Source organism: Brachypodium distachyon, chromosome 1 (genome assembly GCF_000005505.3).
Source record: "Brachypodium distachyon strain Bd21 chromosome 1, Brachypodium_distachyon_v3.0, whole genome shotgun sequence".
Classification (NCBI taxonomy): Eukaryota; Viridiplantae; Streptophyta; class Magnoliopsida; order Poales; family Poaceae; genus Brachypodium; species Brachypodium distachyon.
In genome coordinates, this window is record NC_016131.3 from 68723614 (window position 1) to 68847639 (window position 124026).

The 124026-nt window shown below is 44.6% G+C and overlaps 16 protein-coding genes and 1 long non-coding RNA gene across 23 annotated transcripts in view; 9 read left to right on the forward strand and 8 right to left on the reverse strand.

Moving 5' to 3' along the window:
* The first annotated feature begins 4611 nt into the window (after window positions 1-4611).
* LOC100821076 (DExH-box ATP-dependent RNA helicase DExH14) lies at window positions 4612-25490 on the forward strand. Its single transcript, XM_014896938.2, has 49 exons — window positions 4612-4969; window positions 5090-5142; window positions 5264-5432; window positions 5637-6084; window positions 6170-6235; window positions 7659-7763; window positions 7856-8155; window positions 8546-8662; window positions 8767-8826; window positions 8930-9001; window positions 9080-9196; window positions 9284-9445; window positions 9677-9742; window positions 9815-9967; window positions 10046-10129; window positions 10515-10589; window positions 10665-10796; window positions 10861-10926; window positions 11639-11704; window positions 11800-11922; window positions 12758-12907; window positions 13150-13362; window positions 13456-13611; window positions 13698-13922; window positions 13997-14098; window positions 14745-14825; window positions 14923-15003; window positions 15319-15522; window positions 15606-15722; window positions 16492-16614; window positions 16688-16777; window positions 16855-16980; window positions 17088-17150; window positions 17397-17485; window positions 18157-18247; window positions 18713-18862; window positions 18955-19146; window positions 19274-19339; window positions 19410-19565; window positions 19646-19789; window positions 20414-20481; window positions 20569-20734; window positions 20843-20905; window positions 21183-21278; window positions 21401-21568; window positions 21716-21886; window positions 22450-22596; window positions 24395-24526; window positions 25032-25490. Exons 1-49 carry the CDS (start codon window positions 4863-4865, stop codon window positions 25113-25115), a joined length of 6255 nt encoding a protein of 2084 aa, XP_014752424.1. The 5' UTR covers window positions 4612-4862; the 3' UTR covers window positions 25116-25490.
* Window positions 6243-6606, forward strand: LOC112269692. The gene is made up of 2 exons (XR_002961555.1): window positions 6243-6458; window positions 6537-6606. It is a non-coding gene; the product is annotated as an uncharacterized LOC112269692 (long non-coding RNA).
* A 555-nt stretch (window positions 25491-26045) lies between the features above and the next one.
* On the forward strand, window positions 26046-27541 carry LOC100821375 (B3 domain-containing protein Os03g0212300). Its single transcript, XM_003561847.4, has 3 exons — window positions 26046-26276; window positions 26369-26863; window positions 26953-27541. Exons 1-3 carry the CDS (start codon window positions 26202-26204, stop codon window positions 27262-27264), a joined length of 882 nt encoding a protein of 293 aa, XP_003561895.1. The 5' UTR covers window positions 26046-26201; the 3' UTR covers window positions 27265-27541.
* A 2122-nt stretch (window positions 27542-29663) lies between these two features.
* LOC100835666 lies at window positions 29664-39610 on the reverse strand. Of its 2 annotated transcripts, none has more exons than XR_730042.3 (9): window positions 39359-39610; window positions 35413-37811; window positions 35188-35306; window positions 33194-34834; window positions 32948-32996; window positions 32620-32858; window positions 32381-32485; window positions 30161-30620; window positions 29664-29997 (listed from the first exon to the last, which is right to left on the reverse strand). XR_730042.3 is itself a non-coding variant. In XM_010230677.3 (9 exons), exons 3-9 carry the CDS (start codon window positions 37627-37629, stop codon window positions 30392-30394), a joined length of 4599 nt encoding a protein of 1532 aa, XP_010228979.1. In that variant the 5' UTR covers window positions 37630-37674; window positions 37763-37811; window positions 39359-39610; the 3' UTR covers window positions 29705-30391. The 2 variants fall into 2 exon arrangements, 1 of the variants encoding a protein (XP_010228979.1); XM_010230677.3 differs by having other exon boundaries at window positions 29705-30620; window positions 35413-37674; window positions 37763-37811.
* Window positions 39611-45686: 6076 nt separating this feature from the next.
* LOC100835974 lies at window positions 45687-48648 on the reverse strand. The gene is made up of 8 exons (XM_003558455.4): window positions 48011-48648; window positions 47824-47908; window positions 47682-47723; window positions 47394-47562; window positions 46822-46874; window positions 46413-46625; window positions 46130-46176; window positions 45687-45989 (listed from the first exon to the last, which is right to left on the reverse strand). Exons 1-8 carry the CDS (start codon window positions 48229-48231, stop codon window positions 45935-45937), a joined length of 885 nt encoding a protein of 294 aa, XP_003558503.1. The 5' UTR covers window positions 48232-48648; the 3' UTR covers window positions 45687-45934.
* A 4511-nt stretch (window positions 48649-53159) lies between these two features.
* LOC104582389 lies at window positions 53160-53612 on the forward strand. The gene has a single exon (XM_010231909.1). The coding sequence runs from the start codon at window positions 53160-53162 to the stop codon at window positions 53610-53612; it is 453 nt and encodes a 150-aa protein (XP_010230211.1).
* A 3504-nt stretch (window positions 53613-57116) lies between these two features.
* LOC104582390 (cysteine proteinase inhibitor 8) lies at window positions 57117-57467 on the forward strand. Its single transcript, XM_010231910.1, has one exon. The coding sequence runs from the start codon at window positions 57117-57119 to the stop codon at window positions 57465-57467; it is 351 nt and encodes a 116-aa protein (XP_010230212.1).
* Window positions 57468-59422: 1955 nt separating this feature from the next.
* Window positions 59423-60592, forward strand: LOC100821679 (putative cyclin-dependent kinase F-2). The gene has a single exon (XM_003561848.1). The coding sequence runs from the start codon at window positions 59423-59425 to the stop codon at window positions 60590-60592; it is 1170 nt and encodes a 389-aa protein (XP_003561896.1).
* Window positions 60593-62459: 1867 nt separating this feature from the next.
* LOC100821997 lies at window positions 62460-67123 on the forward strand. The gene is made up of 4 exons (XM_003561849.4): window positions 62460-63813; window positions 64994-65184; window positions 66004-66278; window positions 66410-67123. The coding sequence occupies exons 1-4, from the start codon at window positions 62909-62911 to the stop codon at window positions 66725-66727; spliced, it is 1689 nt and encodes a 562-aa protein (XP_003561897.1). The 5' UTR covers window positions 62460-62908; the 3' UTR covers window positions 66728-67123.
* Window positions 67124-67835: 712 nt separating this feature from the next.
* Window positions 67836-70013, forward strand: LOC100822614 (putative cyclin-dependent kinase F-2). The gene is given in 2 exon segments (XM_003561851.2): window positions 67836-68845; window positions 69862-70013. Coding segments are annotated over 2 exon segments (1059 nt in total). The 3' UTR covers window positions 69911-70013.
* On the reverse strand, window positions 69758-73552 carry LOC100836804 (protein transport protein Sec61 subunit alpha). Its single transcript, XM_010230678.3, has 7 exons — window positions 73396-73552; window positions 72337-72684; window positions 71914-72141; window positions 71482-71836; window positions 71277-71401; window positions 71013-71148; window positions 69758-70348 (listed from the first exon to the last, which is right to left on the reverse strand). Exons 2-7 carry the CDS (start codon window positions 72678-72680, stop codon window positions 70109-70111), a joined length of 1428 nt encoding a protein of 475 aa, XP_010228980.1. The 5' UTR covers window positions 72681-72684; window positions 73396-73552; the 3' UTR covers window positions 69758-70108.
* Window positions 73553-78171: 4619 nt separating this feature from the next.
* Window positions 78172-82712, forward strand: LOC100822927 (beta-glucosidase 6). Its single transcript, XM_003561852.4, has 10 exons — window positions 78172-78473; window positions 79735-79801; window positions 80396-80454; window positions 80556-80631; window positions 80815-80886; window positions 80968-81055; window positions 81145-81740; window positions 81840-81974; window positions 82073-82181; window positions 82315-82712. Exons 1-10 carry the CDS (start codon window positions 78291-78293, stop codon window positions 82487-82489), a joined length of 1560 nt encoding a protein of 519 aa, XP_003561900.1. The 5' UTR covers window positions 78172-78290; the 3' UTR covers window positions 82490-82712.
* A 1539-nt stretch (window positions 82713-84251) lies between these two features.
* On the reverse strand, window positions 84252-89906 carry LOC100836495 (probable mitochondrial-processing peptidase subunit beta, mitochondrial). The gene is made up of 9 exons (XM_003558457.4): window positions 89107-89906; window positions 87301-87465; window positions 87032-87169; window positions 86802-86953; window positions 86560-86668; window positions 85930-86028; window positions 85626-85691; window positions 85432-85539; window positions 84252-84694 (listed from the first exon to the last, which is right to left on the reverse strand). The coding sequence occupies exons 1-9, from the start codon at window positions 89773-89775 to the stop codon at window positions 84608-84610; spliced, it is 1593 nt and encodes a 530-aa protein (XP_003558505.1). The 5' UTR covers window positions 89776-89906; the 3' UTR covers window positions 84252-84607.
* Window positions 89907-100089: 10183 nt separating this feature from the next.
* On the reverse strand, window positions 100090-102803 carry LOC104582391. Of its 3 annotated transcripts, none has more exons than XM_024455870.1 (4): window positions 102456-102803; window positions 101863-102066; window positions 100563-101023; window positions 100090-100480 (listed from the first exon to the last, which is right to left on the reverse strand). In XM_024455870.1, exons 2-4 carry the CDS (start codon window positions 101948-101950, stop codon window positions 100235-100237), a joined length of 795 nt encoding a protein of 264 aa, XP_024311638.1. In that variant the 5' UTR covers window positions 101951-102066; window positions 102456-102803; the 3' UTR covers window positions 100090-100234. The 3 variants fall into 3 exon arrangements, with proteins under 3 accessions (XP_024311638.1, XP_024311670.1, XP_024311652.1); XM_024455902.1 differs by having other exon boundaries at window positions 100572-101023; window positions 102456-102801; XM_024455884.1 differs by lacking the exon at window positions 102456-102803 and having other exon boundaries at window positions 101863-102436.
* Window positions 102804-107413: 4610 nt separating this feature from the next.
* On the reverse strand, window positions 107414-110388 carry LOC100823543 (tRNA dimethylallyltransferase 2). Of its 3 annotated transcripts, none has more exons than XM_024457718.1 (10): window positions 110057-110388; window positions 109858-109937; window positions 109636-109704; window positions 109472-109553; window positions 109270-109367; window positions 109072-109146; window positions 108439-108807; window positions 108255-108342; window positions 107975-108166; window positions 107414-107842 (listed from the first exon to the last, which is right to left on the reverse strand). In XM_024457718.1, exons 1-10 carry the CDS (start codon window positions 110331-110333, stop codon window positions 107835-107837), a joined length of 1338 nt encoding a protein of 445 aa, XP_024313486.1. In that variant the 5' UTR covers window positions 110334-110388; the 3' UTR covers window positions 107414-107834. The 3 variants fall into 3 exon arrangements, with proteins under 3 accessions (XP_024313486.1, XP_024313485.1, XP_010228981.1); XM_024457717.1 differs by having other exon boundaries at window positions 107452-107842; window positions 108003-108166; window positions 110057-110387; XM_010230679.3 differs by having other exon boundaries at window positions 107452-107842; window positions 108003-108166; window positions 108267-108342; window positions 110057-110386.
* A 1704-nt stretch (window positions 110389-112092) lies between these two features.
* LOC100823849 (neurofilament heavy polypeptide) lies at window positions 112093-115752 on the reverse strand. 2 transcript variants are annotated; one of them, XM_010231913.3, is made up of 8 exons: window positions 114734-115752; window positions 114591-114642; window positions 114421-114498; window positions 114217-114336; window positions 113211-113309; window positions 112938-113092; window positions 112651-112716; window positions 112093-112503 (listed from the first exon to the last, which is right to left on the reverse strand). In XM_010231913.3, the coding sequence occupies exons 1-8, from the start codon at window positions 115612-115614 to the stop codon at window positions 112449-112451; spliced, it is 1506 nt and encodes a 501-aa protein (XP_010230215.1). In that variant the 5' UTR covers window positions 115615-115752; the 3' UTR covers window positions 112093-112448. The 2 variants fall into 2 exon arrangements, with proteins under 2 accessions (XP_010230215.1, XP_014756704.1); XM_014901218.2 differs by having other exon boundaries at window positions 112093-112490; window positions 114734-115750.
* Window positions 115753-117575: 1823 nt separating this feature from the next.
* The window catches only part of LOC100837114 (SNAP25 homologous protein SNAP33), a 7246-nt gene continuing 795 nt past the window's right edge, over window positions 117576-124026 (reverse strand). Inside the window, exons 2-6 of the mRNA XM_003558459.4 lie at window positions 119234-119610; window positions 118586-118676; window positions 118385-118509; window positions 118204-118301; window positions 117576-118093 (exon numbers count right to left, since the gene is read on the reverse strand). Coding sequence (XP_003558507.1) covers window positions 117994-118093; window positions 118204-118301; window positions 118385-118509; window positions 118586-118676; window positions 119234-119569 — 750 coding nt within the window. The 5' untranslated portion in view covers window positions 119570-119610 and the 3' untranslated portion in view covers window positions 117576-117993. The remainder of the gene's footprint in view (window positions 118094-118203; window positions 118302-118384; window positions 118510-118585; window positions 118677-119233; window positions 119611-124026) is intronic.

Genomic DNA, 124026 nt, shown 5'->3' on the forward strand with positions numbered 1-124026 from the left:
TTAATTTGTTACCGTAGCAACGCACGGACACTCAACTAGTCATAGATGGGTCTCCTGCCTACGAGCCAGGAGGAATAATTGGGCCAATTGAATTGGATGGTGGGAACTCCAGGATCGTACGCTGGGATTCGACCGCTTCAGGCTACAAAGTTGGGTATTCTCAAAAAAAAGAAGTTGGGTATACCGAGTGTTTTGAGGTGGAGTACTACATTTATACATTTATACTCCGTATACTAGCCAAAGAGATCGAGCCGTTACTCCGGTCTTTATTTTACCCCGTGAAGTAGAATGGGAAAAAGAAAATGTGAGGACAGCTGCGTTAATAATACTAGAATGGGAGTACTAGCATTACTACTAGTGTATTTATAATTATCAGTACTTGCTCTTTACAACAACTTCTGAATGAATGGCTATGTACTCTCTGTTCTCCCATGTTCATCTTACATTCAATATCTTTCAGAATATAAATACTCGTCCTTCCAGTTTTTCTACATGTCATTTTTGTCATTGTGTTTCTGCCTTTTGTTGTCCGTTGTATCGTCAAGACAAGAAATTCATTGGTCTTTTTCTCTCTTTATATGCATGCACTTCCCAATTAAACTCCTTTTGTGCTCACATGTTTTTCTTTGGGTGCGAACGGAGAATTAGTTTAATGCATTGGCGAGAAAAAAATATACGACATAAAAAGAGGGAAATATATACATTTGGTTAGTATGTTGTTCTCAGAAAAAACAAAAGGTATATTTAACTCTCTTATTACCTCTAAAGTATATCGCACTTCGAGCAACCGTTGATGTCACTAGTTGTATCGTGTACCGAAAAAACCCTAACTTTACCATGACTTATGGAAATCCATTCACATTTTTTTTGGGAGCAGTTCATTCCCATAATAAGGGCATCTTCAACGGGACAAGCGTACATAGGGTTCATGTCATCACTTACCTCTTTATTTTAATCTCATCTCTCTTTTATTATAGAGAGGGTATTTATTTTATACTTTTCTTTTTTCTAGCAGGCCCGTTGTCATCCTCTTTTCTAGTCTTGGTACCCGTGTAGTAGTGGTATCTTGCAGCAAAACCATCTCTTCAACTTTTGGTTCCACCTCAGCCCAAAAAATAAGAAATAGAATATAAGTACCTGCTAAGTACCCTTGTTGGAGATGCCCTAACAACCATTCTAGGGGCTGGTTATATCTAGCTTTGTGTCGTTTTTTAACACTGCGATCAGCAAGCGGAGGAGAGTCAAGTCAAGTACAACACAGGACTGACGGGGGTGCACGTGCCAAAGCAACCCGGGACCCCGAGGGGTCACTACAAAAGCGATGGCGCCTTCTTTTGAAGGTGAATAAGCTAGCTAAGAAAAAGAAAGATGTGATAAGCCAAATATAAGGCTTGGCCATCTCCTAACAACAACTCAAAGTGTTGGGTCTCATAAGTAAATGTTGAATACTTGAATTGGGTCAAAAAGTATCGAGATTTGAATTGTAAACATAAATTTTGAACTCTCTAAGTCATTACAGCCTTAAACGATAGTCAAAACGACCTTCAATTTTAGGCAACCTTTATGGAACGGAGGAAGTATATACTACCAACATTGTTTATGAATTTTTATTTTTTAAAATTTCAACACCGTAACGTGTTGTGGGCCCAAACAATCATAAGTGCGGTTAAGCCTGTGATTCGGGATATGAGATACGTCTGCCTCATAGTTTTGGTTATGTAAGCAAATTATAAGAACCACAATATCTTTTTTTTACACTAGCCGAAAGGCCTGTGTGCTGCCACGGCCCGCTTCATGGCAAAGGGAAACGGGTTCGTATTTTTTAAGACATGGCCGAAATGCCAGTGCGTCGCAACGGAATAACAAAATAAAATGATACACTTTAAGCTGTCTCAACTCTCGATTGATCTTCAAATTTCGAGTTTTTTGCCAGCAACAACACTTTGGCTAGATATTATTCTGACTTTCAAATTGGTGGAAGAAGAAAACTACAATTGGAGTCTCCATGCATTTGTACAAAAAAAAACATGTGAAAAAGGGAGTAGCTCTGCTGCCACCAATTGAAACATTGTACAAAATCAAAAATAAAGATAAAGGATTAACAAATATTTCTTGAGCTAGCTTGCCTGGATCTTCTAGATCGTCCGCAGTCTCTGCCATCTTCTCCCTGACAATAGTCATAGTACCTTTCATCGGCAATGTCTATTTCTTCCTCCCGTTGATCAAATCATGATTTTAGGAAGAAAAAAAGTAGAGTCTAATATTTGAGTATAGATGGAATAATAGATATATGGCAGACGCAATAACATCTTACCATGCTTGCATAGTACTTTCAATGAATACAATATTTGAGTAGATGAAAATAATAGATAGATATATGGCAGACGCAATAACATCTCACCATGCTTGCATAGTACTTTTAATGAATACAATATTTGAGTATAGATGGAAATAATAGATAGATATATGGCAGACGCAATAACGTCTCACCATGCTTGCATAGTACTTTTAATGAATACAATTGTCAGTTTCAAATATACATGATGCAAATACCATAAAATTGATACTACCTCCATCTAACAAATGATGTCTCAACTTTAACACTAAGTCATATCTAGATACATCCAAATTTTGACAAACTTGAGACATCTTTTGTTGGACGGAGGGAGTACAAGAACTAGAGCCACCCACTACTTGGACTACCAAGCTGCCATGACAGAGTTATTCAGTGGGTTTGAAATGCAAATGTGAGTTATTCAGTATGATAGGTCTTTGCTTGGCTTTTGTTAATCAAAGATCAGCTAAACGCAAGATACATGATGACAAAAAGAAACTGCAACAAGTCAAATGTATCTTCTTACGAAATCTGAGGTCATTGCTCTCTAGAAGTGATAAACCTTACTTTCTTTCTTTGATTTCCCCTTCGGTCAAGACTACCTGCCTCATATTGGAATAAACTGGGTGGGGTAATCTGAAACCAACGACAAAATTACCAGGACAAGAATTCGATTCAAAGGGCCTCTTTTTTCATGAAGGTGTTTATAGCTGAAGCTTGGCATGTTTGGAATAAAAAATGTAACCTAGCTAGTATTTAACACTGTTGCTCCAACAATCAGTAGTTGGTTTTGATCCCAAAAAACAGAAAAACAAAAACTATCAGTAGCTGGCTTAGATGCTTTAGCCCGGGGATGCTCACTCATAGCATTAGGCTCAAAGATAACCACCGTCGCGTTCACGTGCTGGTAGCCCAGCGTCGGCCATGCCAGTATCGACATGCCGTACGCGGCGGAGTTCCACCCGCAGCCCCACTGTGCCTCAGGTACAACCCCATGGCCGGATGCTGCAGGACTGCCTCCTGCTCCACCCACTCCTTGGTCACGAGCCCGCGGCACGGAAACCCATCGCTGCCCAGCACGTCCTTGAGTTCCCAAGGAACCGGCAGCCGCTGACATCTAGCCCGGTGGAGATCTCCCGGATCTGCTCCAGCGCTACCGCGTGGAGGTTCCCGAAACGTGTCGGCTACTCGTCAAGCCAGGCCATCGGTGAGCCGCCTACAACGACTCCCTCCTTGTCGCTTCCAGTACTCATCGTGATGGTTGCTCATGCTCATGGACAGCTTGAGCATGGGGGGTGGAGGTGGCGAGCGTAGGGGTAGAGGATCTGCGATCTGCGCAGGGGCAAAGGATCGCGTTAGGGCAGGCGGGCAAAGCGGGGGTTTGACAAGTGACGAAAGAAGAGGTTAAGCGGGGGTGGGCGGAACGGAAGGCAGCACGGCGGCGGGCGTAGGGGCTGGTGAAGGGCCGCGCCCGGCGCGGAGGCGGGGAAAGGGCGGCGGCGGAGGTTGGGGGAGAGACGAGAGTGACGGGACACAATTTTTTTTTCTTTCGTGCGTGCGACCGGTGCGGGACGGACGATAGGAGCTTGACAAACGACCAAAACGTGTGGTGAAGGAACGGTCCGTATTTTTTAGACAGGTATAGATTATGTCGAAGTATTTTTTGTCGTCATGGTGTGTTTATTTTCATGTTCGGAAGAGTATCATTGGATACTACATTAAACCTCTCACGTATCACACGTGTGTGCTCTGGTCATTCCCACCTCCTAGTAGTTAAGAGGCCCTTTTGATCCCAAGTAGATTATGGGCTCGACCTATATGTGCCAACCAATTTCATGGCCTATACCATGCCGGACGAAACAAATATGCCATGCCACCTTCGAGCGCTTCTTCTCTACGCTTGATTTGCTTCAAACTTTTAGAAATTTTTTTTATAGGTTTCTCATTTCCCCGTAAGAATCTCGAGGTGACGGAGGTGTGCCGTCTCGAGAACTTGCCACTTGTTGATCCCACGCAAATTATTGAGAGGAAATATACATATATTATTCTATTAATCATACGACATACCAGTGAAAACCTCTATTTACCGAGAACTTGAAATTTTTTAATCTTCTAATCATATCCATTATGTCTTAAATAGATGGACGAGATAAAGATGAAACCTAGATACTAGTGGTACAACTTCTTTTAAATCGGGAGTAGTAGATTTTTTTACAGGTTATCAAATCAAATCAAAGAAAAAAAAGAAAAGCCATCGGGGAGCGGGGAGCCGGGGAGACGCAGGCCGCAGGGACGCCTCGAGAGCAGAAAGCCAGAAACCAAACGCCACCAGTCCACCGGCGCTTCCGTGCGGCTCAAGTTCGTCCGTGGCGCGTCTCCCTCCATCAGGGCGGGATCCAAAGTCCGAAGGAAGTCCAATCACTCACCAAACTCGCATCGATCGTCTCTCCACTCCCCCGCCGCCTCCTTCGCTCCTTCCGCCCAAAACCCCCCCGCCGCCGACTCGCCGATTCGATCCTGCTCCAAGATGCTCGCGCCGCTCCCGCGCTTGACGTGCTCTCTCCGCGCCCACTTCGACGCCGACCAGGCCTATCTCCTCCGCAAGGCCGTGCTCCAAGCCCGCATTCCCCCAAGGTCTGCCCTCCTCGCCCCCCCCCCCCCCCCCCCTTCTGCAAACCCTGGTTCCAATCACCCCGGCCCAAATCCTAATCAATCATCCCTGGTTGTCCCTAACGCTTCCTGTTGTCTCCGCAGGCCGCATGACGAGTGGGAGCTCGCCCGGAGGATCGTGCCCAACTGGGACGACGGTAACGCTTCCAAAACCCTCGCCACCCGCGTTTGGCTGCTAGTGCTGATGCGTTGATTTTCGTGGATGTGCGTGTGTCTCTCTACGATACACTTGCTGAAAATTGCCCCCCACTGTTGCAGCTCCCAGCGATGTGCGTCAGGCGTATAAGCAATTTATCGGCGCAGTGGTGGAGTTGTTGAATGGGGAGGTGGTGTCTGAGGAATTCCAGCAGGTTGCTCAGTCTGTGTATAGGTTGTTTGGTGGTAATGTTGCGCAGTTTGGCGCTGCTGCGAAGTCCCTTGAGAAAAGGTATATGCTATGATTGTCTTTTAAATGCAGTGTCCTTGCATGGGCTGCTTCTCTTTATGCTTCCAGACTTTTCGATACATTGGAATTTAAAAGGAGAAGATGATTTAGCATGGTGCAAATGCTGTTTTTTTACTGAATGTTGCAAATTCTGTTGAGCCTTTTTTTTTACCAGAATCCCCTGTTTATGCTTATCTATCTCCTTAGGAATGAATTGGAGAGCCTTGTGGGCTACAGTGTGCAAGAGTCAGTTTTAAAAAAGCTAGCTCAGTTTGCTCAGAAGCTACATTCCCTTCAAGGGGTGAGCATTCAGGAATTTGTTCAAGAAGACAAAAAGGATGCAGCTGGAGATGATACAAGTGAATTCGGGGCAAGCTTTGATTTCAAAGCACCTTCTCGTTTCATTATTGATGTCACTCTTGATGATGACCTACCCTTTGGAAGTGGTGTGTTAATACCATTTGAAAACGAGCTGGATGATGCCTGCAGCACATCCATAAACTGTAATTCAACTGCTTCTGGGGGTTCTGTGAATTTGAGGTGGCTAAAAGATCAGTGTGATCTAATTACTAGAAGTGGTGGCTCAATGCTCTCGGGAGATGAACTTGCAATGGCTTTGTGCAGAGTGCTCCGTTCACATAAAGCGGGCGATGAGGTTTGCAACATGCTGCTATAATATAGTTTTCCCTTTGTTGAAAGTTGAAACAATCATTCAATATTCCAACTTCCCAACCTTGCAGATAGCTGGTGAACTGTTGGACCTGGTCGGGGATGCTGCCTTTGAAATAGTTCAGGATCTTCTTTCAGTAAGAGAATCAGACCTTGTTATTTTTTGCACCGTTCTTCATATACTCCCTCCATCCGGAAATAAGTGACTTGGATTCGTCGTTTAGGGAGTATAATACGATGATAATATGTCTACTTCCATACAGTGATGGTTTAGGGGAGTCATGTTTGTGCTGTGCCTTCGAGGCATGGAAGGCGTTCCTGTCTTGTGTGACTGCGTGTGTGAGGCAAGGGATATTTTGGGTTGGTCTTTATAAGATTCTCGATTAGCTAGCAGGCTTGCATTGGGCTGCACCAACTGGAGTTTTTTTTTGTGCACAGGGTATTAGAGTCTTGGTAGGCAGGGTGTACCCAAGAGGTATCAATGTATCATGACTATTTTAATTTTAAATGATTTTTTTTGTTATTTGCAAACACATATTGGTACATATTGGTGAGCAATTGGTATTGAATATGGTGGCAACTCGATGAAGTTTCAGGGTAACATAGACAAAAGGAACTCAAAAGTATTTTATTTTTCTGCCACTGCACTTATCTCCTAGAAGTTTCGTGTAATTCTGTACTTATCTGCTTCACTAGATTTATTCATTCTGTTCATGTGGCGATACCATGAAAAAGTGCTCTGTAGTAAATGGACACTGTTACAAGAATGTGGGATGTCGGTCGGCACAGAAGAAACTTGAAAATGAAAGGGGCTTGGATGCTATTTTCTAGCCTTTTCTTTTCTTTCTGGTTCCTTCTTTATTTCTGTAGTTATATATAAGGCATTGATGGGTCTATTATTGTAATGCTTTCCCCCCTGTTGCAGATTATAGTCTCCTTTCTCTCATGGTTCTTACCGCCTTACTGGTACTGCAAGACTTACAGTAGAATCAAAGAGATCCACAATGTGTGTAGAAAAGGGGGTCTTAAGGAATCCTTTGGATCTACCACCTGGTAGTTCACACTGCAACCAAGTGGGTCTTATTTCAAACCACAAGACTCGGTTTATATTTAAGACCAGTCTCATGGCAAAAAAGAGGGTTTAGAGAGGAGAGATGTGACTGCATGTCAGTGAGATGAAAAGAAGGGACGGATGCTGACATGCATAGTAACTCCAGGTGAACTCTTAGTTGGAAAAATAATAATGGAGCCCAAATGAGTAGCTATGCACATTTAGGCCTGTCCTGACGGCTGGGATTCAGCAAATTTTTAGACCTTTTATTGACCATTTAAAAATGTGACTGATAGTGATGGTTGACGGATGTTGCTGCAAACATTTCCTGTTTGGTACTCCCTGACTGAGTTGCGTTTTTTGAGTTAGGAGTTCAAGATTTCTTTTCATGGATGCACTGATAAATATCTGGAGGCTTTCATTTTTGTGTGTTAATGATCAACCTCACTTGTTTTGCCTATCATATCATAATGTAATCAAAGCTGATTGAGTGCCATCATTGTCTGCAGCATAGGAAAGAGCTAGGGGATGCTATTCAGCATGGATTGACAATATTGAAATCGGAAAAGCTGTCTTCGAGTAATCAACCAAAGATGCCATCATATGGCACACAGGTAGGACTAATTTCTTACGAGTGCTTGCTAACTTCTGATAATGTAGGTATCTTGTCAAACATTAAATGACTTCGCATCCACTATGCCTGCAGGTAACAGTACAAACAGAGTATGAGCGTCAGCTTGAGAAGAGTAAGAGGAAAGAGGGAAGACGTGCTAAACGTGGTGCAGAACATGGAACAAATGATATTGGTGCTGATGATTTCTCATCCCTTCTTCTCGCAAGTGAAAGAAAGCAGCCATTTGATGATATGATCGGTACTGGAGAAGGGGAAAGTAGTTTTACAGTAACTTCTCTCCCTCAAGGAACCACAAGGAAACATATGAAGGGGTATGAAGAAGTGAAAATTCCACCAACTCCAACAGCGCCATTGAGACCCAATGAGAAACTGGTATTCTTATAGCCCCTTTATTTCTACTGTGCATGTTTTTGTTATTGCTTTGGTAATCCTTCCATATTTCCTTGAAAGGATCCAGTAAAAGAGGGCAAGTCCCGCACTACATTTATTCCAGTACCGGTGAATTCCAAGTACCACTGAGAATTAATTTGCTCGTATTTTCCTGTTTAGTTTACTGCCTAATCCGTGGACTGAAAAACTCATATTTGTTTCCTAAAAAAGACTTATATTTTGCATGCAATCTTTGGCCTTTTTACCTTCAATCCGTTATCCGTGTGGCAAAATGAATTTACCTGCACCGAGTTAATTAGTTTGAACATTAGCAGGTCTGAACAAATTACTGACTGCACATCATTACAATACAACTTGCTTTGTTTTTACCAGATTGAAATAAGAGAATTGGATGATATCGCCCAAGCTGCCTTCCAGGGATACAAGTCACTCAACCGTGTTCAGAGTCGTATTTTTCAAGCGACATACAACACCAACGAGAATATTCTAGTGCGTAACTAAATCCAATATATGTGCAGTTGCACCTTCTATTTTCAAGAAGTGTGCCGTGATATGTACTACTGTTGTCAAAGCTAACTTCCGTAAATGTTCAGGTTTGTGCTCCGACAGGTGCTGGCAAAACGAATATTGCAATGATCGCAGTTCTTCATGAGGTATACCTTGGTAAAACCTGGAAGTGTTCTGCAGTCTTGAGTTACTGAACCTTACCAGCCAGTTTTCTTTTTGCGAACTTTCTCTTATTGATAAAATCTACAGGTTAAACAGCACTTCAGGGAAGGCATTTTGCATAAAAATGAGTTCAAGATAGTCTATGTTGCACCAATGAAGGTATTCATCTTCCCAACCTTCTCTCTTCTTGTTGGATGTTCTTGTGATCATTGTATTTAGCAAACTTGTGTTATGTAGGCATTGGCTGCAGAGGTAACCGCAACATTCGGTCGTCGATTATCTCCATTGAACCTGGTTGTTAGAGAACTTACAGGCGACATGCAGTTGACCAAAAATGAGATTGAGGAAACACAGGTATCGTCGAAAACACGGATATTATCTTTCTTGGTATCATTCTTCAAATTTGCACTTCTGAGCTGTACTTATTTGTGCATCAACCAGATGATAGTGACTACTCCTGAGAAGTGGGACGTCATTACGCGCAAAAGCAGTGACATGTCACTGTCAATGTTGGTCAAGCTGATAATCATTGACGAAGTGCACCTGCTAAATGATGATAGAGGGTCAGTAATTGAGACACTAGTTGCTCGAACTCTTCGTCAGGTCAGTTTTTGGAGAAAAAATAGGAGCCCTTTGTCTTCACTTCTTATGATTACAGGGATGCTTATGCTTAATGATTCAGAAAGTAAACTATAAATGTGTATATAAACTATAAAAAGTAAAAACTGACGTACTTAAATTGATTACACTCTCATAAGACCATGAGATATGCCTGTTCTTTAGGTATTGTTTCTTGTTACCTCTGATCCATTTATGAATTATCTGATTTAACAGGTTGAATCCATGCAATCAATGATTCGCATTGTTGGCCTATCTGCTACACTGCCTACTTACTTAGAGGTCTGTTATCTAAATTATCATGTACGCTACCTGAAAAGCAGTTAATTTTACGATGGAATTTTACATTTTCAGGTTGCGCAATTTCTGAGGGTCAATGCGGACACTGGCCTTTTCTACTTTGACTCAAGTTACCGTCCAGTTCCTCTTGCTCAACAGTACATTGGAATCACTGAAAGGGATTACGCCAAGAAAAATGAACTTTTCAATAGTCTCTGCTATGAGAAGGTCCCTTTTCTTTGTATATAGTTCCACCTGGATCTCCTCATTTGCACCTGTCTTTAACACTCTATTTCAAATTAATAGGTTGTGGAGGCCATTAAGCAAGGTCATCAAGCACTGGTTTTTGTTCATACCCGCAAGGATACCGGGAAAACCGCTAGAACCCTAGTAAGCCATATAGGTTTTAGCGAGACATTTTTTGTGTGTGGTAAAATGTTACTGTTTATCAAGCATCCTTCTATGCCATACTTTTCTTTTTCTACATCTTCAAGAGCAGTCTGCATATCCTTAAGCTCTTGTTTGTCTGACATTATCTGTAGTTTTGCACTCATGGTTTGAAGTACAACATGCAAGCTAAATATTGTTCCATGCTATGTTAACACCCAGGAAGCCTTTGCTCTATAATATCTAAAATCTTGCGTTGAACTTAATGCTTCCATAGTGTCGTGTTGTCTATTTACAAGACACTGTTTGGGTCATCTTGTTTTTTCTTGATATATGTATTTATTTGTCAGTGAATTCCTGTTGCTCATTCATTTGTCATGCCCTGCAGATTGATCTAGCTGCAAAATCAGGGGAATTGGAGTTATTTTCAAATGCAGACCATCCCCAATATTCATTAATCAAGGTATATTTTACCATTCTGGTTTGGCTGTTAAACTCGAGTCTTGTAGTTATTGTTAACTTAGTCTTATGGTTGCAGAAAGATGTTGGTAAAGCTAAAAGTCGTGAAGTTGTAGAATTTTTCGAATCTGGATTTGGCATACATAATGCTGGAATGATACGTTCTGACAGAAGTTTGATGGAGCGCTTGTTTTCCGATGGTCTCTTGAAAGTAAGTTTCTGTGCAACCTTCAGTAGTCTTGAGTCGTGTGCTAACTTATCTTATCTCAATTTAGGTCCTTGTTTGTACAGCAACATTGGCTTGGGGAGTGAACTTACCAGCTCATACAGTTGTTATAAAGGTTAGTATCTACTACCTCTGTTCCTAAATATAAGAAGTTCTAGATTTGTCTTAAGTCAACCTTATTCAAGTTTGACCAAGTTTATAGAAAAATCTACCAACATCCACAACTCCAAATTAATTTTCTTATTAAATGTCATTACATTCGTCATATACTTGTTTTGATATTGTAGATCTTAGTAGATTTTTCTATACACGTGGTCAGACTTTAAGAAGATTGACTTAGCAGAAAGTTAGACTTCTTATATTTAGGAACAGAGGGAGTATTTGTGTTCTCTCTGTCTAAGTTTTTTTTTTTTGCCTTGGACTCTTTCTGATTTTTTTAATTAACTATTGGTGAAATAAAATTATTGTCTCCTCATGTATCACTTGTTATGTTTTCATTGGATTCAGTTTTGACTTTTTAGAGTTAGTTCAGTAACTAAATAAAAAAAACTTTTAACCTAATAGATTTTTTTGAGAGCTTTTAACCTAATAGATAACCATGTTCTTAGTAAGGTCATACTCAAATAATCGTTGGAAAGGACATACCAAAAGACCACGTTAGCTGGTTTAGATGGATGCATATTTATGTTTTGTGGTATCTTGCATCCAATTTTCGGCAGATCCAAGGATTCCAAGATATGTTTCCAGTTGTCTAGAATCTTATTTCTTCTTCTAATGCATTGCATGTTGCTAGCTTGCTGCATAAAGTAATATATTTCCAACAACAGGGCACACAACTTTATGATGCTAAAGCTGGCGGATGGAAAGATCTGGGGATGCTCGATGTGATGCAGGTACCTCTCTAGACTTTTTGTGATTCCGATGGATTCCGTTCATTTCTATTACTCAAACATTATATCTCTCTGATGTTATTTTGTTTCCTTATTAGATCTTTGGACGAGCTGGGAGGCCACAGTTTGATAAAAGTGGTGAAGGAATTATTATCACGACACATGACAAGTTGGCTTATTACTTGAGATTATTGACTAGTCAGCTTCCGATAGAAAGCCAGGTTAGCAACCTATTGAACCTTTACCGTGGAGAATATTAGAACAAGCTGTTAAGGACATCAATCAATAATTTTTCATGTTCAGTTAAAGCAGAGCTATGGTGGTGGAGTATCCAGTTAAAATGCGCTTTAGAGCAAGTTCCAGCAAAATAAATCTTTGTTTTAATTTTTTAAAATAATTATGGGTTGTAAGGGATGATATGGTCTACAACTCTGCAAACTCAATCACATTTATGGGACTTGAAAGAGAGTAATACTTACTGAAATAGTGTCTCACTGTTTTGGGAAGTATTTTTCTTTTTGTGTCATGCATATGCAATTGATTTTGGCCTTAAAAATTTACAAAGAACCATCCCATACATCTGGTATTCTTTTTAATAGAAATCTTAGGAACTTCCAAGTTTGTGATAAAGCCAGTTCTCGCCAAATTCAGATTTTTTTTCTTGATATGTTGCAAATATTAGAGGTCTATGACCCTACCTCCTTCCTTCATCCTCTCTCTCAGTCTGTGTGCTAACATTCCCAATGCACATTTTGTTGTATATAAGGACTTGTTTTGTGTGCTATCTTGCCTCTCATGCAAGACACAAGTTGACCCCTCACCCCCCGCGCATCACCAAAAGTCTTGGTTTTCATGGAATTAGATACAAGTGAATGGACTATTGTGGATGCTCTAATACTGTTTTTCTTTTACCATGGTAGTTTCGTAGGTGTTAAGTAAACATTGCAAATTTGCAAATTTTATTTCTTAATTTACTCGTTCCCTTGGCCATTTACTTGATTGCTGTAGGTTTATTCAGTTCAAACTATATTCTTCATGACCATATTTATCTTGCAGTTCCTTGGATCTTTGAAAGATAATTTGAATGCCGAGGTTGCCTTGGGTACTGTAACCAATGTCAGGGAGGCCTGTGCCTGGCTTGGCTATACATACTTGTTTATAAGAATGAAGACTAATCCTCTTGTGTATGGGATAACTTGGGAAGAGGTAACCTTCTCTTCCATTGTTCACACCTTAGATGTAGATCAATATACCCCACTGTCATAAGAGAAGGATTACATCAACTCTCTTGAAATACATGCACTGTCTAGTTCTTTTTTTATGTACTAGTGCTTCCAGAAGCATGTAATGATCATTTATATCCGATGCGCTTCACTGCACATGTGATACTCAATAGTCCTTTGGTTTGTGACAACAATTTTAAGTTTTTAACTTGTCTAACCGTTAAGGTGATTGGAGATCCTTCCATGGGTGCCAAGCAACGAGCATTTATTATTGATGCTGCACGTGCGCTAGACAAGGCTAAAATGATGCGCTACGACGAAAAGAGCGGCAACTTCTACTGCACAGAGCTAGGTCGAATTGCTAGCCACTTTTATCTTCAGTACTCCAGTGTTGAGACATACAACGAGATGCTTCGTCGTCACATGAGTGAAAGTGAGGTAAGCATTTTCTTTATCTCTTTTTTGGTAGTTTCTCTTCTGCAGCTCATGGTGTCCTTGAAGTTTTACTAACTTTTCTGGATGCCACCTCAGGTGATCAATATGGTGGCCCATTCATCTGAATTTGAAAATATTGTAGTCAGAGAAGAAGAACAAGACGAATTAGAAACACTTGCAAGGAAAGCATGCCCAATGGAAATTAAGGGTGGGCCGACTGACAAGCATGGAAAAATTTCAATTCTGATTCAGGTTACTGTTGAAGAACTGCTACTCTTTTTCATTAAGTTTTTGGTCCGACATCGTTCGTAAGTTGAGGAATTTGATAACTTGTTCAGGTTTACATCTCCCGTGCTTCAATTGATAGCTCATCCTTACACTCAGACGCCCAATATATTAGTCAAAGCTTGGCTCGCATTATGAGGGCGTTATTTGAGATTTGTCTGCGTCGAGGGTGGTCTGAGATGACTTCATTATTATTGGAATATTGCAAGGCTGTGGATCGCAAAATATGGCCACATCTCCATCCACTTAGGCAGTTCGAGAGGGATCTTTCCCCTGAGGTTGCTATTAGTTATCACTCATTTACTTAATTGTGTTTCCCTTGTTTTCTAAACATTATTAATGTCTGAACTAGATAATGTGGAAACTCGAGGAAAGAAATGTGGACCTGGATCGTCTTTATGAGATGGAGGATAAGGACATTGGAGCTCTGATTCGTTATTCTCATCAGGGAAGGGTATGTTTAGATCATTCTTCAAGAAATTGGTAATCGGTAACTGCTCGGTTGGGTAGGGATTAGCGATTAATCAGATTTTAATTGGTTTAATCGGTCGACAATTAATTGTTCCGAGAAGCGGCCAGCAGCAGCAGAGAATGAGAGGGAGAGGGTGGAGGACACACCTGTAGCAAAAGGTCTTCTAGCAGGGGCTGGCAGCGGAGGCTGCAGGGCATGGTCGAGGAAAGCAGTGTCATTGGGGGGGGGGGGGGGGTCCTAGATCTGAGCGCTGGCGGCCACCTTCTCCGCTGGCTGCGGGGTGAATCGGGAGTGGCAGTGTGGAACGAGGCAGGGGTGCGAGGGAAATGGGTATCGGACGGGGAGAATTACGAAGGGGGAGGTAATTTTGTGTATTTTGGGACAGAAATTTAATCAGCCCACCACGATTAATCGGGTGTCAGACCGATTAATCGGCCTGGGTGATTAATTCCTATGATTACAATTATTCTACACGGTGCCCTGCCGATCAGCGATTAATCGCTGAATCGGCCGATTTCTTGAATAATGGTTTAGACTTAACAAGCTGTGTATATATATTGATGGTAAATTTCAATGATCTAGTGACTTTGCCTGATGGAGTTAACATCTTTTTCTTTCTCTTCTGAAGATAGTTAAGCAGTATGTTGGATACTTCCCATATGTCAACTTATCTGCTTCTGTGAGTCCAATCACCAGGACTGTTCTTAAAGTAAGAGCTAGTGCCAATTAGATTATTCTGAAGATCTCAAATTAGTTCATTATTTATAATTTTTTGTCTCTCATGTGATTACTATGATAATATGTAGGTGGACCTGCTTATAACTCCTGAATTCGAGTGGAAGGATCGTTATCATGGCATGTCAGAACGATGGCTGATTATCGTGGAGGTGTGTTCTTTGAGATCTATCATATTTATGGGCCTGCCACTACATCGTTTAGAAATGTAGAAAAATTGAAAAAACTAGCCTATCATCGTTATCTTTGTGAATTTCGTACATCAAGTGCATTGTGCATGCAGTTGTATTAAGAACTATACAATGAATCAAATTCTATACCTCCTGCAATTCATTGGTTCTCTATTTAAGTTTGTGTTATTCGCTGTGAAGTTAGTTACTGTTAGAGGCATGTATTAATGTTTGACACTGTGCCAGCAAGTGATAAGTGCCAATGCATTGGTATGACAATAACATCTTATTTTACAGGATTCTGAAAATGATACTATATATCATTCAGAGCTCTTCACACTAACAAAGAGGATGGCAAGAGGGGCACCTACAAAGATATCTTTTAATATACCGATCTTTGAGCCTCATCCGCCGCAGTACTATATCCGAGCCATATCAGACTCCTGGTTACATGCAGAGTCACTCTTTACTGTCTCTTTTCATAATCTTACATTGCCACAGGTGAATATAGCATTATCTAACGGCAGTTCCACGATGTTTACATACGACTGTCAGATGTTGAACTGTGTGTGTTTTCTGCGCAGACACAAATAACACACACTGAACTTTTGGACTTGAAGCCTCTTCCACTAAGCGCTCTTGGCAACAAAACTTATGAAGATCTGTACAGATTTACCCATTTCAATCCGATACAAACACAGGTGCATTTTGGATTCCATTTATCTTTTGTTTTGGCTGTCCATGCTGCATGCTAATGATTAATGGGACAAGGCGAAATGACCCTCGGGAGTACATGCTCGTGCTCCTGATGTTACTTAAAGTGTTAAAAGGTTCCGAAGTATCTGAGTCTTGTATATGATGGTAAATTTTGATGGAAAAAGGAACATTCTGTGCCCTGAAAAAAAAAAGCAAAATTCAATCAAACTTACACATGCTCTAACAAAAAATTGAACATTCTGAACATGGGGCACAAAACTAATCTTTTTCCATGAAAATTTATAGGTACTCCCTCCGTCCAACAAAAGATGTCTCAAGTTTGTCAAAAATTGGATGTATCTAGACATGACATAGTGTATAGGTGCATTCAAATTTAGTCAAAATTGAGACGTCCTTTGTTGGACAGAGGGAGTACATTGACTGAACTTGAGCATGTGTGATTTATTTATGACTTTTTGTTAACATTTGAGAGATCCTTTTCTTCTCACCGGTAGCACATACTCATGGGTGCACCTCTGAGTTACCCTGATTAGTGTAATTACACTACATGACATTGTAGTTAAATGATAGGCCAAATGAAAATTGGTGCCACAATTATCAATCTGTTTCTATTGGCTGAAAATGGACAACTGTATATTCTTTTTGCTGGCCCTTGCATATGCTGTTTACACCATTACGCCTGTGGATTCCAGTTTACTGATTTTTTTTCCTTTTTATGCATAGACTTGCGGTCCTCATGTTTTTGTTTTACAGGCTTTCCATGTTCTTTATCACACTGATACCAATGTACTCTTGGGAGCTCCAACGGGAAGTGGAAAGACGATTTCTGCCGAACTAGCAATGCTTCATCTTTTCAACACCCAACCAGATATGAAGGTTTGTTTATCAAACTCCTGTATAAACCAGAATTGTATGTGATACTGATCTTTTTTTTTTTACATCTTTTCAGGTAGTTTACATTGCTCCTCTAAAAGCTATAGTGCGAGAACGGATGAATGATTGGAGACAACGGCTTGTAACTCAGCTTGGGAAGAAGATGGTACATATTATTTGACCTTCTTTTCCACCATCAGTCCATCAGCATGCCTAATTTAATTGAGGTAATGCTTTTGGCAGGTCGAGATGACTGGTGACTTTACACCTGATATGATGGCACTATTATCAGCTGATATCATAATTTCTACCCCTGAAAAGTGGGATGGGATTAGTCGCAGTTGGCACAGTAGAAGTTATGTTATGAAGGTCTAAACAGTTCCTTTCTACGTTAGCTAGTTTCTATTATGCTTCATTTTTCTGTAGATTTGTATGTAAAATGTATGTTAGTTATAACTTTTTATGCTTGCCGATAGGTTGGACTCATGATATTAGATGAGATACATCTTCTTGGAGCTGACCGTGGGCCTATTCTTGAGGTAACACTTCTGAACTTACTAAAGTTACACTGTAGGCAGTGGAGGAGTTTGGACAAAAAACTGTGTCTGTGTGTCTCTGTGTGTGTGGGGGGGGGGGGGGGGGGGGGGATGGGTTAGAAGGGTCAAATTACATAGCTTTAACTTTAGGGACCAAATCATCTAAATACCGTATTTTCTTTTCTGTTTATTCTTCTTTGAAGCAGTATGTTTCACAATTGTTTTTGACGATGGGAGTTTGGATTTCAGGTCATTGTGTCAAGAATGCGATACATATCATCACAAACGGAACGTTCAATTCGATTTGTTGGTTTATCAACAGCATTAGCCAATGCTCGGTATGTTTCGAAGGGAAGCTTTGCCATGCAATTTTCTCTATCCACTATTATATATGAATATCCTTATCCCAATAGTTTTATAGCGATGTCTGTGTGCTTTATGAGGGTTTCCCCAGCAAAAGTGCCATGTCGTCGGACATGAACTGGTGGTAGATCGTATGTGACCACTTACCCTTGTTGGTCAATGGATTAGTGTGAAGTGTAAACCTACTAAAAAATATCAGATGGCATGAATGCTAGAGTACTCTTTGTGTACTTGAGAATCTTAGGTGTTACCATGGAGGACATGGGTTTCATGCTCCCAACAATTTAGAAGTGGTCTTCCTGTTAAAAAGAATATTCATTTTTCTGTTAGATGTACATTCTGCAAAAACATGTGTAATAGCAAAAAATTGTACAGAAGTAGTCCAGATGTGAGCTGTGCAAAAAAGGCGAGCAACGGATGACTAATATAGGCAGATTTTTGCTAGTACGCATCTGATTATGCTATGTTCAACTATGTTTTTTTCACCTTGGTGCATGCAAAGCAACATCTATGTTTTTCTTCACCTTGGAGCATGTGAGCCCAGGATCCTACGTAGCCCTATTTTATTTTAAGCAATGTATGTACATGACCACTGGAGCACTTTTCCTCTATTGGCTAACCACTTACATCTATCAAAATACTTCAGTGACTTGGCTGATTGGTTGGGTGTCAGAGATGATGGTCTATTTAATTTCAAGCCCAGTGTGCGGCCGGTACCTCTTGAAGTGCATATTCAGGTAAGTAGTACTTCAGTTGTTGCCTGAAGATTCTTGTCTGGTTCATTAATAACTAATGCCTATATTCTCTAGTAGAGTCACTTTCCCCATTTGTTGCTAGATTTAGCCAAAAAGATGCACACAACCATTTGTACATCTGCATTTCCCTATTTTTTTTAGATTTACAATGTATATTTCTCATCGACAGATTTATTTATCAATTCTTATGTTGTCCATTATCAATTCTTGTGTTGTGCATCCATAGATGATTTTCCTTTTTTTTAATGTGCAAGCAGGCATTTGGACAGTGTAATTGTTAGTTTATTGTTACTTTAAAGAGATAAAATTTAGCAATATTTCAGGTTCCCGGCTTTCTGGTTAATCAGTTATTTAATTGATTGTCCCATGTTTTGATATATCATAGCTTAAAACAGGCTTTGCGGTTTTTATCATAAACTCATATAGCCTTTTTCCCCCTACCAACAGGGATATCCTGGGAAGTTCTACTGCCCGAGAATGAATAGCATGAATAAACCAGCATATGCAGCCATATGTACTCATTCACCTGATAAACCAGTTCTCATTTTTGTGTCATCACGTCGACAAACAAGACTTACAGCTCTTGATCTTATTCAGGTAGAGTACTGCTTTGGTTTTCTGTTACTAAGCATGTATATAAATGGTGAGCTGGCCACCACCTTATATGTTTGGTGCACACTATATTGCAGCTTGCGGCATCAGATGAAAAACCAAGGCAGTTCCTTAGCATGGCAGATAACTCTCTAGACATGATTCTTTCACAAGTCACTGACAGCAATTTGAGACATACGCTTCAGTTTGGAATAGGTCTGCATCATGCAGGTCTAAATGATAGAGATAGATCCTTGGTCGAGGAACTCTTTTCAAACAACAAGATTCAGGTGTGCTGTTGTTGATAACTGAATTTATGTCTAAACATGTTCTTGCCTTTCCGTATGGTTATTGTTATCTCTTGTAGCTCGACTTTATCATGCAGCAAAATATAAACATCATTTATTGTTTTCGCAGGTGCTGGTATGCACTAGCACACTGGCTTGGGGTGTCAATCTTCCAGCTCACCTGGTCATAATCAAGGTGACACAATGATTTACATTTTCTGCGTCTTTAATGATCATTTACTTGAGCACTAATTTGTTTTTTGCAGGGTACTGAATTCTATGATGGGAAAACAAAAAGATATGTCGATTATGTTATCACAGATATTCTGCAAATGATGGGTCGTGCAGGCCGACCACAATATGACCAACATGGCAAGGCTGTTATTCTCGTACATGAACCAAAAAAGAGCTTTTATAAGAAGGTTGCATGCAATTTTGTCTAGCTGACAAACATTCTGATGCATATTTGTCTTAAGTTTAACACTCATTGTAATATTTTCAGTTCCTCTATGAACCATTCCCAGTTGAAAGTAATCTGAGGGAGCACTTGCATGACCACATAAATGCAGAGATTGTTTCTAGCACAATCGGTAATAAAGAGGAGGCAATTATTTATCTTACTTGGACTTACCTATATCGCAGACTGGTATTTATCTTGTTCTCTTTCCTAATTATTCTCTTTTAACTTATACTCAACCATAAAGAGTTACTGTTAGACATCAGATGCGCTTCAAATTATCTCTTCATGTTGTCATGCCCACAATTCAGGGTGTAACCTTTATCTATGGTCAAAACCATAAATAATATGGGTAATACTTGACAATTAATGTACACATGTAGCATCTTATAAAGCTGTCTTATTATTGCACTGTTTAAAACCTGTTGCTCTTTAGCATGTCAAGCTAAAATGAAATGGATGTGTTTATTCAGCTCCTATCATGTACTCCCTCCCAATTTATAAGGTGTTAACGCATGTCGAGATTCAACTTTGACCATCAATTTAACCAATAGAATATGAGATATGTGACACAAATTGTATGATCCGAAAGAAGTTTCCAATATTATAATTTTTATGGCGAATAGCTCGTATAGTATAATTGTTAAATTGATGGTCAAAGTTAAATCTCGATATACGAGGGTGCCTTATAAAATGGGAAGGTGGGAGTAAATGCTTCGTTACATTGTTCTGTAATTCTGATGTGGCTATATGCATCTACTGCGATATCTGTTGTTTTGTTCACTGATATTTGATTTGGTTGCTCTATGGAAGGTTGTTAATCCATCTTACTATGGATTGGAAGATACTGAAACATATACCTTGAATTCTTACCTCTCGAGGTGAGAAATGAGGACTTTATGTAACTTAGGTCTGCCTTTGGTTTTAACATCGTATGACAACTGTCTATCCAATTGTGTATAAAACAGGTTAGTGGAAACTACATTTGAAGATTTGGAAGACAGTGGATGCATAAAAGTGGATGACCATTCTGTGGAGTCCTTGATTTTGGGGAAAATAGCGTCACAATATTACCTTAGTTACCTTACCGTCTCAATGTTTGGGTCAAATATTGGTCCCAGTACATCACTGGAAGTAAGTAAATTGATGCCTTATTTAAGTGGAAGTTCTTTACTTCACTCTGCTTGTAGTGCCAGTTGATTTGAAATGGCTAGATGATTAATAGCTTGCATTAATTTCTAGGCCTTTGTGCACATACTATCCGCTGCAGCGGAATTTGATGAGCTTCCTGTACGTCATAACGAGGTGATTTTCCCTATCACCCCTTCTTTTCCAAAAACTAAGCATTCATCCATTTTTTTTATAGAATAATTGGATACAGATTTACTTCAACAGCCCTTGACTAGCTGATGTTGAAAATTAAAAGAAAATTTACTACAAGACACTCTATAACGTCTTTTATTGCATTAATGATCTTAGATAAGTCCGGTACGTAAAAACATTATGATCTTAGATAATACATTATACTTGTTTCTTTTCACAATAACGTCTTTTATTGCATTAATGTTCTTCTCTGGTTCAGGATAACTTGAATCGAACACTCTGTGAAAAGGTCCCTTTTTCAGTTGATCAGCACCGCCTCGATGACCCACATGTTAAGGCTAATTTACTCTTTCAGGTAAGGGGAGTTAAACTCATGATTTGAGTAGTATGTAACTATGTCCACCAGCATTTCTGTTTTGACATGACAATGTACATTGAAGAGCTAAACACCTTTTCCCTCCTATTTTTTCCTTGCAGGCACACTTCTCCAGAGCAGAATTACCTATTAGTGACTATATCACTGACTTGAAATCAGTTCTTGATCAGAGCATACGTATTATACAAGCAATGATTGACGTATGTGCCAACAGTGGATGGCTTTCAAGTGCATTGACTTGTATGCATCTATTACAAATGATCATACAGGTAATTTTTGTAGATTCAGATTTTCTTTTCATTTTGATGATTTATGGTAGTAAAGTCCTGTACCGAAGGATCAGATTGACTAGTATCAGAATTCTAAAGAGGTGCATTTTTTTTTATCTCAACTGAACTTCAGTTTATCTTTATCAGGGTCTCTGGTTTGAGAGAGATTCATCACTTCGCATGTTACCATCCATGAGTGATAGTCTTCTAGTTCATCTTAAAGGTAGAGGAGTTTCAACAGTTCCGACCTTGCTCAGTTGTTCTCGTGAAGAATTACATAAGTTGGTTCAACCGTTTGCTGCTTCAGAGTTGTATCAGGTACTCGTTTGGATGTTGATAATATGCATATTTCATTTAGAAGACAATTTATTTTCCTAGTGATTTTAGATACTTGTATGTGCATCTGTGCCCTGTCTCTTTTCGTTGCAGTCAATTGAAAATGTGAACAGAACAGATCCATTTTTCTCTAAACTGAATGAGCTGATTGTTCGGAAATCACAACTATTTTTATATTCTGGTATCCTTGTTGTTTATGGAAAATGAAAAAAAATGCCATCGGATCTCTATTCAAATTTCGCTGAAAAATCTCACGCTCAGCTGCTTATGCATTGTACCGCCCAAGATTTTCTAGCTTCACGATCATATTGTTATTTGTAACAAACATAAACGTCAGGTTTTTGTGTAGTATGTTCCATGTCCACACTACTCTTTTTTTCCAGATTTTCTTTACAATTTAAAATTTTCAAGACACCTTTACAACTTGTATGAATGGATAATTTGTGTCATCTGTGCGATAATCCCATTTGTAATATACTCATACTTCTAGATGGAAATGGCAATTAAATTCATACACTCCTGGATATTATGTTTGCATCCTGCAGGATCTGCAACATTTCCCTCGCCTCGATGTAAAAGTTAATCTACAGGGTGAAGATAAGGAGCAGTCCAAACCTCCAATGTTGAACATCAGAATGCAAATAAAAAATTCACGGCGCTCATCGAGAGCATTTTCGCCTAAATTCCCCAAGGTTAGTGACTATGAATTGCCTTGACAATAGTACCGCTTTCGTATTATTGCTTTATATCATGATGACAGGCACATAACTCATTGTCAAGCACACAATATCGAAGGATGGGATCAAACTCCTGTTACTGCCCTGGAATCACATTAACTTAAATTACTAGCTCTAATATCTTGCTCCACCCATCCACTGATATATTTATGACCGGCCTCCAATGCAAGACTTTCGCCAAGTGCTTTATCATGATATACTAGCAAAACTTGTACAATTTGCAAGGCAAATCAAGCATAAATAATTGACTGCACGGATCCCATGGTGGCCTACTTAGAGGTGGCTGGAGTAATTATAGATACATTGCCTGGCATCTGAGTTGGTTTATGCTTGTAGAAAATAGTGGTACTTTTGACTTTTGAGAACTGTAATATATGGTTTAGCGGTATTACCAGTAATGCACATTGTCAATAAATCCTGGAAAGTTGATATTTGATATGAAAGACTGGACAAATGAATTCACATGAAGCTTCTTTTTTTGGTAAATTTTTAAGATTTTCAATATTCACATGAAGCCTGGAAAGTTGATATTTTATAAAGTAGAGATAACCGTGTGCAACCTGCGGCTCACATGCAGGTTGGCTGGGCGCTCACCCACGCACCAAGCCAACTGAGCCTGTGCAATGGAAAAAAGAACAGATTGGGAAAGGAAATTGCTTAAAACTATCTGGGTGGTTCAGGAGTTTGAAGTTCTTACATATGGGTGAGCATTTGGGTAATACGGTCCAATCGATTTGGTCTAGTATTTGAGTTTTAAAAAGTGGGTTTGCTAAATTGGGACCTAAATTTACCACTGACCAAACCCAAATAGACCGAAATATTTTGGTTTGGTCTATTCGGGTACCTGTGAACTCAACAAGCTCAAAAATATTCAGCAACATCGGCATGGAGACCATTTCTTTTATGTTGTGCTAGTTGACTAGATCGATGAATTTGGTGGCCGTCGTTGCTGAGCGATATCTGTGGCTGCTAGCTCCGGCGATAGGTTTCTGCTTCTTGCCCTCTCCGATGTTGTGGTTCAGGGCTGAAATGGACGCGAGTCGCGAGGTGGCTCGGTCGAAAAGGGATGACTGGTGAAGGTGGAACGGCTGCCGGAGATAAGCACTGGTGCTGCTCGTTGCCAATTTGCTGCTAGGATTCAGGGAGGTCGTCACCTCATCAGGATAGGAATGTGGTGGTGCTGCAGGAGCCTGGTAGATTGGGACATTGGGACTTTACTAGTTGGGCTGGGTCTGGAGCGGTTAATTTGTGGATTGGATTTGGTACTCTATTAGTTGGTAGGGCCTTATCTGATGTGCAGAACATGGGTTCGTGTGCTATGGGTAGCTCCATTTTTTAGATGTTCTCGGTTTTTTCAGGTACTAACCATTGGAAACCAAATTTAATTTAAATGCATAAACCATGTAGACAGAGAACTTGGACCAAATTACCTGACAGTTCGGTCAAATTGGTTCTATTCTTGGTTTTCGGTCTCGACATGCCCACCCCTACTTACTGAGCTTTCCAGGGCTCTAAGAAACTGTTTTGCATACTTGTTATGGAATCTTTTTTTTTTGTGACAATAATTGGCTGTTACTATGGCTCCAGTGTGGGAAATCCTCTACAGCTTAGAACTCCTTCCGATCCATAATAAGTGTCTCAGATTTAGTACAACTACACTTATTATGGATCGGAGGGAGTAGTATTTACCTTTTTTTACTTCTTTATTAATATAAATGCCAACATATGTTTAACTCTACCATGTTTTCTGTAGGCAAAACAAGAAGCTTGGTGGCTAGTCCTAGGGAATGTTGCAAGCTCAGAGCTATATGGTCTGAAAAGAATTAGTTTTACAGATCGTGTCCTTAGCACTCGCATGAAATTGCCACAGATGTTTGATGTCCAGGTAATAAATGCCTCCCACATATGAATGAATTTTGCTAGGCTAAGTGAATCTCAACGTGAGAGTATTGTTCTCATGCTTGTGCCCGAGATCTGCCTAAACTTTTACTTATGAATCAACAACAATAAATGGAGTAACAAATTAAATGATGAGCCTTCAGTATAGCCAACACCAAATCGCCATTGTATTATGCTCTGCTCCCCATTTGTGATCCTTTTGTTGTGTATCTGCTTGAAAACCGGGTGGGGTTTTGCAGTGCTTCAGGTTGATGTACGCATGCCGAATCTTAAGAATACAGACCTAAACATGTCCAAGCAATAGGTTGCGTTATGACATGTATTTTTCTTCTTTGATGAAGACTTCCATCATCCAATGTGCCGTGTAACTACTTTGTATCCGTGTCAGCTCTCGCACCTTTATGGTTTCTGATTTGTTCTCAAATTGGAGATTAGATTACCTGATCATTTTTGAAACTTTTATGTGTTCTGACGGGGGAACCCTCTTTCAGGAAACGAAGCTGATTGTGGTGTCAGATTGCTACCTTGGGTTTGATCAGGAGATCTCTCTTGGGCATCTAGCAAAGGTTGTCTGACTCTTCGGCTGGCTAGCAGAGTTGCTAATGGAATCCAGATATATTCACTCAAAATTGAATTCTGTTCTTGCCATCACATCCTTTTGTGATATTAACATACAGTATTAGCATAATAACGAATACCAGTGTATATATTACCGTTCTACATATCAAATGTGGTCATTAATTGGCATTGGTAATAAAAGGAAGTACATATGTACTACCTCCGTTTCATAATTCTTGTCCCAAATTTGCCCAAAAATGAATGTATCTATTTTTTTCAAACGTCTAGATACATGTAATATTGAATTATGGAACGGAGGGAGTATTAGTTTAACCTTGGCCCCGCGACTACCAAGATAAAAAATGTTAACAGTTCATTGGAACTGAACTTGACATCGTTTTCAGCAGAAACTGTCGTGCAATGTTGAACAAAGTTGTTTCCCATTATAATTCTACAGTTTTATAGCACAAGTTCGGAGATTTGGATTGGGTTTGGTCACTAGGGGACTGTACTGGGTGCAGATTGAAATAGAAAAATTGAAGGGTCTCTGCTGACTGCCGTTGTGGATGAAATGTCGAACTGCCCTGGCGCAGGAAAATTAATGTATGTTCTCGAAAGAAAGAAAAACGTGTGCCAAATTAATTAAGCGGCTGTTGACCTAGCACTGGCGCCATTACACATTTGCAGCCAACACGCTTCATATGCACTGCTGAGAACTTGTCATGCATCCCTGAAGTAATCTGACATGCAAAAAATGGGTGCTATCTATTTACGTGAAAAGAAAACAAGACAAGAAAAGAACAGAGCGCAGTGGCTTTCCTACCTCTCTGCTACAGTAATGCACCACGGAAGGTCGACACGTCTGAGCTATGATGTTCCTGAAGTAGTCCATTAAGTAGGTGCACCCTCTTGCTTTCTCTCTTTTCCGTTCGTTGTAGGAGATCCTGGCGTTCCTCCCCGCTCTTTCTAGTTGTCCACACTCCCATCTTTTTCACCATCTCTCCCATCCATCCACCGATCCCCAGCCCCTTGGGCCTCCCTCTCCGGACCTTCCCTACTCAAGGAATGAGCAATAGGAAGAAATAACAGAGGGTTGTGCTAAGATGGAAGATGAGAATCCGGACCTGTCGGGTTTCGAGTTCTTCAGGGTCATCCTCGAAAACACCTGGGAGAAACAGGTACACAATCCTGCTCCCCATTCTGCTGTCCCATCCATTTTCCTTTCTGACGCCTAGTCTCATCGGCTTGTTCCTTGTTGCCTTTGCTGCAGAGGATGCCGGACGAGTTCGCGGCCGCGCTGGACGGCCGCGAGCCGCAGGAACTGAAGCTGCGGGAGGCCGGCGGAGGCCGGCTGTGGGCCGTCGATGTGGTCTTCGACGGCGACGGCCACATGTACCTCACCCGCGGCTGGGCGCAGTTCGCGCGCGCCCACGGGTTGGGCCTCGGCAGCTTCCTCGTCTTCACCTACGACGGCGGCTCCACGCTCTCCGTCAGCGTCTTCGGCGTCACCACGTGCCGCAAGCGCTTCCAGCGGAAGAAGGAAGACACGGATCAGGAAGACGACGCCGGCTTCGGCTTCGATTCGCCCCCTCTTTCTTCGTCGCCGTCGGGTAGCGGAAGCAGAAGCAAGAGCAGCGGCGGCGCAGGGTACGAGGAGGGCGGCAGCGAGATGGACGGCGCCGAGGACGACGACGACGTGTCCAAGTCGCGGTTCAGCGTGATGCTGCGGCAGTGCCACTTCGGGTTGCGGCAGAAGCAGTACCTGGTGAGCCTCGTTTTACTTTACTTTACTTTTACTCCTTGATGATGCATGTTAACAAGTGAAGAAATTAAGGACAAGTGATTTGGACGCAGAACGTGCCGGTGGAGTTCCAGGTGGCGCAGGGGTACGCGGGGAGGAGCAAGGTGGAGCTGCGGATGCGGGGGAAGGCGTGGAGCGTGAAGCTGAAGCAGGGCGTCTGCCCCAAGAGGCAGCCCCGCACGTCGCTCAGGTACGGGTGGCACCAGTTCTGCGTCGACAACCGCCTCGCCGTCGGGGACACCTGCTTCTTCCGGGTCCTGCACCCCGACCAAGAAGAAGACGAAGACGACGGCGACGGCGACGGCGAAGAGCGACACGTGCTCAAGGTGGAGGTGCGCCGGCGAGACGGCTCCTTCGTCAAGTGATATGCGCTGCTGCTACTGCCTTTGCTTTCAGAGTGGAGTTGTTGGTTCTTCAGTGAGCTTTCCGGTGATTAGCTTAATAGCATCTGGTCAGTGAGCCTTCGGTTGATCCGTGTTGAGCTTAATAACATCTGTTAAGTCTAAATTATGCAGCCTATGATGGTATTGCAGAGCAGAGTATCTAGGGTGTCTTTCATTGAACCTGACTGTGTGTTCCCTTCCCGGTGTGCGAATAATGGAACACTGTTCAAGTGACCTATGACGGTCTAAATTATTGGCAGCCCATGATGGTGTGTTTCCAGCTTGCCTGAAAGGCTGAAATTGCTGGTTTTCTTGAGGATAGTGAGATGGCCATCACGTGATCGGCAAACGATGATAGCTGTACAGTTTCCCCGTGTGATGATAGCCGTGTAGGAGTAGTATATTTATTATGTGGTGCCAGTTTTCACCGAGAATTCAACGCGGCCTACAGTTTCTATTCTAGTATGGACACTAATAGCGCGCGACGTTCGCGCACTAGTTCTCTGCCGCGTACGCACGTGTGAAGACGGCAAAAGCAACATGATGCCTACACGGTGGACTGTGGGAGCTGACAAAAGCATCGGCAACAGCATGCATACGTACAGGTGACAAAAGCAGCATGCATGATGCACGGTAAATAGCAAAAAACACCGTAAGATTAAAAAGGTTTAACTCTTAAACCGTGAGCTCGATTTATCACTATTAATTTTTCTCGACGAAATCTTCAAAATGAGATCTTTGTTGGTACGTTTTGATTAAAGTTTTCAGTCCTAAAAGGTGCCACCAAATAATATACTCCCTTTGATACATAATAAGTGTCTCGGATTTTGTACTAACTTAGTACAAAGTTGTACTAAATCTAAGACACTTATTATGGATCGGAGGGAGTATCAATTTGCCATGTCCTTGGTAACAAATTATCACATGATAATTTAGTACAAAATAGTGTGGTTGTTTGTACACCAAAATTGCCATCCAATAATATATAAAGATCAATAGAGTTTACAACAAAAAAATCTTAAAAGTTCCCGGCTAATAATCTAATTTCCACTGGCAACTTTATACAAAATACGGTGGTGATTTGTATATCAAAGGTACCATCCGATAATATGTAAAGTCACCACCTAATAATATATGAAGTTGCCACCCTATTAGTAATATATTACCACGTGGCAACTTTATATAAAATACATGGTTATTTGTGTATCAAAGGTACCATCCGATAACATGTAAAGTCACCACCTAATAATATATGAAGTTGCCACCTTATTAGTAACACATTACCACGTGGCAACTTTATATAAAATACGGTGGCGATTTGTGTATCAAAGGTACCATCGATAATATGTAAACTCACCACCAAATAATATATAAAGTTGACACCCCATTTGTAACATATTACCACGTGGCAACTCTATATAAAATACGGTGACGATTTCTGTATCAAAAGTACCATCCGATAATATGTAAAATCACCACAAAATAATATATGATGCCACCCTATGTACTAAATTTATTTCGTAGGGTGGCGATTTGTGCATCAAAGTTACCATCCAAAAATATGTAAATTTGCCACCCGGCCAATAATAATATACAAAACAGTATTGTGATAGTAATACATTAGCACATGATAACTTTTCTAAAACAAGTGTGGTAACTTATGCATTATCGTATGGTAACAGAAGGGTCAAAATAATTTTTTAACAAAACATATACGAGGAAGATCTACTTTTGAAGTTCTCGTCGATACGAAATCAACAATGAAAACGGATCGGAATCGGATAAACGATTTAATGTACAAAACATTTTGAGTCTTTAAAATGACATATGCACTCGGATGCTACTTGCAAATTTAAATAAAAAAGTGCATACAGAGAGCATGCATGATGCTATAACAAACACAAGTGCATGCATTCCTGATTAGCCCTCGTTACAATTCCTGATTAGCAAAAGCAAAAAAAGTTTGCGTGCATGCATGACAGTAGCGCAGCAGTAGCTCTCCAGCGTTGCGCGGCCGAACAAACGCGCGGACGTACGCGCAATATATTTTCCGTTCTAGTATTCCCTTCGTACCGAATTAACTGACCACGTCAGTTAGTTGGGACGTGGGAGTAGTATATCTGTCTTTTGATTTTACGCAAGGTTGCTCTAAATTTCATCAATCTTTTGTTTAATCTGCTGAACTCGCTCAATGATGATTCAAACTCCAGTGAATCAGGTGAATTTTTTTCGGTCGGGTACACGAGTCAATTCGGGACTTTTCTCCACACACGCAAAAATGCCCGACATAACACAAGTAAATGATCCGCCCAAACAGAAAAAAAAAAGATAACTACTCCAAAGAAAAATCACAAGGTATCAGTATCAGAGCTGCGGACATCTTTCCACGCCAACTTGGCTTTTCCTCAGCTGCTCTTCAGAATATGAAAAATGCAAGTCACTAGCCTCGGTAATAATTGCACTTTAAATTTACAAGAACCCATTAGGGCTTCCAACATAGCGGGGATTAAAATTACAACAGCAGTTTTACAAGCACCTCACCCGCCGTTCGTTCCATGAATGCTTTCAGCACTACTACATAACACAAGTAATTAATTGCTGACTAACAAGGGGAGGTCAGTTCGACCGGACACATGCACTAGCCAATTTTGCATCCCATCCTAAAGGAACAAAGGAACCCAGAGGGAGGCTCTCGTTATTATTCACCCCTCTAACCTGCCAACAAACACTTCATCATCATGGATAAAAAGATGACAAGTAGCGAAAATTTTCGCTAGATGTACTAAGCTAGTAAGCATGGACTTGTCTAACAAATTATGAAGCTAATACTCTTCCTTGATCAGAAAAATGATGCAGAGGTCCACGGTTTTTCCCTTACTTTTTCCACAATATACAGGGACCTATACTTGATACAAGGGAAAAACAACATCAGCCCCCACTGAGTTGATCGGCTGGACACCCTTGGCATCATCCTCTTGGCATCCGATGGTTGAGATTTCCAAATAACCCCTGGACCCGACTGTTCTCTATGACGCCAAAAGAGCATTGGAATCACAGGGTGCAACTCATCTGAGAAGTCGAAGAACAATGCAAGAAATCAATGCACTAGTCAGAGTGACAAACAGAACGCCCCTTCAGGAAGATTTCCAGGCACAGCAAAAGACATGACATGTCTATCTGGGAAGATTCTGCGAGGAACCATCTGTGAAACTGATGACGGGTCGACTCCCGCCGCATGGTTCCGGCCATGGAATCTTCCCAATCGATTTACAATAGAAATCCTTTCCAAATCCTGGCACTCCAGATGCATATCCAGCATCGAAGCCCTCATATTCAAGCTGCAAGGAGAGGAAAATGGTGTGGGTAAATCAACCATTTTATGAATCCACAGCAAAGTAGTAGTTTTGAAGAAGCACAAAAAGAAGAGCTGTCATCATTGCTAAAAAAAAGAGCTTTATTTTTTAGGTGCGTTTCGGTACACCCCTCCTAAAAGTTGATAATGGATCTCAAAATAACTTACAGGACTAATTTTGTACTTCTGATAATTATAAATTATTAACAGAAATTAGATCAGTAATTAAGAACCATGTGGAGGCTCGTAGTCCAATCCTTATGGTCTATGTCATCTAGCCTGGTCCTAATCCAGGAGAGAAATTCCCCTTTCTCTTCTCAAGAACCCTAGTACTGGCAAACGGCGGTGGCAACACAGACAACAACAACAATGATGGATCACGTGGCATCAAGCGGGTAGTGACAGCGGGAGACAATGATCGAGCGGCTGTGACATTGTAAGACAACATGGTGTTTCTTGCAGAGTTGCAGGGATACGCCATTCTTGACGTACAGTGTAACAAGAATGAAGTTTTCTAAGTAACAGATCCGATTAGTTTCTTGGCTGTGCGGGTTTTTCCCATGTGAAAAGACTAATGTAACAGGTAAGTTTAATCACTGTTCATTTGCATCAGAAATCGTAATCTTTCCTAGAGGGGGTGTACTCTCTTAATTTATTTTTATGAAGGAAAAAAAATCAAAGTTTACGTCACAAGTGAGATTGTATTAAAGATTAAATAAAGACTAATCAAGATTTAACGAACTGCGATGCAATCAAAATCAATGGATCGTTACTCGATTATGCCAACATGGATGAAGCATGCCAACTAAAGAAAAATAGGGAAACAAGGCGAATTCCTTTGAATAACAAAACTCAAGTGATAGCCACTGTTCAATTTTGTTATGATTCAATATATCGCCATTCATTCCTACCAAAGATCAAAGCCAAGAGAAACTGGGCCCTGAGGAATTTTAAACATCTATATCCATACTATTATTAAAAGCACGAGTTGTGGCGGATCCATAAGATCTCATTCATACAACCGGCTAAATCAAACATCCCATGTCGCTTCAACGATATATGTTGTAAAACACGTTTTAAGTACCCACCAATGCCACCGACCCATTAATTATGGAAAACCAATTAATTATAAACCAGTCTACAAGTTTCACATTTGTTTCACATTTTAAGTACCCACCAATGCCACCGACCCATTAATTATGGAAAACCAATTAATTATAAACCAGTCTATAAGTTTCACATTGCAACTAATGGAAAGCTTTCAATCAATTACGGAAACCCTCAACTAATTACAAATCAATCCCATCAATTTCTAATTACTAGTCACTGGACAATATCTCTCACCAATGATTCTTCATGTAGTAGTTGGCACATGCAAACAGCTACTAGTATAACAAATGACCAAACCCGGGGTAAAAATGCTAAAACTGAAGTAGCTCTTTTTTTCTACATGAAAACACAACATAAATGAAAAATAACATCTTAGCCACACAAATAAAAACAATCCAGGTACATGGAAGTCTTTTAAAATTGACTGGTGCCATCAAGAAGGACCACACAACATGATCTGATGATCTAGTAAATTAATTTTGAATTTTATGAAATGCACCTGTACTCAAACCACAGAGGGTCCACATGAGTACGGATACATGTTAGCGTTAGAATATAAATAAATGAAAAGCAGTAATATTGTGCGTTGGGGTGGGGATTTCACTGCCAACAGGAATGAGGACGGCCTGCTCGTACCTCAGATAGTCATTTTCCATTTTCCTGATTCTTCCAGCAAAGACTTCCACAACCTTTGAGAACTTGTCTTCCATTTGCTTGGCACTTGTTCTTTGTTCAGATGGGCTGATCAAGCATATTGTAATACTTAGGACATGAATATTTCAGCGATGAGTTTACAAATATTGTAACTCACATGCTCAAAAGAGAATAAGCAAAAAAATGTACAGCAAAAATCTATCCACTTTAGAAAGACTTACTTATTTTCATTATCTGCAAGAGCACGAGAGTTATCTGATGAGATGATGCATGAGTCCCTTAGTGTGACCATAGCTATATTGAATGTTGCACTTTCATAAGCTGATATAGCTTGTGCTCTGAGAACTGTTGCTGGTATAGCAGGGAAAACTTCCTGAATCAACCGTGTGGTCATAATTAACCTTTTGCGCGGTAAATAGTGCACAGGGACATCTTCCAAACTTTCTAAGTCATCCTCAGCCTGTTAGAGAACTCAATTCATTATTAAATAAGAACTCTTTGAACCAACAAGCAAGACCCTAATTAGCTGAAACAGTAAGGTGTACAAACCTTCTTAATTAATCTATTTGCTGCCCAAGCCCAATCCATCTCATTCGTGCTGACAAGGAAATGAAGATTGTCACCATTGTTAGCAAAATCAAGACCACATGAGATAAACAACTCAACAAACAAGTTACTGTAAGACACATAAACTAGTGTTGTAAGTTGTAACAAACTAACAGGTAACAGCAGAAAGAACAGATGATATGCTGAATGCTACTAGAAACTGCTGTGCTGGAAGGGGAGAAAAATCACCTCATCTTTCTCAACTTTTGGGTGCCTTCAGTGATTTTATGCCAAGAAACAAGGGCATATTCTGTATATTTGCGCTTCTTTGGCCTTCTCACCATAGCTGCCTTCATACTGGAAGGCACTGAAGGCCTAACAGACTGGCCAGAATCAGCTCTATGCTCTGGGGAGTTATTTTCCATGCACCAAGAAGCTTTTGGAACATGATGTGGTGGTGTTAGGTTCTTCTGCGCATTAAACACAGAACGGTTCTGCGCATTAAACCAAGAAGGTGCTATTTGAGGGTTTATCCCAGGTCTCTCACTTCTTTCAATCAAATTTGATGCTGCATTTGTCCCAAGAGATTGAACTTGACTTTGATGATCATTCCGCGCAACCATACCATGAGAGGGAAGTTCTCTAGAAGGTATCTGGGAAGGTATGCTTGTACTTCTCTCCTCATTGTTCCTAGGAGCAAAGCTAAGCATTTTCATGTCTGAAGGGAATGACCCTTGGACGCTAGCACCGTTAATGTTATCTATGGACGACTTGACTGAATTATTGGCTCCATGTGCAAACCTCTGAGCAGACTTCCAGTCAATGTGCGATGCATCAGAACCTGACTCGGTTTGTTTAAGCATCTTTCCAGTTGTATTGTTCGGATCAATATCCACATGGCCCAATGCTTGCATTTGATGCAGCAGAGAGAAATTTTGCTGCGTGATGTTCGAAGGTATTGGGCTTCCATGTAGCCCAATGCCACTACCATTAGTTCCCGCACTGTGAGTATTCATAACCTGAAAGTTAGCTAAAGGGTTCTCTCCTTGTCTAGGGTTCATGATGCCCTGCTGACGCAATTGAGCCAAGGATGAAGCAGGGATGGCAAAGTTCACGTCTGAAGAATGCTTCTGCAGGGGTTGATTCCCTCTGGATACAGTAGCACCAGTCGAATCAAAATTTGCGATCTCAGAAGAGGTTAACCCTGCATCACTGTCCACAGCTTGTTTTGTCTCTTGGCTATGTGAATTGGCAGAACTCGTGGCAGCATCAGATGGAGTTGATGCCTTCTGTCCTTGGTCGTCTGCCTTCTTTGAGCCCCATAAGTTGGAATCTGAAGCGTTATTGGAAAACATCATAGACTGCAGAATGTTGGGTGTAATCTTGTTAGATTGGATACCAGCTAAACGTTGCGCTGATATGTTTGTCCAAACATTCTTGAACACTGTTGCTGAGCTGCCTTGCTGAGGCATGGATACAGAACCAGATCTTGCGTCTGGCACAGGATATTGCTGGCCTGGAGTTAACTGGGGGAAATGTCCAGCTGGCTGTCCAGCAGTACCCATTTCTGAAGAGTGAAATGGTGTTGGTTGTGAGCTTGGAAGAGCAGGTGACAAATACTGGGAAGCAGCGGAAGGTAGCTGGTGATCTCCCCTTGCTGAGTGTTCAGCAAGCTTGCCATCAACATTACCCTGACTAGACCATAAATTATCTGAAGTTGACTGTCTTTGGGATGGTGGTGCTAATCTTAATCCGAATCCTTGCAAAGAAGATTGACTAAATTGTTGCTGGGAAGTAGCAACATTATCAAGAGAACTGCTGGGCACGTCTGCAGCTGCATTGCTATTTGTTGAGTTGTCCACCTTGTGAAGAAGTTGAAGCATATGTTGACTACATAAAAAAAAATCTGTTAGGATCTTCGTGAAGAACCACAAGCATAAAATTGCTATTGAAAAACCTTGCAAGGAACTAATCATGACAAAAGATAATATCTTGTGGTATAAACATTGTCGATGAGTGCTGCAATACATCTAAGTAGAATATGGGAAAAGAGCATTGATGTGTCGGTTTCATATGCGAATAAAGTTTAGCATACAGGGATGCAGGCCTTTGGGTTAACTTCATCATTAGTAATAGTACTACATTACTTACATCGGTAAAAACTAACCAGCTTAAACACTTTGCAATGGAATATTGATCTATTCAGGAAAAAACTGATTTATTAAAATGAGATGAGGAAGTACCTGTTCTGAACTGCTCTGTTTTGAGACAGACCAGCATCAGATCCTCCGTAGGGTGATGCACTGGAACTGTTAGGGACACCATGTCGGGATTTAAAGTGCTCATCACCGGCCAGCATTTTCTAATAAGAAAAAAACAGGTTTATAAATAAGAAAAGAATAAAGGAATGTAAACAAAACATGCTTAAGAAAAATATCGTCTTCACTACAGAGATGTGGAAGGCATACCTCATTAACTGAAGCCATATTGCCAGCAACCTGGGAGTTGGTGATAAACCGAGGCTTCATGTTATTTTGTGCCTGAAGTGACTGAGGTGGAAACTGATTATTGGAAACTGGATTACCCGGAGAATGCCTAATGTTCACCCCTGTGTTGTCCATTGCATGATTCTGCAACATGTAAGATCCCGTTGTTTGCTGGCTAGATTGACCTAAAGATTGGGATTCCTTTCCAGCAAAGAAGGAATGCCTCCTGGCAGCAAGGTCGCTGCTCACATGCTGTCCATGGTTTAAGATGCTCCCTTGCCTTTCTGTGTGTATTGCAGTCTGGTACTCCTGGCTGCCATCATTCGGTCTTGGCTCTGCACTTCTCCTTAGTGATTCTGAGGTTTCTGAACCCCTACGTGAAATATTATGGTTTATTCCAACATGCTCACCGGTTCGACCAATAACCATCTGGTGCTGGTTTGGATTTATTGCTGGCATGCTTGAGCCCATCATACTGACACCTTTGCCATCAGAACTGTCCTTTGGGATTTGCACATCAGGCTTCATCTGCTGAAGCCTATGGGCTAAATTTGCATTACCACCACTCAGCTTCCAAAAGTTTCCATCACTATTAAAGACATTTTGGTTACTACTACTGATGTCTTGTCCCAGGGGACTGTTGATTTTCCAGTCATTTTGGCTATTACTGGACTCTTGGTTGATATTACGATCAACTGCATTTTGTTGCGACATCCAAAATCCATGTGCACTTGACGGTGCACCAGTTGAGTGTGAATTATTTCTTGGCATTTCAGATTTCTGATGAGCCCAATTGCCATTTGATAAGTGCACCTGATCTTGTCTTCCATATTCCTCGGATTGCTTTTGCTTCATGCTCTGCTGAATATATCCATTATTGACTTCTGCAGCTGACTGATGGTCGGTAGCGGTAGCACGAGAAGATTCATGTGGCGCTTTGTCTCTTTGCTCATAAGGAGTTCTTGTAGCATGCTGAAAGCTAGCAAAATCTGGATTATTCATACTTCCATCAGCATAGCTAGATGCTGACGAAGGCTGTGCATTGTGTAGGTTTGTTGCACTTAATGCCACAAGCTTACTCTGGTCACGACCTGGTAAAGTTGAATTGTTGGCAATTGCCTGTTCAGTTTTATGCACACCCAGGCCACTCCATTCTTCTTTAGGACTATTGTTGCTGGTTGTAGACTGTAGTGTTTCCTGCATAAGGGCACTCCAGCTCCCACTGTGCAGAGATGGCAAAGCACCGCCAAAGTTATTATTATCTAAAGAATTACCATGATCATTGTCTCCCTTCAACAAAGCTCCCCAGTTGCTATCCTCGTCATCCCCAAACAGGAACTTCTCCTCAGTAGGGTCAAGGCTAGCCCCACCACTTGCTGGCCCTACCTGCATTGTTGATTTCTCTTGCATGCCCATTTGAAAATCAACTTGGTTTGGCCTACCATGAAAATCTTGGAGTTGAAAACCATGTCGTAGATGATTCACTGGAACAGGGCTGCCTGCCTTGGTACTAGCACCTTGACCTTGTAAGGAACTGTTGCTAAAGAAACCTCCCTTTCCAGGGAAATTCTGCATAGAACTGGAAGCACCTTTCTCTTGTGAACCGGGTTCATCCATTAAAGAGCTAAATGGCCTTGATGCCTTTTCAGACTGATGTGTACCTGCCCTTGTCATTGCATTCTGGAGATCAGCTGGGATCCCCAAGAACTGGGGGTACTGGTTTCCAGACCCACCTCTGCTAGTAGCAGGTATTGGATAAAAGGAATGGTTCATTTGGTGTGTAGCCAACCCCATCGGTCTCATCGGTTGACTTTGAGTGTTCGGAAATACTGAACCATTTATGAAATTGCCCGTGCCAGGAGCACCACCATACTGCTCCCAATTTGTGTTACTGCTAGCATTCAACATTTGAGGGTTGCTTGACAACCTTGGGTCACCGCTAGCAAAATTATGTGACCATGCGTAAGGCGCGGACTCATTGTTTGGTGTTTCATTTGATATCGCTGGCAATTGATCAGCTGGCACTGCTTTTGCTGATGCTTGAAACTGTCCGAAAGAGGTCTGCATCCTGGCTCCATGATCAAGCTGCTGTACATGTTGCTGTCTTTGGAACTCCTGCAATTGCTTGTACATCTGCTGCTGTTGCCACATCTGAAAATCACTATCACCGCCATGCTGTGTGTGGTGAAACTGTGACATTTCCAAAGGCCCTACAGGTCTAATGCCCTTGAAAGCGTGAACTGTCTGCAATTGGCAAATCCCAAAGTTTCATATCAGAAGACTGTCTGCTTGAATGACTCCACTGAAGTTACAGCTACCAAAGAAGGCTCACCCCGTACTGATGAGACTTTACTCAAGCTGTAATATGTCTGTACTGTAGCCTGTGAATGTTGAAGAATATTTTAAAAAATGAGATCATTGCTGATGATTCTACAATAAATGAAGAAGTTGTAGCAGTCCAGTATATTCCACAAGGATATGCAATCATGAAGGCAACATTTAGCCTATTGCGGACAAATTCTACCAAAAGTATGCAAAGAAATGGTGGGTTCACCAGCTGCCTTGGTTGTTTGTATCAATTATGCAGTTCAGGATTATTCAAATTAAAGGCAAAAACATGTTTGAATAGCAATAACAAAATTAATTAAGATAAGTATTTCAAGTCTCCAGAGCTGTAATCAAGAACAAGCAGATGTACAACCACGAGTTTGTGCCTTTTCCAGGGCAGGTTGTCCTAGATTTTAGAAGCATGGTTGATAAATATAGCGAGGATGGCATAAATATAGGCGCCCACAACCTCAAGTGTGTGCACAGGGCAGATCAGAACAGTCTTGAAGAATACGGTGGTTATGAACTTATTGTATTTTGTTAGTTTGTAGATGGCAAGTGAAGCCAATCAGCACAATGCTAGAGATAAATATAAGGGAAGTTCAAACAATTCCTGGACAAGCAGTAATTATCCTACTTGAGCTCATTATCTAGATTGCCTGCGCCAAAGTAAGGGTAAATCATAAGTGTCCGCCAAGGAACACTCTTAATAACTAACACACACAAGCAAGACGGCATCTTTCACCTGACATAACACTCTCCAACACCAAAATTAAATACGCAAACACAACACTACAATCCATAAAGGTATACACCAGCAAAAAGACAATATCATTTCGGTACACTCAACGGGCAGCTCAATCTCACGGTGGATACCTCGTTCCCCATATGAGGGGCAGCAAATCAAAAAAAGAAGAGAAAATGAAGCTACGAAATTCAACACTGGCACGAAATCCCTCCCATCTGCTCGCTAAAGCCCAAAGATACCATTTTGTCCTCACATAGAGAGCACTAGAAAGGGATGCAGGTGAATAAATCTTCAACGATGCAGAATAGACAGAAGGGAAACCTCTGCCGCATCCAATCAGAGGGCTCAGAGGAACTATGGAAAGTATGTCAGCTAAAAAAAATGCATCCCAAATCCGCCGCGTTTCTCTTCCCACTAGGAGACGCTCAAATCCCGGAGCAGTGAGCAAAGAGAAGCTCAAGCTAGGCTCCGACACACTCGACTAAGGTACACCCAGCAAGAGACACGAACTGAGCTGAACTCAAGCTCGAATCCAGCGAGAGACCCCCGACCGTCTCACAAATTTTACCCAACGACGAGCCAAAAGAATCAGCAGGCAACCAATCAAGCACGAGAGGCCACAACTCCGCGAGATCGAGCACCACAGAGCTCCCAATTCCCTCACCCACACAGATCCCGCCCTGAAAAGAAAACCCTAAAACTTTTTTTCTCCCCGAGAAAAAAATAAAATCCCCAACCCCGAGCCACGGCACGAGCCTAACACCCAAGCCTTTCGTCCCGCCCCGATTCGCGACGCGGCAAATCAAGGAGAGAGCGCCCGCGAATTCCGGGCCGATTCGTGCGGAGACCTACCTCGATCGGCGCGGCGCGCAGTGGGGGCGGATCGGGATCGGCGTCCCTCGGCTCCAGGGCCGGCGGCGCGGGAGGAGTCCTCACGCGGGGGGGGTCGCGGGCGGTAGGTGGGGGGGGCTTAGGGTTCGGCGTGCGGCGGCCAAATGGCGAGGGTTTCGAGCTCCGGAGCGGCTAGCAAAGCCAGAGAGAGACGGAGGGGGGAAGGAGGCGGAAGCTAATACTAGCAGCTCTCTGTCTCTCTCTCGCTCAGCCCGCAAGAGGGGGAGAGGTGAAGATAAAGCGTGGTATACTGGCCCTGCGAAGTTTTCAACGAAGGCGCCCGGCGGTGGGCCCGGCCGGGCAGGGAGCGGATCCCGGCCGTCGGCTCGCGGTAGGCGCCGCTCCACGCCGTCAGATGGAGGCGCGTGACGGCGTTAGAGACGGGGGAAAGGGACACGGCGCGGTGGAGGGGTAGGAAAAGGAGGAGCGTGTGTGTGTGAGAGAGTTTGAGTACGGGGATGCGAGCCGGGTAAGTGAAAGCGGTTAGCGTGAGGGAGTAGTAAACAGTTTGTGGGGTCAGTAAATTTTTGTGTTTAGCTGGGGAGTACGTACTAAGTGAGAGATGATTCACAGTCTTCGGAGTGAGTGTAAGAGTGAACAGAGCCAGACGAATTTACGTCTGCGGACAGGAGGTTTGAACATAATAGGGCGTGTTGACCTCGGTTCTTGAGGTCATTACTCTGTGTACTCTTTTCAAAACATCATATACTATGCAATAAGTATCACACACATAAAGTTCAGCTTAGTATCGACTTTCCACGTCAGTTAGAGTTATGTTAAACTGACACTACAGGATTGTATTTCAAAAAAAAAAGCACGGTTAATCGTAACATTAAATTCGATAACGTCAAAGGTTATGATGTTGACTCTTGGCTAACGTTTGACTTTAGAAATAGTCTGTCTTTTCTCTTTCACGTTTTCTACTCCCTTCGATTCTAAATTCTTGTCGTGGTTTTAGTACAAATTTGAACTGAAACCGCAACAAAAGGCTAAAATCAAATAGAGTATTTCTTTATCTTCTACATGAGTAATTTTTAAATAAGAATAGCCAAGAATCTGAGTTTGTATGTGCTCTTCAGTATGGAAAATGGATATTAAAATAATGTGATATTCTAGGAAATCTCAACCTACCATTGCAGGCAAAAATGGACAAAACATTCCACACAAAGATGCAGAAACCAAAAGAGAGTATTGGAAACCATGTGCTACTTGTTGCTCAACATGCATATGAACAATGCCATGAAGTAATTGATCATGTAAAGGGTTTACATAATTGAAACTAAGTTGTTCTTTCAAGCCTAATGTGTCCACACAAGTTGTATCATTCATTCCTCTGTTTTTGTTGCTTGGATATTGGATTCTCAAAGGTATCCCTTCCCTCTATTAGAGCATGGCAAGTACCTGGTCTTTCTCTGGTCTTCCTATTTCTAGACTCCACGCAAGGCCATTTATGAAATTCTCATGTATGGCGCATCCCAAATAAATTACATTTTTCCCCTCATGTCTATCTAAATGCAAGATTGAAACGGAAGTTTGGACTTCATTGTGGTAGGAGATGCATACGCTATATTTTTTGCTCATTGTAACTTAAATCTGATAATCATGCTGCAATAACCAAATAAAAAGGTTTACGTTATTCAACCAATGAGTACCCTATAAGACAAGTTGGCACACAAAGTTCACTAAAATCATAGAAAGTGAAATAGCTTGTGTGGATAAATTGACGTGACATGAATCCTCTAGTTTTCCCACAAATTAAGATAAGGGAGGTTAGTTGCTCATCCGTATAGTGATTCTTCAACCATGATAATCAACCATTGACCAAAGAAATAGCTACCACACACAAAGGCACATGAATTTAAATCATCTGCCAACATCAATCTCCATCATTGGCAACTCGCAAACCCAGAAAAACAACTACACACGCACAATGTAGTTAGAAAAAAAACATGGTTGTAGTGAGGCGCGTCAATATGCAAACCATCAAGACATAGGGGACCGTAGTTTTGGCAAGACAAACACAGTAACAGTCAATAAACGGATTTTATATATCTATAAATTAAGGACTATACTTGGGATATGGGAAGAAGTTTGTTCGATAATATGAAGGTATGTTTATCCCCTTTCCTCACCTAGCTGAGCCTCCTAGTCCCGTATTCATAGTCGCTAATTGCCCTAGCTACCGCCTTTTTTTGGGGTGAGGGGGATTCGCCAAAACAACCAAGCACACGTGCATCAATCTCTCTAATTTGATGTTCCTAAGCCTAGAGAAAATAGCTACACAAGCAAAACATAGTTAAATACCAATCCACAATTGTAGATCTGAAACCATGAAGACATGGGTATTGATGTTTTTTGGCAAGAAATTCACAATCACAATGAACACCGTATTCATATCTAGTAATTTAGGGTTTATACCTTTGGATCTAGGGAGAAATTTGTTCGATAAGAAGATCCTCCTATCCCCTTTCTTGGCTCAAGATGAGCCTCCTTGCCTCGTGTCCCTAGTCGCCCTCACCGCGTCACCACAAACCTTGATGGCAGGGAGGGGGAAGGGAGAGGGGGGAGGCGAGCAATTTTCCCTATCGTCCGTCTTCGCCGAGGTGGGAAGTGAGATGTGTACTGGGTTGAGCGGCGAGGGGATGAGTTTTGATATGGGGAGGGTTGGTGGGCTCTTACTTTAAAGAGAGAGGTGGTTCGGCGATAGCGTACACAATCTTATGCTTTTTCGCTGCGAGTGTCACATGGACTAGGTTGATATAGTTTGAGTGTTGGGTTTTATCTAGTTAGTTTGTGTCCAGAAGAGGTATATTTGTGTACCGTTGTTTTTGCGGAGGTTGGGACTGTCCATAAGTGATGTATTATTATTATTGTTTGTGCTAACCTACGTTTGTCATATGTCCTTGCATTTGGTTTAATCACTTGGTGTGTAATCTTGGCTTGTATTATTAGTGAAGTATGTTCCTCTTTAACCAGACAATGTGGATGGGTTTTCTTGTATTTATATGAATCACGAGATTATGTACGATCACTTTTTTGCTTCATGTATACTTCTACATGGTGTATGGCGTATGGCGTGTATCTTACACCGATAGCCTCTTTGCTATTACGCACGGTACGTCAGTTTGTCTTCTCTATCATTTTTATAAACCTTTATATATCTATCAAGTGGTGCACTTTGATACTATTTTTAGTGTTGAGCACGTATAAAGTAAACACTAATGTATTTTGTCTAAAATAACTTTAGAATGCTTTTTTTTTACCGTGGCACATAATCCCGTCCTCACGCGTTATGGTCACATGGTTTCAGAAGACTCGACTACAGAACAAATTTCCACCGAGCTTACACACGGATCGTCATACCTACAACGTCACTGCTAGCTCTCATCCACCTTGGCACAAGCACAACGACAACAGGAAGAGTCCGGGTACATATCTAGTTTTGGATGGGAATGAGCTAAGCTAAAGTTATCAGCCATATTTCAAATTTGCTCTTTCTTAGTAGTGTAAGCTGCAAAGCAAATAAATTGTTGTTCTCATCCTTGTCAGCAGAAGCATAATCACCCATCTCTCTTTATCATGCAGGATGCAACAGGAGAACGCTTCGGTGAAATTCATTTAGCCATATGCCAAAAGTACCTTTCGATACGCCAAAGGCACCACTCGATCAGGTCACACAGTACTCTCTCTAGCTAGTCCCCACTACCCTACTCTTATGGAAAGTAAAAAAGCAGAAAACAAAAGGAGAAGCTCATGGATGTCTTGACGGCATGACACATGCATGAAGCCGTGCGCACACCATCTGTTAAAAGAAGCTGCCAACGGCAGAAGAGATATTATCATCACACACGCACACACAGCACAGTCATCCATTCCAGTCCTCCTCCTGCTGCTGCTGCATATATGCTGTTGGTGGTGGGCACTCTCTCCTTACAACAAAAGTACAACGCTTTCCCTCTCGTCATCAAATCAGATCACTCACACACACACGTTCTCGCTCACATGAGAGACCTTGGGAATTGGAACATTCTCTCTGCTCTGCTAGTCCATGCCAAAGCAGCCACAGCTGACCACTGACAGTTATATACTGACCTGATAACAGTTGGTGGGTCGTCGTGTGTTTCATCCAGGACTACAGGACATGGTCGTGTGTGCAGCGGCTGATGATGCAGGCAGCAGGATGGCAGATTCTGCTGGCAGGCTTTGCTTAATTGCGCCCCCCAAAAACAAAACGGCAGCAGCAGCAGCAGCAGCAGCACAGGACAACCGGCCGTGCACAGCACAGATCACAGGTGCACACTGCCCTGCACTGCACATCGGCATCGATTTCCTCCTCGTTCGCAAGGCCACATGCACACACGCGCCCAATCACAACTCATCTCCAAGATTCTTGGAAAAAGCGACCAGACCTTTCCAGGGGAAATCCAGAACTACTGGGTCGCCTGGTACTGCTGCTGCTGGCTGCTGATTCTGCTGCTTTCCTTTTCGTTATATATAAATGCTGGCTTAGTAAGCAAAGCGCATGGATGGAGTACGTTATTGGTCACATCATGAGCACGGCCTTTTTGTACTTTGCGTCACCCAAAATGTGAGTGAGTGTGCGTGCGTGATCAGGGAGAGAGGATCTAATCCCAGCCTTTTGTTGGATGGAACCTCCTTTCTAGCCTTCTCTTTCTTGTTCCGAATTAAAACGGCCAGCCGCAGCTAGCTAGCTTGAAGTTGACCTCAGTTGCCAGGGGCCCCTTTTCAACATGATTTCGACAGCGGTATACGTTGGGCGTGCCAGGTGGTCGGTCTCCCGTGCCGTCCTACTTCCAAGGGGGGGCTTTGACAAGGACACGCTAGGAGGATACGAGCAAGTGCTTTCTGCGGCCCGTGGCTGTCGTGGAGTATATATAAGTACAACAACTTGGTCGTCCTCGGAAAGAACATCGGAAAGGGCCAGCCAGCCAGGTCGATCCCCAAGTGGAGACAAGGAACGGCATTCTCTCCATGCATTGATTACTACGGTTTTTGATTGACTGGGCGCGGGCGCCCGTGACATGGATCACATCACACGCACGCGCCTGCGAGCCGCCGCGTCCGGTCATGGGATCATGGCATCATCATCATTCTCCTCTCCCCACGAATATAAGTATTTTTTGTCTCCCTGGACAGTGGACACCGTACGTGCTACGGCTGTGGTATCTCTGACGTGGCTGGTCATGTGAGGCCGGACCGACCGAGGAAAAGGAAACGGATGAAATTAACTATCCTGTCGTAGACAGCCAGACAGGACTACAAGAGAGGGAAAAGTTTGGTTTTAAAAAAAGACCTGCAACTGCAGGAAACCTCAGGAGGCACATGTTTGACTAGTGTCCGGCCGGGGAAGAGGTCTGCACAGTTGTTTGTTCTTTACAAGAAATGGGTCAGGGTAGCAACCAATTAAGCACCTGGATTCTGGCCCATGCCATGGATACAGTATTACTAAAAGAGTTTGGATCTTTCTTGTACCCTTCCGATCATAAGAAATGGAGTACTACCAGCTTGGTGAGCTGTGGGAGTGGTGAAATGGTAAGTTTTCTGTCGCATGGCAGTTCTTTAGCTTGGAATTTGTGGCTGGAGCTGGAAATGGAAACGGACGAAGCAGCACCATCCAAAATAAAGACAAGAAAGATCAGAGCGATGGCATACCTCTCACAAGAACATGGAAATCTTAAGCACAATAACCACTTGGTCACTCTTTAAGATCTGGTTTCTCTCCCATATATTTCGAGCAGACTTTACTCCTTTTTTTGACAGACGAGCAGACCTTACTTTGTAGTGTAGGCAGTGGTTCTGAAATTAGCACTTGCCATCTCTTTGTTTTGTGCTAGGCTTTCCAGAACGTGAACAGCTAAAAGGAAAAAAGATGGGCTGACGGGCTCAGCTTTGCTACACCAATTGGTGGGCCTAGGCAGTGTAGTGCAGCCCAGGGGACCTTCTCCACTTAACCTAAAAGGAATCCCATAGACGGCCCCACCCAACTGATTTCGCAGTAAACTGGAGCAAACACACGTTTTAACATGAACATGTGTAACCAAAACGAATACCCCATCATCTAAAAAAACAAACTAATACTCCACATGTACAGCAACCCAGGACAAACTTCAAGCTAGGTTAATAAACATCACAATAAGAACGTCTGAAGGTGTTAAACTTTTTTTTATCTCTAGGTGTTAATAAACATCACAAGAAGAACGTCGAAGACATCAAGCTAAACGATCGTTCATCTCCAGATCTCTATCAAATGTAATTCCTCACAGATCCATGGGCAAATAAGATGGCTTTGTTGTAGTGTTAAACTTTATTTGCTTGACCAGCTTAGTAAATTGTTAATGCGTACCAAGTGCTTCGAGTGAAACAGTGTAATACATTCCAGAAAGATTAGATAGGCCTTTTTAGGGCAGGCCACACAAGCTTTTAGCCTTTGAGACTTCCACTAAGGAAAAGAAACCCCTGAAAGGAAGATGGGCCATTTCCAAGTAGTTCTTACTTTGATTATATGCATCAAAATCATCAACATAATTTGATTTGCATCTCTTCCCCAACAAGCTCAAATATTTCGTCAATTCTGAAATAAAATTAACTCATCAATACCATCATTGTATCATCAAAGTTATTACTCACACAGTTGAATTTTCAAAAGTAGTTGAACTCAGATATTACTAGTTTATGAAATTTAAAAGTTAGAACGCAGAATGAAGTAATTACCTACTCATCTTGATGTTCACGTTAGCAAGCCAAGAGGTTAAGTAAACCTGTTAACCAAGCAATTAACAAGAAAAAAAATCCTTGTTAGAAAGCATGCGAACATGAGCATAATACATTTGATCTAATCCAAAGATGGCCCTTTAGTCCTTTATTTACATGAGCCAACTTAGTGCATACTAAGCCTATCCAATATAAATGAGAAAAGATATTAGCACCAGGACAGAGAGTCAGAGACAGTTGAGTTTCTAATGGAAATAATGGAAAATGCATAAGAAATCCATACCTGTAAAACCTCATGGGATGGAGTATGGCCAGATCGCCGTGCCTGTAAGACATCTCCTCTCCAATTTTCAGGTAGTTGCCAGCTGTCTCCCGAAGAAAGGCCAATACTCTGAAATTCGTACTGTTCCCCATCATAGAGTTCATCTGACCATTCTAATGATGGATCTACACCTTCTTTCAAGTTAATCGAGAGGAGTTCCAAGACAATTAGTCTCTACATTGAAAATGATTTCCTCGGTCAGGAAATCCCCAGAAGAAAGGGAGAAAACAGGCACGTAAAAGTAAGTGAGTTCTAACTGCACAAGCTAAAACAAAACAGAGTTTCTTAAAAAAAAGCAGAGCTGACTGCAATAACAGTTTCCACGATCAACAAACATCACCATATCATAAAAAACAGTATTATGACATACCTTCAATTGTAGCTCTGATACAAACATCTCAACAAGCTCTTGGGCAAAATTCTCTGACAGGCCATCATATATAAAAAGAAATCAGTATAGTAGTCATATCTTACTGGATTAGGAAAAACATAGGCTTGTGCTGCATATTTGAATCTTGAGTAGCTAGTTCACAAGAAAATTGGGATGAATTGGTGCAAACATAAGAAACTAGAGATTTAATCAGTTAACTCGATCTAAAGTGATAGTGTGATTCATTGGATACAAATGATGTCTCACAGATTATTTCACACTATATACTCGATTTTCTGAATAACTTGGGAGTTATTTCTCAAACTATACATAAGTTGTTTAAATTCCTGAATCATATTCAAGAACGCATTAGTGCCATGTCTAGCAGAAAAGAAAAGGAAGTGGTCATCTGTCTTTCATAATCCTATTAGAGAACACAACTTTCTAGATCTCTTAAAAGTAAGTATTGTCATGTCTTCCTAAAAAAAGTTGGTATTATCATGTCTAGTAGAAAGGAAACAAAATCTATGTGAGTTAAATCCAGTTTTGCATGTAAATAGAGAGTAACCCACCGAATTCTAACATGGAGAACCATTTGTATACTGGAGCTCCTCCACCATCTCCGGAGTCATTCAAATCATCTTGGCAGTCAGTAAAACAGATTAGTGGGCTACTCGAAGATAATTTGGAGAAGCATCGCATGCCACGAGAAGCTTTAACCAAATCAGACACAGAAAGGACCTATTACCAGGAAAAATGAAAAACGACATCAGATCAGACAACCATTCGTGGTTGAATTCATGCTTTACATGATTCTAACTAAAGGACATGAACAAGCAAGTCCTTTGTATAAACATTACCATCTCTTTGTACGCTGATAGAAGCATCTCGCGGCATTGCAGCTGAACCAAGCAAGAGATATGAAAAATGAGGAGATGGACAGGAAAATTAAGCCAAGCTGCTAACGAAGATTGACTGGGCTCCTGGTCGAAGTGTAGCTACCTCCTTGTGCGCCAACTTGGCGCTCGCCTTGTCACGGATCCCAGGCATGTCTTTGAGCACCCCCAAATCCATCTCTGGCATGTAACTGACAAGCCCAACGAAGAGTACACAACCATCCGTAACTAGTTAACACTAACATCTCAAAGACCCAAGGGCCGCCCAAACACAGAGCAGGAGAGAGGGCTACCTGCGGGAGAGGTGGGCGTTGACGAGCGCGGAGGCGTGGGAGCGACCGTCGGTGGCGGCCGCCAGCCACCGGGCCTTGGCAGCGAGCAGGCGCGACCACTGGTTGCGCAGGTTGCGCTGCGCCGCCGGCCGCCACTGGCGCAGAGATGAGGGGGACGGTGTTGGGGATGGGGAGGAGGGTTCGGAAGGGCGGCGCACAGGGGTGGCTGCGTAGGCCTCCATTGTTTCGTCCGCGTAAGGTTTCGCCCCCTAAGCCGAGCGAGTTCGCGCCGCCCGCTGCCCGCGTGCCGCTTTCTAGGTCGAGCTCGAGCCCAGCGCCGGTGCGAGCCCACAGTCCGCACCCCGCACCGGCAGCGGCGGAGCCAGGATTCGAGCAAACAAAATTGGAGATCGGAGAACAGAAAATTGGAAAAATCAGTGAGACTTCAGGTTTGGGGGGAATAAAGTGGCCGCGACTAGCAGGCGGCCGCGGTGCCGCAGGGCAAAAGTGCGGCCGACGGCGCGTGGAGCGGCCGCGCAGAGAAGGTGGGGGGCGGCTTTAGAGGAGGCGAGGGTAGCTACCGGCGGCGGCACAGGCCCGCAGTGTGACGGCCTGTGTGGCTCAGCGACAAGCGGGCGAGACAGGCAGGAAACGCTTCGTCGATTGCTACTTGCCTCCTTGACCATGTTGAGATTTTTTTTCCTTTTAAGAATAACCCGTAATTTTATTCAAACGCTAGAACATTTTGAATCATGGACTATAAAAACTACAAGCAAACTTCTAAAATTAAGAATTACAACGAAGTCTTTTAAAACAAAATTTCGTAACATGAAATACTACTGAGACTTCAACATAAAGACCGCAATCATACTGAAGTAGCAACATCGTCACTAACTTGACTACTTTTAAAGGTTTTGAAAAGCCCCTTGAGTTGCTCATCCAAAAGAATGAAAGCCGTGAGTGTTGAACGTACTTGGGCCGGGAATGATCCCCTAAAGGCGCAGGTCGTCGAACCGCAAAATTTTCGCCAGAACGTCAGAGAAGGACTCCAAAATTACAAAAAAAATAAAACCAACAAAAACATCATGACATACTAACAAAAACTCAGGATTGGGGTAAACAAACCCAAAATCCGCAGGATCGGGTACACTAAACCGAGGATAAAAAATCTCTGGATCCGCAGCAACCCCCGTTGAGGCACCACCACAACAGAGGAAAAACCAGAGTACCTTTATTCGCGGCAGCATCGCAACCTTCCTCATTGCGTTTTTGTTAAAAAAAAAACCTTCCTCATTGTGTTTGAAAGAGCATTTCCCACTTAGATGTTTTGGTGTTGATAACGACATAGATGATGATCTAATCGTGTGCTTAGTATTTTCAGATATCATTTGAAGTTGGCACAAGACGATTCGTGGACCCTCTAAAAGGAAAGAAGCGTACCAGTATTTAGCGGCCTTTTCGTTTGATTTGAGTCGTAGCACATCCGTACTATTAAGAGGGAAACCACAAGGGAAGGTAATAGGTGAATCAATTTCACGTAAACAAGCTTATTCTTGCACCCACAAAAAGCCCACACATGTGAGAGAGAACCTATTTTCGAGTGAAAATGTTGTTGGGGGGTAGTACAACCGGTAGAAGGTCCGTGGGGTAGAACAACCTCCCCTGTACCGGCCAAGGTCCGTCCCTGCCGGAAAACGCTACTGACCTCGGGTAGACCCGGACCGGCACATGACCGGTCATACCGGTTGGGTGGTTCAACTGCCCAAGTACCGGACAAGGTCTACCCTAGGCCGCAATGCCTACAACGGTTAGAAATTTCCCCACTTTTATATACCCCTTCGTCCCCAACGGTTCTCACCCCCGAGCTAAGCCCAAAAAATCTCCTCTCTCACTTCAAGAACACAAGAACTTCATCTCTCCCTTGATCTCTCTCCATAGTTCCCTGCTTCGTTTCATCTTTTGAGGATTGGAGGAGAAGATCAAGACCTAGGGTTTCACCAAGCCAAAAGTTGATTTTCCTTGTTTGTTTTGTGGATTTTGTTTCTCTTGGGTTTTTGGGAACCATAGACGGAAGCGGTTGCCTCGTGCTCATTATTGGTGTTGTTGAGCTCGAGGATTGGATTGGGAGCCTCAAATTGAGTTGTGGAGTGGTGCCCGTGTCAAGTTTGTTAAAGGTTCGGTATTCACCTTCAAGGAAGCCATTAGTGGAGCTCACCTCGCCTTTGTGGTGTTTTGAGAGGAGGATAGAGTGACCTTTGTGGCGCATCTACCTTTGTGGTAGAATACTCCTCCAAGGAGACGTACACTTCCCCAAAAGGTGGAATTCCGGAGTCAAATCTTCGTCTCCCGTGTGTTATCATTCTTGCCCTTTACTTGCTTGTTTAGCTATATTGCTTATATATTGCTTCGGCTATTGCACTTCATACTAGGGTTGCATTCACTTTAGAGAATTTTGCAAACCCAAGGATTAAGTGTTTGTATATTTCAAGAAAAAATAACGAAAAAATAAAATTTGTTAGTAATTGACCATACAGATCTTTCGGTGTTGCCAATTAGAACCAAACAATTGATATAAACAAGCACTTCTTGATACTCTTAGGAGGAACCGAAGTTCCCCCCACCTCGCAACGCCAAGATGGCAGCCGCAGGCGAGGGGAATGGCAAAACTTCAAGGACGGTGGCTAGGGCAGTGCTCTCGTCCCTCTTGACCCTGGTGACCTGGTCCGTGGCTGCTGTCCTCTCCTATTGAGCTGAATTCGGTGAGCTGGGTGTCTGAACATGAAAGGCCGAGATGCCATGTTGGCACTGACTTGTGGGCCCCATCGGTCAAAAACGTCGTTAACGCGCTAAAACTCGGGGTTAGGACTTATGTGCAACAGATTAGACGAATAATAAGTGTTTTGCGCAAAAAATTACGAAGAATGAGTGCTTTGCGCAACAAGCCTCACAATGATGGGTGGTTTCTGCAATTTCCTTAGGCCTGGAAGGACACACACACACAGCGCATGGGGGGCGGTGGGCTGACTACAGACCAAATTCAACATGTTAGTTAGGCCAAGGTCGAGGACGGGGGTGGCCGTTTCAGGGGAGGGGGGGGGGGTGTTGGCTCAAAATATTATTTGGGGATTCGCCGGCACCCAGCCACGGCCCCAATACCAAATTCCCAAAAATAAAAATTGGGCAAAATTTAATTAAAATTGGCGAAATTTAACTGAACTCGGTGAAATTTTACTAATTCGGGCAATTTTATTACAAATGCGAAAAAAACCTAGCCAAATAATTGTCGTCGTCGGTGGTGTTGCTCCACCATTCCTCGTCGCCGTCTTCCTCCTCGCTAGTAGGCTACTCATTGTCGTCCAGCACGAGGACGTTTCCGCGGCGGAGCGCCTTCTCAGCCTCCTTCTTGTACTCCCGCTTGCTCAGGCGAGGAGCTCTTGCTCCGACCAGTTGAGGCTGGGTGTCGCGCCTTCTCGGCCTCCTCCGTCCTGGCTCGCCTGCTCCGCCGCGCGCTGGCCCGGGAACTCCTCCGGGTCATCGGCATGGCGGAGCACGAGCACTTTGTGCTCGTCCTGTGTTGGGGTCGACCCAATCCTCCTCCTTCTTGGGGCGGGCCAAGCGGAGGTGGCCACGGGCCGGGCAGCGACGCTGTGCTCCATCACCGTCGGCAAAGTCCTGCCCTGGCCCTAGCGCTCGTACTGGCCCAGGTTGGCGTCGCACTTGTTGTCGAACCATTGCGCCCAGGCGCGGCCGGTGGGGCGGTATTATTCCAGCAGCTCCATCTCCTGCGCCATCAGGCCGTTGAACCAGTGGTTCGTGATGGCGACCTAGCGGCGTGCGCCCTGAGGAACTGGTGACGTTGGGATGCCATAGAGGCTGAGCACCCAGCCGCTCGGAAGGCGGTAGTCTAGCGGTGCAGGGTAGTCCGACACGTGGAGGGCTTCGGCCTCCTCCACAGTGAACCACCGGCGGCCCCATCTGTTCACAGCGGTGCCGTCCATGCATCTTGGGTGTGAGTTGGCGGGTGAGATGAGAGGAATGGCTGCTTTTATAGGCAGTGAATACGGGCCGGAGGGCGGTGTGTACACGGCGTTAATACACATCGGGAAGGCATGGTGGCACGCCGCATGGCAACCGACGGGACTGGGTGGCGTTTTGACCCGGTGGACCGTCATTGATCGCCTCGGGTGGCGACGGGAAGCCGGTGAAGAGGATTAATGGCCACTCATAGGATGGCCCGCCGCAGCCGTGGGTTGGGTTCGGCCTGGGGGTGCAGGCTATTTTATTGAGCCGTGCCGGTGCAAAAAAAAATTGTGCCCGCTTCCCCAAAACCCGTTTGGGGGGCCTTTAGGGACCGCGGGTGGAGATGCTCTTAGACCCCGGAGACGCAACGAAGGTTGCGGTGGCTTAGATCGAGGGACGCGACGAGGCGGGCATGAGGTTAGTGCTGGGTCAGGGACGGGTGGCGATGTCGCACCGCGCCACGAATCTTGTGTTGACGGCACATATTCTAGGATTCTGGCCCCGACTAATACCCTGAACTGAAAACGGGCTTCCAACGAGGTCCTTATCAAATTATAATCGGAGAAGATAAGGAGCCGACATTTGAAATTCTGGTGACTGCATGATTTGATCACGTGCACAGATTAGTCACTAGGCGTACTCATGAATCTCTCGAGACATTCTAGCCGGCCCATGCGTGGAGGTGGAAATACTGTGCGTGCCACTAGACAAGTGCACGTGCCCGAGTCCAATCCAATTATAAAATGCACACTACGGGACTTTCCAACTGATTTTGCTTGAATAAAAAGCTATCTCCCAAAAATGTCGGAATAAGAGGCAGGCAATTAATATAACGCTAAATAAAGATATAGGTAAATGTTGGCATTACATGCATGCTAAATATAGGTAAAAGGATGTAAATGTTAGCATAACAATGAAGCCATGCTAATTAAATATAGGCAGAAAAAAATATGTTTGTATAACTGTATGCTAAATATAGCTAATTACATGTACTTTATGCCGTGACTCTGCTATAAAGTTCTGGAATAATTTCTTTTAATTTGTACTATTCTGGTCATATATATAATATGCATTTGATTCGTTGATCCTAAATCATACAATCAATATGTACCAAATTCATCTTTGCCTACCTATATATATTTAGACGCCCATGATGATACCTGCAACCTGCTCCATCGTAACCGCTAGCAACAACACCTTGATTGATTCATCTCAGAGCTGCAAAACTACATCCATCGAGACCACCAGCAATATGAGGACCTCTAGCCGCCTCCTCCTCCTTGCCGTTGTCACCATCGTCGCCGTGGTTTATCCAGTTGCCACTTCCGCTGAGCAGCCTTGGTACCCGATCGACGGAGAGGACATCACCAAACCATTCTTCCAGACCCTCGGCAAGTGGGCGGTGACGGAGCACGTCAAGCAGACGCAACACTTTCTCAAGTTCGACAAGGTGTTTAGCGGCGAAAGGCAGGAGTTATCGGAAGGCATGAAGTATCACTTTGTCATCATTGCATTGAACGGAGGCGGCAATACCGGTAGGTATGATGCGGAGTTGATCGAAGGCAACCCACGCAGGCTCATCTCCTTCGCCCCTCCAAACTAAAGCTGGATACTACTCTGGCGGTATATATATTTTGCATGTAATAAACTAGGCTCGAGGATGGCAGTTATGTCGTTTCAATTTAAATAAATAAAACAAAAAATGTTTGAACTTCGAAATAAGCATTCGGTCGACACTTGTATTTCAAAATGCAGCAAATTTGTGTGCAGAGATTTAACTGCTTGACACAAATATATTATACAACATGATAAATCATATTTTCCACTCCTTTTTAACAAACACATTGTGCTTTCTTATTGTATTGTAGTATAACTAAATCATGTGAAGTGACATCGTTACGTAGAACACATTTTGCTCTTGTTACTGTTTTTCTAAACTTTCATATATCATATAGCAAGTATAACTCACTCAACTCTAGAAAACCCTAGCTCCGCCACTGAAATTCGGCAATTGTGTCACACGTGGCGATTGAATCGGCCGCCATCGGCACGGAAAAGAGTGACCTCCTAAAAACGGCCAGCGTCACACCCCTGAGGAGCAACGGTAAAACTAGTCAAATAATTTGGGGCTTGCTTGGGACTAGTGTGTTTCTATTGTTTTTATAGTTTCATCTCCCTCAAATCCAAAAACACTAAACACAAATGAGATGAGGGATTTCAAGAGATTATTCCTAGGTTTTTCCTGTAAAACACCTCATTTTTTTTATCAATCAAAAACACTTCCATACTAGTGTTCTTGAGGAAGGAGATTTGAGAGTTTTAGGGGGATCGGACCCAATCCACTCAAAAACCAATACACTTGTGACAAAGAAAATACAACAATGTGCCTTAAGGAGCAGTCTACCCCTCGTGTCCAAGGTGCCCACCAAAATCTAAATGGACACCACGCCCTGGCTTCTGCACTGCTCAGTGCTACCGAACAACACGGCACAATTGGGGCGCCACCACTTCGGTCGGACCTGGACGTGCAAGCCGCCCCGCCATCGACTCTGCCCTGCTAGTGAACTTTGTTGCACCCCCTAGACCACAGCCACGCTGGACAGATCGGGCCACCCCACTGCCATGGCAAATTTTTGGCGGGACGGGGGAGTTGGGTGCGTTACACTTACACTTAGCAACCTTTCGCTCATTTCTGTATGCAAATTTTTAAAAGGGTTTCAACCCTTAAAGATTGTTTTTGCCACGTGTGCTGATTATACCATGAATAAAAATGAGGCCGTCAAATTCTGTCTACTCAGGGCTGCAACCTGCGAGGACCTACATGTCACTGGGAATACATGAAGAAGATTGATTACATGAATGTTTTCGAGAGATTTCATTGTAATTCTTAGTAATATGGATAACTTTGTAGTTTTTTGTGTCTATGCTGATCCGAAATTTTGTAGTACTTGTAATGGTTTTCGAGTTTGAATATAAGTTAAATGTGATTCTCAAAAAAAGTAACATGTACCGGTTGAGTTGGAAAGAACGGCGGCTTACCTTAGTTAAGACATTACCTCTTGAAGCTCAAAGATTACCATTTTTTGCATTTTGTTGAGTTTGCCCAAAGATCAATCACAGGAAGACGCACACGCAAAAACGTTCACACAATTATTTGACCAATGGCGCGTATCGTGCCCTCTATTAATCTCTTTATTTCTTCTCAAATCCCACGGTACAAGCTTGATACAACCAGCACCGTGTACATGTATATTTATACATGGACGTGGCTAGCAAACCAGCCACCAGAACCAAGTCCGACTAGACTCTGACATTGGGCTACTTCGACTCTAACTAGTACTAGATCAACTTCAGTTCTAAACTAACAAGGACTCGGACAGCCCAAACCGACTAGGAAAGATTAGTTCTAACACATTTTGCCGCTGGATGTATTCCTAACGGCACATGTTGCCTAATTTAATTTAATCATCAAATTGTTTTATATGATTTACGGTTTTGTTATATCTAAGTTGACTGATTTTAAGTTACATAAGTATAAGTTGATCCCTCAGCTGTTAGATATGATTTGTGCTGTAAGATTCGAAACGCAAGATGAAAAAAGAAGAATAAAATGAGATTTAAATTAGTAAAAAAATACTAATTCAATGGTTCTATTTCGTCAAATTAGATTTAATAATTTTATTCCCCCCGGCCTCTTGCTACGAATGTGACAAGGAGAAAGCTCGTTGTATAACTTTAAAAAAAATGTTGCAGAGAACAAAACTTGAAGGTGTGCCTTCTCGACAACGAACCTGTACTTTGCTGTCCAACTGGAGCGTTGTGGGTTTTTGTTTCTGACTGCTAAGCGTTGTGTTTTGGTTTATATATCCAGGCTACAGGCTATTTTATCAAGATGATATGGCATGCCAACGATCTAAACCCAGCTAGAAATAAAACGAGAGCTAGCAGTATCGTCGGAACCCAGCTCGCCTGCCCTTTCTTTCTTGGGTGTCTCTAGTGTCTCTAGTACCGGTACATGATTAAAATTGCGATCAGCATGCCAGTTCCAGAACCAATTGCGCCGCCAAACGTAGCAGCAGCAGTTCAACCCCGTCTCCCAGTTATTTATTTATTTTTTTTTATTTTTTTTGAGAACAACACTGTCTCCAAGTTTGGCAGCAGCGAGTTCGCGTTGGATTTACAGCAGCGCCTCCATCGGGGATTTGAATCCTGTGTCCGAGTTCGCCCCGGGGATCCTTGTATTAGCAAGTGCAAATCCAAATCTTGCTTAACTAAGCAGTAGCAAGTCGGAGAGCCAAAGCAGGAACAGCTTCCGGATCAACGACAATGGCGTAATGAGTCTAAAGGGGACCGGGAAAGAAACGAAAACGCCCAACCAAACACGTTTTTGTCTGGGTCGGAATTTTTTTCTAGCTCCGACTAATACCCTAAACCAAAATGGGCTGACATTTGAAAGTTTGGTGGCCGCATGATTTGGCCACGTGCACAGACCGGTCACTACGGGTACTCATGAATCTCTCGGGACATTCTAGCCGGCTCATGCATGCAGGTGGAAATACCTAGACAAGCGCATGCGCCCGAGTGCAAGCCAATTATAAAATGCACCCTAGACTTTCCAACTGATTTTGCTTGAATAAAAAGCTACCCGCTCCCCACTCCCAAAAAAAATGTTGGGATAAGAGACATGCAGTGCTAAATAAAGATATAGGTAATGTTGGCATAACATGCAAAATGCTAAATATGGTAAAAAAAAGGTGTAAATGTTTTCATAACAATCAGGCAATGCTAAATATGGGCAGCAAAAAATATGTTGGCATAACTGTATGCTCAATATAGCTAATTACATGTACTTTATGCCGGCATTTTGCTATAAAGTTCCAGAATAATTTCTTTTAATTAGTACTATTCTGGTCATACATAATATGCATTTCACTAGTTCATACTAAATCATACAATGCACATATGTACCAAATTCATCTCCGCCTACCTATATATATTTAGACACCCATGACACCTGCAACCTGCTCCATCGTAAACGTTAGCACCGACATCCTTGATTGATTCATCTCAGAGCTGCAAAACTACATCCATCGAAACCATCGGCAACATGAGGACCTCCATCCGCCTCCTCCTCCTCGCCATTGTCACCATCGTCGCCGTGGTTTATCCCGTTACCACGTCCGCTCAGCAGCCTTGGCAGAAGATCGACGGAGAGGAAATCGACAGACCGTTCTACCAGAACCTCGGCGGGTGGGCAGTGACGGAGCACGTCAAGCAGGCGCACGACGGGCTCAAGTTCAACAAGGTGTTTAGCGGCGAGAGGCAGGATTTGTCAACAAGCGTGAAGTATCACTTTGTCATCATTGCATTGAACGGAGACGGCAAGACCGGTAGGTATGATGCGGAGTTGATCGAAGGCAACCCACGCAAGCTCATCTCCTTCGCCCTAGCAAACTAAAGCTGGATACCACTCTGGATGTATATTTTGCATGCAATAAACTAGGCCCAAGGATGGCAGTTATGTCCTTTCGATTAAAATAAATAATACAAAAAATGTTTGAACTTCAAAATAAGCATTTGGTCTACACTTGAATTTCAAAATGGAGAAAATTTGTGTTCATACATTGAACTGCTTGACACAAATGTATTATACTACATGATGAAACATATTTTCCACTCCTTTTTAACACAAATAAATTGTACTTTCTTATTGTATTGTTGTGTAACTAAATTATGTGAAGTGACATCGTTACGTAGAACAATTCATGCTCTTGTTATGTTTTTTGTGAACTTTCATATATCATAGGGTCGTGCAGCATAGCAAGTATAACTCACTCAACTCTAGAAAATCCTAGCTCCGCCACTGAAATTCGGCAGTTGTGTCACATTGGCGATTGAATCGACCGTCATCGTCACGAAGAAGAGTGACCTCCTAAAATCTGCCGGCGTCACACCCCCGAAGAGCACGCTAAAACTAGTCAGATGATTTAGGATTTGTTTGGCACTAGTGTTTTTCTATTGTTTTTATAGTTTTATCTCCCTCAAATAAAAAAAAACACTTAACCCAAATGAGCTGTTTGGCAGGCAGGGATTCCAGGAGATTATTCTTACGTTTCACTATAAAACACCTCCGTTTTGTATCAATCAAAAACACTTCTCGTACGAGTGTTTTTGAGGAAGGGGATTTTGAGAGTTTTAGAGCTTGTTGGTTGCTTAGGGAAAAAAACCTGGACAAGAAACCCAAGGGGGGATTTTGAGGTGCAGAGAGGATACCCGTCTCCCACAGGTTAGATACCCTGTTGACATTTGGCAGTCACCGAAGGAGCCAATGGATCCAATGCATGTGCACACGAATGGATCACAAAAAATGTCACATGTACTGGTTGAGGTGGAGAGGATGACGGATTCACTTTGCAAAGACATTACCTCTTGAAGCTCAAAGATTACTATTTTCTGCATTTTCCCGCTGGATGTATTCCTAACGTCACATGTTGCCTAATTTAATTGAATCAGCAATTTGTTTTATTTGCTATATCTAAGTTGGCTGATTTTTACTTAGACATGAGTTAGATTCCCCAGCCATTGGATATAATTTGTATTTTAAGATTCGAAACGGATGATGAAAAAAGATGGATAAAATGAGATCTAAATACTATCCAATGGTTTTGATTCGTCAACTTAGATTCAATCATTTTCGCCTAAAAATCAGGCAATTAAGATATAACTACCCGTTAGTATTGGTTTGATATGAACGGAACAAGAAGATAGCTCGTTGTATAACTTTTAGAAGAAAAAAATGTTGCAGAGAGCAAAAGTTGAAGGTGTGTCTTCTCTAGCACGAACCTGTACTTTGCTGTCCAACTAGAGCGTTGTGGGTTTTTTTGTTTTTGACTGCTAATAAGCGTTGTGTTTAGGTTTATATATCCAGGTTATTTTATCAAGATGATATGGCATGTGCCAACGATCTAAACCCAGCTAGAGCGATAACACGAGAGCTAGCAGTGTCGTCGAAACGTAGCAGCAGCAGTTCAACCCCGTCTCCAAGTTTGGCAGCAGCGAGTTTGCGTTGGATTTAATTTACGGCAGCGCCTCCATCGGGGATTTGAAACCTGTGTCCGAGTTCGCCAAGGGATCCTTGTATTAGCAAGTGCAAGTGTGCAACTCCAAATCTTGCTTAGATTCGGCTTCGAATACGGAAACAGGCTACCATGATTCGGAACCTCGTTGGACTTACGGCAGCGCCGCCTCCATCGGAGACTTGAAACCGTGTCCGAGTTCACCCCGGGGATCGACGTACTAGCTCCGTCGACGCCGCCACCGCCTCTCGTCCTGTTTATATCGCGGAATGTGCACGCAGATCCTCTGTTCATCAATTCATCCTCCTGATCCCCTCCTCGATCTCGAGCGAGAGCGATGGCGTCCTGCAGCAAGCGACCTGCACCTGCTGCCGCCGACGACGAAACCTGCTGCAAGAGGCGGCGCTTCCGCATCGGCAGCACCGCCGACTACGAGGAGACGGGCTGCCCCGGCAAGGGCGGCTTTGGCGCCGTCATCAAGGCGCGCCACCGCGTCACCGGCGAGACCGTGGCCATCAAGTTCCCCCTCCCTCCCGACGAGATCGACGGGGAACCCGCCGACGTTCTGCGCGAGGCCCGCTTCCTGGAGGCAGCTTGCCACGGGAACCCTCACGTCGTCGCCTCCCATGGCCTCCTGCGCGACACTCCCACCAGCAGCCTCTGCCTCGCCATGGAGTTCGTCGGCGGCCCGAGCCTCCACGCTTTCCTGCTCAAGAGGCGCGGTGGCCCGCCGCTCCTGGAGTCCTTCGTGCGGTCCTTGATGCTGCAGCTCCTGACCGGCGCCGACAAGATGCACAAGCGCGGCATCGTCCACCGCGACATCAAGCCGGAGAACGTCCTCCTCGGGGACGACGGCAGGATCGCCAAGATCTGCGACCTCGGGCTGGCCATGTCCTTGAAGACCGAGCCGCCGTACACCGAGGCCGGCACGCTGCCGTCCATGGCGCCCGAGATGCTGCTGGGGAAGCCGGACTACGACGCGCGAGTGGACACGTGGTCGCTGGGGTGCGTCATGGCGGAGCTCATCACCGGCGAGACTCTGTTCGGCGACGGCAGGGACGAGGACGGGCAGCTGCTGGACATTTTCCGCGTGCTGGGGTTGCCGGACGAGAAGACGTGGCCGGGGTTCACGTCCCTGCCGCACGCCGAGATGCCGCAGCTTCTGTTCCGACTCGAAGAAGAAGAAGAAGGGCGGCAGCACAGGACAGGGCTGGGGCAGCTGTTCACGCAAGAGATGCTGTCCGAGGACGGGTTCCAGGTCCTGGAAGGCCTTCTTGCTTGCAACCCCGACGAGCGCCTCACGGCGGCCGCAGCGCTCGAGCTCCCATGGTTCGCGCCTCCTGTAGTGCAGCCGATCGAGATCATCCCGCCGGCGACACCGGCGAAGAAGAAGAACGTGCTGCGGATCAAGAAGCCGGCAACCATCCCACAGCCACGGACGGCAATCAAGAAGAAGAATGTGCTGCGAATTCCCCTGGCGATGTGGAAGAAGGGCCAGTCGGTGTAATTCTTCCAACTGTAGAACATAGTGCATGTAGAATTGCAGAGCTGTTCCAGATTTTGAACATTGTAATGTTAGGTTGGATAAGTATCTTCTTCACAATGTAAATGCTAGCAGAAGATGTCCTTCGTCGAATTGTACTGCTGTAAATTGTTCTTACTTAATACGAGTATATATGTGGAGATATTCACTTTTTCTATTACATATACTGTATGTTCTTTGTGCAGTTAACAAGTACCATGGATAAAGGGGGGAATTTGTTAGATTGGAGATGTTATTAATTGTTACTTTCTGTCATAAAAAATTATATCTTCGTTGCAATTAATCAAACAGAACATGAAAGTAGAACTTGAAGTAGTACATGATATACAGCCTACGTAGTCAAGTCCAAGCTGTAAACCTGTAACAGCAGGGGGTGACAGGGTGAATGCCCGGAGAAGGCTTCTATATAAATGGTGGTTCTTCCATGCATCTCCTCCATAGAATCGCTCCTGATTGCCATTGCAGGGCGGCGTCTGCGTCGACATTGACTTCCTTGCATATTTATTTTGAGCACTCAACAAGTATAGTGGCTAAAAGGGAAAAATGGTGAAATTGGGGCTGGTTGGTTAGTGTTACTCGTTGTTATGGAATTAACTTTATGGAATGAAGAGAACATATAATTAAGAAATGTTGAAAATATATTCACAATCCACAATAGGTTTAATATCCTCATTCCTTACTCAGGGAGAAGCACAAAAAAGGTCAAAACAGTAGTACTACAAAATAATCATAAAAGAAATGGATTCTGAATTTCCAAATGTTACGGTCTTAAGTTATTCATAAGATGTATTGGCAGCACGGTATAAGCATCATTTCAAGCTATAACTGAACACCAACAAGGATCTGAACTGAAAACTGTCAACAGTACGTGCAGTCCTGAGAGACATGTTAGCATAGCTTGAACTGATTATATCATGAGGTAGTTAATCATGCATTCACATACCTTGATGGCTTGACCTCAGTGACATTGTCGTTACATGTGTGGTGATTTAGTTTTATACTACAGTCAAATAGGCAGGAGCAGTAGCAATTTTTGGTCAGAGCAAACTGTGGCATCAGAGATTCGACCAATCATACTCTGTGAATTGGTAGCAGCTGCCCCAATCCTCTATTTGCTTTTCTGATACAAGTGACATTGTATCTTCCTTGTTTCTACTAGATTCCGGGACTAAGCAAAAAGAGGTGGTGATGAGGCTGGAACATCTGTAAACAAGAAAGGGGATGATGAGAAAGTGGCCCTGGAGGAAGAAGGATGAGCTTTAGAGAGTGTGAAGAGGCAGATTCAGGCTGTATTTGTAATTTGTTTCCCTTTGGGGATTACAATAGAGCTACATCCCATTAATCAGAAGAATATTTGTGAAAGAAAGAAGCATCACAATCTCGGCCATTTCAGGCCCTTCTTTTAACAAATGAAAGAGATACAGCTGTTAGTCAGTCTTTTGTGAATGTATTTTGTGAGAGAAATCACAGATTAGAAATAGTATCTCCATGCATCAGCAGTTTGTGACGTCGGAAACCAAGAGTTGGAACCGTTCTGTGTTGGCCGTCGATCCTGGGATACAGTGTTTGTTGGCCGTCGACACGGTGAGGGTGTGCATTTCGTGCATTTCTTGACGAAATTTATGCTTCATTCATGTGGGCTTTCTTTTAACTAATCCACAATTTATTAAGTATTCTTTTTTTGGAAATAGTCAACCAGAAATCCAGGCATGACTCTGAGAATAGCTTACAGACATACTCCAATTTTCTGAGAAATAGCTCAAGAATTAGAAATGACGGTAATACCCTTGGAGAAATGGGAAATGATAAGACCAACAATTAAACTCCGAACGACCCAAGTACGCCGCACTTCCCCAATCCCCACCCCACGGGCCGCGGCGGGGATCCCCGCCGAGATCACGAGGCATGGCGATGGCGGCGCTCCCGGACGAGCTCATCGACGAGATCCTCTTCCGCCTCCGTCCGATGACCCCTGGTGCTTCTCAAGCGCCTCCCTCGTCTGCAAGCTCTGGCGCGGCCTCATCTCCCACCCCACCTTCCTCCTCCGCCGCCTGCGCGCGCTCCGCCGTGCAACCCCAATGCTGCTGGGGTTCCTCCTCGATAAGGACGGGGACTCGGTCGACGAGGACGCCCTCGCCTTCTTCCCCACCTCCGCCTTCTCCCCCCAGTCCCCGACCGCCGCTCCTGGTCGCCGCGCGACTGCCGCCACGGCCGCGTCCTCTTCTGCTCCACGAGCCATGACGCCAGGGGGAGTTCCTTGTCTGGGAGCCCCTCACGGGCATGGAATGGGTCGTGCCGGTGCCTGCGGAGTACGAGCACCGCTACTCCAACTCGGCCGTGGTCTGCGCGGCCGACGGGTGCGACCACCGCGACTGCCACGGAGGTCCCTTCCGCGTGGTCGTCCTATTTCCCGAGAGGGACGGCGACGAGCCGATCACATGGGCGTGCGTCTACTCCTCGGAGACTGGCGCGTGGGTTGAGCTCACCTCCCTCCACCGCATCTGCTCCGACTCCGCTTGGTCCAGTGTGCTGGTAGGGAGCTCTACACTCTACTTCCTCACCGAAGTCGGATGCATCCTCGAGTACGACATGTCCACACACAGCCTAACTATGATCGACCCACCTCATGCGCACCACCCGGGTTACCTAAGCAATAATATAATGATCCTCATGGTGGCGGAGAACGGTGGACTGGGAATGGCCGAAGACGACAATTGGGTTCTCAACCTTTGGTCAATGGAGGTGACTAAGATGAGTGACGACGGTCATGAAAAATGGGTGTGGGTGTTGCGCCGGAAGATCTACAGCCTTGGCCGTTTGCTCCCAGACCGGATCATAATGGGACCAATCGGATTCGCTGAGGAAGCGAATACCATTTTTATGAGCACCACTGCTGGCATCTTTGTAATCGATCTCCAGTCAGACCGGGTGAAGAAGGTGTGCGACCATGAATTCTCCTGCAACATTTTGGTTCCAATCGTCAGCTTAGGCCATGCACTCCCGACACCTCGACGCGAGTACCACTACCCACCGTTGCCCAACTATAATGAGGAGGAGGAGAAGGAGGTGGTGGTGGCGGAAACACTAGAGCAGGCGCATGAGCTCTTCTTAAAGGGGCGCAAGGCCATCAGGCAGCGGGATTTTGTCAACGCTATTGACTGCCTCAGCCACGCCCTCGAGATCAGGTTAGAGCTCTTCTCCTGAACGCCACTCCTAGCCCAGCCACGGTCAAGTGTGTGTGGATGGATTATTTTTTTTGAGTCATCATGAGGTCGCCGATAATGGATGGTTAATGATGTTGTCACGGGGATGTCCTCATTTGAGAAGACCTTTGCATTTCGAGCCTTCCAAATGCGCCAAACAATGATGAAAAAACAGAGGGATAGGAATCCATGGGGATGTTATCGCCACAGAATGGCGTGCAGATTAAGTGTTAAAGTTGTTTCCCACAGAAATCCAAAGAGAGAAGCTTAGATAGGCAATTCGATCTTTGCCAGAGTAATAGGGCGAACGTGCATCGGATGAAAAGGTGGCGCCAGTCTTCCATCTGAGCATCGCATCAAGTTCAGTGCGTGGATAAATTACGGGCAAATAGAATGCTTCTAACTAGTTCAATGATTTTTTTTTAACGTTAACTGCGTTTTCATTTCTCCTTTGTTGCTTTGAGCCTCGGACTTTTGAAGTCTGGGACATGAGTTTGGTAGGGTTGAGATGCCCTAGGGTGGTGTTACCAAACATTTACCATGTTAGGTTTCTTGTGTTTATTGGCGCCAGCGAGCGCTATGAAGTTTATTGGTTTGTGAGGGATTAATTAATGAGCCCAGTTCGCCCTAGTGTTACTTGATAAAAAAACTCTTGTTATGGTGTCTGAAAAGCCAAGAGCATCAAATCAAATGCAATTAGTACACGGTTAGGTGTCGTCCTGTTTAATTATGAAATTCATCGAGGCCTCTCCAATACTGTATAGTACTTGCAAATATTTTATGTCAGTGCAGTTTATTAATTGGAGTATATGCTATAGCACCACTGTACTTCACAATCTGTGAAGCAGTTATGAGAGTTTGTTATGAAAGGCGTTAAACATTGGACATAGTTACTAGTTTGAGCCATATACTCCCTCCGTCCCATATTAAGTGACATAATATTACATGTATCTAGACGCTTTTTGGGTATAGATACATCCATATTTGGACAAATTTGAGTCACTTAATATGGGATGGAGGGAGTATATGTCAGCGAAATGGTCGGTAGAACGATTGGGTGGTTAGTTCTGATTATTCATTACATTTCCTTTCATGTACATGCACTTAAGTTCTAACTTTACCAAATATACAATGACAAAGTTATGTTTTCGTGGTCACCTAGGGCTGCACATTATGGTGAACATGCTCCGCAGTGTCTTACCACGTATGTCATATATGGATGTGCCTTGCTACACAAAGCTTGGGAAGAGTCGGCGAAGCGTACAACCAGCAAAACTTTTGCTGGAAACTCAAAGACCTCTGACGGCGATGTTGACGGTGCCCCATCTTTGGAGGAAGGTGATACTGAAGAAGGTATATCTTTATTCCTTTACCTGTGAAATGAGATCTAAATAATTAAAAATATTCTGCAGATTACAAGCTGCTCATAAGTCATACCTGCTCATACCTGCTAAGGTGTATACATAATAAACTGCTAAACAGTAACGCACTTCTGCATTTGCAAAGCAATAGTCTCCTTTGAAACTTCGAAATGTTTATTGTTTGGACTTATTCCTTGAATTCTTACCATCATTCGATAAGGGGGCGTTCTAATCAAGTGGTTTTGTTAATTTTCTTAACATGCATTTCATTTTTAATTTATAACAGATAATGTCGCAGAAAGGAGTAAAAGTGTTTTTCAGCCATATTTTGAGGGAGTGGCATATGTCAGCTATTTGCTATCTAGGTTATATATTTATTGTTGCCTTTCTTATATCTACACTCAAAATGGTCGAATGGCAATGCCAAAATAAATAGATAACGATCTACAATGCCCTGGTTTCATTCGATTCCTTACAACATAGAAGTTCCTCTTTTAATGATTATGCATTACAAAAGCTGTCCAATAATGTGACTATGTGAATATTTTATTGCCTTACATTTCCTATCAGAATTCTAACTAATTTGCCTTCAAAAAAAGAATTCTAACTAATTTGCTTTTAGATGCACCAATACTAATGATGATCGTATGATACTGATTAAATTGGTTCATTTAAATATGCATTTGTATGCATCTTATTGCTTTCAGCGTCTTTTTGCTGTTTCTCTTTTCATGAATAGTCCAACATTACAATAGTTGATGTTATGTGCTTTCTTTCTTCTTTGATACATACTGACACAGTCATTGATTAGGGCAAAACTCAAATGTCATAGCTCAGGAAGATAGGAAAGGTTATGGTGACAAGGCTCATGGTGAGATGGCAGGTGATGAAGAGGATTCTGATTTGAACCTGGCCTGGAAAATGTTGAATATTGCAAAAACAATAGTTGAGAAGATCCGAGGCAACATTATGGGGCGTAGCGTCTCTGCTCCGGGAAAAAGTGCATCTGCTGCTGAAAGAAGCTCAAAATCCATTCAAGAATATGAGATACTGCTTACTCGCTTATTGGCTAAACTTGAGAAGAAGGTAAATAAACTGATTTTATTAATGGCGTCAACTTTGTTTTCCTAATAAACCTAGTGATGTACGCATGAACAATGAAAAGATTTTTCCATGCTTATATGGAACAATGACATTTCTGAATTGTTTTGATTCAGCTTGAAGACGTGGAGCAAGCAATGTCAACCCCAAGTTGTGCCGCAGTTGAGATTATGAAGAGGGTTGCCCCACAGGCAGAGCAGAATGTTGACAGTGCTGTGTCAAGGGCTGCATCATTGACTTCTTCACATATGGCCGGATTAAACAACAGCTTTGACTCCCCAGTCATGCCTACATCTTCAACAACAGAAAGTGCTGGGAGTAGTGTAACTGACCTAGGCGCTGTAGGCAGAGGCATCAAACGAGCTAATGTTGAGCCATCCTGTGCTGAACCTTCTCGGAAGAGACTTGCAGTTGCAGCAGATGATTCACCATGATAGCAGCTAGATAAAAGTTGTGAGATTGCAAAAAATATATGCCTGGAACTTCGAATGAAGATGTTCCAACTCCCATTTTCTGTTCCTCCATATTCGTCTGCTGATACGGTACATAAAACTTGCTGCAACTCAGTGTTTGTCGTTGGTAGAACCTGCACAATGACGTTGCTTGTTTCTTTCAAAAACATTGTTTGTTTTGGTCCAAGTGCGAAGTTTGATCTCGTTGTATGTCCTGAGTCGATACAAATCCACGTCACTTATTTTGGGACGGAGGGAGTACTATATATTTCAGGTTTCTGAACTACTTGTACATTGGTTCCTTCTACTTATCAGGTTTGATTTGTGTACTCCTATGTTCATAATGAGTAAAGATACTATAAATTTCCCATGATGATATATGTAGATGATCAAATGAAGACTTCCTCCGATGGATTTGTTGTGACACTGCTGCATGCGTCTTCTAGACTGTCTCAGTGTTGCCAGTCCAGATTCATGCGAACTCAGTGAAGTAGAAATACATCAGTGATCGATGCAGTACTGACCTTTAATGTGTGCTTTGTAATCAGTCCATATTCTTACAGTGTGTGTTTATTCTGTTACTGTAGTCCTCTGTTCTGGACTCTGTTGTGTAGGTCATGAACATGCCAAGTTTCTGACAGAGAGAAAGATAAATCATGGCAGTTACAGTGCTGGTAATAAGCGCAGATGTTTACAGTGCTGATCCACGCGGGCAGCGGCGGCGTAGCAGCATCGGGATGCAAGAGAAGGTGACGGATGCACCGCCATAGCTGCTGGAGTCCGACCGAGATCGAATCGGGGTCGACTTCCTTTCCAATTTTCCATAATTCCAGTGCGACGCCAGGAAACGGAAACGCAAGGCGCAAGCAAAAAAAAAACTAACTACCGCGTTACATTGACGGCAGCAGCTCGCTTTCAAATCCGTAATGTACATGTACCCTTGCTTGCTTCTTTCTGCCCATCAATCCCTCCCTCTACATATGCGCCCAAGCTAGGGTTCATCTCAGTTCATCACCTCATCGAGACAACGGTCCCCCCCTCCACCGTCGTCTCTACTCTCCTCCATCCAGAACCACCTCGCCAATTCGCCATGGCCCTCTGCAAGCGACCTGCCGCCGACCTCGACGGCGTCCAAGGAGGATCAGCTACCAGCTGCTGCAAGAGGCGACGCCTCCGCATTGGCAGCACCGCCGACTACGACAAGATGTGCTGCCTCGGCGAGGGCAGCTTCGGCTTCGTCTTCAAGGCGCGCCACCGCGCCACGGGCAAGATCCTCGCCATCAAGGTACTCCGCTCTCGCGACGTGATCAACGGGGAGCCTGCCGTCGCCGCCGCCAACGAGCTTCTGCACGAGGCCCGCTTCCTGGAGGCAGCCAGCGCCGGAAACCGGTACGTCGTCGCTTCTCACGGCCTCGTGCGCGACCTTCCGACCAAGAACCTCTGCCTCGCTATGGAGTACGTCGGGCCAAGCCTCCACGCGTTCCTGCACCAGAGCCCGCGGCTCCCGGAGTCCACGGTCCGGTCCTTCATGTGGCAGCTCCTGAGCGGCGCCGAGAAGATGCACGAGCGCGGCATCGTCCACCGCGACATCAAGCCGGCAAACATCCTCGTCGGGGAAGACGGAAAGATAGTCAAGATGTGCGATCTTGGGCTCGCCATGTCCCTCACGACCCAGCCGCTGTACACCGAGGCCGGCACGCTTCCCTACATGGCGCCCGAGATGCTGCTGGGGAAGCCGGACTACGACGCACGCGTGGACACGTGGTCGCTGGGGTGCGTCATGGCGGAACTCATCACCGGCGAAACTCTGTTCAAGGAAGGCCGGGACGAGACCGGGCAGCTGCTGGACATCTTCCGCGTGCTGGGGTCGCTGGACGAGAAGACGTGGCCGGAGTTCGCATCGCTGCCGCGGGCCGCCATGGCGCAACTTCTGCTCCAACTCGAAGAACGGGAAGGGCGGCAGCACAAGAAGAACCTGGACGATTTCTTCTCCGAAGAGATGCTGTCCGATGAAGGTTTCCAGGTCTTGGAAGGGCTTCTCACATGCAACCCCGACAAGAGGCTCACGGCAGCCGCGGCGCTCAAGCTCCCATGGTTCGCGCCGCCTACTGTGCAGCCGATCAAGAACGTCGCGCCGGCCACACCAGCGAAGAAGGCGCCCCCAAAGATGAAGAACGTGCTGCTGATCAAATGGAACATCCCACGGGCGATATCCAAGAAGACCAAGAAGAACGTACTAAGGGTTTCACTGGCGATGTGGACGAAGGCGCAGATCAACAACATCCCACCGGCGGCGGCACTGAAGAACAAGAAGAACATAGTGCGAATTCCACTGGCGTTGTGGAACAAAGCTTAGCGAGTTTAGTTTTGCTTAATAGGAACCATGTGTAAATTAGTGCTAGAAGATCTCCATGTCCTTTGAACTGTAAACGATGTAATGTAACTCTCTGCATCGAATGTAGAATTGCAGAGGTTGTCCTCGTTCTAGATTTTGTGGAACATGGTAGATGGTATACATACAATTGTACTGTTAACTGCAAAAAAGAAGTATAAATATTACTGTTGTTCTTACATGCATCCTCGTCGTATGTCCCCTATACTGTACCAAGAACGCAATTTGTTTTCGTATGCCCAAGAATTGCAAAGTAAATTGTCCTTATCCAGATTTTGTGGACCATCGTAGATTGGTATACATACAATTGTACTGTTGACTGCAAAAAGGAAGTAAACATTACTGTTGTTCATGCATGCTCGTCTGTCCCCTACTGTACCAAGAACGTAAATTCTTTTGTACGCTCAAGAAGTACCAAGAAGAAACAGAGGTAGCGACGGTGGCGGCAGGGAGCAACGGGAGAGTGCAGAAGAGCAGCAGATGCTCAGGGAAGAAGAGAGCTGCGGCTGGCCAGGGTGAAGAAAGTGGCGCTCACTCAGTTGTTCCCGATGCACAAAACATCCTTAACGAAATGGACATGTGGCTCCTTTTGTCAAACAAAAAGTTACTTAACAGAGAAATGACAAAAGAAGATGCAGCACTCTGCTGTTCCCATTATATCTGAATGTTTAGTACAGGATTGCCGCAACACAAATGGAAACTAATATACAATTGAGTTCAAAAGTAACTAAATTGATGCAACATCTCCTGTTACTAGCATAGTCAAAACATGAGCAGCCTGCTTAAGCCAGATAGATGATCAATTGGCCATGGCTGTACTTGGCCAGTGTACACGCCACCATTCTAGCCTGAAAACGCACGGAGGTTCTGCTACAAGTCTCAACCTAAACTGACTTTACTCTCTCCAATTACAGACTCAACACCCAGCAAAACAGTACCAGCTACCCATAAACCGACACTAGTGTCTACGATTAAAAACCGAAGAAGCCTAGCTCGCCTGCCTTCTCTTTCTCGAATGTCTCAAAATATTGGTATATGATGGTAACTGCAAGCAGTATACCAGTTCCAGAACCAATTGCACCCATGAAATCAGCCAAGACAGTCAGTGCGCCAATGCAAACTCCGCCAAATGCAGCAGCAGTGGGGATGTATCTGTTCAACTCCCTCTCCAAGCTTGCCTCGCGATGGCCTGGCATCACCATTTGTTGTTCCTGTTCAATTGCCAAAGCTAGAAGTTTACAGGTAGCTCTTGCATAGTGATTATTCATATGTAATACCAAATATCGGTAAGTGTATAACATTTCTAGGTAATATCCTGCTTAACTACATCTAGTCAATGGATGCCCCCAACAAATGGCCGAACTTCCAAGTTCAAAAGGCAAAGAATAAATGTTTTCTGAGCAGATATTAATAGCAAAATACTATACATACAAACTAATGTGCCTCCCACTGCTGCAAAAAAGTACCTCATGAGATTAATGTTGATGGTAAAACAATATAAAATCGGCCGCAGCTTCTTCAGTAGTACTTTATGTCATAAAATACGTCAAGACAGTGCATTTTCATACCAAAGAACAAGTTCAAAGGACAATGTCCATGTGAAAATATTTGCTGCAACAATCTTGCATCAAAAAGATGGCATGCCAATCCGACATCATAAAGGACTAGAAGCCAACCTTGTCCATGTCATGCAATGCGGCACCCAAAATAGGTAATTACAACTTTACAGTGAACCACAGCCCGGAATAATAAGTAGATGGAAGAACTTGACTTGCACTTGTCCGGCAGGAAGTAGGTATAACCCCCCACCCCAAAAAGAGAAGATACGAAACTAGAATAAACAAATATAAAATACGCAGAGAAAGGTGCATTTACCCTGAGCTGCCTAGCAACATCCCTAGCTGATGAACCAGAAACTTCAATCCATGTCTTTGAGAAGAGAGCACAAGCTGACAGCATGAAGACTACATAGAACAGTGCATGGAATGGGTTTGCAACAATATCAGCCAAACTGCAAGGTTTCAAACATGTTCACATAAGCATTATTATTAAGAACAGTGAGTTGTGAATGAGTACAAGAAACCAAATGCACGGTAAAAAAAAAACTAAGCTAGTGAGTAAAATAAATTAGCCATTCACCTTGACGGAGCGGTTACATAGTAAGCAAGACCGCCAACAGGAATAGAATGGCCAGAATACTCAGATTCCTGCCATTTCCCAAGAAGGTTAACCAGGAAATTTCCGCTGAACTTCTTGTAAAGAAGCTGCAATAGCAATAAAAGTGTTAGCAGTTTCACATACATAAAAAGATTAAGAACTAAAGCACTGGAATCAAAGTATCCACCTGAGATATGAAGTAGAGGTTGGTAATCAGTGCCGAGTGCAGGATGATGGGCATGTTTGATGTGTAAAACAGCTTAATTGGATATGAACCTTGCTGCCCACGGGCATTCCTAGATCTCACTGGAAGCACAACACGGAAGCCTTGGAAATAGATAACAATGAGGAAGACCAGGACAGTAGCAAGTAAGTTGGTCACGTTTGGAAGATTCTGGCGGTAGAACGCCTCCCGTAGGGCACGGACTTTGTCAGTTCTAGTAATCAACAGATGGAACAAACCAATAACGGCTCCTTCAAATTCAGCACCACGGCCACTGTTGATGGTTGTGGGGCTAAACGCCTTCCAGATGATATTCTCACTGTATGACAGAAGTTTAACATCAGCCAAATCGTCACAGAACAATATGACAACAGAAATAAAGCTCAGCATACTTACCAGATGTTGGTTGCAATGAACAGAGAAATGCCAGAACCCAAACCATAGCCTTTCTGGAGAAGTTCATCAAGACAGATGACGATGATGCCAGCAAAAAACAGTTGAAGTATAATGAGAATAGCATTCCCTGTTCCTAGTTGGGCTACACTGCCATACATTCCAGACAGAACGTATGCCACAGCTTCCCCAATAGCAATCAGGATACCAAGCAACTTCTGTGCACCATTCCTGAGTAAGAAAAAGGTACTATGCATCAGAAGACTATCACCGGGAAAAGGAAATAAGAGTCAGGAAGCTTTAATTACTTCTGCGGCTATTCCTTGATAAGATTATATAGGCTTTTTAATGATCAGACTAAGGAAACAGAGGCGACCAACATGTAGACAGCAGTAAATATGAGATTGTACAATTTTCAATACTTACAGAAGCGCACGATCCTCTCTCACGCTGTTGTCGACTTCAATGATCTTCGATCCTACTAGAAGTTGCATTACCATCCCAGATGTCACAATTGGAGTAATGCCCAGCTCCATCACAGTACCACGGTTTGATGCAAGGATAGCACGCAGCCAGTAGAAAGGATCAGCTCCGGTAGTTGAATGGATACCATAGAGCGGGAGCTGGCTGCACACTAGGAAAATGAAGAGGGCAATGACGGTGTAGATGATTTTTTCTCTGAATGGAATTCTCCTATCAGCACTCTGTACTTCCGGTAAGAAAGCTAGAAAGGGCCTGACAAGATGCAGGACTCTGAAACCGCCAGCCATGATCCTGTGCTCAAGAAAACATAATAAATTAACATTATGCAATGCAAACCAAAATCTGAAGTACAAAACCCTCAACTTGGTACCATGAATATAGTAGCAAGACAAACAATCAGCGATTATGAATAAAAATGTAAGATGCAACCATTGGACTCCAACATAAGCGAAGCTACCAAAATTAAAACATCTTATATGCAGGGTCCAGGAAGCTTAAATCTAAGATAAAGCACAAACGGAGATCAACATCAATCATCAGAGATGTGTTCCTTCAAAACGTGCAGACAGGATTCTGTGTTCAGTAACATCAATTTGAAATTGAAAGAGATAATCATCAATCTAAACCATAGTCATAGAGCGAAACAAATAAAATACCCTCTGCCTCATATACAAGCAACCTCTGGCTAGACCTAAGCAGCAGCAAACAAAGCTATCCTCATTGGTCAGCCTGGATCCTTCCATCCAACTGCAGCGAAGAAGAAAAGCCTGGATCCCAAACGAATTAAGCTAGAATATGGTCTACGCCTCCTTCTATACCGCAGGACCAACCGCATGTACCATCATGTCGTGCTCAACCACCCGCACGGATCACACAAAATCGGGCCGCGCGAAATCGCAATCCTATCAAACAGACGCCGCATGAATCTGAAAGCCTGAAACTCGTCGAGATCCAGACATGGGAGAGGTAGTGCGAGGAGCACTAGCAAGCAAACGGCGTTACCTGGCCGACGGGGAGCCCGGAGCCGAGGAGCGCGGAAGCGTCGCAGGCTCGCAGCCGGCGCTGTTGACGCAGCCGGGAGACCCAAGGCGGAGACAGAGATTGAGAGGGGCTGGTGGAACACGAGGCGAGAGGTACGGAGACAGGAAGAGCGGGCGGGTTTAGCAGAGAACAGCGAGGCCGCTGGTCCGCTTCGGGACGCTGCAGGTGGGCCCGAAAGTGGCGCGGGGAGATCGCGTGGCTGTTGGGGCACGTCGCGGCCGTCGGATCTGGAACGGGCGCCTGGGATGGGCTCCAATGACGTGGAACGGCTAGTACTACAAGAAAACCTGCAGGTCACGCGACGCAAAGGGGACAGGCTCTGAGAGAAGGCGCGCTTTTACGGTTAGGCGATGACGTGGTCTATTTATCAGGATAGAGTTCTGTTTGGAATTTCTTCTCCACGTGATACTGATAGAGTAACGTTTGGAGTATCTTTTGAGTTTCCTTTTCCTTTTCTAAACTTTAATGTCGGGATTGATATTGTAAAACATACTCGCTCCGTCCTAAATTAACTGATGTGTATACAAATCCACATCGGTTAATTCAGGACGGAGGGAGTATATCATTCAAACGAAGCTATGCAGTCAATTTAGTTATTTGGATGGATGAAATCTTTAGATCCGTCGTAAACTCGTTCCTTAGTATCAGTACATATATATGTATAGTTATATATCAAATAATACATCAGAAATTATTGGTGACATAAACGAATCCATTGATTGTAGCAATTTTGAATTGATAAGATTTATTTGTAATTAACTGATGATTTTCCTATCAGATTGAAAGTTTTTTCATTAGTCGCGATATAGTTTGATCTTAATTAGTTAGGTTTCCATAATTGGTTGAAAGCTTTCCATGATATGAAACTAATTGATTTTCCATAATTGATCGAGAACTTTCCATTAGTCGTGTATAGGAAACTAATGGGCCGATTTTTCATTGATTGTGTTCTCATAATTAATTGGTCAATTGTATTGGTGGGTAATTATAATAAAAACATGCTGTGCAACATATATCAGTGAATCGACGTGGAATGTTAGATTTAGCCAATTGAATGGATAGGATATTTCAGATCCGCCACGCCTTTTATAACAGCAAACATATATTGGAAACTTCTTTGAATATGGGTGCCTTGGCACATTGGTCCATATAAGCTTGAAATAGGAGAATGTCCAATAATATGACAAAAAAATAAAAAAAAATTACTCCATCCATCCTCAAATACGAAAGGAGTACTTATATTTCTATTGTCTGTTTTCTCATTACGCAGCTGCAAAAGCCCATGTTGTTTGATATGGCCGGTGAGTAGAGTTGGAAGAAGAAAATCTAAAAAAATCACGAGCTCAATGAGTACCTGAAAACTCGGTTGGCTCGACTCTACTTGAACTTGGACCGGAATGAGTCAACCCGAGGTGGTACTCCTTCCATTCCGGTAGAGAACTGCTATACGTCCGACGAAAACCTGTACGATTTATGTACGACACTGCATGCCTGCCATCTATTCACTTGCTGTGTGGCCACGATGCACCGTCGTATGGAGTTCGTACAAATTTCATCGAGTATAAATGTAATTTGTTTTTTCTGTAAGGAAATTAATGCACGTCATAGTCTAATTTCTATTATTATAGAAAGAAATTCGAATCATTTCTCGAGCCGTATGAGGAGAAAACCTCCTATACGTTTCTAGGGGGGACGTTGTTTATCTACATCTATCCCAATAAGCTGTCTATCGAATCGTTGCAATTGATGTTCGATTTCGAAGAGAAGGAAAAGATCTTCAAAAAGTAGGTTTTTATGATCCGATAAAGAATCAAACTTCTTTAAATGTTTCAGCTATTCTCTATTTCCTTGAAAAGGATGTTCAACCGACAAGAACTGTTTATGATATTTTAAAGAAGGCGGAATTTTTTAAAGAAAAAGAAAGAACTTTGAGTTAAAATAGAGAACTAAATGAGAGCAATTCCGATTCCCTTATGCCGGCTGTTCTTGCTATTCTCTCCAACCAAGACGGGCGATGAGTGGGCAGATCAATTATAGCATGAGAAAAACGGCCAGCACCGCACGCGCCAGGGTTGCCCGGATTAGCTTTAGTTACTCAACAGTCTTTGGAGATTTTGTAGGGCCGATTGGTTGGCTTCCTTTTGCATTAATTGCTCAGGCAATTGTTTAAGCTTTCCTAAGTAGATCGTTAAATCGGGAAGTGGGCAGCCTGGCCCTTTTCTCTTCGGCCTTAACTGCAGCCCGTTCGGTGTTTTGCTGCGTACGATGGGGGGCAGAAATTGACACGAGAGATGGGCTTGCTCGGCTCGGTCTGCCATCACGGCCGGGGGCGAGTTGCAAATGTCACGCGTCCGTTGATTTTTTTTTTTTAACGGACACGCGTCTGTTGATTATTATGCCTGCTAGGACTTGGCAGATGGCACCTGCGTGCCAAATGCCGTAAACGAGCCGTGGATGCCAAAATGTAACAGTCGCAAGAAGCCCGATCCGGTATTTTCAGCTGGTCCAAAACTCCAGATCAACTGGTCCGGACTAGTCAAAAGAGACGAGACATGTGGAATCGAAGAACCAACCAGAGATCGATGCATGTCCATCGGAATGGAAGAATAGCATTCCACACTGGCTGCCAAATCTCGAGTCGCCGACGACGCGGATCGACGGCCGGGCTTAATTAATTGGATCGCAATCGTCGGTGGGCCGAGGATCAAGAACATTAACTGCCAGAACGCGCGTGTGTCCTCGTACCGGTCGCCGTCTCCGCACATCTTGTACACATGCAACTCAACTCAAGACTCTGCCAATTGATGCATGCGCGCCATACTGATACACACAGTATACGTCGCATCCCGTAAGTCTCTCGGAATTGCTCTGGTCCCTGTACCGCTGTATACGTTCTATGATTGGTGTGACGCGTCTGAACTCGTCCTAGCAGCAGCAAGACAAACGAAGAAGAACATGCAGTTGAGACCTACGGCATTAATTTGAAGGAGAAAAATTAAACTTGAGTCAAGTCGCAGTTAATTCAGTCTCACGTTCTTGCACTGTACGTGAGCAAAGCAGGCGCGCGGTTCGCCAGCGATCGAGATGCAGCGAGCTATAGCGCATTTGGAGCGTCGACCACATGTGCTCCGTGCAGTGGAAGTTTTCGTTTTTTGGTTGTAACCTGCTTAAATTAATTACCCCTTCCATTCTGAAATAAGTAAAATAAGCGAACTGGATTTGTATTCCGGACGTACATGGCTGGCATGACAGACTTTTTAAATGTTTTGGATGCAACCTAAGTACTCTTTCTATCTAGAATTTGTTGATTTCTCGGTGTGCCGCATATGTACAATAGGCCAATGGAAGATATGTGATTTTGATTTCGTGATGATCCGTGCAGTGGAGGTTGTCTCCGAGTGCACATTAATTGTTTTCTCGTCAGATTACGCAGAAAGGACCAACAAGAACACACTGGACCCGTATGCACCAAAAATTAAGAGACATGGTAGTCGACGGCACGACACCACTGATCACGATAGGGTGAAACGACTGCATGTCCCTTTTCATGGGAGTAAGCTTATGGTCGATATAAGACGAGGATCTCGACATGCGGCGGTGTGCAGCTAAAATATTTCACTGCGTGCGCGTATTGTTGAAACACGGTAAGAAGAATAAGAGGAAGCTGTCCCTGTCCACGGGGACGTGCAAGTCCCTTCCGAACGGAGAAGTCTGCTCGAGATTGCTGCCTCCATCGTGTCAATCCGAACTGACATCGGCGATCATTCGTGTTGTAAATTTAGAGGTTGCTTCTTTCGACCGCTGACAAGCGAGCAGTCCTGTACTTTTGCCTGCCGGCCGTGCGTGACCGTATCGCGGTGAGAAAACACGTACTACAGCATGTACTTGGCTGTTGCATCGCAGCCCTGCGCATCGTCTCGTAAACACGAAGAGCCACTTCCATGCCAATATGCCATGACACCCAAACAGACAAAGGTCCTCAACAAGAACTTTGACGATCTTGGCTCATGGTCATGGGTGAAACCCATGGCCCATGCGGCCATCCATGCCCGGCCACAATCTGACGTACCTTTTTGCTCCCGCGGTTCCCAACCGCCCTCCACACTCTCTTCGCACATTTCCTTCCCTGTAAGCAAGAAGCGCTCACTCCCAAGCTTCTGAATCCTGTCAGCGGGAAGCATTCCTCCTCCCGGACAAAACGTCTGCATAGACTGCACGCATGTAGTAGAACACTTCTGGAAATTGCTTTGCTTTCAAAAAAAAATATTTTTTGCTGGCTCCATCCATTCATCCGAACTGGCACGCGACTCCAAAACCAGCAATAAGCAAAACAAGATCAAGATAAGATGCGCATCGCCAACCATCCATATGGTCAATTTAGAGGAGGATTAATTGACTGCCGACGATAATCACATCTCGCTTTTGACAACATTTTAGTATTTTCCAGATTTAATACTACTCCTACGCAGATGTTGCATGCATCTTGCAATAAACAGGGACAGCCAATAACTAGCTAGCATGCCATGGCATGTGCACAACCTGACTAATTAACAGGTAGGAGTAGTACAGTAGTACAATTCGTCAACAAGCTTCGAACAATCATTTGTGCGAAAGGAAGAGGAAATTCCTCCACATGTGACTTCCCCTTCACACTTTTGTTCCCTTGCGTTCCTTCAGTTGGATTGGTTTAAGTGGGGGCGTGCATGCCTCCATTTCTCTCGCCATTATAAATACCCACATACATAGACGCATTGTGATCTCTATCTATCCTTGCTCTCCGGAGCCCACAGACCACGACGTACGCCCCGGCCTCGCCTCTCCTTTTTCTTTCTTTCCCACTGACTCCAATTCCAAATATGGGGATAAAGAGGCCGGGGCGCTGCAACTGCGCTACCGCGGCGGAGTTGTTGGCGCTTCTTCTTATCATCCTCGGCGCGTCGTCTCTGACGGGATGCATTGCGGCGAGCGGAGGAGCAGGGCTCACCAGGGGCAGCTTCCCCAAGGGATTCGTCTTCGGCACCGCCTCCGCCGCGTACCAGGTTCGTAGTTTCGTGCCGGCCCTTCTGTATTTTCTTCTTCTGATTCTGATTCTGATCAGGCAAGCTTGGTTTCGGCCGGCGGAACTCACGGCACCATTCCTTGGTTCTCCTTCTTCATGGCACGCTGCATACTTGATGAGTGATCTTTGACCAATCCTTGGCCATTATATGCTAGCTCCATGCATAGTTAATCGAGGGCGTCCTGATGGATGATTTGCTTCGGACCAATTAGTACGTACATCATTTGCTGTTTAAAAAGAAGAACAAACATCATTAGCTAACTAGTTGAAAGATTAAGGGCGCTAGCAAAGCTCGATCGAAGAGGAGCAGAGGACCCATGGGATGATGATGGGGGCGGTCCAGACGGGACAAAAAGGCCAGCGCTTTGTTCAATGTTTTCTTTCCATTACAACAAAGTTGTATTCCTGTCTTGTGCCCTTGGGTTTGCCTTTTGCCTTTTGACGGGTGCCATGTTGTATCGTTCTTCTCGTCTGTCTCACTATCTCTGGTTAGCAGTTAGCACTACTACTGTATATCCTCTTCCCGTCCACCTCAAACATAACTTTCACAGCAGTGCACGGGCGTGCACGGCAAAAATCGCATGCACAAGGAGTTAAAAACCGACGGGACATCCCTCTCATCGCTCGATCTTATATGCATGCGCCCGGCTATATCGAGAACGTATATACTGCAGTTTAGTGGCATTATTCACGGATGCACCTGTCCATTTTTCTTCTTCCAGATAATGTAAAATCGAATTTGATAGAAATATCCGACGAGCTACTTATAATTACCTAGATAGGCTAGATGCGCAACATTAAATTGATTCCCCGATTCCATTCCTCTGGAAATGGAAATCATTTCATGCACATCCAAAAAAGGCAGGGGCTACGTGGAAGGGTACTAGAGTACTACGGGTTTGAAGGTCTAGTTCAGGTTCATGACAATCTTTACGAGGAAATAGTACAGATCAAGGAGCAGGCACATGCATGCTCCAGACCTCCAGTCCCGTGCCCGGAGTCCCTGTGAGGCTATGACCGCGCTAGCCCCTAGCTGGCTGTTTAATTGGTCTGTGGGAAAACGACCCAACTCTCAACGGGTTCACGTGCGGCGCGTCCGGCCAGCCAGCCACCGCATTACTCAGACGAGAATGAGATCCACCCACCGACGCCGTCGCGTCCGGAGGCCCATTCGTGTTGCTTCTCGCGCTGTGACTGTGATAATCTGACGAAGAACTGTTTTGTTTTGTTTTGTTTTGCAGTACGAGGGGGCGGTGAAGGCGGACGGGCGAGGGCAGACCATCTGGGACACCTTCGCGCACACCTTTGGTACGTATCTACACGCAATATCTACTGCCATCGTACCAGTATGAAGTATGCTCAATTTCCCCTGCTTGCTTATGTTATGTATCATGGCAATCGGCCAATCTTGACTCAACTTCCCCAGCGCTCAAGTGCAATCGGCCACTGGGTCATAACCCATACCACTGCACTAAGCCACTAACCAGTCCTCTGCACTCCTACTTTAAGTGTTCCAAGTTTGTTCAATGCTTTCCTTTTCCTAAAGCTGGGATACGTTGTAGTGGAGCAAAACAAGACCGCAAAACGCATTGTGCATGCGCGCGGAGATGTATATATCCCACCTACCGTTTTGCACTCACCAGTCACCACATATATGCTCAGCTCAAATTAACTAAAGAAAGACATTCCCTGCTACAAGGCAGCTAAGCTAAGCTAATCGAGCCATATTAACTGGTTTTTAGTTTAACTACCCAATTATATATCTAGCCTGAAATAGTGGGTAAGAATTGACTGAACGTACCCCCTTGCATCTGCATTTAGACAGTCAGAAGATTAGCTGAAACCTTTTTGAAACTTGAACTCTAAGTAAGGATGAGTGTCTGGTTGATCTCTCTTGTGCAGGAAAGATCACTGACTTCAGCAATGCCGATGTTGCCGTCGACCAGTACCACCGTTTTGAGGTAACCATCGATGTTGCAACGGCCATCTTTACGCATGCTGTGCACAGATCAATGTGAGTTGTGACGCTCTGGAAACGGCCATCTTTTCTTTCTTCTGTTAGGAGGACATACAGCTGATGGCAGACATGGGGATGGACGCGTATCGGTTCTCCATTGCGTGGGCAAGGATTCTCCCAAGTAGGTGCAATCTCTGAGAGCTGAAATCAGCACACCCTCTCCTGCATCATGCCCATGATGCCAGGGAACGACTGCTTTTGATTTCCTGACATATGCAAGAGAGTTGGCTCCTTCAATTCTTACCGGTTTCAGCCGTCTCCTGTTGTAACCATCCGATCCTTGCACTGTTCTTTATTGCTTCAGATGGTGTTGGTCAAGTGAACCAGGCCGGCATCGACCACTACAACAAACTGATCAATGCACTGCTAGCTAAAGGTGAATGGCAGCAGAACTTATTTCCAGTCCGGGTTGATGAGCTCCTGAAAGAATCTGACAGGTGGAAAATAAATCTTGCAGGAATCCAGCCATATGTGACCCTGTACCACTGGGACCTGCCCCAGGCCCTGGAAGACAAGTACAACGGCTGGCTTAACAGGCAGATAGTGTACGTGAGCAGATCGATCGAGCACCCGTTCATAAATCAATTAATTCCATCGGCACAGCAATATCCATCTTCTTTTGTTTTCACTACAGAGACGACTTCGCGGGTTACGCGGAGACGTGCTTCGCGGCGTTCGGGGACCGGGTGAAGCACTGGATCACGGTGAACGAGCCGCACACGGTGTCCGTGCAGGGCTACGACGCCGGGCTGCAGGCGCCCGGCCGCTGCTCCGTGCTGCTCCACCTCTACTGCAAGTCGGGCAACTCCGGCACCGAGCCCTACATCGTCGCCCACAACTTCATCCTCGCCCACGCCACCGTCTCCAGAATCTACCGGAACAAGTACAGGGCGACGCAGAAGGGGCAGCTGGGGATGGCGTTCGACGTGATGTGGTACGAGCCGATGACGAGCAGAGCCGTGGACGTGGAGGCGGCCAAGAGGGCGCAGGAGTTCCAGCTCGGGTGGTTCGCGGATCCTTTCTTCTTCGGGGACTACCCGGAGACGATGCGGAAGCGGGTCGGGGAACGGCTGCCGCGGTTCACGCCGGAGGAGGCGGAGCTCGTCAAGGGCGCGCTGGACTTCGTGGGGATCAACCATTACACTACGTATTATACCAGGCAGAATGATACCAACATCATTGGGAAGCTGTTCAATGACACCCTCGCAGACACCGGGACCATCAGCCTGCGTGAGCCTTAGCCCTCATCTTCTGCTTCTTCTCTCGATGCCTAATTTTGTTTTCGGTTTTGTTTTCCCTCTTCTTACTTTTTTTTTTTGCAATTTGCAGCGTTCAGGAACGGGAAAGCGATTGGGGACAGGGCGAATTCGATATGGCTGTACATCGTGCCCAGAGGGATGAGGAGCCTGATGAACTACGTCAAGGACAGGTACAACAGCCCGCCAGTCTACATCACTGAAAATGGTAAGGGACCAGGATGGATCCGGATTTACAAACAGCTTCATTACCTCGGAGTTCAGAGCCGTGACACACATAGTGTGCACCTGCTGATGATGATGCAGGGATGGATGACGGCAACAGCCCCTTCATTTCCCTCAAGGACGCCCTCAAGGACAGCAAGAGGATCAAATACCACAACGACTACCTCACCAACCTAGCTGCTTCCATCAAGTACTATATTCTATACTACAATGCCGTTTTTGAACCTGAGCTGATTTGGCTACATACATTTGCAGCAAAAAAAAGCGTAGGCTTTGCGTAGAGGTTTCATGGGTTAATTTGATGTGGTGATTGATGAATCCAGGGAGGACGGGTGCGACGTGCGCGGGTACTTCGCGTGGTCTCTGCTGGACAACTGGGAGTGGGCGGCCGGATACTCGTCAAGGTTCGGGCTCTACTTCGTGGACTACAATGACAATCTCAAGAGATACCCCAAGAACTCCGTGCAGTGGTTCAAGAGCCTCCTCAGTTCGAGTTGATAATCGAGCTAAGCTAGCGCTTGTTTGCTCATTGATTTCTTCCTGCCAGTAGGTTATACCATACGGTGCCGGCGTCGGGGGTTTCAGAATTAGATGTTGTTTTTGCTGGAAGTGTATAGCTTCTAGATGTTATCATTGGACGATATCTTCACATGTATACACACAAGGAATAAATTTGTGAACAATAAATCAATATGGTGCGTGGTCTCTTTGTACAGGATTATGATAACGTGTTATGGCAGGATACACATACTACCATATGTTGCATGCCCCGAGGACTGAGGCCCTATATGGTGTAGGATTTCATGGGAAAGGAATTGTCTTACAAAATCAGCCCCCAACCACGTCTTCCAAACGGACATTCTGTCCTCTTTGTCTGGTTAGGTCTTCCAAATTGGTCCCAAATTTGGAAGAGGTTTGGGGTGTCAGACTCCGGATATTGTCCGGCGCTATTGTTTGTCCGTCTTGTCACCACAACAAAAGATAGGAAAATGAGAAGAAAACGTGAAAATGAGAAGATAAAGGATAAAAGAAAAGAAAAACTAATTTAGGAGATAAATTACGGGGGTGTTGTTGGGTGATAAGGGCGGACAATGGGCGGACACATGTCCACTTACTCTCCTCGCAACTGCAACGGGATCCCCAAATTTTGCCCCCAAATGTCTTTTTTTTGGTCATTCGGGAAAGCAAGTGGATATGTGTCCGCCCCATGTTCACCCTCATCACACAACCACACCCCCCAAATTCCTATCCCAAATTAGTTTTTCCTTTTCTTTATCCTTTCTCTTCTCCTTTTTACCTTTTCTTCTTCTTTTCCCACCTCTTATTGTGGGGCCGGGCGGACAAAAGAGAGCACCGGACACCCCAAACCTCCCCCAAATCTGGAGCAAGTTTGAAGGATATGTCCGGACAAATATGACATTTTATCCGTTTAGGGGATGTCATTGGGAGATGATTTTGAGGACAAAACGTTCATATCCCCAAAATAAAACATTTGGAATAACTTTGGGGATGTCATTGGAGATGCTATTAGATTTTGGTGTAGGAACGGCAATGCCATCGATCATTTCTCAACCTTGATAATATGTTATTCCTCCGATCCAAATAAAATGCGACATGTTGTGTCATAGACAGGTGGACCTAGACCCCACATGTCAGTGAATGACAAAATGACGTGGTATTTATCAAACCAAACTAAGGGCCAGTATTTTTTGTCTCCAGATCAATTTCCAGGTCCACAAAAGCTCAAGCCCAATAGAAGCATATTTTTGACCGGCTTCCATGGGTTGCTCACCATGAAAATCCTTAATATATGCAAAGAAAAATGTTCCAGAGCAGCTTCTTAGGAACCCCTGATTTCCCTACTACCTCTCACCCGGTCACCCCCGGAGATCAGCCTGACCCGACCATCCCATTCTCTCGTTATCTAGTTAGGATTTCACCGGCGACAACCATTCCAATCTCTGATTTGCCAATGCTCATCCGTCCTCATCACTTCTGCACAGGACTTCCTTCGCCGACTGGACATACCAAGCTAGTTCAAAGCCACACCAATCTTTATGAAACGATGAGAGTAGTAGAAACTTAGACACCCATTTGAATATAGATCGAAGGAAAATAGAAAAGGCACACTGTACACACGAGCTGCGACGGCACCCAGCCATCTCCCGCACCTTGTGAATATGTAACGGTCAGAATGTACATCGCACATTCAAAGTAGAAGTCTCAAACAAACAAATTATTAGAACAATACATGGCAGAGTTGGCAGAAAGATCACAATGAAGCTAACAGCCATCATCTTTACATAAGCAGCTTCATTAAATTATTTGCTGAAAGTGAACAATCTCCGAACAAAAGATGGAAAAGCAAGTCATGACGATTCATCGTAAAACAACAGGTGGCACCCAAGTAAGCCACGTCAGCCGAATTTGCCTATCATTATTGACAGCTTTGTGGGGTTTGGACAGAGAAGACAAGGCAAGAAAAACGAAGACTCAAAAAATTCCTCCACTTGGGCACATACTATGTGCGTGGATGGGGCCATGATATAATGATACCAAAAGAAGCAATTATCTTCGCCTTTGCAGACTGTAAACATGGTACACCGCTAGATGAATCTAGTACCGGAGCATGTAGGTCCTGCGCCTGAACCAGTTGTAGTCTGGAAGTGACTGAATAGGACCCATTGCAGCAATAGCAACATCCTGAAACAAAAGCAGCAACACGATATTGTTAACAGGTTTCATGGTTTGCCATATATATTTCGGCCAGAACAAAACATATAGAATGAACATTATCATGTGATACTACTGTTCCACCTAAATATTTCCTCAAGATAACAAACGATGCCCTAAAAAAAGAAGAGTAAATGCATACTGTGTACTTTAAAAGTCAATATAACAAGCTCCATTATTCCAAAAAAACAAATGGGTGTTACATAACTACTCCCTCCGTCTCATATTAAGTGACTTTCTATTACATGTATCTAGACATATTTTAGTATATAGATACGTCCACATTTAGACAAATTTGAGTCACTTAATATGGGACGGAGGGAGTACCACTCATTGATATTACATGTTGGCATAGAAACAAAAAGGAAAAAATATACCCATCAATAAAGCTCTAACAATAAACAGATTGAGCCAAGATTATTGCACTTGGCAGGTCCCCGATAAGCAAGGATGTGATTTAAGAGCTAGAAAGCTGACCATACTTTGGCACCTTTTAGTCTTTTACATCACATTCTGGCATTACTTGACAAAACAGAATATTTAAAATTATGGTTTTGCTATTTCTTTCAGCTGACACTAATAACTATCCGATCTGATCACTGAGATTCATGCAAGTACAAGGAGATAAGAAGATTCTTCATATGATGGCTATGAATGTGGACTGAGAAATAACAGATTCCAAGGCAAGAGTGCAAAATAACAATTACCTGGTCAAAGATGAAACGGTTTGCAACATGCCTGATAGTGCTTGGATCAACTGCATCTATTCTTGCAAAAAGCTCAGGAATAGGAATTCTACGGCCATAGATGAGTAGCTGACACAACAGAAGAACAAAGATAAGTTTCAGAAAACTACCATACGGTGAATATCATGTGACATTACATAATATGGCTTAAATACCTGACGTCCAATATCCTCAACAACAGCAGTTGAACCATCGAGGTGGAGTTGAATAGAAGATTTCAGCTGAAAGTGTCAAATCAAAGCACGACAGCATCTTAAAACAGATCATGAAGTTCAATGGCAGATATATATGATCCAATACGACAGTCATCCAATATCAGAATGCCAGTATGCACCACAGAACATGGTAACTAACAAGTCCATAGAAGGAACACACCACAGAAACATGCCTCATATAACTGAGTTTGAGACTCGGTAAGCTAAAGGAAATAATATTACGTGCAGCCTTTTTTTAAGGTACCTGATTGCGCGCACGAATAACGTCTTCTTCTGTAACCCGGTATGATAGTTTACTCATCTCTTGCATAATTGCAAAAGCCAAATCATCCAAGCAATCAGCCTACAAAATAAGGTCATGTACCATCATTAGGCAAGAATTTTTTTAGAAACATGTTATACTTATACCACTAGAACATGTTCAAAAACAAAGTATGATTCATACTCGGTATGCAAAAATCAATTTACTGCAAACAATCAATTATTGCATTCGATTGACAGTAGCAAGTCATATTAGGTCGAAGTTTACATTAGATTATTGATCTCGTTGATAAGTCTTAACAGGTTACATTTTAGTTTGCACTGCATAAAAGCAAAGTTTCCAGAAATCAATTTCATTACTTCACAAAAGAGAGAGAAGATACAACATGTCAAATTTCTTTATTTCCTTCCAAGGGAGATTAACCCTTCATACAAGACAATAGACATAATTGACATTCGCCAAAGATTATAGGAGCTTCAAAATTAGTTAAAGGGCCATAGGAACAAGCAAACGCTAGAATTGCAATAGACGAAAAACAGCAATACAGTACACCTCCACTTAGAATTTAGGTGTTCCCATCCCTTTCTGGGGTAGCAAAAATACAAGACTGACCTTAGCAACAGCATATACACCAAACAGACCAGTGTCCTTATAATTCGTATTGAATGCCATTATGCTCTCGGCGATGTCATTGATCGCTACTCTCTGTACAAGCTCTGAACTGCAAAACCAAGAGGTTAACACAAAACACATGATCAGTGTTTAGAAAAAATAATGATAGTTAACAAATGGGATTTGGTCTATGTGAGACAAATAACATGAAAGGAGGGGCGGGGAAAAAGAGAGGAACCCACCCCATGTGCTTCCCTCCTCCAGCACTCTTGTTCCATGAACCAAGCATAGTTTGCATAACCATTAATGCAATAGAATCGGGATCTGCCCAAGAAGCTCCATTGAAGGCAACAGCAAATTGAGCGAGTGGCATGTCATCATCAATAATTCGAACCTATTGAGTAGCATAAAATGTTAACATCAACACGTATTTCTGGTGAACAGAAGAGTAAGTGTAGAGTAAAACACATACCTCAGAACCAGTAAAAGAGGCTGGCTCCTTGTCAACTAACATACTAGTTGTTGTTGGGTCAGTTGACAGCTTATCGAACAGTTTCGTTGCCTGTTCTACAATATCCTCATGCTTAACAGCACCAGCAGCAGTAATAACCTGAAAACACGCAAAGTACATGCTATTTAACACTAGACTAGAAGATACTCAATCCGAGTGCAGCAGTTGCAGTAATACAAAATGACTGGTATACACATGTATGGCAGTCACAGAGTTTTAGTGCACAGTACCATTCTAGGAGCAGTGTAGTGAGTTTTGATGTACGCTTTGAGATCCTCTTGGGTGATAGACCTGACGTTATCAGCAGAACCCAAGATTGGTCGGCCAAGAGAAGTATACTGGAATGCAGTTGCATGGAGATGATCAAATATAACTTCCTCCGACTGTCCCTCAACCTACAGAACATATATAGGAACTGTCAGAAAAATAATGTCGGTGCATTTTAATCAGCTAAAATAGTAAATGAGAATTTAAGTTCCCCTCAATAAGAACAATCAGAAAGGGCAGAAAATATAAGTCACTGGCATCTTAGAAAATGCTGCTGTTCAGGCTAGCAGGTTGATATGTCTAATATTATCTTACAGAATCCAAATCCAAATACAAGTCCGTAAAAAACAGAGCAGAACACAAATTTGTATGTTCATAGAACACCGGTACAATATTTTTTTTCTGGGATAAGCATCTGTTAGATGCAGTGATGCACAGTGAACCATGCATCCTTCCACTGTGCTTGAATAAACTCATCGGTAAATCAAAGAGAACAGAATTTTCACAGACATTCAAAATGTACATTTTACCCAAACCCCTATCCAATTTGATTCTAAAGAGATTGGTAGGCAATTCCAAATTTGCCCGGACTTCCAAGTTCTAAAGTCTGCAACTCTTGGACTCTTGGTCCAAATAGCAGTTCATAACAATGCCTAATACTAAGAAGGCAACGTATCGTATGCATCCGTTATAGCTCTGCTTTTCGATCAATATCACACATACTGTTTTACATTGAGAATTTTTTTTTGCACTTGCATGCCCGTGAAACATTACAGTGCGCAAGCCATTGCTCCTTAGTTCATGCGGGTCACACAACTGAGACCGCTAACCACTGCAAATCCCAGAGCGATCTTGGGCACCACCTTCCTTCTTGGGCTGGTTCAAACTGCAGGGGCACTCCATGGCTCAACGCAGCACCGATGGCATAACGGAAGAGTAACGGCTGGGGATGACTGAGATCTTAGTATGTCCGCAGAGCGCCATAAGGCAGCAGCAGAACAATCACATTGTCCAGTTTTGTTCTCTCTCTGGTCAGATTGGGAATTATCAGCTAATTAATCTTGACAGGAGAAATGGGTTGGGAAGAAAAAAGGACAAGAGAACTAGATCAATCCTAGTGGTTCATTGGGTGGCAAGGGGCTTAATTTGGCAAACAGGGCAATGCACTCTAGTTACTTGAACCTATATGGCAACTACATGGCTGATATTGAATGAGCATGTTCGATTGATCATATGAGATCATATGAGATAGAAGGGTGTAGGCATCTACCAGGGTTATCACAAAGTCAGGATAACTGAAGTGTCTACACGGGTGTCTATATGCAAATTAGCCATGGTTCAGCGCTGTGTGTGCGATTCTGATGGGAAGGCTTAGAATGGATGGATCATGGATATACGGATGCATATGTTGCCTACTAAGAAAGTGTTTCTTTGTAAATTAGTTCTCATATTCTGAGAGAACCACATTGGCAAATTTAGGAGAACATCATATTCTGACAGCAGGAGCGGAACAATCATATTCTGACAACTAACAGTTCGTAACACTGCCTAATACTAAGAAATCAGGTCTCAATAAATTAATCCTAATTTTCTGAGAGAACTCTATGGATTATAACAAGATACATATATTCATTCAACAACAGACACCACATGGGAGTATTTATCTAAGGCAGCCAGAACAATGTCCATCTAATTATATAAACATATCATTATTACGATGTAAAATGAGGGATTAAATCAAGTAAAGACGTATGCATCATGGAACTAACCTCCTCCATCTCTCTGAGGATTACATCACGCTCCCGCTCGATGCGTTCCTCCGCCAGATTAGAGTTCTGCAAAATGTCCGCGAGAACCTCCAGGGCGCGTGGGACGTCCTTGTCAAGCACCTTGGCATAGTAGGTCGTCTGCTCCCGCGACGTGTAGGCGTTGAGGTGGCCGCCGATATCCTCGATCTCCTGCTCGAGTTGCCCGGCAGTGCGCATCCCCGTTCCCTTGAACAACATGTGCTCTACGAAATGGGCGACCCCGGCCTGCGAGTCCTTCTCGTACCTGCTCCCCGCGTCGATCCACACGCCGACGGTTGCCGTGCGTGCGGCGAGCGAGGACTCGGTGGCGACGCGCAGGCCATTGGGTAGCGTCGTCACGCGGGTCTCCGGCGCAGCCAGGATGGCCGTGTGATCGACGTGGGCGGGCACGGGGCTGGCGTAGCGGAGGAAGCGGGGGTCCGGGTGCTCGAGCCGCCGGAGCCGCGCGTTCACGGCCTCGGAGATCCGATCGTACGGCATCAGAGGGGCGCGGACCGCGGGCGCGTCAGGGCCGATGACGCCAGGACCCGCGGCGACGGCCGTGGAGGCCTCGCGCGCGTTACCGGCCGCCGCCGCCGCCGCGGCAGAGCGGCGACGAACTGCGGCCGAAAGGATTCGGCGGAACGCCATCGGGAGATCTGGTGCGGTGGTCTCACCGGCGGCGGCGGAGGTGGAGATCTAGCTGTGTTAGGGTTTGTAGTCGGATGGATCGGGCAGGAAGAGATGGGGAAGAAATAGAGAAGGGTGTGGTCGTGTGGAGGGCTGCCAAGTGGGGGAACTTGGGAGAGGCGCTGGGTGCGTGTAGCTTAGCTTGCGGGCGGGGGGGCTACGTGTCAGCCTGGTTTTTTTTTTACAACCTCTGCCGGCTGGCCGGTCCCGAAATTGCACATCAAGATCTTAGTCGAAAGAGTCAATCACACACACAATCACGAAGTACAGTAAATTAGATGAACACCAGTGAGTAGAGAGGAACATGAGCTCTTTATTAATTTCTGATCTAAACAGTACGTACAAGGGGTAGCCTACTCTCTTTTATATAGACTAGATGGCCAACTGGGTCAAAGGGATAAGGTCCAAAACTTAACGTTCGTGGGGAACGATTCCTCAGGGGATGGAGGGGGGCGCACGATTCGGTGGCCCTCCCATCCCAACGATCGGTTCCCCAACACTCCCCCTTAGGCCGATACCCGTATACCATATGCCTCAAAAACTCCGAAAAAACCCAGTGGGAAAAACACATGGAGAAAGAGTGCATAGGATACGTTGCTACGTTGCACAGATTGCCTTGTTAAAAATCTCATGCGAGAAACACAAGAAAACTCGTTGAGGGAAAAAGAGTACAACCTACTCAATCTCCAAGATGAGTACTTGATCGCCATGATCAAGATTTATCGATGAGTATGTGAAGTATCTCCTCCTGAACCTTGCATTTCCCTAAATCTCAACATACCGATTCCATGCACACACCTTTCAAATGTGGATGCCGGTAGCGACTTAGTGAACAAATCAGCAAAATTTTCACACGACTTAGTATGCAAGACCTTTACCTCGTTCATCTTTTGCAACTCATGTGCATAGAAAAACTTAGGATTTATATACTTGGTGAGATTACTCTTCACATAACCCGTTTGTACTTGTGCAACACAAGCTACATTATCTTCATAGATAATGGTGGGGGTCTGGACGGTGTTCAGCCCACAGGTCTGCTGAATGTGGCGAACCATCCGTCGAAGCCATACACACTCACGTGATGCTTCATATAGTGCTATGATTTCTGACTGGTTCGTCGAAGTCGATACAAGACTTTGCTTTGACGATTTCCATGAAACAGCAGTTCCACCACATAGAAAAACATATCCAGTCTGAAACTTGGATGTATGCGGGTTCGACAAATACCCAGCATCGGCATAGCCTATCAAAGATAGGTCTTGATTTCTTCTATAAATTAGCCCAAGATCTTTGGTCCCTTGCAGATACCGAAAGACATCCTTAACACCTTTCCAATGCCGTTCGGTAGGTTCAGAGCCGTACCTAGCCAGCAAATTGACGGTGAACGCAATGTCCGACCGTGTACAATTCGCGAGGTACATGAGTGCTCCAATAGCACTCAGGTAAGGAAATTCTGAACCCAGAACTTCCTCCCCCTCTTCTTTCGGCCTGAAAGGGTCCTTGTCTTGCTGTAATGACCGCCCAATCATGCGAGTCTTTGAAGGATATGCCTTGTCAAATCCAAATCTTTCTAACACCTTTTGAGTGTAGGTAGACTGGTGCACTAGAATCCCATCATGGGAATGTTCCAGTTGCAAACCTAGACAGAACTTGGTTTTACCCAAATCCTTCATCTCAAATTCCGACTACAAGTAGGAACTTGCTTCCTCAATATCTTCAGGTGTACCGATGATATTCAAATCATCTACGTACACCGAGATTATACAGAATCCATCTTGGAATCGCCGTATAAATACACATGGGCAATCTTCATTGCTTGTGTAGCCCTTTTCATGTAGAAAATCGCTCAGGCGATTATACCACATTCTACCCAACTGTTTAAGTCCGTACAGTGACTTGCTGAGTTGAACACTATATAGACCTCTGTTTGCTCTGTCTTGGTTTGGAACCGGGAGACCATCAGGTATCCTCATATAAATGTCTGAATCCAAGTTACCATACAGGAAGCAGTAACAACATCCATCAATTTCATTTTTAAGTCCATATTGACTACCATTGGGATCAAATATCAAAAGATAATTCCATCCATGACCGGGGAGTAGGTTTCCTCATAATCGACCCCAGGTCGTTGAGTAAACCCCTGAGCAACTAACCTTACTTTGTACCGTACTACCTCATTATTTTCATTTCTCTTGCGGACAAATACCCACTTATAGGCGACAGGGCGTACGTGGGGAGGGGTTCGACACACAGGTCCAAAAACCTCTCTTTTGTGCAGAGATAATAATTCGGTAGCTATTGCCTTCTGCCAATCTTTCCAATCTGACCTCTTATTACAATTAGTGAGCGAGTTAGGCTCGGGGTCAAGATCGATGATTGCGGCAATTTTCTTAGCAAAGTTTATGTCGACATTAGCAGTCGCTCGGTTTATTGACTCTCCCGTGTTAACATAATCTATGGCCATTTCGTCATGGGTCTCAACACGATTTCCCATTCCTGGAGCGAGGTCCTTTAGTTTTTCCGCGGCAATGTGTGCGCTCACATCTCCGCTGGGTGCTTCCACTGTTGGAAGGTTAAAGTCCGGAATTCCTTGCGCTGGAGATTCCGTACTTGTGCCAGGTCTCAATTGGCTCCCCTCACTCTCTCGGGGCTTTTTAGTAACCGAGTGTGATAAATCCCCATTGTCCTTTTTCGTCGGGCGTCCCCGAGTACTTGGGATTTGAGGAACCGGATTTCTCGTCCTTTTAGGCCTTTGGACTCGAGCAGGTAGACCCACATGATCCTTGGGTATCTTTACCCTTTCCGGTACATTGAGCGCAGACACATGTGATTTTGTCACACTTCTCAAGCCACTAAAGTGATCAGGCAGTTGATTCGCTAAAGCATGTAAATCTATTATCTTTTGGACTTCTCTATGTGTCTCACTTGTGCGCAGGTCATTTGCTTGATCCCCATGGCTTGCCACGTCAATTCTCGACTTTTCTCATCAAGAGGTTGATTTCCTCCTCCTAAAGTCGGGAAGAGATCCTCGTAAAAAATGCAGTCAGCAAAGTGGGCCGTATGAAAGTCTCCTGTCATGGGGTCCAGATACGTGATTATGGACATAGTCTCATAACCAACGTATATCCCCGACTTACGGAGCGGTCCCATTGCTGATCGCTGAGGGGGTGGTATCGGTACATATACCTGGCAACCGAACCTACGAAGGTGGGAAATTTTCGGTGCCGACCCTTGCGCTAGTTGGACAGGTGAATGGATGTTGTAGACCGTGGGTCTATAGTTGATGAGATTTGCGGCATGCAACACTGCATGCCTCCAACACGTGGTTGGTAAATTACAACCCCGAAGGAGTGGTCTAGCAATGAATTTAATCCTCTTAATCAATGCCTCCGCTAGTCCATTTTGCATATGGACATGCGGTACAGAGTGCTCAACTTTAATGCCAAGTGCCATACAATAATCATCGAACGCTTTTGAAGAAAATTCTCCAGTGTTGTCCATTCAAATAGACTTTATACGATGATCCGGGAAATTATTCCTCATTTGTATGATTTGCGACATCAACTTGGCAAAGGCATGGTTCCGTGTAGACAACAAGTTAACACAGGACCATTAGACGAAGCGTCTATGAGCAACATGAAGTATCGAAACGGCCTCGAAAGGAGCTGAATCGGACCACATATATCCCCTTGGATGCGTTCCAAAAACGCAGGGATTTCATCCCTCACTTTCAGTGGTGATGGTCGAATGATTAATTTTCCCGTCGCGCATGCCGAGCACACGAAATCATCATGATTCGGGAAATTTTTAACATTCACCCCATGCCCATTTGAGTTGTTAATTATATTTCTCATCATTCTAATACCCGGGTGGCCTAATCTATCATGCCATAAGCAAAATAGTTCAGAGCATCTAAATATAGTCTTTAAGGTAGTGTACACGGGCGGCGCTACAATCTTTGTGTAGTAAAGCCCCATATCGAATGAAGTGAATTTTCAACAACATGCTTACCGTGGGCATCGCGCTTTGTGATAAGTAGGCACTCTTTGCCATTATCATCATCGGTATCCACAAGGAGGCCGTTTGCGCGGATGTCCTTAAAACTCAAGAGAGTTCGAGTCGACTCTGGGTACAATAATTCTTGCTCAATGAGCAAAGTTGTTCCCATGGGGAGTATGATAGTAGCTCGTCCAGAGCCTACTATTTTTGACTCGCCCCCTGCGATAGTCAAGATACTCCCCGGAGTCTTTTTAATGGACTCGAAATAACGAGTTTCTCTCAAGATGGTGTGTGATACAACTATCCACAAGGCACGTTTCCTCCATTCGAGCGCCGTGTTCTAAAATATAGCATCTAATTAATTCATGAAGTGAGGAAGTAGCAACATAATTAAGTAAACACGACATACATTTCAGAACATAACAAGCCATCAGTATTAAATAAAGGAACTAATGAATGAACCAGATATCATCCAATCGCTGTAAAGAATATGGTTTGCTCTCATAGAGCTTACAACCCAATTGTATCAATGAATAAACTAAAAAATCAAGGAACAATAATGACTAGGCCATTTCAGCAATCACGCCATCAGGCTCAGCCTGGACTTGCCCGCTACTCATATGGCGCCATAAAAGGCCCCAAAATGGGTAACATGGGTACCTCCCTTTGGAAGTTGGCGAGTTGGTCCTCCTCGAACCGCTCCCTCAGGGCAGTCCAAAGAGCCATGGCGCTAGTCTCAGCCATATACTATTCCTCTAGAATGTTGCAGAGATGGCGCCACAGAAACTGCAGCACCTCATCATTTTTGTTAGGCGTGGTGGTAGTGACCTCGTGGGTCGAGTGACCGACCGCCCCTAGGAGTCCCTTTGACTCGAGGAAAAGCTCCACATCACACTTCCACTGGAGGTAATTTGCGCCGCTCTCATGAAGCACGTCAAATTCCCGATGGATTATTCCGTCCATCTGCATTTTTGCAAGTAACCATGAGATTACAACAGGAATCCCTTGCACAAATGCGATGGTGATACAATGTATTCACTAAGACAACGTTCCAATATTTAAAACACGCGAGTTCATGTCTTACTTAATGATTAAAAGCAATAAGTCATAATTACAATTAATCAACAACTGTAAAACATGGTAATACAAGCATGTGTATAGAGATGGCAAGTTAAACGTTTCCTAAACGTGAAAATTAGCCCCAAAAACACATTCCCGAAGTCATTTTGAGCATAAATGTGCAGTTTCAGCAAAAACTAACACTTCCAGGGACTTGCGCGCAAAAACGCAGCACATCAAATATTTGTCCGTAATTACGGTAAAATCTGGGGGCTGAAACGCAAAATTCCTGGCCCAAAATGTATTTCGGGTTGCCAGCCCATTTCCCCCTCTTTTTTCAGCCCAAAAGCCGACCCAGCGGCCCATTCCTCGTGGCCCAGCTGGGCCCGCCACGCCAGCCCCTAGGGTTTCCCCTCTGGGCGGCGGCGGCACTCGCGCGCCCTGCAGGGGACGGAGGCGGCCCGCGCATCCGACGCGCCCGACAGCGGACGGCGGGTGCCCGCGCGCGCCCGATGCGGTTGCGGCCAGCGCACGAGGCGGCGGCGGCCTGCCGGACGGCATCGACGTGCCCTCATGCCCGGCGTGGTGGCAGCCTGCGCCCAAGGCGGCGGCGCGTGCTCGTGCCCGGCGCGCTCCTGAGGCGGCGGCAGCCGGCGCACTGGCGGTGGCGGTGCTCGCGCTCGGAGGCAGCGGCGTCGGCGCTCACGATGGGAAAAATTGGGCAGCACGGCTCGCGGCCATTCATGGTGTCGTAGCTCGGGGCGTAGACACCGGGGGTGAGTGGCACCCCCTTTTAGGTTCGGCAGAGGGCGTCGGGGATCGCTCCGGCGAGCGCCGGCGAAGCCAATGTCAAGCGTGAGGATGCACACAATCGTTTTTACCCAGGTTTGGGCCACCCTGAGGTGTAAAACCCTACGTCCTGCTTCAGCGTTCTTATTAGCCAGTGAACAAATGTTTACAGGTTGTCGGGGGAGTTCCCGGGCGTTCTCTCCTTTTCTGCTAAGAGCTACTTGCTATTTCTGGCCAAAGCTAGTAAAAAAAACCAACCCCTCCCCCCCGATCGTTGGCGGGGGTCCTCCTTTTATACTCAAGAGGATACCACAGGCGCCTCGGTGCATGGGTGACAAGTGGCGAGCAAAGAACTAGAACAGTTTGCCCTCGGTGTGCTGGCTTGCATGCATGATGAGTAGCCCTGCAGATAGGGCGCTACGTGCCTAGAATTCACACCGGGCCAGTCACTGTAGGCTAATTGGACGGGGAAGCTCCTTTCTGTCGGAGAGCATTTAATGTTTGCTTGTGCTTCACTCCTCGCCCTGACGAGCCCTGCGCACAGGGAGCCCGCCGAGCGGCCACGTGGCGTCGTTGTCCTGCCCACTTGGTCCCGCTCCTGTAACGGGTGCCTGCACCCGGGAACGCCCTTCCCGGCAAGTGACCTCCCCGGGAAGCGCCCAGGCGGGAATTCTCTCGCTGCCCTCCAGGGCAACCCCCGCAGCCCGGCTAGCCCTGCCGGGCTGGTGACTTGCCGGGCAGTTGGTGCGGTGCTGCCCGGGGTGCGATCCTTTTGGGGAGCAAGCGAGGTGGCCCACGCGTCATGCGGCGGTGGTACCCCAGGTGCCACTGGTGCGACACATGGCTGCGGTGGCCGACGGTGCGACGCTCGACGGCGTGGCATCGTCTCCCCCAAAAATCGGTCAACAAGTCCCTCATGCGGCGGGATCGATCGGCAATTGTGCCGGCGACTTGGTCCGCAAGCGACCCGCGAGGAAAATTCAATCTTGAGGTGAAATACAACGAAAAGAAATTAATCGCAAAAACAGAATCGTAATGCAGAGAGGAATCCATTTTTGCAATAAAATTTCAGATCCAATACCTCCATGATTTTTGTCGAGAGCCTACTTGGGGGAGCCTACTTGGGGTAGGCTCGATGAAGACTCGGGGTAGAGGCTCGTGCTGATAACGTGTTGTGCAACCTTTGCCGGCTGGCCGGTCCCGGGGTTGCACACCAAGATCGTAGTCGAAGGAGTCAATCACACACACAATCACGAAGTACAGTAAAGTAGATGAACACCAGGGAGTAGAGAGGAACATGAGCTCTTTATTAATTTCTGATCTCAACTACAAGGGGTAGACTCCTCTCCTTTATATAGACTAAACTAAATGACCTAATTGGCCCTCTCACCCAACGATTGGTTCCTCAACATTTTTTTGAGAGAGAGGGCGTGAGATTACCTGGGTTTTCGGTGGGCTTTGTATGTGAGGTGCAAGAGCATTTTGCTTGCTTCTTTTGGGCCGAATTTGACTCAGAAAACAAGTGTTCTCAGTGCGAATTCCAGTGTAAGCTCTAGTGCTGGCAGCAGAGGCTGACCTAAATTACTCTTGCTAGCTTGCTGCTGCTCGTTTCAATGGACTGGAATTACTTGATTGCTTAAATCAAATTGCTGAGGAATATTAGTACTAGCTTGTCTTATTTCCTGGAGATTGATTACTTCAGAAGATTGTTTGCTAGGCCGGGAGTTTATTAAGTTATGATTAAAAATATTATTTGCCTGTGGTTGGAATTACTACAATGTCATGGCTGCTGTACACATTTTTGTATTTTTAACTTTGGCAATCCAAACACGATATGGCATTCAACCTAAATATCAAGCCTGAGTTCCGAATATCAAAACATCCAAACAGAAATATTGGCATTCAATCTCAATCTCAATATCCCATGGAATTGTCATTGGAGCCAATTCAATGTCAAGCATCTCAATGTGTACATCCAAACAAGCCTTAAGAGCAAGGCCAATGTGAGCTGAGTCTAGATAAATTGTTAGGATCGTGTCTAAGAAACCCAAAACTGGTCCAACGTGCATTTTTCTTAGCATCACCTCGTGGGACCCACCCATCAGTATTCTGGTCCCACAAGTTACCCAAAATAAGAAATCACCTCCGATGCTTCTTCTCTTCGTCTTCCTCCCAAGTTCCCAATCGATCTATGGGGAGAGATCCCCAAATTAGAAATCCATGGCGCTGGGAGTGGGACACCACCATCCTCCTCATACTAGCTCCATCTTCTTCCCCTTCAATCAGAAATCAGAAATCATCCTCCTCCTCATACTATTTCTATTTTTCCCTTCCATGATTCCATCGATCCATGACGCTAGAAATCGAACGCGGCGACGCGCAGCACCAGCAGGGGCGAAGGCGCGGCCTCGCCTCGTGCCCTTCTGCCGCAGCACCAGCAGCCGTTGGGCGGGGGCGAAGGTGCGACCTCGCCGTGTGCGCTTCTGCCGCGCCGCCGGGAACGAAGCTCCAACGGCTGTACAGAGAGAGGACGAGGGAGCAGGAGGACGCGCTCGGCGTGGGACCGACGAGGTCAACGATTCACTAACTCGGTGCAAGTTTTTGACTCGAGTCTAAAACTTTTTTCTTAGCACCGTGCTTCTGCAACGTTTAGACCCGAGTCCAGAGTTTCTTAGCACCGATATAGCACCTGGTTTGACCAACGTTGCACGTGCTCTGAGTATCTCCAGCAACACGACAAATACAGTGAACCTAGATATCAAGAATGCCCACAAGCAAATTATTACAAAAATATATATTACAAAGTAAAACGAAACAACAACCGCCATCTTAGTCAGAAAAAGGCACGACCTAATGTCTCTTAATATTATGGGTGACATTGTTGGCCGGTCACAGTCTGTCACAACCTCACAGGGGCGGAGCTAGTACGCAACCATTGGTTCCAAATGAACAAATGAAATGAAATAAAATCATTCATTAATCTAATCTTTATCTTTCTCGCCAATGAAAAATTACACCATAAAATGTGGGCGATGAACCCAATGGTCCTATTCTCCAGCCTTGCTTCTGACGGTGACAGAGACCGATCGACGACTTTTAAAACGGGCCGTAGATCCAGTAACAACGACGTTTTAATTAGATACAGTATATAGCAGTAGTACTAAGTACGTACTGCATGCCGGCACAAATATATGTGTTTGTATCGTCAGGCCAGTCTGCGTACGTCGCACCCGTCATTTTCAAGTTTGAAGAGAAAGAGGAAGGAAAGTAATGCGCATATAGATTCCTACAAAGAACTTGTAATTCAGGGCTTCTTATAATTTGGGTCGTCCCGACAGTAATTGCTGGAGTAGCTACTGCACTACACCAGCTTATGTAAAAAGTGTAATTGCACGTGCCAATCATATCACTGCACTGCTACATGATATATGCAGCCGGCGCTGTAGTTCTTGGCCGGCAGACGGCTACTTATTTCCCGGTTCTGTCAGGTGAGTAACTAAGAAAGTGACATAACCAAGAAAATCATTGAAAGTGGTAAAAAGATGAACAAAACTTGTTAAATGGGGTAGTTTTGCAGAATTTTTATTAAATGAGGTAAAACATGTCACAGAATGCATCTTAACAGATAAAATGTCATACTGGGCAGCTAAAAAGTCATGTTGTTTTTATAATTTTAACCGGCCAGAAGGTTTGTTTAGTAAGAGTGCAAGACAGTTATAAACATACTCCCTCTGTTCCTTAAAGATAGGCATATTAGTTTTCATTAAGACAAGCTTTTGATCACAAATTACTATATCAAGATGTATTTTATATGACATAAATTAGTATATTTAGATTCGTTATCAAAAGTACTTGATGATACTTGTGATTTCATGTCATATAAACCAAAATTTAACATAGTAATTTGTGGTCAAAGTCTTGTCGTAATGAAAGCTAATATGCCAATCTTCGAGGAACGGAGGGAATAATCACGTAAGACCGATAGAGCTCATGGAAAACAAAAAACCAAATTAACTAAGCAAATATTATTGTAGTTTGATCATATCATAGCACATTATTACTGACATGGATAGAGTCGTTGTCACTATAACCTTTGTTTCTTTTACAGAAACGACAGGAGACCTGTCATCCTATTGCCATTCTATCCTCCATAGCTCGTCCCTGCGTATGGTCCCGAGCGCCGTATCCAGGATGGACACGACGTCCGACATGGCCGGCCGGTTCCTCCCCTGCGGTGACAGACAGCGTAAAGCTGTGTCGGCCACCAGCTGCAGAGCCTCCATCTGCCGCGGCGTCAGCTCCGGCTCTGGGCGCCTGTCCAGCACATCCTCCAGGTTCCCGTTCTCAATGATCGGGAGCGCAAATCCCACAAGGGTCATTGGATGGTTCTCCTGTCCATTAATGTTCCAGCTGCTAGGTGCGACCGGGGGCCTCCCCGTCAGCGCCTCCAGCATCACCACGCCAAAGCTGTACACCTCACTCGCCGGGCACACCCGCCCCGTGCGGCTGTACTCCGGGTCAATGTACCCCGGCACACCTACGACCTCGACAAGCTGTGTCTCCCCAGGCGATGTCACTGTTTCCACTTCCCAGACTGCCACGCCGAAGCCGGACAGGCGTGGCATCCAGGACGCGTCCAGGAGGATGCCGGATGAGCTGATATTGCGGTGGATGATCTGTGGCACGGCGACGTGGTGTAGGTAGTAGATGGCACGGGATGCTCCCAGCAGCGCCTCGATGCGCATCCTCCAGGACACCCGGCGACAGCGCAGGTGTCGCGGAGTGTGCCATTGTTCACATAGGGTACCATCAGAGATTCCTGGGGAAGATGACACAAATATGTAAGCAGACACAGAAGTAAGTTGTAAATTAAGTATTAATTAATTGCAGCATAACCTTACGTTACTTACGAGCTGCAGGGAGCTGGAGCCTGACCCGGAACCCGGCGTGACCATTGGTATTGTTGGTACGCCGGCGTGATTACTGGAAGGAACGATAAGTGAGATGTGGGTGAGCAAGGGGATGAGGATGAGGTAGGAATCGATCCTGGCATTGATTTCCCTGAAACGCTCGGCATGGCCGCCAGCCCTGAAGAGCTGGCGCAAGGGTGCAGTCTTCCTCTGTCTCTCCAGGCAGCAGGCGATGATAAGGTCGTGTGCCTCCTTGAGTGCGTAGCTGAGCCCGACCAGCGACTGCGCCACCTCATGGTCCTGTTGATGCAGGAGAGGCAGCGCCGTAGCGATTGTCGAGATGCGGTTCGCGAGGTAGACGCACTCCCGTTTGTTCTGCCTTGCCGTCCTCGCCACATGCCTGATCTTGGAGACGACCCCTCCTGCAGAGTCAACGAGCTGCGCAACCGTGGCTGCACACTCCGCAAACTCCATGAACATAGTGTTATTAGTAATCAACAAGGCGAAGAAGTGGAGGTATGTAACTATGTATAGCATTGGATATAACAGAACATCATGGCTTATAACGTTTTCCCGGGAAATTCATTTAGAGCAAGTCGCTTTCGATCGTGACTTATAACATTAATTATTACCCATTGGAGGCATCACAATCAGGATTCTTTTGGATTTTTCTGTTATTTTATTTCCAGACCATGATCAAATGATGATTTTTTTTTTCAAAATCTTTCAAAATTTCAGATGAGTTAAGTAATCAAAATTTGGAATATCGAACCTATTTGAAACCCTGAAAGAATTTGGACACAATGCCATTCAAATTTCGCCAATACGTGCGAGTTTCGGGAGTATCCAAAATAACCAAAAATAAATGCAAAACCCTAATCACGACAAATATTGAATATGAATTATTGAACACCACAAGAAAATATTCAGGGTGAAAAAGGTTTAGATGTTCTCTGACCATCCACCCAACCGAAAGCTTCGGAGGACATAAGGTTTAGAGAAATGGATATCCAGTACTATCCTTCTCCGCGGAATAGGATAGAGGATATCCGAAACAGTTTAACTTGCTCAGGCTATATATGTTTGCTCACCCTTACTGTCTGCCGGTCTGTCCATGTCTTAAGTAAAAACAAATCTGAACTGGCTACTGTTCTGAAAACTGCTTCAGTAATATGGTATACTAATTTTTCCTTTAGAGAAAGTGCTTCATTTACCAGAAAGTGGTTCCCTTGAGGCATTGCTGGTTTGAAGAAATGAATTGTAGAATCCTAAGAGCGAAAGAGCTGAGTACCTGGCTGCAGAAGATCACTGATCGTTGTTACACGGCGGACAAGCTGCCAGCAGTTCTCCCTGTTCCGGTGAACTATCTGAGCTATCATTGAGAAAAGTCCACATGTGTGATGTGTCCAGTCCCAAAACCAGCTGTGTGGCAGAGGTTTGCGCCCAGACTGTTCTGCACAGAGCTATCTTGCGTGCTGGCAGCCCAGCTCAGTACCTGCACACGGAGCATGTATGTCTGGTGTACTTCACTCCAATCCAAGATGAACTAAAAAATATATTCAAAGCACTAACTATAGATTATCAAGCTAATATGCCCAACTCGTGGAGACAAGACATGCAACAATAATTGACAGTTATTTTTTGGAACATCTTTCAAAACTTTTTCCAAAAAACCAGCCGTGCTGACTCACCAAAGAGTAAGACGAAATTTCCAGGAAACCGGCAAGCCATCATGCTTGGCTGCGCGCTCTCTGGTCGAATTTTACATTTGCTGAATATTAATTCTACTCCCACGGCTGGGGTGCCGAGCCCCATCGATCCTTCCGGAAGGAAAGAAAAATCATAACACAGTGGACACAACATTTCGACAAACACTCATCTTACCTGAACCGTGAGGTGCACCGCTCACTGCACGCAGCGCACGTAAAAGAAACAGTAAACGCCAAACACCTCGATGCGGCATTTCTCCGAACACCTTCGCGGCGGGTCGCGTCCGCTTGGTAGCAGGGCGCCTCCGCTTCCGGTGTCGATGGCGGGGCTATGCAGTGGCCCTGCGGGGGCCAACTGAGAGGGGCACAATGCTTCAGCTCGGGAGCCGTGGACGACGGCGCCAACGACGACGAGCCGCGGGCGGCGGTTCTGCAGCTGCTTTTATCGTGGGCAGGCACTGTTCCTTGTTTACTCCATGGAGGCATGGAAATGGAATGGGCAGGCACCTTTGCTGGGTCCTCTTGGGTCAAATGTAGTCTCTATGGTGTTATGAGTTGATTGGGCTGACGCAGTGGTAGGCCCAAACGAAAGTTAAAAGCCCACCATCGGACCAAATGAGACGAAACTGCATTTGCTCGTTTGGAGGCAGGCCGGCCTAACAACCAAAGCCATACAAGGATCTTGGAGTTCGACGCCTGCTGATAGGTTCCGACTGCTTGGAGGTGGTAAACGCTATAAATGGCAGGAACATGGGGCCTTTTTCTCAAGTTACTAGTGAAATTCGTGTTGTGTCCAAGTCTTTTACTTCTTGTAATTTTCGTCATGAAAATAGGAGCTCCAATGTGGATCCTCAAGTCTAGCTCAAGGTTGTCTGGGCGCGTCCGTGTGGTTTGGCCGGCCACGGACGGGATCACAATACCTGTCCAGGTTACTACTTAATAAAGCAAGTTCTTGCCCCCTAAAAAAAGCAGAAGATTCGCTACAAAAAAAGTTTTAGTACAAGTAGCACAACCACAGCTCGCCGCCTCGCCCCTCCTCATCGTCGCCGGCTCGGCGTGGGTTCACTGCCTTCCTGCTCCTCCAATGACGCGGAGGCATTGCAGCCCTCCCGATCGCGGCCTTCCAGCCATAGCAAAGCGCTGCTGTCAGCAGTGGACCGGCGGCGGGTCCCACTCCCGAGCCGAGGCGAGCGCCGCGAAGGAGCTCGGAGAAATGCCGCGTCGAGGGAGGAGTCCCAGTCGAGCTGAGGCGAGCGCCGCGAAGGTGCTCGGAGAAATGCCGCGTCGAGGGAGGTTGTGTTACTGTTTCTTCCAACAAGAGCACGTACAATGCAAGGTGATTGTACACAGGTGTTTAAAAAGAGAGCGTCTTACCATATCACTAAGCATCTATTAAAATTAAATTTACTTCAATGCTGAGAAACTTAGACAGGTGTTTAATTCGTGTGAGCATTTTTGTAGCACTCACTCGCACACCTCAGTTGTCCAATCCACAAGTGCTTCGTTAAAAAAATTTGACCCGGTCTTCATCTTCTAGCTCGTCTAGCTGCGTCTAGCTGCGAATCCGCCCCAGCTCGTCCGGATTCGATCTCGATGCGCCTTCGCCCCCAAATCGCCCTAGGTTTGGAGCTCGCCGGCTTGCCGCGCCTCTGCCCCCAACTCGTCCAGGATTCGAACTCGCCGGTTTGCTGCGCCCTCGTCCCCAACTCGTCCAAGGTTCGGAGCTCGCCGGCTTGCCGCGCCTCCGCCCCCAACTCGTCCAAGACGTGTAGGCGTGTGGCGTAGGGGCCAGCTCGTCCGAGGTGTGCAGCTCGCCAGCGTACATCCTCGGCGCCACCGGGTCGAGCATCGTGTACAAGGCCGTGCTCGCCGATGGCACGGCGTTGGCCGTGAGGCGCTTCGGCGAGAGTGGCGGCGCCGACAAGCTCAAGGACTTCGAGGCACAGGTGCGCGCCGTGGCCCTGTTCTGGCACCCCCAACGTCCTCCGGCTCCAGGGGTTCTACTGGGGCGCCGATGAGAAGCTCCTCATCCATGACTACGCCGCCAACGGCAGCCTCGCCTACATCGCATTTACCCGTAAGCTCCCTCCTGCTAGAATCCATAGCTGCATTATCTTGCAATAACTACATTGGATTGCTTGCATATATGGCACCTTTGGTGAAGCATGATCCATTCTGCTAAAAATTTTAGGCTGCAATGGCGTCGGTCAGCAATTAGTACTGTATTGTACCTAGTAGTAACTGCCAGTGATAATTGCGCTGCTCATGGTCATAATTCCCTATTATTAATTTTTACAATTGTTTGTTTGGCCAATGGTGCTGTATTGTACATGCTACTAATTATGTATCACCTCTTGGTTTATCAATACTTAGTGTTGGTACTAGGCTTCACAAGGATTATGTCGTGTTTTGAGATGCATAGTCTGTCAATGCTAGTGCCAACAATTGAGGAGAAGTAAATCGATTCTATAACCTGTGTAAAGACCGAATGAGTCATACTTGGGAAGCCATTCTGACAAGTATGTTTCCAGTCTTAGCAGCACTTCTTGTTCTGAACATATGGGATACCTTATTTGCAGGTGAACTGCAGATTACAAGCCCCATGTGCCAGGATTATTAAACAGAGCATATGGGAAACGACCGTCCAAGAATTGATTACATTGGCTCAAATCCAAGTCTGTATGTATGCCATGCCATAAACAAACAATTTTTTTTTCTACTTCCTCTCTTTTTTCTACTTGACAATAATTCATGAGTATTATATATGGTCTTTCTTGAAATTACTGAATGCATGTCTACTGTTTGTAGTTGAATCAAGAATCATGTCCAGAATTTAGGGGAATCTTGAATATAACTAGTGTGCTGAACAAATAATACAGACATGAAAAAAAGATCTTGAGTATATTCTCTAAATATTAACAAATTTATTGAAGAGTTCGACATATATCAATGCATTATTGGACCAGAAAGTAAATGTAAAGTAAAACATAAAGAATGAACTATTGCACGACATATCTAATTGTTGTGTTGTCCATCTCCAAAGCGATTCCAAATATGTTGAACCAAGTCACCTTTTAGACGAGCATGCTTCCTTTTATCACAAATAGAAGCATTTCTGGCTAGTACATTGGTGAAACCATCAATAGGACCAGGCTGGATTACTACCGGTGGTATTGGCTTCCTCCCTTGATCATAATTATAGTCATGTTTACCAGCATATGTATCCCTTTCATCCTCCACTATCATGTTGTGCAATATAATGCACGCATACATGATGTCGGCGAGGGTTGAGCGGTGCCAAAAACGAGCTGAATACCTTAGAATAGCAAACCGAGCTTGTAGAATTCCAAACGCTCTTTCAACATCTTTTCTAGCCGACTCTTGACGCTTTGCAAATATTTTATCCCTTTGATTCTGAGGTAGAGGGATTGATTTCACAAATGCAGCCCATTCAGGATATATCCCGTCTACTAGATAATACCCCATATCGTATTGCCGTCCATTAACCGTGAATTCAACTGGCAGAGCTCTTCCTTGCAACACAGTGGTGAACAACGATGATTGGTTCAACACATTGATGTCGTTGTTTGATCCAGCAACGCCAAAAAATGAATGCCAAATCCAAGTATCTTGTGATGCAACTGCCTCAAGCATGACCGTGGATACTCCATGATCCCCACGAGTGAACTGCCCCTTCCACGCAACCGGGCAATTCTTCCAATCCCAGTGCATGCAATCAAGACTTGCGAGCATGCCTGGAAAGCCATGAGCCTCTCCCATTTGAAGCAATCGCTGAATGTCTGCAGGTGTTGGTTTCCGAAGATACTCTGGACCAAATATTACTCTCACACCTTGAACAAAATTCTTTATGCAATCTATTGCCGTACTTGGTCCTATGCGGAAGCATTCATCAATGGAATCAGCTGAGCATGCATTTGCCAACATCCGCATAGCTACCGTACATTTCTGCAAAGGCAAGAATCCTGGTCTATTTAATGCATCTCTTCTCTGCGTAAAAAATGGCGACCACTCACCGAGAGCTTGCACGATGCGGAGAAATAAAGGTCTTCTCATTCGGTATCTTCGACGGAACATGGCATCTGTGTAAACCGGTGTATCTGAGACATAATCTCCAACGAGGCGTTCATGGCCAGCCTCCCTACCTCTATCAATGAATCGCCTCTTACCACTGTGACGGCGGCGACGACGACGGCGATTGGTACCAAAAGTGCAGCTTCAATCTGAGCCTCCATTGTGGTGGCAATGGCGTTGTCAATCTTGTTTTCCATCTCCTGTGCAATAGGATCCTCGAACAAGTTCTCGATGGCGTTCTCATCACTCGATCTATCGGAGGCGGACATAGGCTGTTGTTGGTAGGAGTATATCGGTAAGCGGTGGATCGAGAGCGCATACGGCGTTTGCTTTGAAAATGAACAAACAATGGTAGCCGCGCGTCGTTTGGTAGTTTCAAAGCATACGTGATTTTAGGATATGTCAGATTGAGCTGTTGAGCAACAACTTTATCTGTTTGTTCCCAATTAAAAAATAAAAAACTTTATCTCCATGCATGGCTGATCTGTACCACTGCATGCGTGAAACACCCCTCTCTCTCTCTCTCTCATAAGTAGGTCCAATGATGTGACATTACAACGATGGGTATAAATGTGCGTCGTTGACAAATCATTTACATAGAATGCTCATCATGTATTATGCGTTTATTTGATCAGACAATATAATTTATGCGTGGACTGACCGGAGCACCTCTCAGGGCTCAGGTACGCCGAGCGAAATGCCGCATCAGCAGATCTTAGGACTCCACGATAACAAATGAGAGCACGCATGCTAATAATTTTGTTACAGCAACATGCACCAATAATTTTGTACTTACTTTAGCATTATGAGGACAAACTCCCTACTCCGATTTTTTGGAAGTGCATGTGCTCTGAAGATTTGGCAAAAATTGTTCGCTGCGCCAACAATCTCGCTCCTGGTGACGCCAAGCCAGATACAGTGAACCCTCGTGTCAAGTTAATGAACCACCTTTGCAATTTCTCTTTCGAAAGATATATCACGACGGATTTAATAAAACTAATTTATAGTTGTAGATATTGGTAGATTTTTCTACTCCCTCCGTCCGGAATTCTTATCATTCTTATACAAATCCAAGTCAGTTGTTTCCGGACGAATTATTTCCGGACGAAAGGAGTATATACTTAGTCAACATAAGACAAAGCTAAAGTATCTTATATTTAGGAACGGAGGGAGGGAGTAGCATACAAAAAACATTTTTTCGAAACATACGCAAAAACACCTTTTGCAGCTCAATCCCTCCCTATGCCAGAAAACCAACCTAAATAAATTTGAAAACAAACAATGGCTTGCAAGTTCCAATTTTGTGCAGGAAGGTCGCATTTCCTTCATCTATGCCAAAATTACACCGAATGCTTATGCAATTATGATCTTTGTCTTCTGCTTCAAGCGCTGCATTCTTTTCCGATGGCCTCGGCCTTGCTTGTGCTGCTCCCACTCGTGTGCCCCTCGAAGGACCCGGTTGTCACAGGCCTGCAACTCATGATTAAGGAAAGACCGAGGTTTGTCAGATTGATGCTTCCGTCGAAGAAAATGTTAGAAAAAAACAGAGAGAGAGAGAGAAGCAGACAGAAGATACTTCAAGTGATGAGTTCGAAACTGTACTCTCATAATAAGCAATGACCACAATCACCTCGCAGACATACTGAGTCCACAACTCTCTTGAAGCCGCCCTAGTTCCTCCAATATTGCTGGAAGAATCTTCGCTCGCCAAAGTTGTATCGCCAGACAGGAATCTTTTGACAATATCCTCACAAGGCTTTACAACCTTGTTGTGCCATGAATCACCAGTGGTGCCTAGTAAAAAACACATTGTGGATGAAGTGAAAGTGAACACATCAAATTTCTGCAACAGGTCAATTCAACAATATGAGCTAATACTTACAGACGGGCTTACATTGGAATGCTTCTGTTGCATCAATGTGATGCAAATTCCACCCAAAGTCTTTATTCAGCCGGTGCAGCCTTCGTCTCTACAACAAAGATTTACAGTCTGCAACTGATTACTCTTGAAGATTATCTCATGAACAAAGGAAATAATATAAATACGTAGGAAACTTGGTGTTTACTTGGCGTCGAACAAGTCTACGTGTGTTTGCTTTTAGCTGACAGACTGCTTCATCCAACAAGCTCTCCAGCTTATCATCACCGACATCTAGTTTAGTTATAGATGAACAACCAAGTTTTATCTTATCAGTTACTATTTTTGTTAAATACAATCTGAAGAACTCGTCAAATTCACGAACTCCAATAGCCTGCCGCAACCCTTGGGTATAAATAGCATCTGGATCATATATATTGCACACTTCGTCTAGCAGGCCAGCATTAACCATGCAATCGACCCTTTCATTAACATAATTATCCAGAACATGGAGATCAGCATCCACCCACAAGAAACAACACTCATACTTGGAGTTACTAGGTCGGCCCCACTTCTCCTGGCAACAAATAATCTTAGTTAGGATATAGTTAAACAAGAGATCTAACCATATATAGGACAAAATGTGTTGTAGCAGCAATTAGCGTTCACATTCATGGCATGATTGCATGAACTCTGCATTGAACATGTGTACACCTGACAGTGTGACAGGATGGATATTATCCTTACTCATTTGAAAAGAACTTCACAAAATATATAAAAACGCTGGCAAGTGGAAAGACAACAGTAAGCAACGCTTATCAGAAGACGTAAAAATCTTTACCTCTGCAGTCTCTCCTTGGAAAAGATCACTTGGTAGAGCACCTGTGGTTGCATGTAGCTCAAGGTAACGCTTTATCTGTACAATACAGAAAATTGCATGGAATAAAATAATAGAATCATGGCAATATCATATGGAGAGTGAGCACTTCTTACAGAACAAGACGAGCTTATTAGCCACAGAAATGGACAACACACTTACTTTTCGATGGTTGTTTGGGTGGATCCTTTGGGCCGCAATAGGATCAATGTCCTTCAAGCGTTCGTAGCACCCATTGCCCTGGTTATCATCAGCGAGCCCTGATTGCCACAAGGCCCGCAATTAAGAAATAAAAATAACAATTAAGTATGAATATTGAAGAAGCAAGCCAAGAATATGAAACAAGTGTAATAGCATCATTCACCTATATCATCTAGGTGGTCACTCGAAGTGCAACCCTTCGTCTCTTCTGCCATATCATCAAAGAGGAATGGGCTAACAAGAGCCTAAGATGTCGCAAGAGCGAAGAAAAAGTAATCAGATTGATTGCTTAAGACATGGAAAAATAACATGCCTTAGACCATGAACCTGTATGTAGAAGTTTGTACCGCCAACAATGACAGGGAGGCCACCGCGACCCAATATGTCATCTATAATCTGTGGCCATATAGAAGCATGTGAGCAGTGAGTTATTATCTTACAGTTACAGGCCCCCCTAACCAAGCAATCAATGAACATGGTATAATGGTGTCCTAGAACACTGAAGACAAAACAGACTCGCAGTTGCAGCACCCAGTTCACAGGCTTTACCGGCACAGCGTGATCACGAAAATCACGGCAAGTGAACTCCACGGAGGGGTCGATGATGCTAAGGAGATGGTGAGGAACACCTGCAGACACGCCAAACGTAGAACCACTGAGCTCAAGTTCAACCGAACTGACAGAGGAGGAAGAAAAAGAGAAGGAGAAATTAAGATGGGATTTGGCAAGGGTGTTGGAGAGGAGAGACCATTCTGCTCGTGGAGGGGGACCTTGTTGGTGAGTACGTCGAGGCCGCGGTAAACCTGCATGGAGTCGGCGCTGACCACCTCGACGCCGGGGAAGTGGGCGGCGAGGTCGACGGCCAGCCGAGACTTGCCGGCGCCCGTCGCGCCCATGACCACCACCACCGCGCTCCTTCGTGCCCTCTCGGTCGGCGGCGGCGAGGAGCAGGAGGGATCCTCGCCGGCGTCGGGGCTAGGGTTTGGCGCCGGCGGCGGGGAGGCGGGCGCGGCGAGGTGGGACATCACGAAGCAGAGAGAGTTTAGTTTAGCTGTTGTTGGCTCCAGTTGACGGTCTCTCTCTATTGAATGGAATTTTATAAATTTTTCAGATTAAAACTTTAGGCGATCTGAAAATTTACGAAAACTATATTTTTATACAATACACGTCACTTATTTTGGGACGTAGAGAGTACCATAAGTACCTAACATGAAGTTCCACGCTAACCATAGGCTTGCAAGTTGCAACACAAGCATTGAAGTATATTTGATACGGATGAATTTGCTTGCAAAATATATCATGGGATTAATTTGATTTGTGCTTTGCCAATTGTTTGATATGGATGAATTTGCATGGTTTGATATCCTGGAATCTATTTTATTCAGTCAATGAATCTGAAAATCAAGCTCTGAACAACAGATGGAAGATGGAACCGTGCAAACCGGTACTTTTTAAGATTATTTTTTTCTACCATGGATTCAGTAGGTTTCCAAACAGAATTGCTAACTTTATTTCATCCACATTGCAAGTGAAAATTAAAGGAGCCATGGCTCGGGAACAGAATATTATCAGGCCCAAATCTACTGTCCAGTTTGATATCGTACTGTATTTACTTTCAAAAACTTCACCAATTTCATCCACATTGCAAGTGAAAATTAAAGGAGCCATGGCTCGGGAACAGAAAATTATCAGGCCCAAATCTACTGTCCAGTTTGATATCGTACTGTATTTACTTTCAAAAACTTCACCAATTTCAGGTAGGTGGCATGTTCCACAACCAATCAATTTGATTTCCAGGGCACACATAACTGTGTAACCTCTGCAAATTGCTAACAGCAGCATGCTTCAGTTAATCGATGAATCACTGTATCTTCGTTCGCACTGGCAATCTGGCAAAAGTTGTCTCCAAGAGATCGATCTATTTCAGCTTCAGACATCAACTAGAATGCAGAATGGTGTAGGAATAAGAGCATCCAAAGATAGCTAGCTGTTAACCATGATGCTGACCTACATATTCATCTTGCAGTCTAAACTTTGAGCTCGGATTTCAAGTGCATGTTCATCTTCCAGTTTATTCACTGTAAGCTACTGAAATTGACTGTAACTCGGAAGTCGGAACTTTTTTTCAGTTCGGAGTACGTGCCTGAATTTTTTCAGTTCAGAGTGTATGTCTAAATTGATAGGTTGTTGGTGTTGCCAATCATTTGTCTTGACCTAATTGCGTGTTAATCTTCCAGTCACTTTCAGCTACTGAAATTTCCTATTACTCAGAACAGTATTCAGTTGAGAAGGTACGCCTGGATTTTCCAATTCTAAGTGTTTATCTGAATAGGATGCTGAAACTACTAGGAGATGTAGGCAAATCTGCGTCCAGGGATGGATTGAAACTAAACATCTAAGTGGAGACTAGATTCCTATATAATTTCCAAGTAGGCTTGCAAAACATGAAATAAGCATCTTCTCAAGAAAACAGAAATGCAAAATCTGACATGCAGCTGAAAAGGACCCCAACTATTTCAGGATATATCATGCAGATATGCTAGTAGTAACTTTGTGGAGGAAAAGACAAGAAGGGGGTCCAGTGATAGCTACAATTCATCTCAGTAAAGTCACATCTTGTAAAACTAATCTCGAGGAACAAGATTATCTCAATAAGATAGCTGTTAACAACTTCATCTCACCACTAATTGTTGTCGTCTGTAGCCACATTTTAACCAATTTTTTTTATCTCCAGATCACGCTTCAACTTTTCTAGCACAATAGACATTCTGACAGTAGATTCAGTAACAGCTAATCACCAGAAGGTACTTTTTTTCAGAATCCAGATGTATATATCAACATAACGACATTTCGAGTTTTTCAAGAATCAACTTGGGAATACAATTTCCCTTCCGTGGTTTCTTGTACAACAGTTCTTTCAACCCCGGAGTGGTGCGCATCTGAAGCACAGAGCTACTGGTATTGCATAACGCATGTACAAAACAGAAGTTGGAGTGATATCCAAGCTACAAAATGAAATCTGATGGTGCTGTGGTTCTTTGCACTTGGTGAACAGGAAGAAGCTAGGTACTCTAATAGATTGGAAGCATTATCATGTGTGTCGAGCAGTTCTTGGTGGATGCTGTTGACTTTCACATTGCTCATGAGGAGACACCCTTCAGCTTTCCAGTGACCATGCATCGCTGTCGACAGTAACTGTCAGCCATCATTGACATAACCAAGCATGGTGAGCATGCTTTGTATAGAGAACATGCATTCCTATCAATCTTATAATGTTTGTAAATTGACTGTTTTAGCCACAAAGCACAATGTTTGCTTACTCAGTCTTAACCGTAAACTCACCATGATAGCTTTTCAGGCCGCAGATGAAAGTTTGGCTCCTTAGGAATTGTTGTGGTTTTTGATGACCTTATCAAACAAAAATGGGACGGAATGAAATGTTAGTTACTTTGTAACAGGCAATTCTGAACTACCGAAAACTGAACAGATAATATCGAATTATTACTGCAGCGATTGAACAGAAACTCAGATACATTTGTCTTAGTTATAGGAAAAACTTGTCAGAGTTTCACTAACAAGAACAGATGTACTCATGTACATTAGAGATCAGGAGCAGACAAGATATTCACCTTTTGGGGATAAATGGCCGATCAAAATAAGGCATTGGCTGCGCTTTAGGAACAAGCTCTTTCCTCCACTGCCTTATCACTTCTTCCTCCTCCAACTTTTGTTGATGTTCCCTCTCCAATCTTAGTTGCTCACCAAACTTGATCCTCTCTGATACCTAAATTTTCAAACATCCATATATGTAGTTAATAGAATGTAGAAGATATCACACCAGCTCCATTTAGATATGACTGCGTACAATGTGCAATGTATAACGAATATGTACAGAGACTTACGTATTGATCAAATTCAGCACGCTCAAGTGCTCGTACATCACTATGGAGAACAAGGTCAACTGGTTCAGTCCTTTCTTTGACCGGTGGCTTTATCAAGCACTAGTGAAAGATACAAAGTTAAAACAATGTAACTTATTCACTCAAAATCAATTTACCATCATAGTGATTCCATTGAAAACGAGGTATGAAAAATATGCAAATATATTCAGTCAAATTTCAGACACTGTTAAAATAGAGACACAAAATTAAAACAGTGTCACTTGTTCACTGATAATCAATCTATCACCATAATGATTCCAAACAAAACCAGGTACTCCCTCCGTCCACCAAAAGATGTCTCAAGTTTGTAAAAATTTGGATGTATCTAGACATGACTTAGTGTACAGATGCATTAAAATTTAGTCAAAGTTGAGACATCCTTTGTTGGACGGAGGAAGTATAAGAAATATGCAAATAAATATTTAGTCGAATTTCAAACACTGTTAAATTTGTTAATGAGTTCCAAGAACTACCCAGTGGGCATGAGAAGAATCAGAGCATCTGGCACAAACAGCAATGTCCCACTCAGAACAAACAATATGCTAGTAAGTATCCTTCACAGAGATTGCGAAGAAAATCGGGATAAATTCTTCAAGCATCTTATACTCTCATAAAGACTCAATTGGCATCGGCGGTCTGTCACCTTCAAATTATGTCACTTGTTGATTTTACAATAATGACAATAATAATTTGTATGATAATGAATATGAATTATATAATCTAAGATAACAGGTGGTGGTACAAAATTGTACTTAAACATGTAATGTACTATTATGTAAATTTTGCTGCTCCAGTTAACTCCAAGAACTACCATGTCGCGATAAGAGTCAGAAGATGCACAAACAACAATCCAGAATCTGAACAAAGATATCTTTCTTGAAAGGTATAGTATACGTGGTATCTGACACAAATTTTGAACAATATGCTAATGCAGGGCATGTGTTCAAGAAAAACAGGCTAGACAAACCTCAGGCTCATCCGTTGTCCAGGGAAGTCCTTGAGCAATATGTATGCGCTTCTTTTCATCCTCAATAAGCATTTCCTGTACTTTTTGAATAAAGTGCTGTTCTTTGGCCCTTCCTCTTTGCTGTTACAAAATGATTCACACATCAGTACATCTTTCAACTACTACCGACTTGCCCACTAACAAGCAGAAGATTTTGTTGTTTACCTCTGTTCTCAGCTTGAAAGGATGCTGGCTAGTAACCTTGAGCTTTCTATTCCAGCTGCTCCGTAACGATTCAGATGACTGCCAATAACATAGAAGACAGCATTCATTTCAGAGAGTTTAAAAAACATTATTGACTCTACAGCAGAGAATAGAAGTTAATGTATCCTCACGTTCCGCCGGCTCTTATGCCCTCCGGCCGACGTCCTACTGTCCCAGCTCGATCTAAAAAGGAGCAACGAACTTCCATCAATTCAATTTGTCGGCAACAATAAATACAAGTCCTTCTCCCGACTGTTTGTCTGAACGAACTAACCTGTTGCTGTTGCCATCGAGTGAAGTACAACGCCTGCTCGGCTCTGTGTCGGGGAAATCAGACGAAACCCCAAAGTCGCTCTCGTCCCTCCAAGGCTGCAGCCCAGGCAGCGCCCAGGATTCCTCACCGGCCCGATCAGCGTCAGAGGTAGCGCCGGAGATGGAGAGCAGGCTCTCGAAGGCATGGACCAGGTGCTTGACGCGGCCAGCCCCAGAATCCGGCACGGTATTCAATGCCTTTGCCATCACTCTGCTCCTAATCGCCCTCACCTTGCTACTACCCTCCAATTCCGCCACATCCGCTTCTTCTTCCTCCTCCTCCTTCTCCTGAAAGGCCCCACTGTTTGCTTCCTCCTGGGCCACCTTTTCCTCCTCCTTCTCCTCATCCTCCTTTTGCGATTGCTCCTCCGTGGAGGCGGATGCCGCGTGCTCCTTGCGGAAGAACTCCTCATGCGACGCGCGCAGAGCCTCGCGTGCGGCCTCGCGGCACTTGTCGAAGTCGAACTCGCCCCCACCGCTCACGCCGTTGTGCCTCCGCCGCGCGCCCTTCTTCGCCACGAGGAACCGCCGCTGCGGGACCGGCGGCGGCGGCGCGGGCGCGGGCGTGCAGCGCTTCTTCCGTGCGGAGGTCCTGACCGGAGTCTTCGACTTCGAGGCCGGCGGGGGAGGGGATGCGAGGATGTTCGGGTCGGAGTTCTCACAGGCCTGTGGGGCGCGCGCGCGCAAGGCGGACTTGGACGGGGTCTTCGCCGCCGCGGCCGTGGTCGAGGGTCTGGCCGGGGTCTTCGGCGCCGCCGGGGCCGGGAGCTTGGCCGGAGTCTTCGCCGTCGCCCCGGGGACCGGTTGCTTGGTCGGAGTCTTCGCCGCCGCCCCCGTCGCCATGGCTAGGGTTTGAATTTTTTGCGTATGAGTTGGGGTGTTTTGCTTGGAATTGGAATGGGGGTCGAGGTCTCGGGGATGGGAGATCGGAGAGGCGAGGGGAGAAGGAAAAGGAGAACGTTGGGGTCGAGGAGCCTAACGGCTAGTTTCTTCCACCACGCCCCGCTCCAGGGCACGAGTTTTTTTCGTATTTGATCCGGGCCGGGCCTGGGGCCTCTCTCCCTTCTGCGGGCCTGCGGCGATCAAAACGCATGGCCCGCTTGTCAGTGACGGCGTAAAGTACCTGTGTAATGTAAACGTGGGGAGGCGGAGATGGCTTGAGTGGATTCCGATGGCCAAAATGGGCCTTTGTCGTGTCGATTTGTCACGATTAAAAGTCGAACGCGGGTATGCTAAAAAAAAAAAGTCGAACGCGGGCAACAATCCAACAGTGTAGCGTGTTTTTTTTATTTTAAAAAAGAGGAACTCAACGTGTGGTAACATCTCCCGACCTTGCGGCACATTTCAGCTCTCTATTGGCCAGTTCTTTTCGGTCTTTCCTTGAAAAGAAGGGCTTCTTTCTCTGAGTTTTCCCAGAAGACGATCCTTTCAACTCAGTTTAGCCGTGACATTTTCAGAAGCTCAAGGACGACAGCTTTTTGAACAATCCCCTCTCCCCCGAACTTCCTGAGAAGGCTGGCTCTGGGGAAGCTCCCCTCCCCCGAGCTTCCGGAGAAGACGATCCTTTCAAGTTAGTTTAGCTGTGACATTTTTACGAAGACGGACCTGAGAAAAACTGGATTTGATGGAAAGAGAGTCGACGTCAAGACCCGGTGAGCCTGCACACTCTCTTTGTGGTTTGCCTTTGGGAAGAGGCAGGTGAGCACGAGCTACACAAAAGAACCGAACGATTGAGACATATCACACACGTTGGCTGAGAGACCAAGTTTGCGGCTTGGATGCAACCTCTGATACGGCCCAAAACACCACCAACCCTCAGCCTGCATCTCATGTGTGAACCAAGTGTTGCATAAGTAATCAAACGCATCCTATCCCTATGGTTTATACTTCCTCCGATCCAAATTATTTGTCGCAGTTTTGTCTAGATAGGATGGAGTATTTTTTTTGTTTGAAAGACCAGAAATGCTTCATATTCATTTAAAAGCATAGTACAGAGATTTGCGTGAGCGTATAATGTTGGACGCTGAAGTTTTGAACCAGATCATGAATTCATGATGCATGGACACTCGCAAGTTACAAAGAAGAGCACCATGTTGCTGCAGTCACCGCGCGTAATGACGACGAGACGTATACATATTCCAAGAGGGCCAAATACTCCGATGATCCGATCGGAAGCGCTCAAGGCAAAAACGCCAAACCAGCCGGTGCTAATTAATCTCTGGCATTCAAGTTTCTTCAAACGCTCGATCCACTTCGATCGATCAGCTGCCTGCTGCTGGCCGGGCCCCGCCGAGGAACGCGCGCTTGATCTTCCTGAAGAGCACCTTGGGCGCAGCGAGCCAGCTCCCGGTCCCGGCCAGGCTGCGCGGCGCCGCCGGCCGCCGCCCCGCTCCGTCCCCTTGCAACAGCCTGTTCAGCCGCCCCACCATCGCGTTGAGCTCGAACGAGTCGTATAGCGTGCTCCGGCGCCCCGCTGCCACGACGGGCAAAGGATGCTGCAGGCCGTCGTGACGGTCGGTGGCGCCGCTCCGCCCGTCGGGGACGCGCCAGGGTTCGTCGACGGGGAACATGCCCGTATAGAGAATTGAGACTGTGAAGAGGTGTTTGTTTTGCCCGCCGGATCGCGCGAGGCCAACCGCAGAGGTGCCGATGAACACAAGGGACGGCGGCGTGGGTTTTGACGGCACCGCATAGCGTCGTATCCAAGGGGCACACACAAGAATCCAAGCACGGAAGGTTCCAACAACACTACAGCACAAACACTGAAAAGTACAGGAAACTGCTACTGAACGAACCTGAACTAATTAATTTGCTTAATCTTTTATGCTTTATGTATTTATGAATCTTCAACCACGGTTACATTTTCAAGTTCCTTCCGTCCTTGTCCGTAAAAAAATCTTTGGGGTACACGACTCTCACAGTTACAGGAAAAAACTATTACAGCAGCAATACATGTCTGAAAAAGGAGGTTCCTATTTCCTGCATCAACTGACCTAAGTTGGCATATCATACAACACAAGAATCAGACAGTGCTTGCACTGCATCAACGGGGAGCTGAAAAATCAGGAACAGCAGCAGAATACAATACAAGAATATGACTATTTGCTAGTATACAAAACAACAGCTTCTTTAATTCTTTGGGACAGGCCTAGCTGCACAAACCCACAATCTGTTGAAGACATGATCACAGTGCTTGTACAGCCTGACTCCTGCTTTGTGGTATCACTTCCCAAGCAACCGGCGTCCCCGCTGATTTGCCCCTTTGAGCCTGAAGTTCAGCTCATCGACGTCGTCACTCAAAGTATCCAGTGATTTATTTTGCCTGCAACAAGGAAATGATTTCCATCTAATTTTATAACATCAGAGAAAGGTAAGGTGAACTGCGACACTTTCTACTATATCCTAACTGAAGAAATATTTAAGTGCTATGACCTTTCAATTTCTGTACCCATATCCATTGCCATGAGCTTCAGCTGTCCCAAGCTGTTACTCAAGTCTGAAAATGCATCATCCTGCTTTGCCTTTTCAGCCTAATAAGATAAAATCATGTTAACTGTCAGAACATATTAGTCAATCATCCATTCAATAATTCTAGCGATCTGAAAAGACAGACCTGGACTTTCTCCAACGCAGTTGCAGGCGAATGACGTACAGGATTGTGAGATTGTGGAGGTGTCGAGGCAATTCCTAGCTTCTGCCTCTCTTCCATGTGGTATGATGTACTCTTGAAAGAATTACCTGCCATAACCAACAAGAGTCAGTTCAGGTAAAATACAAGAGTCTCCCAAATTATTCAGAATCTGTACCACCATACTCTGTGAAATTGGTCCTTTTATTTGTTGATTTTTCTTTGGCCTCCATGTCTTCGAAAATAGCCCCCCTAGACTTCCCAAAAGCCTCTCACTCTGGAAAGACCACAAGTCGGACAATTTTCAGTTCATTTTCAAAATAATACCAAAACAACATAACCTGGGGAATAAAAAGACAGCAAAAACATTTGTAGAGTTCACTCGAAAAAATAAAATTAAACCAGTTACCTTGAATCAGAAAGACAACCATTATTATCCGCAAAAGGAAAAACATCTACAATAATAGGAGTATAGGACCCAATAAATGGATAGGTGTGCAGAACTGTGAGACACGCAGATCATGGCAAAGTAAACTGGAGGAAGCTAAGGTGTCGAGGTAAACATAAATCCATACAAAGTTTGGCACCACTTTCATTCAGGAGATGCAGAGATTATCAAAATAAGTCATCACATAAGTGGATTATGAAGGTATCATCTCTATGTTTGATGAGGTGATGGCTAAAATTAGGATCAAACTATCTGAAATTTCTAACTTGACCCAATCTTATGAGCAGTACTCATGAGAAGAAACTAAAGTATACTTTCTCTTGAATGATAACTATATAGTACAATATACTCAGGTTACCCAATATCACACAAGGTACAGAACTTACCACACTAAGGTCCTGCTCAATGTCAACAGCTACTCGATGAGTCTGGGTGATCTGTTCACCTTGTTGATGCAAAGTCATCAGGATTTGTGTAGCATCTTCCCTAATAGCTTCAGCTGCCCTGACACAATCATTTACTTTGCATGAGGTTTCTTCTGCTCTGCGTACAGCGTTATCTTCCAACTCTTGCACAGATTTGGCACAATTTGCTGGGGCAGATTGTGCCCTTGATGGTCTTGACAGCACTTCAGAGTCAGTGTCAGAGTCAGAATCAAAGGGATTTGTCCTGAGGACAGGAGTGCCTAATGAGTTTTGCTTCTTGTCCATTGATACTGGCATCACAGCTTATCCACTTAACGTGTTGGAGCAATGGGCAGAGTCTGGTACGAAAAGGGAAGGAAAAGACAAACATCAGCAAGTATTACATTCTTGAGGCTCGCTTGATAAGTTTTTTTTTTGCTACAAAAATGCTCGCAAATAGCAATAACATATGAAGGTAGAGGCAAAGATCAGCATCCAAAAACACATAAAATGTTATGAAAAAGCACAATGATTAAGGAAAGATAGCACCATGCTCTAAGATGTTGTTTGCCAAGAACTTTTGGCTCACAGAGGCAAACATTTTATCAACAAAATGAGGAAACATATAAGTAAAATGAGAATGCAAGGCCCCCCTGATTTCATGGAAAGTTGGACTACTTATTATGCAAAGTCAATAAGTTTCACAAAGCAGGAACTGTACATCAAGAAACAATAACTAGAAATTTCAAAAATCAAACGAAAAACCCTGCATCACGATTATGAGCTTAGTAAAAAGCATAACCCCTTCCCATTTTCAAAACTACAGCTATGCTTTATCAACATCCTACGCAACGAGCCAGGTCAGATCAACTTCTGTAGGGGAGGGCATGTCAACCTGTTGAGATATGTGTCGAAAATGTGTACGAGTAGGGTTACAGTTGGACTTGGAATTAGCGGAGGGTTAGGTGTTGGAGTCGAACACGTGTAACCCGGGCCTAATATATAAAGGCACCGCGGGGTAGCCCAAAGAGACCATGACAACATAATAGCAATGGGCTCGCAGGGGGAGCCGGCGGCTTCTGCCGGTGCCTAGGGTGGCCGGTGTTGCGGTATTATGAGGGGAGGAGTGCCCGTAGTCATGCCCCGGGATGTAGGCTTCAGCCGAACCTCATTAACAAATATCGTGCCTCGGTGTCATCCTTGATCGTGCATCCGCCGGATTTCATAACAAGTGGTATCAGAGCGAGGTTGATGGATGTGGAAGATCTTGTGGAAGGTGCGAGGATCATGCTCGACGGGCGCCGTGGAATGTCCAATGCGGTGCAAGGTGGAGCATGGCGGGATCGGATATGCGATTGGTGGAGTCGAACACTTCAGGCAGGCGGCCTGAACCGTTCGATGGGCTGCAGTTGGCAAGGATCGACCAGGCGTGGTGATCGGGCCGACACAGTGGCCGGGAAGACGTCGCGGATCAGACGACGGCTTCGGCTCGCGATCAAACCGGCGACCAGATGCGGGGGCGATCGGATAGATCGGGGCAGGATGCATCGCGGTATAGCGGTGGATCGGGTGTAGCACAGGGCGGCATTGTGGCACGGTGGACGAGTTGTGTCGATGATGCACATGGCCAGGGTGCAACACGGGCTTGTGCATATAATTTGTACAAGGATGCGACTGTTACATAGTGCCGGCAACGTGGTCGTGCGGCAGGTGACAGACATCAGAGTTATCTCATCAGACGAGGCTGCGGCATATGGATTAAAAGTCTGAGTCAAGGATTGTGATTGTGCGTACCTACAGACGAAAAACAACAACCAGCAGAGGCTAGCGCGGTGTAGCACATGCGAAGAATCACACGCGAAGGGAGCCACGTGGGGGTACTGTTGCAAGCCTATTCCGTTTCAAATTGGATAAGGAGAAGGATTAGTGCACGTAATGTGCTTTGGATAGTTGGGCACGGATTCCAAAAGAAATAAAGAAAAGGTTTGCACGAAGGCTCACGTGGGAGAGCATGGCCTTGTCCAGAATACTACTGTAGTCTCCTGTCGTGGCGTGAGTTGCTACTCATGACGGATTCGAGTAGAAAAAAAGGCACGAGGCCAGCTGCTTGCAGGCACAGGGGAGGTCAGGGTCAGCTCCGAGCGGCAGACAGGAAGGCTTCCGTTCCGCGGGGTGTAGCAGGGGCAGAGCAAAGGCGCCAGGTGTGCATGCGCGTGTCGCGGCCGACGGGTTTGCAGCGCAGGGCAGAGGCTATGTAGGCTTCGGTGCGGCGCGGAGCCGCGGAGGGCAGGCCAAGTAGGACACGGGTAGAAAGAAAGGCACTCAGAGAGGTAATCCATAAGACGATTCAGCGTGGCAAGGCAAGGCAAGGGTACCAACCAAAGAAAGTTTAGCTACAGGCGAGAACCAAAGATCAGGTCGTCCGTTGCAGATCTAAATTTTTCCAGTTCAGTTCTGCGGGAAGGAAAAGAGGTGATTGCATACGGAGGTGAAGTGATTTCAGGAGTTTCTTTGAAGAGCAAGCAGTGTTGGTTTGTCAGGAGCTTTGACAGTACGTTGGATGCGGTGCGCGTGGCTTTAGGTGACGAGAGACGAACGCGTATGTGGCTTGGAGTAGCCTGGAGCAAGTCGTGAGGAACATGTATCTACAAGGCGTCGAGCAATACACTTGGTGTTGGGATGGCACGACGCAAGGTGGAGCACGGTTGCAGTCGGACAAGTTCGGCTGGGGTCAGACGACAGTCTGGCAGATCGACAGGGATGTCGGTCGGAACAGAAGAGGATGGTGAAATCGGCGACAACGACGTAGGAGCATGAGGGCTGATGGTGTCCGAATTCTATGGCGTGGCAACACGTGGGGCAGTGGGGCCTGAGATGGTGTGGGTATGCTACCCAGTAGATCTTGGCCAAGATTGCGGATGTTCGACGCGGTGATAGCGACGAGGTGTGCGGTAAGCACGGGATACAGCAACAGACCAGGGCATATGCGGTCAGACAATAGTTTGACATATGTGCAGGGGTGCTGAAGTAGTGTTGGCGAGTACCGGGTTCAAGATGGTGACTGGGTCTATCGGGATGGTGATGGACAGGAGCCGGCCATGGGGAATCTATGAAAGTACTTTTGGAAAGTCTGGATTGTCAAAGGCTTAGAGAGCACATGGCCGTATATTCTGTGATGTTTGATGCACATGGCAAAGTGCAGGCGATGGGATGTAGAAGGAGGCGGAGTGCTATAGCCGTGGGATATGTAGAAGACTATCCGAAAAGGATGAGACAACTGTGAATTGACTCAAGGTGACTTAAGGGCGACGGCGACATTCCTTCAAGTTTCATGAGAACAGTCAACGATGGCGAGGATGATGAGTTCAGGTAACTCTTATATGTGGCAGCTAAGTTGTTCACTTTCACATAGATCAAGGAAGAGGCTATCAAGGTGACGATACACGGTGTTGTCGGGTATGGTGACCTTATGATCGGTGTGTGATGGCGTTGAACGGATACTCCGGGAAGTTAGGAACACAAGGCGGGAGTGTGGAGGAACTTATTTTTCGCGGGAGCATTGACTGTTAATGAAAACGAAGGGACTACGGTTGCAGGTGGAGTCATGTGATGTCAAGGAAGTAGCAGTGAAGCTCATGTTCAAGTCCAAGGTACACGGAGGTTCGTGCATGACGGCTTCAAGGTGGCGAGGGACATATTCGCCAAGGTGGAGTTTGTTGAGATATGTGTCGAATATGTGTACAAGTAGGGTTACAGTTGGACTTGGAATTAGCGGAGGTTAGGTGTTGGAGACGAACACGTGTAACCCGGGCCTAATATATAAAGGCACAGCGGGGTAGCCCAAAGAGACCATGACAACATAATAGCAATAGGCTCGCAGGGGGAGCCGGCGGCTTCTGCCGGTGCCTAGGGTGGCCGTTGTTGCGGTATTATGAGGGGAGGAGCGCCCGTAGTCATGCCCCGGGGATGTAGGCTTCGGCCGAACCTCATTAACAAATATCGTGCCTCGGTGTCATCCTCGATCGTGCATCCGTCGGATTTCGTAACACAACCTCAGAAGTACAAATGTTCTATAACTGCTAATCTAGAGTCGGAATCAAAGGGATTTGTCCTGAGGACAGGAGTGCCCAATGAGCTTTGCTTCTTTTCCATTGATACTGGCATCAAAGTTTATCCACTTCAAGTATTGGAAAAATGGGCAGAGTTCTGGTGCGGAAAGGAAGACAAACATCAACAAGCATTACATTCATGAGGTTCAGTTGGCAAGTTTTTTTTGTGCTACAAAAATGCTCGAAATAATGTTATGAAAAAGCACAATGATTAAGGAAAGATAGCAACATGCTCTAAGATGTTGCTTGCCAAGAATTTTTGGCTCACATAGCCAAACATGTTGTCAACAAAATGAGGAAACGGACATGTAGAATGAGAATGCAAGGCCCCTCGTTTCATGGACAGTTGGACTACTTATTATGCAAAGTCAATAAGTTTAACAGAGCAGGAACTGTGCAGCAAGAAAGAAACAATTACTAGAAGATTGCTAAAATCAAACGAAAAACCCTGCATCACAATTATGAGCTTAGTAAAAAGCATAACCCCTTCCGATTACCAAAACTACAGCTATGCTTTATCGGTATCCTATATAACGAGCCAGGTCAGATCAATTGATGATCTCTACTTATGTAGGGAAGTGCATGTCAACCTCAGAAGTACAGATGTTCTACAGCTGCTAATCCCTACGTACGTACTTCTGTAGGGAAGGGCGTGCCAACCTCAGA

Coding starts and splice junctions, on each gene's coding strand:
- LOC104582391 (XM_024455870.1), bottom strand. CDS start 101,950: ATGATAGCTCAGATAGTTCACCGGAACAGGGAGAACTGCTGGCAGCTT. Junction 101,024..101,862: donor CAGTGATCTTCTGCAGCCAG/GTACTCAGCTCT, acceptor CGGAGTGTGCAG/CCACGGTTGCGCAGCTCGTT. Junction 100,481..100,562: donor CCCTGCAGCTCGTAAGTAAC/GTAAGGTTATGC, acceptor CATCTTCCCCAG/GAATCTCTGATGGTACCCTA.
- LOC100822927 (XM_003561852.4), top strand. CDS start 78,291: ATGGGGATAAAGAGGCCGGGGCGCTGCAACTGCGCTACCGCGGCGGAG. Junction 81,056..81,144: donor TGGCTTAACAGGCAGATAGT/GTACGTGAGCAG, acceptor TTTTCACTACAG/AGACGACTTCGCGGGTTACG. Junction 81,975..82,072: donor AGTCTACATCACTGAAAATG/GTAAGGGACCAG, acceptor ATGATGATGCAG/GGATGGATGACGGCAACAGC.
- LOC104582390 (XM_010231910.1), top strand. CDS start 57,117: ATGAGGACCTCCATCCGCCTCCTCCTCCTCGCCATTGTCACCATCGTC.
- LOC100823849 (XM_010231913.3), bottom strand. CDS start 115,614: ATGGCGACGGGGGCGGCGGCGAAGACTCCGACCAAGCAACCGGTCCCC. Junction 114,643..114,733: donor CTCGATGGCAACAGCAACAG/GTTAGTTCGTTC, acceptor GCTCCTTTTTAG/ATCGAGCTGGGACAGTAGGA. Junction 113,310..114,216: donor GGACAACGGATGAGCCTGAG/GTTTGTCTAGCC, acceptor ATCTTTCACTAG/TGCTTGATAAAGCCACCGGT.
- LOC100835666 (XM_010230677.3), bottom strand. CDS start 37,629: ATGTCACAGTTTCACCACACACAGCATGGCGGTGATAGTGATTTTCAG. Junction 32,997..33,193: donor CAAAAGTTGAGAAAGATGAG/GTGATTTTTCTC, acceptor TTTCCTTGTCAG/CACGAATGAGATGGATTGGG. Junction 32,486..32,619: donor CTTGCAGATAATGAAAATAA/GTAAGTCTTTCT, acceptor ATGCTTGATCAG/CCCATCTGAACAAAGAACAA.
- LOC100835974 (XM_003558455.4), bottom strand. CDS start 48,231: ATGGAGGCCTACGCAGCCACCCCTGTGCGCCGCCCTTCCGAACCCTCC. Junction 47,724..47,823: donor CCAAGTTGGCGCACAAGGAG/GTAGCTACACTT, acceptor TGCTTGGTTCAG/CTGCAATGCCGCGAGATGCT. Junction 46,875..47,393: donor GTTCTCCATGTTAGAATTCG/GTGGGTTACTCT, acceptor ATGGCCTGTCAG/AGAATTTTGCCCAAGAGCTT.
- LOC104582389 (XM_010231909.1), top strand. CDS start 53,160: ATGATGATACCTGCAACCTGCTCCATCGTAACCGCTAGCAACAACACC.
- LOC100821679 (XM_003561848.1), top strand. CDS start 59,423: ATGGCGTCCTGCAGCAAGCGACCTGCACCTGCTGCCGCCGACGACGAA.
- LOC100821076 (XM_014896938.2), top strand. CDS start 4,863: ATGCTCGCGCCGCTCCCGCGCTTGACGTGCTCTCTCCGCGCCCACTTC. Junction 9,968..10,045: donor ATAGTCTCTGCTATGAGAAG/GTCCCTTTTCTT, acceptor TCAAATTAATAG/GTTGTGGAGGCCATTAAGCA. Junction 13,612..13,697: donor AAATTTCAATTCTGATTCAG/GTTACTGTTGAA, acceptor TAACTTGTTCAG/GTTTACATCTCCCGTGCTTC.
- LOC100823543 (XM_024457717.1), bottom strand. CDS start 110,333: ATGTCCCACCTCGCCGCGCCCGCCTCCCCGCCGCCGGCGCCAAACCCT. Junction 109,938..110,056: donor CCCCCTCCACGAGCAGAATG/GTCTCTCCTCTC, acceptor GCGTGTCTGCAG/GTGTTCCTCACCATCTCCTT. Junction 109,705..109,857: donor TTCGTGATCACGCTGTGCCG/GTAAAGCCTGTG, acceptor ATATGGCCACAG/ATTATAGATGACATATTGGG.
- LOC100821375 (XM_003561847.4), top strand. CDS start 26,202: ATGGAAGATGAGAATCCGGACCTGTCGGGTTTCGAGTTCTTCAGGGTC. Junction 26,277..26,368: donor AAAACACCTGGGAGAAACAG/GTACACAATCCT, acceptor CCTTTGCTGCAG/AGGATGCCGGACGAGTTCGC. Junction 26,864..26,952: donor TGCGGCAGAAGCAGTACCTG/GTGAGCCTCGTT, acceptor ATTTGGACGCAG/AACGTGCCGGTGGAGTTCCA.
- LOC100836495 (XM_003558457.4), bottom strand. CDS start 89,775: ATGGCGTTCCGCCGAATCCTTTCGGCCGCAGTTCGTCGCCGCTCTGCC. Junction 86,954..87,031: donor CCTCTTTTACTGGTTCTGAG/GTATGTGTTTTA, acceptor GCTACTCAATAG/GTTCGAATTATTGATGATGA. Junction 85,692..85,929: donor TTATTCGTGCGCGCAATCAG/GTACCTTAAAAA, acceptor TGACACTTTCAG/CTGAAATCTTCTATTCAACT.
- LOC100821997 (XM_003561849.4), top strand. CDS start 62,909: ATGGAATGGGTCGTGCCGGTGCCTGCGGAGTACGAGCACCGCTACTCC. Junction 63,814..64,993: donor AGCCACGCCCTCGAGATCAG/GTTAGAGCTCTT, acceptor GTGGTCACCTAG/GGCTGCACATTATGGTGAAC. Junction 65,185..66,003: donor GGAAGGTGATACTGAAGAAG/GTATATCTTTAT, acceptor GTCATTGATTAG/GGCAAAACTCAAATGTCATA.
- LOC100836804 (XM_010230678.3), bottom strand. CDS start 72,680: ATGGCTGGCGGTTTCAGAGTCCTGCATCTTGTCAGGCCCTTTCTAGCT. Junction 72,142..72,336: donor AGAGAGGATCGTGCGCTTCT/GTAAGTATTGAA, acceptor TTTCTTACTCAG/GAATGGTGCACAGAAGTTGC. Junction 71,402..71,481: donor ACCTCTACTTCATATCTCAG/GTGGATACTTTG, acceptor TTGCTATTGCAG/CTTCTTTACAAGAAGTTCAG.